The following is a 144,179-nucleotide window of genomic DNA, read 5'->3' as shown; positions in this document are numbered from 1 at the left end:
AGACCTCTATTTCAATTATATATATTTTTTAATGTTAATTAAAATAATAAAAAGTAAAAAAAAAAAAACTTTTTTGAACTTTTAAATTTTGAAGTAAGTTCAAAAATTTAAAAGTTGCAAAGAATTGCGATACACTTTTTACCTAGATTAACCAATTTTTAACATTTTGCAGGAGTTGCTTTATCACTCTCTGATTGTATACACAAATATGTGCACGTAGACCTTTATTACGTTAATAATTCAATGTCTATTTCCTAAGAACAAGGATATTCTCCTAAACACAGGAAAATTATAGTTAGAAAAAATACAGTTAGAAGGAATAAGTTCTAGTGTTCAATAGTACAGTAGGGAAATTATGATTAATGATAATTTATTGTATTTTTCAAAATAGCTAGAAGAGAAAATTTGCAATGTTTCCAACACAAAAAGTGGTAAATACTTGAGATGATGAATACTCCAGTTATTCTGACTTGATCATTACACACTGTACACAGAAACCAAACCATCACATGTACCCTAAAAGATATGTACAACTATTGAAGGTCAACAAAAAAAAAAGAAAATTACCAAATTCAAGAAATTGAATGTTCGTACAATATTTTATCTCTGTACAACCCATATCCTGATTTCATTCGTTGCCCAAATAACGTGTTCTGTAGCTTTTTTGTGTTTTTGTTTGTTTCTGGCCACAGGATCCAATCCAGAGCCAAAGACTGCATTTAGTGGTCACAGGTCTTTATTCTTCCTTCATCTGGGACAGCACCTCAGCCTCACCTTGACATTCAGAATGTTCACCTTCTTTTGAAATTCTATCCACAGGCCTTTATCTTAGAGAATGTTGGGATTGCAACTTGCTTCCTTGTGATGAGATCCGGTTATGAAATCTGGGCTGGAAGACACACAAGGTAGGCTGAGTTCTTGCCCAGGTATCATTCATATACAGAGGCACCTGTTGTCCATCTTCTCTACATCAGTTACGCTAACTTTAGTCACTCGGTCAAAGCGTTGTCCCATTTCTCCCTGCATACTTACAAATTTCATTACGTAATTAATAACTTGCGCAAAATACTTTGAGCTTATGCAACTGTCCTGTTCCTCATCAAACTCCACTCATCTCCAGATTTTAGCATCCATTGATGAACCTTGCCAGAATCAACTTTGACCATGATAAATACAAAATAGTGATTTTCAATTCTGTCATTTTTCTACATTTTTTTCTACGGAGTCTTCACATTTACTTATGTGTTTGTGTAGGGATTGATCAATGTATGATCAGTATGGACTTGTGGGCTCTTATTGTATTCAATAGGCATAACTGTCCTTAGTAATTCTATTCCTCAACTTGTCCCATATTTGTGTGTTTAAAGCCCTTTCAAGGTGGCCCATGTATCTTTTCAATGTCTTGATCAGACATTTGAGCAGTTTCTTAATTTTTGGATTAAAAAGATATCTGCGACTATCTTGGGCCTTCCCTGACTCAGTCCTGTCTACATAGTTCTTTATCTTATAAAGGCATTAACTATAATATTAGGCATTTCTCTAAGAAGCCATGGTTCCTTTCAGCGGGAAATAATAATTAGAAACCAAGACATGGACAGCAGGTGAACTCTTCAGTGCTGAGGTGTCATTGCTTCTAGTCTCTAAGAGACGAAACAGAAAAAAACTATCAATCCCTTCAGAGTCGCAAAAATGATACCATGCAATTCTAAATAAATTCACTTTCAGTTCTTTTTTGAATTGTAGTCGTAAACTGAACTACATTTAACTGATCAACACACTTTTATTAAAGTCAAACTCCAGGTTAGACACTGTGTTTAGTGCTGTGGTATGGAACAAATACAAATTACTCTTTTCTGAAAAGAGAACCAGCAAGAAAAAATACGTGTTGTACCAGAGGTGGAGAGGATGTGGTGAGTTGGAGAGTGACCACACAAAAATTCATGTCTTCCTGCAACCTGGGAATGTGATCTTGTTCGGAAATAGGGTTTTTGCAGATGTAATTAGTTAAGGATCTTGAGATGAGATCGTCTTGAATTTAGGGTGACTGCTGTCCTTATAAAAAGAGGATAGGACACAGAGGGGAGGAGGCCCTGTTGGAGATGGAGGCAGAGACTAGAGTGATGCAGCCACAAGCCCAGGGACGCCTGCAGTCCCCAGGAGCTGGGAGAAGCAAGAAGGACCCTCCTCTAGAGCCTCCGGAGGAAACTGGTTACAATTGAAGTGGATTGAACTATAGTCCCCTCAAAAGCTATATCTGCATCCTAGCCCCCAGAACCTGGGAATTGGACCTTATTTGGAAATGAGGTCTTTGCAGATGCCATTAAGGGAAAAATCTTGAGATGAGGTAGAGAGGCAGAGACTGGAGTGATGCGGCCACAAGCCCAGGGATGTCTGGAGCCCCCAGGAGCTAGGAGAGGCAGGAAGGAGCCTTCCCTAGAGCCTCCAGAAGGAACTGGGTACAACTGCAATGGGTTGAATGGTGACTCCAAAACATGTTCATGTCCTACAGTTCTGAACCTGTAAATGGTACCTTATACTTTTGAAACACAGTCTTCGCAGGTATAATTAGGAGAAGGCTCTTGAGATGAGATCATCCTAGATGAGGATGGGCCCTAAATGCCATGACAGGGATCCTTCTAAGAGACAGAAGAAGAGACCTAGACACAGAAGAGAAGACCATGTGGAGACGGAGGCAGAGACTGCATTCTCAGCTGTGACCAGAAATAGCAGAATAAAATGAAGGACCATGCTGGAAGTGCTGTAAATGCACCACTCAAAAGATGAACATTATGAATTTTATATATATATGTACATTATATATTATATTATAATTAATTATATTATATTAACCCTAGTGTGTTAATTAATTAGATATATTAATTAATTATATCATATAATTAATTATATTATAATTACTAATTATACCTTAGGCTGGGCAAAGTGACACACACCTGTAATCCCGACGCTTTGGTAGGACAAGGCAGGAGGACAATTTGAGGCCAGGAGTTCCAGACCAGTTTGGGGAATACAGTGAGTCTCCATCTCTAAAAATAATAATAAATAAGTAAACAAATAAATAAATCAATGAGGAAATGAATAAATAAGTGTATTGTTATGTTATAATTATTATATTATGTGTATATCAAAAATATATATGTTATTATAAACTATTATGTAAATAAAATATATAATAGTTTCATATGATATATTAAAGTATTATTACATAAATAAAACATATTTATATAATATATGAATTATTATATAAAATATAATATAGTATATAAATAAAATATATATTATATAAATAAAATATAATGTATTATATATTATATAAAATTATATAAATTATATAAAATGTAATGTACAAAATATGTATCCTATATTGTGAGATATAATTATAACATATATTATATATCTTAATTAATAAGATAATATATAATTATATAATAGAATAACTTATATAAATAAAATATAATAAATTATATAATATATAATATATTATGTTATAATTAATATAATTAATATATCTCATAATATATAAGTTATAAATACTATATTATTACATTGCAATTGTACTGTTATATTATATTGTGATTATACCATACATCATATAATGATTACTATGTTATTACATGTTATATAATACATGATACAATATATTTTATTATAATGTTGCATATTATGTTATGTTATATAACTATTGCATTATTATAATTATATTATATTACTATGATTTATCATATATAATATATAGTATATATTTTGGATATGATGCCAAAATACACATATAGTAGATATGTTATTAATATAAAAGTATATTGAATATATTTATAATATACTTAATACATAATGGAGTGACGTAAATCTATGAAATGTATATGTTGAAATATTTGAACCTATATTATGTATAGGGATACATATTTGCAAGCAATGAAACCCTCTTCCCGTGTCTCAGTGCCTCTTCTTTTGCACCCATTCAACCTCATGGTGCCATCAAGACCTCCTTCCCTATGAAAGGGGAGGCTTCCTAGGGGCGAGAGCCCTTGGGAAGGAGATCTTTGGAAATAGTAGTCCAACAAGAAGAACTTCTCTGACCTTACATAATTACGAGAGTCACAGCTAAGCTTTATCCACTAGAATGCAAAGTCAGTTGGAATAAAGGCATGAAGAAAAGAGTCTGGGCTAGGGAAGCATCCCATGGAGACATGGCCCTGTGGCTATAGAATGCTCCTGCCCTGCTCCCCATGCCCTGCACATCCTCAACTCCACAGAAGCCCACAGCATTTTCACAGGAGAGGTCCCACGTTGCTTTTCGTCTTTCTAATACCCTCCTTTTCAATGTCATGGTCATCAAACCAATGAAAATATGGTGCACACACTTAAATCTTCTCCTGTTTGAAATCTCAGTATTTTGAAACTAGAAATGCTGCCTTTGAGAAATATTTCCCCGAGGAATGCTTATTGTAAATTCAGCTGCCAGCACTCCTTTTCAAATAAAATCAATAATATCATGACTCATTTTGCACCAAAAGATGAATGTGCGGTCATATAAATCAACCAAAAGAGTGAGTCAACCAATTAACTCACGGGTGATTAATACTGGTTTGTAAACTGGCCTGATCACCAAATGTAATTGATTTGTGGTCATTTCACTTAAAACCCTCACTCCTCACAGACGTCTCTTTATCAGACGGTTTTTGATTCTTTGCAATTCCATAGAGCAGAAACGTTACCTCATTGTTTGACTTGCAATCCTGTGATACGTTGTGAATTTGAACATTTAATATTAAGAACATAATCACTGTTTTGGAATCTGTGATCCCACTCATGTGTGGCTTCTTTGAAGCTTTTGAAGTCCTTTGAAGCCAACAGAAAGATCTTCTTGTTGTAAGGGGAGCAAGGCACAGCTGAGTAAAAACTACAGATACCCTAAGCATCTTTCCTATTTGACTTCTGGGGAAGATTCATATTTCTCCTTAGGCACTGATGAGTTCAATAGTAAAGTTGTTTTCATGACCCTTCCGTCAAGTCCTCCTGACAGCAGGTGGCAGCAGCCCTAATGCCTCATCCAGAACAGGCAGGAACCTGCACACCATGTCAGCTTCGAAGTGAATAATCATCACATCATTGATGAACTTCTGACAACTACTCATTGATTATGGAATCATAAAACATCAGAAAGTAAAGGCTGCAGGAGACTTCCAATACATCTTTTTCAACTCTTTATTTTCCTTTATTTTATTTTATTTTATTTTATTTTAAGACGGAGTCTCGCTCTGTCATCAGGCAGGAGTGCAGTGGTGCAATCTCGGCTCACTGCAACCTCTGCCTCCCGGGTTCAAGCGATTCTCCTGCCTCAGCCTCCTGAGTAGCTGGGAATACAGGTGCACGCCACCACGCCCAGCTAATTTTTATATTTTTAGTAGAGACGGAGTTTCACCATGTTGGCCAGGATGGTCTTGATCTCTTGACCTCGTGATCCACCCACCTGGGCCTCCCAAAATGCTGGGATTACAGGTGTGAGCCACCATGCCCAGCCCTATTTTCCTTTATTTTAAGAACTTTTTAAGTTTTCTATATTTAGGGGTACAAGTGCAGGTTACTTACATGCACATATTTTGCAGTAGTGAAGTCTGGGCTTTTAGTGAACCCATCAACCAAATAGTGAGCACTGTGCCCAGTAGGTAATTTCTCAGCCCCTACCCACTTCCACACTTCTGAGTCCCTAGTGTCCATTATTCCACTCTCTGTGTCCATACCTACACTTTGTTTAGCTCCCACTTATAAGTGAGAACGTGGAGTATTTGTCTTTCTGTTTCTGAGTTATTTCAATTAGGATAATGGCCTCCAGCTCCATCTGTGTTACTACAAGACAATATTTTACTCTTATTTTACTCTTTTTTATGACTGTATAGTATTCCATGGTGTAGCTATACCACATTTTCTTTATCCAGTCCTCTGTTGATGGACACTTAGGTTGATTCTATATTTTTGCTATTGTGAATAGTGCTGTGATAAACATACGAATGCAAGTGTCTTCTTTAAATTATTTTTCTTTTCCTTTGGGTAAATACCCAGAAGTGGGAACTTCTTGCAGATCAAGACATTTCCCCAAACTTCAAGTCAGAAATTTGTAGTACATATCCCACCATTCTGGATACTCAAAGACACATTCTACACACCCTCATCAACATGTAAGTTCTACCTTGGTGCTGACCAGCTGAAATTCCTTATCATGGTTTTGAAAAGGGAGGAAGAAAGAAGGAAGGATGAGAAGAGATGCCTTATAACCACAATCAACAATGTGCTATCAACAATGTTGGATAGGCAGATCACCCTTTTAGAGTGATAAAAATTTGCAAAATAATTTTTGCAAATTATACATGCCTACAGTCATAATTCTTCAACACAAGAAGAGGGAATTTGATACTCTCTGCCCAACTCATATTCATACACACCAAAATATCCTGCCAAAGAAATCTATCTCTGTAACACGACTACCTACATGTGCTGCTCCATCTCCATTTATGCATCTGAGTAGATAAATTTGGCACAAACTGTTCAATTCCCTGGCCAGAATTATCCAGAGAAACAGAACCATTAAGAAAAATAGAGGTTGGGCGTGGTGGCTCACACCTGTAATCCCAGCACTTTGGGAGGCTGAGGCAGGGGGATCACTAGAGACTAGGAGTTTGAGACCAGCCTGGCCAACATAGTGAAACCCCATCTCTATTAAAAATACAAAAATTAGCTGGGCATGATGGTGTGCGCCTGCAATCCCAGCTCCTCGGGAGGCTGAGACAGGAGGATTACTTGAACCCAGGAGGTGAAGGCTGTAGTGAGCCAATATTGCACCACTGCATTCCAGCCTGGGCGACAGAGGGAGACGCTGTCTCAAAAAAAAAAAAGAAAAGAAAGAAAAGAAAAGAAAAATAATAGATAGATGATTGATAGATAGAAGATTGATAGATGTGACAGGTGATAGATATGATAGACGATGATTATGAATATAGATAGATAGATGATAGATACATGAGTGAGATAGATAGGTAGATAATGGACAGATGATGGATAGATAGTAGACAGATGATAAATAATAGAGATAGATAATAAACACATAGAGAGATAATAGACAGGATGGATAGATGGATGTGGTAGATGAAAGGATAGATAGATAGAGAGAGAGAGAGATTTATTATGGGAATTGACTGAAGTTATTACAGAGGTTGAGAGGTCCCAAGCCTTGCCATATGCAAGTCAGAGAAAGAGAGAAGCTGGTGTTGTAATTCCAGCTGTTTCTGAAGGCTGAGAACCAGGGAGCCCACAGTGTAACTCTCAGTCCAAGGTCAAGGGCTTTGGGAGGTTACACTATAATAATAATCTGGAGGTTATCCCCAGATTATTGGGAGGTTACTAGTGTCAGTTCCAGATGTGAAGGCTCTCTCTCCTGATAATCTGAAGTTCTGATGTCTGAGGGCAGGAGAAGATGGATGTCCCAGCTCCAGAGAGAGAGTAAATTCACCTTTCCTCTGTTGTTTTGTTCTACCTCGGGCCCTGTACTGACTGAATCATGCCCACCCACATTGCTGAGAGTGGGTCTGCCTTCCTCAGTCCACATATTCAAAGGCCAGTCTCTTCCAGAAACCCTCTCCCAGGTGCACAACTGGTAACAATGTCCTTCCCACCAGCCATCTGAGCATCCCTCAGAAAGCTAAAGTTGATGCCTAAAATTAATAATCACAACAGCATAGTCAAAAATCAAATGGACTGGGTCCAGCACAGTGTGTGTGTGCAGCACAAAGATCATCGACACCAAACCACATAGAGATGATGGCCAGGCATCAGCTTCAAGGAAGGGCCTGATAGAACAAAAATACCCTGATCCACCAAAGCAGGAGTTCTTCAGGCATAGACTCTCCTGCAGCCTACATGGCTGTTCTACTAGTTTGAACATTATAACATCATGTATGTCCTATATCAAACTTCATAAAGGATTTGAGATGGCTGATAGTCTATCATCACAGATTAAAAATAAGTCCAGGCCAGGCGCAGTGGCTCACGTTTGTAATCCCAGCACTTTGGGAGGCTGAGGCAGATGGATGGCTTGAGGTCAGGAATTCTAGACCAGCCTGGGCAACATGGCGAGGCCCCCATCTTTAGAAAAAAAACTCAAACATCAGCCAGATGTGGTGGTGTGCACATGTAGTCCCAGCTACTTGGAAGGCTGAGTTAGGAGGATCACCTGAACTCAAACCTGGTCAAGGCTGCAGTGAGCTGTGATGGCGCCACTGCACTCCAGCCTGGGTGACAGAGTGACACATTGTCTCAAATAATAATAATAATAAGTCAAGCAACATTTTGGTTCAAATTTTAAGTACTTCAAAAATACCAAGGCAAGGTTAAGAAGTAGCCAATGTAATACGTGGAAGCTCTTCCTATTTATTTATTTATTTATTTATTTATTTATTTATTTTACTTTAAGTTCTGCACATGTGCAGAATGTGCAGTTTTGTTACATAGGTATACACATGTCATGGTGGTTTGCTGCACCCATCAACCCATCATCTGCCTTAGGTATTTCTCCTAATGCTCCTCCCCTAGCCCTCCACCTCCCGACAGGCCCCGGTGTGTGATGTTCCCCTCCTGTGTCCATGTGTTCTCATTGTTCAACTCCCACTCATGAATGAGAACATGCAGTGTTTGGTTTTCTGTTCTTGTGATAGTTTGCTAAGAATGATGGTTTCCAGCTTCATCCATGTCCCTGCAAAAGACATGAACTCATCTTTTTGTATGGCAGTATAGTATTCCACGGTGTACATGTGCCACATTTTCTTTAATCAGTCTATCATTGATGCACATTTGGGTTGGTTCCAAGTCTTTGCTACTGGGAATAGTGCCACAATAAACATACGTGTGCATGTGTCTTTACAGTAGAATGATTTATAATCCTTTGGGTATATACTCAGTAATGGGATTACTGGGTCAAATGTTATTTCTAATTCTAGATCCTTGAGAAATCGCCACGCTGTCTTCCACAATGGTTGGACTAATTTACACTCCCACCAACAATGTAAACACGTCCATATTTCTCTGCATCTTCTCCAACATCTGGTGATTCCTGACTTTAGACATCCCTTAGACAGCAAAACCAATCCCTCCTCTTCCTTCTCCTCCTCAGCCTCCTCAACGTGAAGGCGACAAGATGAAGACATTTACGATGATTCACTTCTACTTGACGAATGGTAAATATATTTCCTCTTCTTTATTATTTTCTTAATAATATTTCCTTTTCTCTAGCTTACTTTATTGTAACAACACAGTATATAATACATATAACATATAAAATATGTGTTAGTTGACTGTTAATGTCATTGTAAGGCTTCTGGTCTTCAGCAGTTTATTAGCAGTTAAGTTTTGGGGGAGTTAAAAGTAATACATGGGTTTTTGACTGAGTGGGTGGGTCAGTGCCCCTAATCCCCACATTGTTCAAGGGTCATCCACATATTGAAAATATAGGGCCAGGCACAGTGGCTCATGCCTGTAATCCCAGCACTCTGGGAGGCCGAGGCTGGCAGATCACGAGGTCAGGAGATCGAGACTATCCTGGCTAACGCGGTGAAACCCCATCTCTACTAAAAATACAAAAAATTAGCTGGGCGTGGTGGCATGCACCTGTAGTCCCAGCTACTCGGGAGGCTGAGACAGGAGAATCACTTGAACCCGGGAGATGGAAGTTGCAGTGAGCCGAGATAGTGCCACTACACTCCAGCCTAGGTGACAGAGTGAGACTCTGTCTCAAAAAAAAGAAAAAGAAAAAGAAAATATAAACTAGTCTTCTTGCCGATTAAAATCACTTTCAGGTACTAATGCAAGATGAATGTGTATTAACTATGTTTTACTCCTTAAACCAAAACATATATAGACTTGGAAATTGTCAGTATATGGTATTGCAACACCTAACCCAAAATATATTGGCTCTTATAAAAAATTTCTCCTGCCTGGCATGATGGGCTGATGCCTGCAACTCCAACACTTTAGGAGACCCAGGTGGGAGTATCCTTTGAAGCCAGGAGTTTGAGACCAGCCTGGGCAACATACAGAGACCCCATCTCTACAAAAAGATTTAAAAATTAGCTAGGCTTGGTGGTGCACTCCTGTAGTCCCAGCTACTTGGGAGGCTGAAATGGGAGGATCTTGAGCCCAGGAGTTCAAGGCTGCAGTGAGCTATGATCACACCACTGCTCTCCAGCTTGGATGACAGTGTAAGACAAAAGAAAGAAGAAAAAGAAAGAGAGAAAGAAAGAAAGAAAAAGAAAGAAAGAGAGAGAAAGAAAGAAAGAAAGAGAAAGAAAGAAAGAAAGAAAAGAAAGAGAAGAGAGAGAGGGAGAGAAAGAGAGAAAACAGAGAAAGAGAGAAAAAGAAGAAAGAAAGAGAGAAAGAAAGAGAGAAAGAAAGAGAGAAAGAGAGAAAGAAGAAAGAAAGAAAGAAAGAAGAAAGAAAGAAAGAAAGAAAGAAAGAAAGAAAGAAAGAAAGAAAGAAAGAAAGAAAGAGAAAGAGAGAAAGGAAATTCTCTCCTGAATCATTATTTTTACTGTAGCCCAAATAGTGAAACCAACTATAAAGAGAAGACAGAAAATGGTGTCAAGACTTTTTCTCCCCTTTAGAGATAAAATACCCGTGTTGGTACAGCCTGTTCTTTGTTTAAGTGTGTTGTCATTTCGTATTAGAAAGAGAAATTTAATGTGTGGAGTTTCTCCTGGAAATTTCCTTTGACCTGGCCTCGCTTGGGTTCATTTGATAAATCCACATCTGTTTATTTTTTTATGCCTCTAAATATAGACACACAAATACCAATTTAAACCGTGGGTTCTATCTCCGTGGTTGTCTGAGGCACCTCAAATCCTTATTTTTCACATGGATAGCTTTTGCTCTAGCCAATTTCCTACCTTTCCACAGTAAACAGCCGAGACACATGATCGGTCTTTGAAAGTTTTATCGTGTTTCTTTAATACTAAATGACACAATTTAACACCACCCAGGCCAGCAGCTCTCAAAAAATTGAATGTGATTTTGTTTGAAATGCAAGGATCCACCATTGCCTTCAGCAGCCTTCTATGTGTCCGAGGTCAGGAAGTCATCTTCAAGAAGATAAATCCCACCTAAGGGAAAAAAATAAAATAAACTTTTTTGAGTTTTAGATGTACACATCTGGGCTATCAAAGGGAAACATGAAGGATAAAAAGAAAAAAATCTACCAGCTTCTACGCACCAGATGACGAAAATCTGAGAAATTCTGAATATTCAGCTACTACAGGACAAAAATGAAGCTAAAATACAATGAAATGTGCTCCTTTTCATTTGAAAGACATAAAACCACTCTCATAAAAGGTTAAGGCTTTACAACTATCTATTAATGTTCAAAGCTTTTAAATAGCATCTTGAGTTGTTGAAAAGCATGTCAAGGGATTTTTGCTTTCTACCACGATTTTTCCTTGCAAGGCCAAAAGCATGATCAGTCACTTCTTCCGAGTTGCTCAAGAGTGCATAAAACCATATTAACTCTAGGCACTGTGACATACAGCAGATCTCTAGAACTTACTCATCTCAAGTAACTGAACTGTCGATCAGTATCTCCCTTTTCCCTCTCTTCGCCTTTCCTAGCAACGACCATTCTGTTTTCTGCTTCTCTAAGTTTGTTTTAGATACCTCATATGAATGGTAGATAGGCAAAAACTCACCTCAAACTGTGTCTTCCCTCTACTCTCACACCACAAAAAATCACCAACACAGAAGACTTCTGTGACCAAATGTGTGGGGGTTTTTCCCCCAAACACCAAGCAGTGGACACCAGCCAGGTGTCCTCCAGTTCCGTTCCAAAACCATCTACCCAGAGATAGAGAGCATCAGATCTCACAGGGTGAGGGCTCTGTTCCCAAGACTGCCCCCCTACACACATTAGTCACAAGTCTGGGCTTCTAGAACTTCTGGCTGACCACCTTAGAGTTGGGGTTCCTGCAAACCCCTCTTTGGGTTCAATGAATTTGCTGGAGCAGCTGACAGAACTCAAGGAAATGCTTAATTACACTTACTGGTTTATTATAAACGCTGTTGCAAATGATACAGAAGAGGACGTGTAGGGCAAGATTTGGGGGTGGGAACCAAAAATAAAATTCTGAGGCCCCCCAACCATCTGAATGGACTTTCTCCTGGGTCAGGGGACTCTGAAATGTAACCCAAAAGACTATTTGAAACCATGATGGGAAGTTGGGGTTGGACATGCCTAATTCTACCCCTCCAGCATTAACATCCACACAGACAGACCTTACATCTGATAAGAAACATTTACAATCTATTCTCTCTGAAGTCTGCTACCTGGAGGCTTCATCTGCGCAATAAAACCTTGGTCTCCACAGCCCCTTATTTTAACCCAGACATTCCTTTCTATTGATAATAACTCTTTCAACCAATTGCCAATCAGAAAAAATTTAAATCTACCTATGACCTGGAAGGTCCTCTCCCACTTTGAGCTGTCCTGCCCTTCCAGATGAAACCAATGTGTTTCTTAAATGTATTTGATTGAAGTCTCATGCCTCCCTAAAATGTATAAAATCAAGCTGTATCTCGATCACCTTGGGCACATGTTCTCTTGATATCCTGGGGCTGTGTCATAGGCCATGGTCACTCATATTTGGCTCAGAATAAATCTTTTCAAATATTTTACATATTTGGACTTTTCTTGATGGCAGGGGAACAGGCACAGAGCTTCCATGCCCTCCCTGTGGCACCACCCTCCAGGAACCTACACATGTTCAGCTCTCTGGAAGCTCCCTGAACCTTGTCATCTTGGGGTTTTATTGAAGCTTCATGACATCACCATTTTCTCCCTCAAGGAATAGAGTGGGACTCTCTCATGAGAGTGAAATGGAGAGTTTCCTGACCCCCTTCACAGGACATGCGACAGGGATGTGGTTCATCTGTTTAATCGCTGCTGCTACTCAAACCCCTGACAAGAGAGGGAGCACACAGATGGACAGGTGCAGGGGCCCAAGTGGGCGTGTGTTACAGTGTGCTCTTTTAGCCTTGCCATCTGCGGATGGCTTAGGTTAACCTGTTAACCAGCTCAGTGGACCCTCTGCCTTTTTGCAAGGATGGAAGGCCAGTGTGACAGCTTTCTGTATCCCTGTAGCAGGACAAGTAGCAGACAAAACCCCTCAGGCACTGAGTTAAAGAAGGGCTTTATTCGACCGGGTGCTTTGGCAAGACTCACGTCTCCAACAACTGAGCTCCTTGAGTGAGTAATTCCTGTCCCTTTTAAGGGCTCACAACTCTAAGGGGGTCCGCATGAGAGAGATGAGAGGGTCGTCACTGACTGAGCAAGCAGGGGGTACGTGACTGGGGGCTGCATGCACCAGTAATTAGAATGGAACAGAACAGGACAGGGATTTTCACAGTGCTTTTCTATACAATGTCTGTAATCTATAGATAACATAACCAATTAGGTCAGGGGTAGATCTTTAACTACCAGGCCCACGGTGTGGCGCCGGACTGTCTGCTTGTGGATTTCATTTCTGCCTTATAGTTTTTACTTCTTCTTTCTTTGGAGGCAGAAATTGGGCATAAGACAACATGAGGGATGTTATTATTCCCCCCCTTTGAGACTCTCACTCAATAGTGGGAGTTCTCACTTTCATTCTCACTACCCATGTCTTCTTGCAAGACAGATCGATAGTGATTCATATAGTACACTTGCACTGAAGCATTTTGGTAAACTAAGGTAGCGATGAAGCTTTTTATCATTTGAGGAAGTACAGGTAGCAAACAAGGCAGCAGTAAGCAGGTTCTATTACTATTATAACTCCTATTATAAGAGTTTTAAATCCTCCTAGCACTGGGGACCATTTTCCAAACATGGCCCCAGGATCAAATCCATGCCACACATGCATGGGCACATGTGCCAGTTTTGTCATATCTCTATGTCTTCAACTACTTGCCCTTGATCATCTATGTGTAGACAGCAATTAGTAAGGTTAAATTTCCCACAGATCCCTCCTTCAGCTGCTAGCAAGTAGTTGAGAGCCAATCTATTTTGATAGACAGAATTTCTCATCTGAGTTTCTTGCCAGGCCAGAATAGTCAAGGCTCTGCCAGTTTTATTAGTGATGATTTCTAACACAGCTTATAACCGTATGATTTGGTTGATCATGCAAATGGGGGTCCAGTATCTCCATGAGCCACCTTGTGCCCAAGTAGCAGACCTGTAATATTGTATGATTCTCTCAGGGGGCCATTCATCATCTTTCCAATTTTCTATAGCTATGCTTCTCTTTTCATGGGAAGCATAGACAGGGAAGCCCAAGAGTTCGCCTGTCTTTATAGGCAGTGGGAAAAAAGATGGTTTAATAGTGTCAATAACACAACTACCTGCCCACTGGTCAGGTAATTTGGCATAAGCTCTATGCCCACATATCCAGTATAATCCAGTGAGGGCTGTCCAGTCCCAGTGGGACTCTGGGTGGGTCCACACGGTTTGCAACTTTGGAAACTTACTAAATGGATTCCTCTCTGTGTGATTTGAACTCCACCAAGTGACTGTTTTTGTGGTACCATTATACAGTTTCTGTCCCAGACAACTAAGTCATCCTATGGGGTGAGTGAACTCTTTTCCTTCTCTAGCTATGCAATATTGTCCAATAATTGAGGCTTTTAGGACACAGAAATTATCAGGATGATTCTTTTGAGCCAGGAATTCATCAGGAACTGGGTCTGTAGGTACTAATTCTCGGGCTTCCTATGGCCATTGATCTCCTATTACAGTTCTGCCACATACATAACATGAAGTGACATCGAGAGACTGTGCTACATGCTTGGCTAATTGCAAAAACAAATTTCTTGTTTTTCCTGGAATTTCTGGTACTGGGCGTGGGGGGGACATTTAGTTCATCATAGAAAGTTTGAAACACTGGCTCAGGAGAGCATTTGTAAACTTCTCCTCAAACTAAGATACTTACTCAAGGATCCAGTCCAGCCCCATCGATTCCTAAGGTCACACGCTCCCCTTTTTTCCAGCAAGGATCAAGGAGATTGGTTATGACTAGCTCTAAGGGGTTACATTGTCCCTTAGTGCAGGAAGGGCCATTTTTTCCTTTCTGAAGGTGGACTGGACTCTTCTCATTTTTTATCCAAGTGACCCAAATGGCACAAGACCAGTATCCACATTCATTTCCACACAGTCTTAATTCATGACAAATGTACTTATTTTCAGTCATATAGCCTTTTCCCAACTAAAAGAGCCACATTCCCTTCCTAACTTATTGCTATTAATGACAGTACAAGCATCAGATTTCAAGATTATGTGTTTGGGCACCCCTTTTTCTTCTGTTCTGGCTAATACTTTACTTGTATCATGTATGAGTCCCTACCAGTCTTCAGTCCTAAACCTTATTTCAAAAACCATGGACATGGGAGGCTCAGAGGGGTCATAACACTCATCTGGTAGATCGTTTCCTGGGCTACATACCTTGTACTAAGTGTCATTATATAAACATGTTCCTTTTAAAATTCCTAGGCATTCATAGTAACTATAGAACAGAAAGATTGTTTTAACTTTTTGCCCTACTTCGGTAACCTGATGTATACACTGAGAGCAGTCCTCCATGCAGGGAAAATCAGTGGAAGTGTTTACAAGTCCAAATTATAAGGAAAATGAGTCCCACGATGATCCTCCTCACGCTTCGGCCATGCGTAGACCAGTCAGCTTCTGGGTGTGACTGGAGCAGGGCTTGTCGTCCTCCTCAGAGTCACTTTGCAGGGGTTGTCTGGGCTCCGTTTTGCCTCCCAGGTTTCCTCGGCTGCAGGTTTCACACGGCTGTGGTGGATCCAGGCTGGGATTCCTTCTACCTTTACAGCCGTGGGAGTGGTCAGGATGACGGTCTGAGGTCGTTTCCACCATGGCCGCAAAGGTGCTACCTTCCAGTCCTTGATCCACACGCAATCACCTGGAGAGAAGGGGTGAACTGGGGAGAATAAGCTGATGGGACACCTCTCATTTACCTAAGTTGAGAATGTTTGTGTAATTTTTCCTAAAGCCTGTAGTTGTCGCTGTAATTCAATTTCACCTAACACTAAGGGAGTGCCTGGAAGCCCCCGCAGTATAGGAGGAGGCCTATGATACAGTATTTCATAAGGGGAGTATCCTGTTTCTTAGAAGGAGTGCATCTAATTTTAAACAATACTATAGGAAGGGCCTGTATCCACTTTAATCCTGTTTCCTGACATACTTTCCCTAAATGATTTGTGATAGTCCAATTCATTCGCTCCACCTTTCCGGAACTCTGAGGTCGGTAGGCGGCATGTAGCTTCCAAGTGATTCCTAATGCCTTTGCTGTCTTCTGTACCAAGTCAGCCACAAACGCCGGCCCGTTATCTGAGCTGATTCATAAGGGCAGTCCAAACCTAGGAATAAGATCTTGGAGAAGCATACTGGTTACCTCGTAGGCCTTTTCAGTTCATGTTGGATAAGCCTCCACCCACCCAGAGTAAGTACACACAAGAACCAGCAAATACTTGCTACCTCCACATTTTGGCATTTCTTTTTTTGTTGTTGTTGTTGTTTTTGAGACGGAGTCTCGCTCTGTGGCCCAGGCTGGAGTGCAGTGGCCGGATCTCAGCTCACTGCAAGCTCCGCCTCCCGGGTTTACGCCATTCTCCTGCCTCAGCCTCCCGAGTAGCTGGGACGACAGGCGCCCGCCACCTCGCCCGGCTAGTTTTTTTGTATTTTTTTAGTAGAGACAGGGTTTCACCGCGTTAGCCAGGATGGTCTCGATCTCCTGACCTCGTGATCCACCCGTCTCGGCCTCCCAAAGTGCTGGGATTACAGGCTTGAGCCACCGCGCCCAGCCTACATTTTGGCATTTCTGTGAAATCCACCTGAAGATCCTCAAAAGGAGCTGCTCCATAAGCTTGTATGCTGGGCAGAAAAGTGGGGCCTTGCCTCTCATTGTGCTGTCGGCAAGTAACGCACCATTGTGCTACTGCTTTGGTAAGGGCCGGCAAGTGTGAGATGTGGAAGTACCGGCCTAATTTTTCAAGTGATTCTTGCCCTTGATGAGTGATTTCATGCATGACCAATACAATTGTGGCTCCCAGCAACTGCGGCACAGCTACCCTCCCATCTGGCAGTCTGATCTATCCTTTTATTACTTGCCCCCCTTCTGCATGGAAGAAGTCTTTTTCTTCCTTAGAATAGGTAGGTACCAGGTCAGGTGTTTGAGAGAGTAAGGGGGCTGCTATCGATGCTGGGTAAGGGGTAGACGCTGCTTTTCCAGCTTCTGAATCAGCTCGAGAGTTTCCTAAGGCCACTGAGATGGAGGCTCACTGGTGTCCTCTGCAGTGCGTGACTGCCACCTTCTGAGGTTTCCACACTTCCTCTAGTAATTGTAGAATTTCTTGTTGATATTTTATGTCCTTTCCCCCAGAGTATAACAGACCCTTTTCCTTATATAATGCTCCATGCACTAGGAGGGTTAGAAAGGCATATCGAGAGTCAGTGTAGATGTTTACAGTCTTACCTTCACTGAGTTCTAGAGCATGAGTTAAAGCAATGAGCTCAGCCTTCTGGGCTCAAGTGCCCTGTGGCAACGGTTTGGCTTCAACGACAGCATCCAAAGTTACCACCGCATATCCTGTACATCCTTCTCCTTGTGGATTAGCGAAGCTGCTCCAATCCACATATAACTCCCAGTCTACTGATGCCCATGGCTGGTCCCGAAGGTCAGGTCTGCTAGAATAAACTGAGTCCAACACCTCTACACAGTTATGCTCGACCGGGCTCTCTGATACTGGGAGCAGGGTGGTGGGATTCAGGGTGTTACAGACTTCAATAGTTACGCAGGGATTTTCACATAGCAAGCTTTGGTAGTCGGTTAATCTAGCATTTGTTAGCCAATGATGTTCTTTGGTTACCACAGCACGGGGGGCCTTCGTATTAAGGTTTTGCCCAAGGGTTAGTTTATCTGCTTCTTGTGCTAACAGGGCTGTTGCTGCCAGGGCCTTCGACATGAGACTTCGTCTCAAGAAAAAAAAAAAACTCCTGTTGCTCCAATTATATCAGTGGTTTTCTTGGATAAGGGGGTGACTGGGGTGGTCACTACTGAATGTTCAGCACCAGTATCGACCAAAAACTTCATATCCTTGCCCCCAATTGTAATCCTAACTGTGGGCTCCTTGGGGGTGCTTAAGCCCAGTACCCTTCAGTCCAATAGCCCTTCAGCCAGATTGAACAAAGCTCCCTCGTCTTTATCTGAGGTATTTTGTTCCGAACCACCTTGCTTTTCCTTCTGTTGGGGACACTTATCTTTCCAATGTCCTATTTTCTTACAATAGGCGCATTGGTTACATTGCAAGCATGGGCAATTAGACTGGGTATTCTTCCCGGAACCCCCCTTTCCCTCTCCTTTCAGGGGAATTCCCCTAAGGGCCATGGCCAGTAAGTCAGCGTTTCGCCTGGCCTGGTGTTCGCCTTCCTTATGGCTTTCTCTGTGGCTTGTTGCATCTCTATTTACAAACACTTGATTGGCTATTTCCAGTAACTGTGAGGTATTCATACCCGCAAATCCAACCTGTTTCTGCAATTTTCTCCTGATATCTTCCATGCTTTGACTAACTAAGGCCATGTTAATCATGCGCTGATTTTCAGGGCTATCTGGATCAAAAGGAGTGTACATACAGTAAGCCTCACACAGACTTTCACAGAATTGTACTGGACTCTCCTCTTTTCCTTGGATGACCTCAGAAACTGTATTTATATTTGTAGCCTTTTGAGCCCCTTCCTTTAGACCTTCTATTAATGCCTCACAGTACCATCTTAGCCTCTCCATGTCTGGTCCCTCATTTGCATCCCATTGGGGGTCTGTTCCTGGCAGCTGAATTCTTACATATTCTTGGGGGTTTTGGTAATCGGCTGGGACATGTTCCTCCAGCCACTCAGTTGCCGCCCAGAGCACCCTTCACCTTTCATCTGTATTAAAGAGGTACATGAGCAGCTGGTGGCAATCAGCCCAAGTAGGATTATGAGTCTGTATAATAGTTTGGAGCAAGTCAATTAAAGCTTGAGGCTTTTCGGTGTAAGATGGGGTGTTATTTTTCCAATTGAGGAGGTCAGCAGAGGTGAAAGGTTGATATACAAAGGCACGCCTTTCCACCACGTGTCCATCCTCATCTACCCCAGTATATTGCTGCTGTCTCAGGGGCATTTGGATTCCAGTCTTGGGCCGTAAGCAAGCTGCCAAGGGAGGAGTGTGTCCCGCAGCTTCACTTCCTCTTTTGTCTACTGTGGGTGGTCTAGGAGTGTGGCTATCTGGTGGAGGTGGAGGTGCTGTGGGCTCAGGAGTTGGGAGCCCTTCCTCTTGATAAGGAGACGGTATTGCTGGTACCAGTTCCTGCCATGATTCTTCTGATGTTGGGTCAGACAGGACTTTTGGTGCTGACTTCCCTCGGCAGGTGGAGCGAGGACCTTCCTTAACTAACTGTCCCTTTGCTACTAGTACTGCTGCTGCCTGTCCTCTTAACCACTGTGGGGGGTCCAAAACTAGCTGTAACCAAGGATCTATATATGGGAACTGATCTGGGTACCCTGACTCACAGGTTACCCTGTGCCATACCTTCGAGACAAGGGACCTGTCCAGGCTTCCTTCTGGTGGCCAACCCACCTCTAATGCTAGCCAGTCTATCTCACACAAAGTTCTAAGTTTTCCTGGTGTCATAGTAACTCCATAGTCTCCCTTAAATCCCTTTTTGAAATTTTTCAACATATTTCCTAGTGGAGTGGGCTTACTTTGTGCCTAACCCATGTTTCCTTGAGACAAAACACCATGCTCACACCACACACACCCCACAAAACAAAGAACAGGTAAAAAGGGCACACACACACTTTTTCAGTTTACACCAAACCAGAATCAGAACCAAAATCAGAGCATCAGGAAATCCAAGCCAGGTCAAAACCAAAACCAAAGTATCAAGCAATCCAAGTCATGTCAAAAACAAAAACCAAAGTGCCAGTATGGGCATGCTGTGAGTGATCAGGCTATGCTTCCACTCAAATGGAGTGGGCAAGTTCCAAAGACCAGTCTTACCAAGTTTCAGATGTCCAGACTGCAAGTGCCAGTTGCTTCCTGATGCTCAGCCCCTGCATTGATCCTCCATGGGAGGCTGCCACACACTGCTCTGGCAAGGAGTTCCACTGGGGCCATTGCCTACCTGGGAGTGCTCTCAGGATCTGTGTCACTCAAGCTGGCCGGAGTCCCCCACAGGGTTGCTCCACAGGGCAGGCCTAAGCCACCCAAGGGGCTGCCTTGACCATTCGTTAATTACCTCGCTTCCTGGTCAGGGAACCAAGAAATGTAGCAGGACAAGCCGCAGACAAAACCCCTCAGACACTGAGTTGAAGAAGGAAGTGCTTTATTCCGCCAGGAGCTTCTGCAAGACTCATGTCTTCAACAACGGAGCTCCCCGATTGAGCAATTCCTGTCCCTTTTAAGGGCTCATAACTCTAAGGTGGTCCATGTGAGATGGTCATGATCTATTGAGCAAGCAGAGGGTAAGTGACTAGGGGCTGTGTGCACCCGTAATTAGAATGCAACAGAACCAGACAGGGATCTTCACAGTGCTTTTCTTATTAAAATAACTGATTAGGTCAGAGGTCAATCTTTAACTACCAGGCCCAGGGTGTGGCACCGGGTTGTCTCTTGTGGATTTCATTTCTGCCTTTTAGTTTTTACATCTCCTTTCTTTGGAGGCAGAAATTAGGCATAAGACAATATGAGGGGTGGTCTCCTCCCTTATCCTGAGCTCTTGTCCAGCATCCCAGAACAATCAGGTCACACAAGGACTTAAAAGATGAGTGTGGGGGTTGTATTGAGTGGTGGAGGTGGTTCTCAGCAAGATGGATGGGGAGCTGGAAGGGGAGATGGAGTGGGAAGATGGTCTTCCCTGGAGTTTGGCTGCCCAGTGGCCTATCTCCTCTCCGACCATCCCCAGCTGAACTCCTCTCAGCTTTCAGATGCTTCTTTTCTTCTCTCTGCCGTACCGTTCTGCCACTCTTCCGCTCTTCTGTTTGTCTCTCATCTCCTTCTGGAACCAGGGGTTTGGGGTTTATATGGGTACAGGATAGATGGGTGTGGTGGGCCAAAAGACAACTTTTGGGTGCAAAAACGGGAATGCTTGTTCCCAGTTAGGGCCGCAGGTATCCAGGTTTGAGGGTGACGCCTTTGCCAGGGAGCAGCCCTCTTCTACCCAATATTTCCCTGTTTCCTGTCTGTATCAGGAGGGTCTTGAAACCCACACTCAGAAAGGCAGGGGAACATTAGAATGAAAGGAATGCAGGAGAAGGTGAAAGCCCTGCCCTTGAGGCCTGACACACCCAATATTATGACAAAAGGCTGTAACCAGGGTTATGGGAGTTATGGGCCAGGAACAATGAACAAAAGCCAACATATATTATAACACAACAAATGGAATCATGCAGTATTTTGTACACTTAAAAACTTGTTAAGAGGGGAGTAGATCTCATGTTGTGTGTTCCTCTCACACACATTGTCAGCAAAGAGTCAAACTCTGTAAAGTATTTGAAGGGATTTATTCTGAACCAAATATGAGTGACCATGGCCCATGACACAGCCCTCAGGAGGTCCTGAGAGCATGTGCCCAAGCTGGTTGGGGCACAGTTTGGTTTTATATATTTTAGGGAGGCATGAGACATCTATCAGATACATTTGAGAAATACATTGGTTTGGTCCAGAAAGGCAGGACAATTCAAAGTAGGGGGCTTCCAGGCTATAGGTAAATTTAAACATTTTCTGGTTGACAATTGGTTAAGTTTGTCTAAAGACCTGGGATCAATAGAAAGGAAATGTTCAGGTTAAGATAAAAGATTGTGAAGACCAAGGTTCTTTTGAAGTGTCATAGTGGCAGCCCTTAGAGATAATAGATGACAAACATTTCCTATTCAGACCCTTTAAAAGGTGCTAGACTCTCAGTTAATCTCTTCAGGATTAGGAGGGCCTGGAAGAAAAAGATCTAGCTATGTGAATAGAGATTCTTTACAGATGCACATTTTCCCCTACAAAGGATGGCTTTGCAAGGTCATTTCAAAATATGGCAAAGAAACATGTTTTGGGATAAAATATTTTTATTTTCTTCTTTGCCATGTTACATTATGCTAGAGTCAGATTGGAAGGTAAGTCACAATATATAGGGTTAAATAAAACTCATCTGATGAGAATTTATGGCTTTTAGGGCATGACTCCCAGACTCTTGAGATAGGAATTTGGGCAAGATAAGAAATCAGAGCTTAGTCCTCACATATATACACACACACTCAAGAAAAATCCAAAAAAGAAAAAGGGACAGAAAAAGCTTTTGGAGGTAATGGATATGTTTCTTATCTTGATAGTGATGATAGTATTAAAGAAAGTGACAGTGTCCTTGGGACACAGCAACTCTGGTGACTGTACAGTCAACACAATAAACCTCAGCATTTGCATTGTCATTGAGCTCATTCAAGCTAAGCTATCTTCAGTAGGGACTTTCCCTTCTAGAGACCGCGTGCATTTTTATTTTACCTGTACTCAAACTGACCCTTTTCTCATTTTAATAGTAAAAAGCACACCTGCGGGTAGAGATATAAGATGCTAATGAGACCTGCAGTCCATGAACAAGCATGTACGGCTACTGCGCATGTGCACCCAGAGGACCACCCAGAACATGCTTACTAGCAACACTTCTTTCCACCTCCTTATGAATCATCATGTAAGACTCCCATAAAGGGAGTTTCTCTATGAATAATCATTACTCTCTCACCCTTATGAGAATCCCACCCTGAAATTTCTCTCTCTCAGGGTGTACTGTCTATTCTGCACCAAACTTTCAAAATATTCTTTTTCCTTTGCAATAAATTATTCTATGCTGCATCTCCTTTGCTGTGTGTCTGTTATTTAAATTCTTTGAAACTAAGAAGACAAGAACCGAGGTTTCACAACAGCAGTCCCAACAGTAACACGGGTGCACACATATGTCCAAACTCATCAAATTGTATACAGTAAATATGTGCCTCTTTTGCAGATCAATTATACCTCAATAAAACTGGTTTGTGTTTTTTTTTTAAAAAAAAAAAAAAAAGCTACTCAAGAAAATTTCCCACCAGATGTAAGGATAAAAACACAAAGAACAAACAAAAACAGTGCATTTATATTCACTTGCTAGAGTTTTGAATACTTGGCTAGAACTAATCTTTTGTATCAAGCGTCTGACGGCAACGATGCCCTTTTCCCCAAAGTGCGGGGAAGACCATGCCTTCATTTTGACGCACAGGTGCACACATTCTAGAATCTGATCAGCAAACGAATGTTGGTGCAGCATGCAGAAAATTTGAATAGATAAGATGTATTGATTGGAAGGTGGTGAAACAGGTCTGCCAGGTTTGTTTTGCCTTTGATAATGGATGTCCAAGTTCTTTTCCTTCCTCATCTCTCTGACACATGCAGACCCATGCACTTACCCCTGTTTGCTCGGCCCTCATTTTACCTCAGCGTGAACACACGCGTCCAGCTTCACCCTTGCAGCTAATGATTAAACCCAAAAGTCCCCACTGAGCCTGCGAGATTAATTAGGCTGCTGACTTGGGCAGCTCAGCCCTGCACTGCTTGCTCCCTGAACACTTACGGCTCCAGGAAAGCAAACCCACAGAGCCTTTGCCAACCTCAGCAGGGCAGGCTGTGATCATCCAGTTACTGAGAATAATAGTAGCTCTTATTTTCTAACTGTCGGGGGTTTTTTTCATTCTTATTTATTTATTTTTGTCCAAGTGGGAAAGAACCATGCAGGACTGCTTTGGTATCTGTCTTCCATAGGGCAAGAGCTCCCTCTATCGCTCCCAATTTTTTTTTCTTTTTATCGAAGGCAAACACTAATCAACCCTGTGAAATATTCGTTTGTTTTTTGGCTGTTTGTGAATGCACATGTATTAAAACAATCTGGAGATGCCACAGAGAGGGGTGGAGAGTTTCTAATTCACAGTTTTGCAGAATTGTTCTCTGTATCAAAGATTTTAACGCTCCATCTCAAGAGGCTTTTTAAAACTGTATCTCCCTATTGGATTATCTCAACTATGAAGTTGCTGATACTTGAAGAACATCTCACATAGCTCACAATTTTCCCTCACCTTGATATCATTAATATACCTATTAATCTCAACATCATAATGAGATCATTAATATACATATTAGAATTTTTTAGACTGCATTAGAATAATATAATATCCTAAGCATTTCAACCTTTGTGAATTACTTGAGAATTTAGTTTTCATGGCTCTTTCTTACATATTTGTTCCATCTCTTAAGTTTATTATTTTTAGGGGCCCTTAATTTTTGCAGTCTCACCCTGCAAAATTGTCCAGTCGATGAACAAGTATTTGTGAGTTGTACACAATTTTACTGAGCTACATTTGAGTTTCTGTGATCTGCCAAAGAAACACAAGGAATGTTTCTACCCTCAAAGCAGCGAGGGAGAAAATCATACATGACTCAATTTATTGTGAAAAATAAAATTTTTAAAAATTGAAGCCAATGTAAGTTGGGGACTCAAGAACAACTTAGAGATAGAGGGTGACATCCTTTCAAGAAGAGTAAGAGGAGACTCCTGGGAGGATTGAAGGATGTGAATGCATTTTGTGTTTGGAAAGGATGTATACCATTAGCGGTCAGAGGTGGGCAGTGGTCGGAAGAATTTTTAAGATGCTCCCCACGATTTCTACCTCCTGCTATGGATGCTAAGGATATAATGGGCTAGTCAATCCTTTGATTAAGGTATATTATATGGCAAAGGTAAAGAGATTTTATTGGGTTTTTTTGGTGGGGGATGCCACATGGTAAGAGCATGTTTGCTATTTTTTTAAACTTTTACTTTAGGTTCGGGGCATACGTGAGGGTTTGTTACGTAGGTAAACTTGTGTCATGGGGTTTGTTATACAGATTATTTCATCGCCCAGTTTCTAAGCCTACTACCCATTAGTTATTTGTCCTGATCCCGTTCTTCCTCCCACCCTCCACCCTCAAGTAGGCCCCAGTGTGTGTGTTGTTCCTCACTATGCATCCACATGTTCTCATCATTTAGTTCCTACATATAAGTGAGAACATGCAGTATTTGTCTTTCTGTTCCTACATTAATTTGCTAAGGATAATGGCCTCCAGTTCCATTCATGTTCCTGCAAAAGCCATTAGCTCAGTCTTTTTTATGGCTGCATAGTATTCCATGGTGTATACATACCACATTTTCTTTCATCAGCCTACCATTGATGGGCAAATAAAGAGATTTTGAATGTGTAATTAAGGTCTCTAATCAACTAACTTTGAGTCATGACTTTAAGATGATTTTGAGTGTGCCACACCTAATCAGGTGAGTCTTTAAAAATAAACAGTTTCAAGCCTTCCCTGAGGGAGAGATTCAAATTAATTGAGATTCTCTTTCTGGCCTTTCTCTTGCTGACTTTGAAAAAGCAAACAGCCATGCTTAAAACTCCCTGTGAAGGGGTCCACAGGGCAAGGACCCGGGGTCAGCCTCTAGGAAGGAACTGAGCGTGGTCCCTGGCCAACAGTCAGCAAGAAAACAGAGACCTCAGTCTTGTGCTTTCTTGCTGACTGTCGGTGGGGGACTACACTAAGCTCCTAGAGTGGACTTTTCCCAGTAAATGGACTTTTCCGACTACCTAAGGGAGCTTGAATGCAATCCTTTCTTTAGTTGGGTTTCCAGAAAAGACATAGCCTGGCGGGGCATGGTGGCCCACACCTGTAATCCCAATACTTTGGGAGGCTGAAGTGGATGAATTGCTTGAGTCCAGGAGTTCGAGACCAGCCTGGGCAACTTGGCAAAACCCCATTTTTACAAGAAATACAAAAATTAGCCAGGCATGGTGCCACATGCCTGTAGTCCCAGCTACTTGGGAGGCTGGGGCAGGAAGATCACGTGAGTTCGGGAGGTCAAGGCTGCAGTGAGCTGTGATCTTGCCGCTGCACTCCAGCCTAATTGACAGAGCAAGACCCTGTCTCAAAAAAAATAAGTTTGTACATTTCCAGATATTTGATACACAGTAACAGAAGAGTAATACAATGTAAAGACATCACAGTAGAAGATAGAGGATGTATATTCCGAAGATGGTATTAGGGTGAGCAGTAAGAAGGGTGGGATGGCTCAGTAGGATTTCAGTTTACTGAAGGTTTTGAAAGACCAGAACGAAACTTTAATTTACATCTTCTGACTTTTCTAACCATTTAAACTAGCTCAAACCATCAGTGGTACTTGGTCTTCTCTGTTTATACAATAGCACCATTGTCTTTGAATGGAGAAAGTAACAGTACACATTTGTTTTTAGCTCTGTCTTGGCTACTATCACACATAAAAGGCTTCACATAAATGCCTCCCACTCCACAATAGGCATTTCTTTCCAAAAACATCTCATGTTCTATTTTGTATTTTGGCAAATATCAAGATCTCATAGCACTATGTTAGCACCATGATTGCATTTGAATGGGAATAAGCCTAAATGCCCATCAACATGGACTAGATAAAGCAAATGTGGTACATAGACACCGTAGAATACTTTGCAGCCATAAACAAGAACAAGATCATGTCCTTTGCAGGAACATGGATGGGGTTGGAGGCCATTATCCTCAGCCAACTAATGCAGGAACAGCAAAACCAAAGATCACATGTTCCCACTGATAAGTGGGAGATCAATTATGAGAACACATGGACACATAGAAGGGAGCAACACACACTGGGGCCTTTCAGAGGGTGGAGGGAGGAGGGAGAGGATCAGGAAAAATAACTAATGGGTACTAAGCTTAGTACCTAGGTGATGAAATAATCTGGGCAGCAAACCCACATGACACAAGTTTACCTATGTCACATTCACATGCACCCGTGAACTTCAAAGTTTTAAATAAAATAATTTTTTTTATTGCCACAGCAAATTATTTGATGTTCACCATTGCTGAGTTTATTGAATGTTGTGCTTTCTGTACTAGCTCTGAATTAAGTGGCCTTTTGAGGTTTCTTTTAGCCAAGCTTGGTTTGACATAGAAAATGAAACCCAATAACCCTTGTGTTCTGTAACATAAGGCTATTCTATTTACTAAAAAAAAAAAAAAAATTATTTGATATAAGCTCCTTGTCCATTCAGATTTGGGAATTTTCTTTTTTTTTTTTTTTTTGACAGGGTTTTGCTCTGTCTCTCAGGCTGGAGTGCAGTGGCGTGATCTCGGCTCAGTGCAACTTAGACCTCCTGAACTCTAGCTATCCTCCCACCTCAGCCTCCTGAGTAACTGGGACTACAAATGTGTACCACCACACTTGGCTAATTTTTGTATTTTTCTTTAGAGACAAGGTCTCATTATGTTGCCAAGACTTTTCTCAAACTCCTGGGCTCAAACGATCCTCCTGCCTGGGCCTCCCGAAGTGCTGGGATTAAAGGTGTGTGCCATCGTGTTTGGCCTGGAGGTGAGATTTTTGAAGGCAGTGGATTGGTTCCATTTTAAAGCAGCTAGATTGAGATTTCCAATGTATTCTGTTGGAGCCCAGATACTAGCAGGACTGACATTGGCCACCTACCATATCTTGTAACAAGACTGAGAGAACGACTGCTGAACTTGATTTATTTATGGATGTGCATGTCGTGTGGGCCCAACCATCACCCCTGCTTGGTAATGTCTTCAGTGCCTTCCATTTGCGACTTCTGGACCATAGCTTTTATTCAATATTTCATCTGGTACCTACCAACCCACCCACTGATAACAAGCCTGCAGTCCAGTTTGCTCACGAAGTTAACCGCTCCAGTTTTTAGCTTTATTCAGTTGCTATTGTTGCTGTTGAACTGCTGAATTTTATAGTAAAGATGGAAAAATTAACATCATCTTCCAATTTTTGGTTAGCGAGTACCAAAGTTCTTATATATTTCGTAACACCCAAGATCTACGTTTTGGAGATTTCAGGGGATGATAAGTCAAGGGGTCACATACGCACACACATACACACACACATATACACACATACACACACAAATACACCCACACACATACACTCACACACACACACACCAAAAAAAAAAACCTAGACAGATCTAGACACATGAAGAAATGATTAATATCTCCTCACACCAAGAATGGGAAAACTTCTAGTGGAAATAATGCTAATCTATGTGTCAGGAGATTCAAGTTAATCCTGACTTAGACGCTTTCTAGATATATGACCTTGAGCAAGTCAGTCACCCTTAATTATGTTAAGATTTTACATTTGTGGAAAAAAAATTATAATATTAATATGACCAGGCATGGTGGCTCACACCTTTGATCCCAGCACCTTGGGAGGCCCAGGCAGGAGGATCTCTTGAGCCCAGAAGGTGGAGACCAGCCTGGGTAACATGGTGAAATACTGTCTCCACAAAAAACAAAAAAATAAAATGATGATGCACCTGTAGTTCCAGCCACTTGGAAGACTCTGGCAGGAGGATTACTTGAGCCCGAGAGGTAGAGGCTGAAGACAGCTGTGAGTGCACCACTGCACTCCAGCCTGAGCAACAGAGCAAGACCCTGCCTCAAAAAATATATAGATAGTTAGATATGATGATGAAGAAGGAGCAAGTGGTCATGTGGACAAATTACATATCAATTAAATGGGTAAACAGATTCAACATGTCAACACATTTTGTACAATGCTAAGCCATATAAAAAACGTAAGATTGTGGCATCATTATTAAATAATGGCATTTTATTACCCACATTAAAGCACACAAAATGTTGCCAATCTGGAGAAAAGATGTACTACAATGTACTTCTCAGTTAAAATTTTAAGAGATTGAACGAAGGGATGTCTCAGTCATTCTCACAACAGAGTTTAGCCTTGTAATCTTTCCAAAGTAGAACATAATTTTCTGGTCTCATAAATTTCCCATGAAACTATTTTACTACTTACACTGAAAAACAACATATCCTCTAAATGTATTAGCAGGATCTGTTTTGAGTCATTTATTATGCTTCAAGCTAGAAATGATGTGTAGGTTGATCATTCAAATTTCTGGCAGTCTGTTCACCAATTAAGATGCTTAAATATAATTCCTTTCTACTTTGAGTAATGAAATATTTCAATTGCACAGAGTTTAGTCAATGTAATAAGAAATTTGTTTGAATGTCATCCTTAAAACAGTACATACTCTTTCAATTTTTTTTAATCTACTGAAATTTGCCTTTTTCCCCCTGCTATTCTAAGATGTTCAGTTTGTCTTTATCTGTTAGTTTTAACTCTCTGTTTGTATTTAATATTGTTCACTGGTCTCAGCGTTCTTATATTCTTGCTTAATCTTTCCAGACTTTTCTATTTCATTAGTAATTTTTTAAAACTGGCTTTTGGTTTAATTATCCACTCTATTTTTTCAAGTTTTAATTTCCTGTTACTTTTGTCTGTATATCTTTTTTTAAACTTTTATTTTAGGTTCGGGGATACAGATGCAGATTTGTTACATGGGTAAATGGCATGTCACTAAGGTTTGGAGTACAAATGATCCCATCACCCAGGAAGTGAGCATTGTACCCAATAGGTAGTTTTTCAACACCCCCTAGCCTCTTCCCCCCTAGTAGCCCTCAGTGTCTATAGTCCCCATCTTTGGGTCCCTGAGTACCCAATGTTTAGCTCCCACTTACAGGTGAGCCCATGTGGTATTTGGTTTTCTGTTCCTGTGTTATTAATTTTCTGTTTGTTGTGTTGTATTTTGTTCATTTCTGTTTTTATTAATTTGCTTTGTTGTGATATCTTTTGTGGATTTTCTTGTTCACTGCTTTAAAAATTCTTGAGTTGAATATTTAATTCATTAACTTTCAGTAGTTCTTATTTTCTAGAATATGCATTTAAAGTTATACATTCCCTCTCACTATCAAATTATCTATTTGGGTACAAGCTACTTTCACGTGATGCTATGCTAAATAGTTTGTCATTTTGTTTGTAGTTTTAAGTATTTAATGAGTGAATTATTTAGAATTTTGATTTTAGCCGGGCACGGTGGCTCAAGCCTGTAATCCCAGCACTTTGGGAGGCTGAGACGGGCGGATCACAAGGTCAGGAGATCGAGACCATCCTGGCTAACACGGTGAAACCCCGTCTCTACTAAAAAATACAAAAAACTAGCCGGGCGAGGTGGCGGGCGCCTGTGGTCCCAGCTACTCAGGAGGCTGAGGCAGGAGAATGGCGTAAACCCGGGAGGCGGAGCTTGCAGTGAGCTGAGATCTGGCCACTGCACTCCAGCCTGGGCGACAGACCCAGACTCAGTCTCAAAAAAAAAAAAAAAAAAAAAAAAAAAAAAAAGAATTTTGATTTTACTTTCCAAATGTGTGGGTGGAAAAGGCTACTTCTTATAAATTATTTCTGTTTTTGCATTTTAATTAAAGAATGCTATCTCAATCACATTTAATATTCATAAAAGAAAAACCCTATTTAACATAGTGTGGTAGTGACTTTAAGCAAATGTGCCATATATACTTGGAAAGATATATTCTCAATGCTGGGTAGCTTTAATTGTTCAAATCCTATACCATTTGTCTCTGTGCTTGGAAAGAACCTGATTATCTATGTATTGATATCAGTGTTATTCTTTTTTTAAAAATCTGTTTGACAGATTTCAAGAGAGCATTAAATTTTTTACACAGTCGTGACTTTTAATTTCTCTCTATAATTATGACAATTTGCTTTGTACTTTTAGGGCAATTTTATTAGATTCATATAGGTTAAAGATTATTATATTTTCCCAGTAAATTGTTCCTTTGTTTGAGCAATGAGTCCTGTAATCCCCAGTAATGATTTCTGCCTGGAAGTGGTTTTTCTCATACATTACTATGCCAGCTTTATTTGCGTCATTTTCTCTGTTTTTAATATTTATTTTCAAACTTTTATGTTTTTTATGCTTCACTTGTGTCTCTTTAAATTTTTATTTTTTTGTTCACTCTTAGAAAAAATCTGTCTCTTAAGAGGTGAGTTTAATCCATTCACATTTATTTGTTTATATATATATTTATTTTTAAGGGGACATTTTAGTATCCAAAAGTTATCAAGTTGGGTATGATTTTATTTTCCCAGTAATTTCCTAAATATAACCTAATATTGTCTATACCAAAAAAGGGAGCTTTATCCCCAAGCAAAATCTTAACATTTTGCTTTTATGAGCAAAAGTCTGTATTACCTTACATTTTTTTTTCTTTTTTTGACAGGGGGAATGGGGGCATGGAGTCTCCCTTTGTTGCCCAGGCTGGAGTGCAGTGGCATGATCTCAGCTCACTGCAACCTTGACCTCCCGGGTTCAAGTGATTCTTCTGCCTCAGCCTCCCGAGTAGCTGGGATTAAGGCACGTGCCACCACATTCAGCTAATTTTTGTATTTTTAGTAGAGAAGAGGTTTCACCATGTTGGCCAGGCTGGGCTTAAACTTCTGACCTCAACTGATCCGCCTGCCTCAGCCTCCCAAAGTACTGGGATTACAGGCATGAGCCACTGCACCCAGCTTTACATATGTCTTATATTGATTTTACATATGGTTTCCATTTTCAGGTTCCCAAAGGGACTTACTCATTTTATCTGCAACACTTAACTGTCTGAATGTAACATGCACTAGAATGAAAAATTAATTCTATCACCTTGGAAAGAATGGGGATGGCGGAAAATGTTGACATTGACTATACCCTCACCTAGTGTTCTGATGTTTCCTAAAAGAGCACTGTGATTTGTCCACTGCTGTATCCTTGCAGCTTGGCACAGGCTGGCAGGTTAAAAACGATCTACTTTCTGTAGAAGGACAAGCCTATTCTTTACAGGTAGGTTTTGATTACTACTATTTTATCACATCTTCAATATACATATCTCTTGAATATCAGCAGTTTATTCAGATATTTTTGCAATGTAGCATGGCTCTGGCAAACCCCCAGCTCAACAAACTACTCTAGGAGTCTAGCTAAGGCTACTCTTTACTCAAGCAGGCGTGCTTTTCATTTAGGCATATTTTTGGTAAGCAAGAGCAGATTAATACAGCTGATAGTTTTAAGCACCTTTGACTCACCTATTAGCAAATGATAGGCAAGATACCAATAACTACAAGGCAAACTCAATATAAACTAAATTTGTCTATCATGGGAAAAGGTAATTTAACTAGAAAATAGTCTAAAAAGTACATCTTTTTTTTTTTTTTTTTTTTTTCATTTTTGAGACAGGGTCTCACTGCCACCCAGGCTGTAGTGCAGTGGTGCAATCTTGACTCACTGTAGCCTCTACCTCCTGGGCTCATGTGATCCTCCCACCTCTGCCTTCTAAATAGCTGAAACTACACGTGCATGCCACCATGCACCTGCAGTTCATTTTCATATTTTTTGTATTTTTTGTAGAAACAGGGCTTGTACTTTTTGTAGAGACAGGGTTTCGCCATGTTGCCCAGGCTGGTCTTGAACTCCTGAGGTCAGGCGATCTGCCTGCCTAGGTCTCCCAAATGTTGGGACTGCAGGCATTTGTCACCGAGCCAGGCAAATCCATGTAACATCCTAGTACTTACAGCCTTGTAAACAAAAAGTTAAGACAAAGAAGTTTTCAAAATGTGCTCGACACACCCCAGCTAAGCAAATAGACTTTTTAATAAAATACGTACCTCTTATATTCTTAACTTTATTAGTTCGCCTATGATCATGTGAGGCCCAACATGCCTATAATGAGAATAAAATCTCCAGCACAACCTAGAGTTATAGTCCAATCTTTACTTTAAAATCTGATCTGCTGGCTTAGCGTTTTCCACCAACTTGGGGAGCTGAAACTTCCACAGGCTTTGCAATCGTCTGCCCAGGTGCTGCCTTTGGCAAAAACGCAATTACTTTTGCATCAACCTAATAGGTGTCTTAGCAGCAGCCATTGCAGTCTTTTTAGCTGCTTGCTTAGTCTTTTTTGCTTCTTTATGAGCCCCGATAGCTTGTTCTCATTGAGCCTTTCTAACGTCAATTTTCTCATTCCTCTTGGCCATTATGTCAGCGAGAGATTGTAACAGTAAGGGCCCTCTGAAATTTGTTTGGCCACTTCTTTTCTGTTGAATTTCTTCCAATTGTCCTTTTTTGTGCTTCCTTCTGTAGAGGAGAGTCCAGTTTACCTGCCAAGGATTCCTCTTGGAAAGGAACGCCAACTCGCATTTTGCTTTAAGACACTGGAAAACCTTCCCATCGTTGGTCCTGGCATAGCGCCTCCCGTGTCTGGGGTAGATCTTGTACCCTCTGAAACTGCAAACCTCCACATTCATGGCAGCATCTCCAAGGGAGGAGAAAAGATGGCAAAGAGAACTCCATTTATTCTTATATCTGATATATTGGATCTTATTTTCTCCTGCTTATTTTGTGTCTTCCATTTACCAAATGCTCTTCATTTTCTTCTTTGCTACCTACTCTTGAATTGATTGAGTTAAAATCTATTTCTATATTCCCCCTCTCCTTATATGAAAGCTACATGCTCTATTTTATTTCACTCTTTTCCCTTAAAAACATGAGTGTGCATTATTAAAGGGCTAGAGTTAAGTGATACTTTAGTGACACATCCGTATGGCTCTCAAAGTGCTTCTATTTGACAATCCCTACTATCTGTTCCTGGATTTAAATACTTTATATAATGAATAATGGAAGTGCACCATTAAAATAGCTGTACTGTGCTTTGTTAATTTCCAAGTTAATCCAATAGTTTTTTTAGTATCATCATAATCAATATGAAAACCTAAAAATCTAGCTATATGGTCTTTTCTAGAGAGATTTCAACACTTCTCTTAGATTGCTTTTTTTTTTGAGATGAAATATAATATACTTTTAGAGAACTCAACAATAGTATATTTTACTATTTGTGGTTCATTGCAAACTGGCCACCTGCCATAGCCCCTCCCTATGTAAGATGACTTTGTTACTCCTCCCATTAACAAGTGAAGTGCATTAGCCCTCCCCGTGAATCTGCATTGTCTTTCTTTAGTCAACAACATGCAGCAGAAGGGATAGCATGCCAGTTTTAAACCTGGGCTTCACAAGATCTTGCATGTTTCAGCTCTTGGACCTCTGCCCGGGTCCTATGTGTACAAATCTGAACCAAACTACTGGAATTTGTTCAAACCACTAGAAGCTGAAATGAGTTGTCGCCTTGCCTGAGTCTGTCCTAGACCCTCCAGCCCCCAGCCAACCTGTGAACTGACCACAGATCATGAGGGAGTCCAGGCAAGACAAGAAAAGCCACCCAGCTGAGCCCAGTACAAATTACAAAACCAGACACTCTCGTGCTAACAAGGAGTAGTTGTTTTTTTTAGCCACTAAGTTTCGGGGCAGTGTGTCACAGAGAAATAACTAGTGATTCCATGTTGGTGTATATTTGTAGACACAATTTTACCAAGGAATATGTAATGCTAATTTGATTTCCAAACATTTTAATTTCTCTGTTTCTGTGATTCCTATTTTGTCTTGGACAGGGAAACTGATTTCTGTGTTGGACATGCAGAGGTGCATTCACAAAACTTTATTTTTCTCTGTTGGGCAGATTTTATCAGCATTATAAAATTACAGTGACTTAGGAAACAAAGAATATAAACCACCTCTGTTATCAACAGCTTTCAAATCGATCTCCCATAGGACATTTGAGGTTTATGTATGTTTGGAAGTCAAATATAGACATGACTTCAACAAAACTAAAATAATTCTTTCTGATAACTCATTGCTTTAAGATCTGTTCAGAATGTCAGCTTTTATTTAACATGTAAACATATAAAACTAACTAAAACAGAGTATGCTTAAATCGATGATTAACACTAATCATTATAGATGCAAATTAAAACCACAATGAGACACCATTTTACACCAGTTAGAGCAGCTATGATTAAAAAGTCAAAAAATAGTAGAAGCTGGCGAGGATGCAGAGAAAAGGGAAGGCTTATACTCTGCTGGTGAGAATGTAAATTAGTTCAACCTCTATGGAAAACAGAACAGAGATTTCTAAAATAGAACTACCATTCCATCCAGCAATCCCACTACTGAGTATCCAATCCACTCAAAGGAAAAGAAATCATTACATCAAAGATACCTGCACTGCCATATTTATTGAAGCATTATTCACAATAGCAAAGATATGGAATCAACTTAGGTGTCCATTGGACTGGATAAAGAAAATGTTTTGTATATATTTACACACACACAATGAAATACTACTCAGTCATAAAAAAGAATGAAATCATATCTTTTGCAGCAACATAGATGGAATTGGAGCCTATTAAGTGAAATTATTCAAAATCAGAAAGTCAAATACTGCATGTTCTCATGTAGAACTGGGAGCTAAATAATGTGTACACCTGGGCATAAACAGTGGAGTAATGGACATTGGAAACTAGAAAAGGTGGGGGTGGGAGTGTATCTTGTACAGTATTCAGGTACATTAATCCTAGCTCCTCACTTAGTTCCAGAAATTACTTACTGCATACAATGTGCACTATTCTGCTGATGTCTACACTAAAAGCCCAGACTTCACCATGACACAATATATCCATGTAAAAAATCTGGCCAGGCATGGTGGCTCACGCCTGTAATACCAGCACTTTAGGTGGCCAAGGCGGGTGAATCACCTGAGGTTAGGACTTCAAGACCAGCCTGGCCAACATGGAGAAACCCCATCTCTACTAAAAATACAAAAATTAGCTGGGCGTGGCGGTGCATGCGTGTAATCCCAGTTACCCAGGAGGCTGAGGCAGGAGAATCACTTGAACCCAGGAGGCAGAGGTTGCAGTGAGCTGAGATCCCACCACTGCACTCCAGCCTGAGTGACAGAGCAAGACTCTGTCTCAAAAAAAAAAAAAAAGAAAAAAAAGAATCTGCATTTGCACACATTAAATCCACAAAGAAATATTTTAAATTCATAACTAATGTGTAACTTCATTCTGCTGTTTAAGTTAATATTACAATTAATATTTTAAATATTGAATACTTACTATTTAACATGTAACATTACTTCATACTTAATAAATATTTAACACTTAATTTAAAAATTAATACCTGATAAAATCTTAACAACAAGAGTTAGGATGTTTATTAACTCCAATTCTTTTGTTTTGTCAAGGTGTGACTGTTGTAATAATAATTTGGAATTATAGTGAAATGTATTACACTGTACTTTGGGAAGAACTTAATCCCATCATAAGCCGAGTTCAATCAAGTTTATTCCACATCCTGAGGGTAGGTCAAGAGAAAAATAAGTTGACATCAGATGCCTCAAATGTATTTTAATGAGCAGTATAAGAATATATTTGCTGTATTCCTGCAGAATGTTCAAAGTAGCTTACTTTTTTCTTATAAACTTTTAAACAGTTTTATTAGCATTGTTTGAAGTACTCAACTGCTTGTTTTTCCCACCATCTTTTTTTTTTTTTTGAGACAGAGTCTCGCTCTGCCACCAAGGCTGGAGTGCAGTGGCAGGATGATGGCTCACTGCAGCCTCAACCTCCTGGGCTCAAGCAATCCTCCCACCTCAGCCTCCCAAGCAGCTGGGACTTCAGGCTTGCATCATACCACACCCAGCTAATTTTTTATATTTGTTGTAGAGACAGGGGCTCACTATGTTGCCCAGGCTGATCTCAAACTCCTGGGTTCAAGCGACCCCCGCAACAGCTATCCAAAGTGTTGGGATTACAGATGTGAGCCACCACACGGGGCCTCTCACCATCTTTAACCAATTTTTTTCTTCCAGTAACACTATTTTCATTCACAAAGCATTTACATGTAGTCATGAGGTCACCAGCTTTTGAACAAAAATTTCACGGTCAGAAGACGTATTAACAGCCATGAATTCTAGCGCCTCACCTAGTTCCAGAATCTCTCTCCTCACCCTGGAGGATGGGCCATGTAGCCTGAAAGCTCCCATGACAGCAGACAGACTATTCCACTCGGAAAGAGCACTTATTATTTGGAAGTTTTCTTCACATTATGTCCAAGTTAATGCTCACTGCCGCCCACCAAAACCAAAAAACATACCACAGCAGATACAAAAACCAACAGAGAAGGAAGTTGGGTCTAGTGCCATCTCCTTAAACTATTCTTCAAAGAAAATGTTTGTAGCCCAGCTGTGTTGCCCAAATCCACACAGAGAAAGCCAAATAATGGTTCGAGCTTCCCTAAGTCATCACACTGTGAAACCAAGCACACTGCGTTTTCTGTTGTCCTGCTGTCCATGATGCAGTCTCTGCACTCTTCGACACTCCATCAAAAAGCAGGGCGTATATGGAGGAATCTAAGATGTAAAGAGATGAAATGACCTTCACAAAGCTAATTGTCAGTCAGGGTGAGAAGGAAAGCCCTATTTTGACTGCCTGTCCAATGTACTTTCCAGCAGAGCCTGGCTGCACGAACGTTAGTTCACATAAGGATCACCCAAAGGACCTGACAACACATGGATTCTTGAACCCCACCCCAGAGGTTCTGATTTAGTAGGCAAATGGGAAAATCCAAGAATTTGCATCTTTTGGGCTCTCCAGTCCTACTGGAGGTGCTACTTCATGGAACAGGCTTTGAGTACTGTTGGGCTAACCTGCACCAGAAAATGAGACCTTACCTCAGGGGTCTGACATACTTGTTTTGTTTCGTTTTGAGATGGGGTCTCATTCTGTCACCCAGGTTAGAGTGCAGTGGTGCAATCTCAGCTCACTGCAGCCTTGACCTCCTGGGTTCAAGCAATCATCCCACTTCAGCCTCCCGAGTAGCTGGGACTACAGGTACGCACCACCACACCCAGCTAATTTTTATATTTTGGGTAGAGACAGAGTTTCACCATGTTGCCCAGACTGGTCTTAATCTGTGGATCCTGAGCTCAGGGGATCCACTTGCCTTGACCTCTCAAAGTGCTGGGATTACAGGCATGAGCCACTGCGCCCAGCCATACATGTTAAAGACACACCACTGCTAAAGCTATAGTAAGTGGATTTTAAGGAGAGATGACCAGGTGAAGGGCAATAGTTCTAACACAATGAGAATTCTAGTAGTTAAGTCTCCTCTCCCAGCTGTAGGAGGAAGCAAAAATAAACATTAAGAAATCTATAATCCCAGTACTTTGGGAGGCCAAGGTGGGAAGACTGCTTGAGCGCAGGAGTTTGAGACCCACCTAAGCAACAAAGTGAGACCCTCATCTCTAAAAAAAAAAAAAAAAAAAATTAAAATTAGCTGAGTGTGGTGGTGTGTGCCTATAGTCCTAGCTACTCAAGAGGCTGAGGTGGGAGGATTGCTTGAGTCCAGAAGGTTGAGGCTACAGTGAGCCATGATCACGCCATTGCGTTCCAGCCTGGGCAGCAGAGCAATACCCTGTCTCAAATAATTTTAAAAAATAAAGAAAGAGAGACAGACTCTTCTAGAATTAGAGCTTAGCCATTCAGTGGAGGATGATTCAGCTAACTGAACAAAACTCATTCTTCAAATATTTGCTAAGAAACTTCTCTAATAATAATAATTCCCTCTCTCTCTCTCTCTCTCTCTCTCTCTCTCTCTCTTTCTCTGGTCTCTCTCTCTGTGTGTGTGTGTGTGTGTGTGTGTGTGTGTGTGTTTCACTTCCATTGTACTATTGAAGAAATGGCTCCCAGAAGATACTTCTTAGTTTACACAGCCCAAAATCATAGAGTTAGACTGTGAGCCCAGAATTTCCAAAACCCAGGCCTAGATTCTTTCCAGCACTCAGCACTGCCTCTCTGCAGAAGCAGAAGCTAAGAGCAGTTATAACTTTGCTGGGAGAATTTGTTTCCTGTAAGCTATTAGTCTGTGTTCTCTTTTACCTCAAGGCAGAACAACATGTTTGCACAAAATAGTCAACACAGCGTAGACCATGATGCACAGAAAATAAAGGTATTTTCTTCCTTAGGAAATCACAGTTCTCCATGCTCACAGCGTAAGAAGAAGTTGTGTTTTGTGGCAGCCTGATTTAAAATTTCTCCTTTCAACTTATCCCTCTACTGTCTTTCTCTCTGCCCTTTGATTTGTTTCTAATTTTCTCCATCCTCTTAGCCACATCTTATCTTTCCTCTTTCATATTTTCATTTCTATTGCATCTCTGCTACCACTCAGGGCAGCACACAGGTGACTATGAGAGATACTGAACCCCACGTTTGACTCAAATTTGTTTTGGTCTAGCTCCTGGAAAGTTACAAGTCCTAATTATGAAATCGTCCTCATGTTCACTTGCTTTCATCATTGTGGCCTGAATTTTAAAAATTCATAAATGTGAAATAATCCCCATATCTCTTCCATTTAAATAACAAAAGATACACATGTAGAAAATCACACTTCTCTGTATTAGAAATTTCAATGAATTTCTCCATAATGAAGTATTATCCTAGAAAGTTGACAAAGCCCTCATCTATCTCATCTCAATTACAAATGTGTCCCCTTTCCTTCAAATAAATTGTTTTGGACCATAAAAATGGAAACTCCATTCTGCAAATGTATTTTGAATCATACTATGTTCATAGCCAGTTTTTGAGAGTCTACGCTGAAAAATGTTGTGACATTGCAAATTAATATCAAAAAAGGTCCATAAATAACAAATCTATGACTCTGAATTATGAAAGATGATCTGATTATTACTATAAGTTGAAAAACAGATGGAAAAGAAATGTAAAAGGCCCCAAAGTGATACATCATTGGTTTCATAGGAAAAAACAACAACAACATATTCTCAGTGTTTTGGCGTTTAACTTTTTTTGGTTGGGTTTGGGGTATTTTTGTTTTGTTTTTTTGTTTAGATAGAGTCTTGTTCTGTTGCCCAGGCTGGAGTGCAGTGGTGTGATCTCAGTTCACTGCAGTCTCTGCCTCCTGAGTTCAAATGATTCTCCTGCGTCAGCCTCCCGAGTAGCTAGGATTACAGGTGTCTGCCACCACCTCCAGCTAATTTTTGTGTTTTTAGTAGAGATGGGGTTTTACCATGTTGGCCAGGTTGGTCTTGAACTTCCGACCTCAAATGATCCTTCAGCCTCGGCCTCCCAAAGTGCTGGGATTACAGGTATGAGCCACCGCACCCGACTGTTTGACTTTGTATGGATTTCAAATTTCCAGAAATTTACAGTGTAGAACATTTGTCATCCATGTAACCACCTCTGATTTTTTATCCCTGCTTACAGCATTTTTTTTAAACAAAATGTATGTTATATCATTAATTTCAATGTATTTCAAGAGCTTAATGAAATGGCATGTGAACACCACATTTCAAATCTGAACTTGGGCTGACAGGGTCTGGACTCACTCGAATTCACAATTTCAGCTTCCTAAGAAATTGTCCTGTCCCCACTCTTTGTATAAGTACTTGCACACACAATTACAGCAGCCACATCAAAATATTACAACATCATGCTTCCTTTAGAAAAGAGAATTGGCTTTAGTTTTGATGTCTTTTAAAGCACCATCTCTTTGGCTGTTCTGTAAGTATATTTATCATTTAAGCAATGAAATTTCCATCTCAGGAAAAGAAAGTGTCCATTTTCTTCTTTCTCTCTCTGACTGATAGTTCCTCATGCTGAACTCTTTATGAACCAGAAAAGGGGACGCATGTCCAGTATCTTTCCGTGAAACATTCTCTGCCAATAGATGTTATTGCCAAGGCAGCTGTCAGAAGGCTAGGACTCACTGTCAATGCCAAGCGTGCAGTCATCCATCATTTGGAACCAATTCTACCTTGCTAGTGCACCCACTTCTCTTCAGAGAAGTTCTATTGTTGGTAGAATGAGAAAACCCTCTTTGTTCTCCTGAAAAACTGGGATGTTTTTCAGAAAGGCCCAGGCAGGCTAGGCATGATGGCTCATGCCTGGTATCCCAGCACTTTGGGAGGCTGAGGCAGGAGGATCACTTGAGCCCAGAAGTTCAAGAGCAGCCTGGGCAACATAGCAAGACTCTATCTCTACAAAATATATATATATATTTAAATTAGCCGGGTGTGGTGGTGCATACCTGTGGTCGCAGCTACTTGAGAGGCTGAGGCAGAAGGATCAATTCAGCCCAGGAGGTTGAGGCTGCAGTGAGCCATGCTAATGCCACTGCATTCAAGTCTGGGTGACAAAGAGAGACCCTGTCTCAAAACAAACAAACAAACAAAAAATGCTCAAGTGCATTGATGTTTAATAATGGAAGAAAAAGATTAACTCTTAAAAGATTAAGCATATGTGGACTTTAAGTTTGCTGTGAGAAATAATTTACAACACTAGACTTTCTCCCTTTAACAATAAATCATGTGTTAACTGCTTAAATTATGGCTTTTGGCTTCTTTTCATGCCAAGATTAAACACCAATGAATAAATACATTTGCTTCTCATAGCAAATAGTTGGAGTCTAATTATTGCCATATATCATTATATGCCTGGTAAAATATTCTAAGGGACAAACAGAAGAATCAGGTAATCAAAAGGCAAAATGATATGTTAATTTTTTTAATACATGGCTCTGGAATAAGGGAAAACAGAACTTTAAAATGAAGAAGGATTCCTCCCTGAAGGAACTTTGGATCTAACTTCTTCCAGGCAGGGTAAGGTGGCTCACGCCTGTAATCCCAGCACTGGGAGGCTGAGGTTAGAGGAGCACTTCAGCCTAGGAGTTTGAGACCAGTCTGGACAACATAGCAAGACCCCACCTCTACAAAAAGTAAAATAAAATAAAATAAATTAGCCGGGCATGGTAGCACAGTCTGTAGACCCAGCTACTCAGGAGGCTAAGGCAGGAGGATCATTTGAGCCCAGGAGGTGGAGGCTGCAGTGAGCTGTGATTGTGCTGCTGCACTCCAGCCTGAGCAACAGAGCAAGACCCTTTCGAAAACAAAAAACAAAAAACTTCTCCCTCATAAGGGCATCTTTAAAGGTCAATACAGTGCAAGTGTTTAACAAGTTGTTCTCAAGAAGTAGGAAAATGAGAAAATATTAAGGCCTTCTATTCATGCACTCTATCTAAATTTCTTTGAATGTCTTTTAAATGCAAAGAGAAAAATTATTGATCTATGACTATACGCCATGAAAGTGCTCATTCTACTTGGCAAAACAGTCAAAATATTGTTGGAGATAATATTGTATTGCCTAGTTATGCTTCTCACCCAGTTATTTATGTACTACAGATATACAGTTGCTCAAATTTGTGGAACGAGAAAGAAAGCCAGGTGTACAGGCTAAAAAATGAAAATTTTTAAAACATTGATTAAACATTCATAATTGGCTTTTTTCACTTAGTGACTTTTGATACTTTATAGATACAGCTCAATTTTGTCTTGTGTTGACTTCTCGTGCTATTTTCTCTGTAGAAAGTTTATGTGATCCTTGAACCTGAGTTATTATTTATTTATAAGTATATAACTTTATCTTCCCCAGGAGATCACCAGTTCCAAAGGGCGTTCATGTTATTTTCATAATCAAGAAAAAATAAAAATATTCTTGGCCGGGCGCGGTGGCTCACGCCTGTAATCCCAGCTCTCAGGGAGGCAGAGGCGGGAGGATAGCTTGAGCCCAGGAGTTCGAGACCTGCCTGGGTAATATAGCGAGACCCCGTTCTCCACAAAAAGGAAAAAAAAAAAAAAAAAAAAAAAGACAAAAAAAAAAAATATTCTTAAAACTTTTGAATTTTTAGGAGGCCAGAAAAAATTATACTACCTAGCTTAGACCTATGCTCAACATATTTGTACATAAAAAAGCAAGTCATTAATTCAGAATAATTCAAGCAAATTCCATACATCAAATACTCTTGGGCAATGAGCATAGAGGGGCCAGAATGTTTTATTTATCCCCAATCAAAACTGACGAACACAAAGGCATCTGATTCTCCAGCGTGCTTTTATTGAAGGATTGAGTAAAGAAAATGAAGCATCTGCATTTGCCATTTGGTGGTATGAGATGAATAAAAAGAATGCAGAAATGTATTCGTTTAAACTTCCTTTTTTTGAGACAGGGCCTTGCTCTATCGCTTTGGCTGGGGGGCAGTGGTACGATCATGGCTCACTTCAGCCTCAACCTCCTGGACGCAAGCAGTCCTCCCATCTCAGCCTCCACATAGCTGTAGCTGAGACTACAGGTGTGCATCACCACTAATTTTTTAAATTTTTTTTTGTAGAGACAGGATCTCCCTATATTGCCCAGGCTGGTCTCAAACTCCCGGACTCAAGTCATCCTCCTGCTTCAGCCTCCCAAAGTGCTGGGATTATGGGCGTGAGCCACTTGCACCCAGCCCCAAAACTTCCATTTTAAGACCTGTGTTTTCTGCACATAGAGCTGCAGAAACTACTAGTACTGGGGAGTACCAAGCATGACATTTAAGGGCAACACTGACGATTCTAAAATACACGTGTTTTATTTAAATCTGTGAAAGTACACAGATAAAGAATCTTGACTCTTTCAAGGTAATCTCCTTAGAGCTATCCGTATACTCATAGGTGCTGTTCTTGATCGAACACAGTTGTGACTTCCAGAAACGCTTTCAGAACCTAGAGTGTGTTCTTTCATGCCTGCATTCCTTTCCACGAGACTGTTGCTTCACTAAATGCATTATTGAGAACATCTCCACAGACACAAATCTTCACCCTTTCCAAACTGATCTGGGTTTTGGCAACATTTTGAGTGAGTTTTGTTGTTTGTTTTGTTTTGTGTTTTAGGTACAGGATCTCACACTGTCACCCAGGCTGGAGTGCAGCAGTGCAATCACAGCTCACTGCAGCCCTGAACTCCTGGGCTCAAGGAATCCTCCCCCATCAGCCTCCTGAGTAGTTGGGACTAAAGGCACACAGCACCACATATGGCTAACTTTTTAAAAATTTTTGTAGAGATAGGATCTCACTATGTGGCCCAGGCTGCTCTTGAGCTCCTGAACTCAAGCCATCCTCCTGCCTCAGCCTCCCAAAGTGCTGGGATTACAGGCATCAGTCACCACGCCTGGACTTGAGCGGCTGTTATACAAGATATAGTAAGTAAGTAAGCTTTACAATTCTGGTAGGGAATTGAAAAACAATTTTCAAAAGATAATTTTTAGCCAATGGATCAGAAAGAATAAGAAAGTGAAGCGTTGACATTGTCCTTTTATATTCTTCCTCATAGCAACAAAAACTTCAGTAGATCATTTTCAAACTCCATCTGCATACTCTAAAAAGATACTCTCAAAAGGCAATTGAAAGAGTCAGCTGAATGACTTATATTTACACTTCACTAATCAATTGTCTGAGAAGACACTTGGCTAGGGCCAGGCCAGGAAAGAAGAAAAAGAGAAGACACTTAATCAGTTAACCCAATTGACAGGTGGCTTTGGGATGGTATACGGACAGCCTTCTGTGTTTTACAAAAGTTGAGTCGTTCCAAGAACAGAATAATAGCTGATCTCTCAAATGATAGATTGGCTAATAGCAGAGGAGTGATTTGCCTATTAAATTGCTGAGGGCTATTGTTTGATTTAATACTGGCCAGGCAGAAATAGGAAGTCTTCCTTGGAGTGGAGCCCCGTCTAAGGGTTGAAATCATTGGCTGTTTTTGCTGGTCGAAAAGCATAGGCCAGGCCGGGCAGTGGCTCACGCCTGTAATCCCAATACTTTGGGAGGCTGAGGCAGGTGGATCATCTGAGGTCAGGAATTTGAGACCAGCTTGGTCAACATGGTGAAACCCCCTCTCTGCTAAAAGTACAAAATTAGCCAGGCATGGTGACTCACGCCTGTAGTCTCAGCTATTCTGGAGACTGAGGCAGGAAGATCGCTTGAACCCAGGAGGCAGAGGTTGCAGTGAGCCGAGATCATGCCACTGCACTCCAGCCTGGGCAACAGAATGAGCCTTCATATCCAACAAAAATAATAATAATAAAATAAAATAAATAAAATCTATGAAAATAAAAAAATTGAAAAAGAAAATGCGGTATATCTACACAGTGGAATACTATCCAGCCCTAAAAGTAAATGAAATCATGTCTTTTGCAACAACATGGATGGAACTGAAGGCCATTATCTTAAGTAAAATAACTTGGAAAGTTAAATGCCAGATGTTCTCATTTGTAGTGGGAGCTAAAGAATGTGCACTCATGGACATAGAGAGTGGAAAAATAGACATTGGAGACTCCAAAGGGTGGGAGAGTGGGAGGGGGTGAGGGATGAGAAATTCTGTCATGAATACAATGTGCATTATTCAGGTGATGGATACACTGAAAGCCCAGAAGGCAGTAGGTAATATATCTATAACAAAATTGTACCCGTACCTCTTAAACTTATACAAATTAATAAAAAGCATAATGATACATCTCTTGACCACTTAAGGAAGCAGAAATGTTAAAAACTATCTGTACAAGCTATAAATTGTTTTGTCACAACATCCAGAAACTTGAAAAACACACCCGCTTATTGAGAGACTGAATAAACATTGGCCAGACTATCTATAAAACAATGCTTAACCTCAATAATAATGAGAGAAATGCAAATTTTAAAAAAATTGCTTGCCAAGAGATGGCAAAAATTAATAGTCTGGCTGCACCAAGTATTGGTATGAATAGAAAGCAGTCAAGCTCTCATATACATTTTTTTTGGTGAGAATAAAATAGTCCCACAACCACCTTGGAATCAGTGAGAATTTTCTAGTAAACTTGAACACGCTCTTTCTCTAGGGTCCTGCAATTAAAAAAAAAGGCCAAAGCCCATGAGCAAATATTCATACCCACATTGCCCATGACCAGAGAATACTGAAAACAACCTATGCACTCATCAACATTGGGCTCGATGAATAAAATAGGGTAGATTCACACAATAAAACTGCAATGAATATGAATAAACTCCGTGTACATGTATTGACATGAATGCATTTCAAAATCATGATAGTGAAAGAACCAAGTCAGACAAAACTATATGCCCTATGATACCATTTATGTGAAGTTCAAAAACAGGCAAAACTAAACAATGTATTGTTGAGGGATATTTACATAGACAATAAAATAATACAAAAGATAGAATGACTAAACATTTCATTATTGGTTTGGCATTTTTTGTTTTGTTTTTCAACCTGGGTAATGGAAGTTAATTTTATAAATTATTCTTTAAACTCAATCCATTATATGTTTTATGCATACTTCCCTATATGTATGTACAAAGATAGACAAGGGGTAGGGGAGAGAGAGAGAGAGGCATGGAGGGAGCAAGGAGGGGAGGGAGGGAGGAAGGAATGAAAAGGAGAGAGTGCAATAAGCAAAAACAGGAAGGAGAGAGTATTGGAAATACTGAAGAAATAAATAACATGTAAAAAACAAAGAAAATGCGTGACTCCATTTCACAGGTCCTTTTATTTTGATGGGCTTCCTGGGTATTGCATGCAAATCTGCATGGTCTGCAAGCAATCACACATCACATGTGTGTGTTACACACATCACCATTCAGCCACTGCTGACTTTTCATTTGTCTGTCTGCCTGCTGTGTTCTTTAGTTTCGAAATCTCATGATGGAAGACTCTATTCAATTTTGCATCCTCGGCACCTCGCATGGTGCCTGGCAAACAGAAGAGCAAATATAATTAAATTTAAAAATGCATTAAAACCTTTAAAATGGACCAAAATAATGGGAGGAAATGTTGCCTTATTTTTAAACTCTAAATTAGTCCATGGGGAGTGTCCATGGGGAGCGTCCCACCCCACACCACCCACCGCACTCGCCACACACACTTACAATAGCCTGTCTTCAAGACGTAATCTGGATTTGTACATAACCAAACTGAAAGAAAACACAATTTTGAAAACTTGAAAAAACTGTGCCCCCTCTTCTAGGTCTTATTATGTTCTTTTCAATATCCAAACACAAATTGATTTGGCAACCCATGTTTTCTTAAAATTCCTAGGGGCGTTTATTTAACCGAAACACAATAGCATGCCACTTGCATATATTTGTATATTTGTATTCAGATAATGTTTTCCATTTACTTTTAAATGATCCCATATAATGTGCTATTATTCAACTGTACCCTCACTGAATATAAATAATTTAATATTCACATTTCTAATGCTTGCCAGCAGAAGCAATTTTTTCCCTCAAAATGTGTAAGACAGAGTAGGCTCTCATGCTTAATAAAAAGCAAAAATGGCCTGAAACTATTTATTTTTCATTTTAGAAATATTATTGCAATATAGACAGAACATAAACTCAGTACTTAACAGAAAATTAATATAATTTTAATGTCCTATTATGATGATTTCTATTCTCCATCGCTTTTGCATTTATGAATAGTTTGGAATAGACTTTCCATAAAATGTAAGTTCTCAATCTGAATCTAAAAACTATTCAAAGAACCGACCAGCAGTATATAATAGCACAGATGAGACAGTACAATTTTTTAAAGTTACAAAAAGAGACCAGAAATCACTGAAAAGAGGCAAAAATAATACTATTTTAGTTTTAAATCGCTGATTTTTCTTTTTTTTTTTTTTGATTTAGACAAAGGTTCCCATTCCATAAATAGTTGATTTTTACTACAATTCAGGAAGAAAACTAGTTCTAAAATTCCTGATGGTTAAAATAGCTACATGTTATGCTTAAACATTAACATATATTACTAAAAGTTACAAAGAGCTAGTTAGCATATGAAATTCACAAATACAACCTTTCTGATTTTCTTCTTCTTCATCAAGAAATCCTCTTATGTCACCAAGTCAGCCCCATTACTAAATGGAAACAGTGTAAGTCTTTTTACATCTTCACCCACTATTCCTAGCTGACTCAAGACCATGTTACTACAACGCTTATTTAAGAGAAATATTTCTGGTTAGAAATGGTGTAATAAAGTCCATCTTGAACTCTCCTCTACTTGGAAATCATTTCAAAAAACACAAGAGAGGTGAAAAACAGAAACACTAACTTCCTTTTTATGAGAATAAGAGATAGAAGATATTCAGAATCACAAGCAGTGGAAGCCACACAGGGCTGTGAAAAAAGACAGAGAAAATAACCCTGGCTGCAAATTCTAATATCCAGGAAAAATCAGTTCTCTGTGGAAGGAGGAACCAGAAGTCCAAGACAAATATTTCTTGTTGGCAATAATGAGGAAAGTGTTCTATGGACTCATGGTAAGAGCTCCTCTGCAACCAGTCTAAATTCAACATTAAGAGAAAATGGTGTTGAATGAGAAATCACAGAGACAGCCATATTTGTAGGAAGCATTCATCACTGAGGCAGACCAAGGATGAAACACGAATGCAGGGTGCAGCTGCCTAGCTTTTTGGGTAAAACAAAAAGGTTAAAGATATTACTGGGAATCCTATTCAGTGGAAGGAAGGAAGGAAGGAAGGAAGGAAGGAAGGAAGGAAGGAAGGAAGGAAGGAAGGAAGGAAGGAAGGGCAGGCATGTATTGGAATGAAGTAAAATATTTGTATTCATAATGACATGATCTTGCAAGTAGAAAATTGTCTAGTATCTGCAGAAAAGCTACCAGAATAATAAGTGGATTTAGAAGGTCACAGAATACATTGCTCATTTTAAAAATTAAATTAGGCCAGGCATGGTGGCTCACGCCTGTAATCCCAGTGCTTTGGGAGGCTGAGGCAGGCAGATCACGAGGTCAGGAGATGGAGACCATTCTGGCTAACATGGTGAAAAAACTCCGTCTCTACTAAAACTACAAAAAATTAGCCGGGCATGGTGGCGGGTGCCTGTAATCCCAGCTACTTGGGAGGCTGAGGCAGGAGAATGGCGTGAACCTGGGAGGCGGAGCTTGCAGTGAGCCGAGATCGCACCACTGCACTCCAGCCTGGGCAACATGTTGAGCAAGACTCCATCTCAAAAAAAAAAAAAAGTTAAATTATACTAGTAACAAAAAGTTGGAAAACAAATTATGTTAAATGTCATTTACAACAGCAAGTAGTACTGAGAGACAGATTTAGCAAATCTATGCAACACCTGAACACTGAAATTTTTTAAATATATATGTTGATGAGAGAAATTTATGAAGACCAATACATAGACAGATATATCATCTTTATTATTTGAAAGTATTGGCATTGTTAAGGTGATAATTTCCTCTTACTTGATCTACTGATTCAACAAAATGCCAATCAGTGTTTCATTAGGATTTTTTTTATATTGACAAGCTAACTCCAAAATTTACCTGCAAATGCCAAGGACCGAGAATAGCAAAGTAATTTAGATAAAGAACAACAAAATTAGAGTACATATGCTTCTTAAGTTCAAGACTTACTAGAAGGCAACAGTATCAATATCATGTGTCACAGGCAGTAGGACAGACAGGGAAAACAATGATATAAAATAGAACCACACATCCATGGTCAATTGACTCAATGTGGAAAGAATAAGCTTTTCAAGAAATGGTGTAAGGATAACTGAGTATTCTTTTAGGAGTTAAAAAAATACCCTTTTTTCACACTATTTAGAAGGTTGTATCAAAATGTATCATAGGCCTAAATGAAAAAGCCGAACTATTAAGCATCTAGCTGAAAACACATGAACAACTCTTCTTGAATTTGGTATAGAAAAGATTGTTTAAGGCTCAGTGGTGGCTCATGCCTGTAATCCCAGCAATCTGGGAGGCTGAGGCGGGCAGATTACTTGAGGTCAGGAGTTTGAGAATAGCCTGGCAAACAATGATGAAACCCCGTCTCTACAAAAAAAAAAATTGCCTAATCCCAGCTCCTTGGGAGGCTGAGGCAGGAGAATTGCTTGAACCCGGGAGGTGGAGGTTGCCAAAAAAAAAAGAAGAGAAAAGATTGTTTAGATAGGACACAAAAAGCATGAACCATAATATTTTTAAAAATTGATGAAGTGGACTTTATCAAAATTCAAAATTCTCTTCAAACAACATCATTAATAAAAGAAAAGATAAGCCATACACTGGGAGAAAATATTACATAAAATATATTTATTATATATTCAGAATATATAAACAACTCGATTACAAAAGACAAGCAACCCAATAGACTACTGACAAAATATACAAAGTATATGAATACTTCACAGAACAATAATACACACACACACACACACACACACACACGAAGCCAATAGGTATATAAACAAAGATCCCCACTATTATCAGTGATCAGAGCAATGCAAATTAAAGACGCATGACCACGAGCACAAATAACATTTTCAAGCTTGACAATAACAAGCAATGAATATAAAGCAGCTACAACCCTCCTACATTCTCAGGTGCAAAGTGAAACAACTTTTGAAAAACAGTGCAGCATATGAACCTAAACATGTAACCAGAAAAAAAAATAGAAATAGCCTGTAGACAAAGATGTGTTCACTGATACCATGCATTTTTATTCATAATAGCTCAGACAGGGATACCTCCATTGTAAAAAAATATTAAGCTATTCCACTATGATTATGAATTTTTTTTTAATTTGCACAGTCTCATTATCCCTGTGTATTTGATTTTCTTCTCTGGGAGCCTGCAGCATTTACCTTGGAAGTGCCCCAAGCAGGTGACTGAGCCAGTTTCACTCACCTTTGGTTGACCTCACCTGGAAATGATGGGGAAATTGTATTTTTCTCACATTCTAAGAACACCTGGTTGACCTATGATGCAATAATTACATAGATGAGTTCTCTGCACCAGATAGCTCCTTCCATTGCAAAAACATTGCCATTCATGCATTTTCACCCCCCAGCTAAACCTCACATGAAGGTCTAAGAAAGAACACTAGAATGTGTCAAAAATCACTGATTTCTGTGTTAAGTTTTTTTTTTAATGCTAGTGTTTGGTGCCATCTAGTGGGTTCAATTTACTATTTAAGCCACAAAAAAAAAATCACCATAACAGAGGGAAGAGAAAGGATCCTTTTAAAATAAATGAAATAAAGAATTGCTTTTCAAAAATAAGAGTGGGCCGGGTGTGGTAGCTCATGCCTGTAATCTTAGCACTTTGGGAGGCTGAGGCGGGTGGATCACCTCAGATCAGGAGTTCAAGAACAGCCTAGTTAACATGATAAAACCCCATATCCACTGAAAATACAAAAATTAGCCGGGATGGTGGTGGGCGCCTGTAGTCCCAGCTACTCAGGAGGCTGAGGCACAAGAATCGCTTGAACCCGGGAGGTGGAGGTTGGAGTGAGCCAAGATCGCGCCACTGCACCCCAGCCTGGATGAGAGAGCGACACTCTGTCTCAAAAAATAAAAAACAAAAAACAAACAAAACAAAAAGTGTGGACTAGGGCTCAAAATTCTGATGCCTGTCTTTTTTTTTAGTAATTAACTTTTGCTTGATGAATATGGGGGTGATATTCTTTTTTGAGGGTGATAAAAACGTTCAGGGACTAGATGGACATGATGGTTGTACAATATTATGCATGCTGTGTACTAAATGCCACCGAATTCTGTGCTTGGAAATAGTTAAATGTACGTTAGAATAATAACATTCTAAGAAAATATGAATTTAAAATGGGAGGCATGGTAGATAACATGACTGCCCACACAGAATAATCTTTAAATCTGCCCAGTATAGTCCAACATTGTTTCTTCAGATGGCTATGCTTTATTTTACCTTGTATTTTACCTGCTATGTCACTTTTCCCCCCACTTTCTCACCTCAGCTATTCAAACAGCCCCCTGCCCAGACTTCTAGCACCCAATCCTGCCTCCCGGGATAAACGGCATCCTTCCTAAGCCATCCAAGACATGGTGTCGCTGCACTTCTGAATGTTCCTGGGTTTTCCCCAACGTTTGCCAGTGGAAAGCCCTGTAAGGGTCTCGATGGAAGTTTAGTAGGGTTAGGGGCTGGCACCAGCTGTCCCCACTGTTGTAAGCCCTTTCATCTCTCCAGGCGACAATTGGTCTGTGGACCAGCTGTGGGGAGCTACCCCTGGAGTGCAGGACCCACGGATGCAGAGAAGAGGTACATCCTTCTTGTACGGAACGGGTGTGCAGGGATGCCTGAAATGGGGAGAAGGCAGAGTGCTGGGAAGGAAAGCCAGCGCTTTTATGGGGTACACTGTGGGGGTGGCAGGGAAGGAGGTGGGAAAGATTATTTCAGCAGGGAACAGGAGTTAGAGGGGGAGGCTTGCGCCCGTCCACGCTTTTGAGAGTGCACTCACACAGGCACATGCACTCACTCCCATGCACACACTCCCACTCATTCATGTACACACACACTTGCATTCTCATGCCCTTTACACTTGCCCTTGCACACTAGCACACTCAGGTCCACACACAATACACATACACAGTCATACACTGAAAAACACACCCACACTCACACTCATGCATCACAACCCTACACTTACACCATCACATGCACACGCATACACTTACACACATTCACACCCTCATACGGTTACACTCACACACTCAGCCTCACACATGCACACTCTCACTTATACACTCACACATACTCAACACTCACACATACTCAACACTCACACATACACATGCATACTTCCACATGCTGTCATTCATAAACACTGACACACAGCCACACAATGTCACACTACACACACTGTCACACTACCCACACACTTTTCCACACTCTCACACTCAGACCCATTGGCACACAGTCATGAACACACCCACAGCAGTCACACTAACTCACACGCTCACCCTCCCACACACATGCACTGCACACTCACACGCTGACACATTACATGACTTCATAGTTTACACACACACTTCCATGCACATTCACTCCATACCTTTCTGCACACTCATACACTCATTCACACTCCCATCATCACAACACTGACACACTTCTGCCTGTCCTTACACACCTACACACTTGCCACACACACACTGACAGTGTTCCATGCACACACATATCCTGCGCATTTGGTCACTAACCCTCATGACCACACACACACGGGCTTTCAAATGCACTTATCCACACATATTCTCATATGCATACACACTTGCACACACGTTTGCACGCTTGTTCACACTCCCTCACATGCAGTCACACTAGCCGTCACTCACATGTGCTCACACGCATACATACACCCCTTGGCGCGCACACACACCCCCACTCACCCCAAGCCCACCTGACAGGTGACACACTTTACCTGTGCGGCTGGGATGGCTGGTCCTCTGCCTGCGCTTTGAGGTTCCTTGGGGCAGCGGCTCATGCTGGTTTTCCCACTGTGGTGTCTTCTGTGGCTTCAGCTTCGCCTAGTGCAGGCTGCCATTCAACAAACACGTTGTCAACAGTCGATCAAAAGAAACCCATTGGCCACCGTACCCTGAGGACTAACCCTGAGGCAGCTGCCCTTCCAGATGCCCTCAATAGTCTAACTGATTCCATCCCCCAGCCTCGGGGGAGAAGAACTGCTGCCGATGCACTCCACTCACAGGTGAGACTGGGAGAGCTTTAGGGAGTGGCCAAGTCCCCTGCCTACACAGCTGCCTCCCAATCTATCTTCTCACCCTCCCCTTTCTCAGGCGAAAATCATACTCAGTGTTTCTGTGGGATCCTTTGATCTGGACATTGTCAAAGAAAACATTGCACCAGACAAGTTAACCCTTCAAGGAAGGCCTCAGTCAGGACTACTGCAATACGGAAGAGAGAAGGAGCTTAACTTCGTTGAAACAAAAGGCTGGAGTTTTTAAGTGCTGGGGTGAGATGCTGAGAAGGAACTGGAGACATAAGGAAGAGGTTAGGAAATGCAGTAAAGCTATGTGTTGGCTTATTGGAATTTTTCAAAACTAGGAACCTGCCCTTCTGCAAAGACTGAGAGACAGACGTATCATCTTCAATAATTACATTTTAAAGGGATGGCTCTGAGGTCTTGAGAAAGACATTCCTGGGCTGCAAAACTAGCAAGAGGCTAGAAGAAAATTTGGGAGAAGATTTGCATCTCAAAGAGGTAGAGAAAGAACTCACAATTGCAAGTTTCCTAAAATAAATCCTCCGTGACAAAGGAGGCCTGATGGGTGGAGCTGGAGGTCATTATGTTAAGTGAAATAAGCCAGGCACAGAAGAAAAATACTGCGTGTTCTCACAGGTGGGAGCTTAAAACCTGGATCTCATGGAGACAGAGAGTAGATTGGTGGCTACCAGAGGCTGGGAAGGGGGCAGAGAAGGGAGATAAAAATAGTTTGATTAATGGGTACAAATACCAGGTTTTTTGTTTTATTTTTTGGAGACAGGATTCTCTCTGGAGTACAGTGGTGTGATCATCGCTCACAGTAACCTGGAACTTCTGGACTCGAGTAATCCTCCTACCTCAGCCTCCCCAGTAGCTAGGACTACAGGTGTGTGCCACCATACCAGGCTGGCTTTTCTTTTTTTTGTAGAGACAGGGTCTCACTAGGTTGCCCAGGCTGGTCTCGAGCTCCTGGGCTCAAAAAATCCTCCCACTTTGCAAATATACACTTCGATAAAAGAAAAAAGACATAGTGTTCAATAGATCAGCAAGTGACTGTAGTTTACAATAATCTATTGTACATTTCTTTTTTTCTTTTCTTTCTTTCTTTCTTTTTTTTTTTTTTTTTTTTGAGACAGAGTCTCGCTCAGTCAACCAGGCTGGAGTGCAATGGCACGATCTCCACTTACTGCAGCCTTGACTTCCCCGGCTCCAGAGATCCACCCACCTTAGTCTGTTGAGTATGGGACCACAGGCATGCACCACCACACCTGGCTAATTTTTGTATTTTTTGTAGAGACAGTGTTTCGCCATGTTGGCCAGGCTAGTCTCAAACTCCTGGACTCAAGTGATCCACCCATCTCGGCCTCCCAAAGTGCTGGGATTACAGGTGTGAGCCACCGCACCCAGCTATCTTGGTGTTTTTAACCTTAATAACGACCAAGTGCATCCTTGATATGGTCTCATCCTCCTTGCTGTAAGCACATTAAAATGCTGTTATGACATGCATTCAAGTGATGAAACGGTGCTAACATCAATGCCTTTGCCTGCAGAATTAATTCAGGGGTTTATTTGAAACTCAATATAAAGGCCTAATGTAACATTCAGCAGACAAGAAGCCATATGCAGATACATTCTTTTAAAATAACAGGTCATTATTTGGTTCTTTCTCATGTGAGAGTCGGATGACTCAGAGTCAACATAAATTCCAAGTGGTATGCAGAAAACCAATGCATAGCTGGAGAGGGAAATGAAGGTTAGTATCTGCAGTAAGGCTGAGGTGATGCAAACGGCCACACAGTCATGGATTCACAATGATCTGAGTCTCCATCATGCTGCAACCCAACACCTTGCACAGCCTTCAAACACCAGCTGGGAAATCAAAAGTGGCCTGTGCAGTAGCAGGAGATCTGTTCACCCTCTATTTCCTCTCATCCCCATGCAGCAATCTGTGAACAGAGAGAAGCCTTTAAGCTCTGGGATCTTGGCCGGGCGCGGTGGCTCAAGCCTGTAATCCCAGCACTTTGGGAGGCTGAGACAGGCGGATCACAAGGTCAGGAGATCGAGACCATCCTGGCTAACACGGTGAAACCCCATCTCTACTAAAAAATACAAAAAACTAGCCGGGCACGATGGCGGGCACCTGTAGTCCCAGCTACTTGGGAGGCTGAGGCAGGAGAATGGCATAAACCTGGGAGGCGGAGCTTGCAGTGAGCTGAGATCCGGCCACTGCACTCCAGCCTGGGTGACAGAGCGAGACTCCGTCTCAAAAAAAAAAAAAAAAAAAAAAAAGCTCTGGGATCTGCTGCTCTACAGAGACAATTTGCATTTCTCTCACCACCCCTGAAATTCTCACTGGGAAACCCAGGGTACCCGGGAGCTCAGGCCATCCTTTGTCCTTTGGGATGTTAGGAGGAAGCAGAACAGCCAGCTCCCAAATGGAACACTGCAGAAGGCTCACTTCTCAAGGGTCTGTTTTGGGTTTGTTTTTCTGTTTTGTTTTTGTTTTTGTTTTTTGTTTGTTTTGTTTTGTTTTTTTGAGACAGGGTCTCTGTCACACAGGCTGGAGTGCAGTGGCGTGATCTCGGCTCACTGTAACCTCCACCTCCCAGGTTCAAGGGATTCTCCCACTTCAACCTCCTGAGTAGCTGGGACTACAGGCACGCACCATCACACTCAGTTAATTTTTGTATTTTGTTTTTTGGGGCTTTTTTTGGTAGAGACAGAGTTTTATCATGTTAGCCAGGCTGGTCTCAAACTCCTGACCTCAAGTGATCTGCCCACCTCAGCCTCCCAAAGTGCTGGGATTACAGGCATAAGCCACCACGCCAGGCCTCCTTCAAGCGTCTGAATCCAGCCAGTGAGCTTGTCCTGCGTGATGCCTGCTTCATCCTATGCAATGGAGAGAGGCTGAGATTTTATTTTAGTAGGAAAATATATTGAATTGCATTACATCAAACTAAAAGGGAGAGACGCAAACATAAAAAGTAAAATAAAAATCCAGAAATTGCAATAGCAAGCAACCCTCCAAAATGTGGCAAAGCTCTGTGTATATTAAAAATGTACTGAGGTCAGGCGTGGTGGCTCACACCTATAATCTCAGCACTTTGGGAGGCCAAGGCAGGTGGATTGCCTGAGCTCAGGGGTTCAAGACTAGCCTGGGCAACACGGTGAAACCCCATCTTTAACTGAAGTACAAAAAATTAGCTGGGCGTGGCAGCGTGCACCTGTAATCTCAGCTACTCAGGAGGCTGAGACAGGAGAATCGCTTGAACCCAGGAGGCGGAGGTTGCAGTGAGCTGAGATGGCGCCATTGCACTCCAACCTGGGCAACAGAGCGAGAGTCTGTCTCAAAAACAAACAAACAAAAGTACTGAAACATGCAACATCCACCTTTTCGTAGTAGTTCCCACAGCCTACACAAATGAGTATAAAATGCTTAATATTTTGCTTGCCCTACATTCTCTTTTGCTGGAAGGATGGTTCTGAATAAAAATTTTTTATTTTCCCATTCTTTGCTTTTTCATTAATGCTATTTTCTTTGCCGCAAAGTTATAGAGTGGAAAAACTCTCAATCTCTTTTTCTTCTCTCGTGTATTTTCAGGTAGATGCATTCTATTACTATATTCTATCTATCCGTTCATTCCATCTATAATCTATCATCTATTCCATACATCTATCCATCATCTATCTATTCCACCTATCATCTATCTGCCTACCTATTATTGTCTATCTATCTTTCTATCATCTATTCATTATCTATCTATTCTATCTACCTATCATTACTCTGTCATCTATTCCATCTAACATCTATCTACCTATTATCTATCTTTCTATCATCTATCATCTATCTACGTTTACCTATATTGTTCTCTCTGTCAATCATCTATCTATCTATGTATATATGTATTTATGAATGTATGTGTGTAATTTTCTATCTTCTAGTTATCCATCTGTCTATCTATCCATCTGTCCATCTATTTCTCTTATGTTTATAGATACATATATAATCTATATATTTTACATCTGTAACATATTTATTTTTACTTTTATACAACAGTGACATTAATTAAATCCCACCTAATAAAAACTGTATTCTAAAACTTGGTGTAGTAGAAGGCTGAATAACCTGACCCCAGATCAAGGTACACATTGTGTGGCTGAAAATCACTTGGCTTTGTTAGACTTCATCTTTCTCCTACATAGGACCAGGTCACCAGCCTAGAAAATCTCAAAGGTGCCTTACAACCTTTGAATGCATTGGTTCCATGGAAGCAGGAGGCTTAAGCTCTAGACCCATGGCTGCTGTAATTACACATAACTCGGGCATTGCCATAAGGGAGCCTTAGGATGGCAGTACGACACTGGTTCCTCAGAACATCCTACATGCAAATTTGCTCTCCCAAGAGCCGTATTTTACAAAGTGATAATCTTGGGAACATGGTCCACCCAAATGCCTCTGCCGGCAGTGGATTTCTGCAGACTTCAGAGAATCTGGGCACCATCAAAGCCAAGCAGTCCCTGGTGTAGTGTCTAATAGGGACTGTGTAATTAGGGCATGTTTTATGTGAGATTCTGTTCAAGAGATGTAAGTACAAGAAAAAGACAGCTTTTCACAGCAGAGATAAGATAATTGAGCTGTCTGGCATAGTGACTCAAAGCCATTGAAGGTTCTAGTCAACTGATTCCTCTGTTTTTGACTTTTTAAATGGCTCTTTCACTGTTATTGCCTCTGGCAACTGCCATTATAATGGAGGAAATTTTGTTCCACTAAAAGGCTACTCCATTTATGGACTCAAGCCATACCAAAATAACAAAGCTCTCTTATAATCCCAGTATGTTTGCTGACCATTCCCATTTCCCTCTCTGGCTGTCCAGAAATAGCCTCTCTTCCAAGGTATCACTTTTATTTATTGCCAATATGAAGGTCTTGTAGAAAAACATTGACTTCCAAAAACAACAGATGAATGTTATAGCAAGAGTGCAGAGAGAAGGGAACGCTTATACACTGTTGCTAAGAAGTAAATTGTACAACCTCTGTAGGAAACAGTATGTAGATTTCCTAAAGAACTAAAAGTAGATCTACTCCTTTGACCCAGCAACTCCACTAATGATTATCTATGCAAAGGAAAATAAGTTATCAAAAAAGATGCCTATACTTACATGTTTATTGCACCTCAATTCACAATAGCAAAATCATGGAATGAATCTAAGTGTTCATTGGATGAAGAAAATGTGGTATACACACACCAAGGAGTACTATGCATCTATGAAAAAGAATGAAACTATATCTTTTGCAGCAACATAAATGGAGCTGCAGGTCAATATCCGAAGTGAGATAACTTAGAAACAGAAAATCAAATACCACATGTTCTCACTTATAAGTGGGAGCTAAAAGAAATGGGTACACATGGACCTATAGAATGGAATAACAGACACTGGACACCTTTAAAAGGGGGAAGGTGGGAGTGGACGAGGGTTGAGAAATTACCTATCTGGTATTATGTTCACTGTTTGGGGGAGAGAAGGCCAATCCCCACCACTGGGCAATATATCCGTGTAACAAACCTGCACCCTTATGCCCTGAATCTATTTGTTTTTTCAACATTGACTTCCACGGTCACTATTTGTCTGTGAAATCACTCCTTATCAACCAGGACTTGCATGTCTTTTTGTTTCTCAGGTGAACTGTCACCCCTACAAGTCAGCTTGCAACCGGCCCTGGCCACCACCAGTTTCCCCACACTGAGCTGAATATTGGACATGCCCATCTTAGACATTCCAGCCCATTCTGAAATTCCACATCGATTTACCCGACAAAGTCTGAAGTTCCAGGGCAATTTATCTGGAAAAGCTCACCTGGAATCACGTGTCATTTCAACCAACAACTATGGAAGAGGACGTGGCATCAAAACCAAGGGTATCAATTATTTATAAGGGTTGTGTGGTGGTTGGTCCAGGTATCTCTCCTTCACGCCATCACTCCTTTCAAGAGCTGCCACTATTTTCTAATTTAGCACAGGAATTTAGATGCCCCTAAATAAGTAGGCATCCAATATCCGCCCACACCACTTTTTGTGAGAGTCCGTATGGAGACACTACCACCACCGCTGCTCTCCTACTGCATACCCCACCATGCCAAAGAATGGTGGCTCACACCTGTAATCCCAGTGCTTTGGGAGGCCAAAGAGAAGGAACACTTGAGGCCAGAAGTATGAGACCAGCCTGGGCAACATCGCGAGACCTCATTTCTACAAATAAGTAAAAAAAAAAAAAAAAAAAAAAAAATAGGGCATAATGGCACACGTGTGTGGTCCCATTTACTTAGCAGGTTGAGGCTGGAAGATCACTTGAGCCCAGGAGTTTGAGGTTGCAGTGAGCTAGGATTATGCCACTGCACTCTAGCCTGGGCAACAGAGACAGACTCCATCTCTAAAAAGAGGGAGAAGAAGGAAGGAGGAGGAAGAAGAGGAAGAGGAAGACGAGGGGAAATACTGCTCTTTCTCAGACCCAAGGTAAAAAGGTTTTTGGTCTCATGTTGACCAGAAAGACACTGATATTTAATTAAGCAATATAAAAAGGCTCATTGTTAGGATTAAGGAGTAAGTAAAATCAATATTGAGATAGGAGGATGGAGGACATCAACTGAGTTCCAATCCCAATGAAGAGGAGAAAAAGCTACAGCTATCTAGGTGAAATATCTACTTACCCTAGAAGAAGCCTTTTGACAGCAACATAAAATTCATACCTATAGGTTTTAATTCTTATGGATGCTGTAGCAAATAACAACAATTTGGATGGCTTAAAGTAACAGATGTTTATTTTTTTCCAGTATTGGAGACCAGGAATCTGAGATCAAGGTGTGGGCAGGGGTTTGCTCCCCCTGGAGGCTCTAACAGAGGATCCTTCCTGCCTCTTTCAGCTCCTGGTGGCTCCAGGTGTCCCTGGGCTTGTGGCCACATCACTACAGTCTCTGCCTCTGTCTCCACGTGACCTTTTCCTCTGTGTCTGTGTCTCCTCTTCTGTCTCTTAGAAGGACACTCACTGGTCATTGGATTTAAAGGCCACCTGGGTAATTTACAGTGATCTAATCTCAATAATCTTACCTTAATTACATGCAAATACTCTTTATCCAAATTAGTGTGCATTCACAAATTCTGGAGCTTAGTACTTGGGCATATATTTTCGGGGGTTGGTGGTTGGAGGGGCTTTTATTCAACTCAGTACATCTTAATAAGGAACGAATGCTCCCCAACTTGCCTTACAAGTCATATATTAAAAACAGTGTTGGTGGCTGGGTGCGGTGGCTCAAGCCTGTAATCCCAGCACTTTCGGAGGCCGAGACGGGTGGATCACGAGGTCAGGAGATCGAGACCATCCTGGCTAACACGGTGAAACCCTGTACTAAAAAATACAAAAAAACTAGCCGGGCGAGGTGGTGGGCGTCTGTGGTCCCAGCTACTCGGGAGGCTGAGGCAGGAGAATGGCATAAACCCGGGAGGCAGAGCTTGCAGTGGAGCTGAGATCTGGCCACTGCACTACTCCAGCCTGGGTGACAGAGCGAGACTCCGTCTCAAAAAAAAAACAAAAACAAACAAACAAAAAAACCCACAGTGTTGGCCTAACACAGTGGCTCATGCCTGTAATCTCAACATTTTGGGAAGCCAAGGCAGGAGGATCACTTGAGCCGAGGAGTTGGAGACCAGCCTGGGTAACATAGGGAGACCCAGTTTCTACAGAATATTTAAAAATTAGCCAGGCATGATGGTGCATGCCTGTGGTCCTAGCTATTCAGGAAACTGAGGTGAGAGGATCACTTGAGCCTGGGGGTTCAAGATGGCAGTGAGCTATGCTCACACCACTACACTCCATCCTGGGCAACAGAGCTGGACTCTGTCTCAAAAAAAAACAAGACTAAAACATCAAAATAAAAAAGCAATAAAAAAAACTAATTACTCTTTCTTGAAAATATTACACTTTTTTTCTTCTATATCTCTACTCATAGCTCTCAACACCTTTCTTAAGCCCACATCATAACCTGTCTTGCATAACTTTGTGAGTGCCCGACTTTTCACTGGACTAGATTGTAGAGCTACATCCTTCTTAAGAATAAATCCGGCCGGGCGCGGTGGTTCACGCCTGTAATTCCAGCACTCTGGGAGGCTGAGGCGGGCGGATCATGAGGTCAGGAGATCGAGACCATCCTGGCTGACACGGTGAAACCCCATCTCTACTAAAAATACAAAAAATTAGCCGGGTGTATTGGCGGGCGCCTGTAGTCCCAGCTACTGGGGAGGCTGAGGCAGGAGAATGGCATGAACCTGGGAGGCGGAGTTTGCAGTGAGCCGAGATCTCGCCACTGCACTCCAGCCTGGGCCTCAAAGCGAGACTCCATCTCAAAAAAATAAAATAAAATAAAACCAAAAAAAGGAATAAATCTACACTTTAGGTACCAGTAAATCCATGCAATGCCTCAGACATTATAACCACATAATGCCTGGAAAATCGACATGAATTTATGTGAAGCATAAGCCTTTAATTTTTTTAAAGAAAAGTAGATTGTTGTTTTTCCACATCATTTCAGAGTTGTTCTCTAGTTATGCATGCCCTTTATTGCAGAACCATACAGATTTTGCTCTCCATTTCATACATCATTTGTTGAAATGCCCTTTAAAATGTAATGGAATATAGAGCTTTATGGGAAAAAATGCTGTAGAAAATAAATTATCTTCCCTCTTTGCATTGGGAACCAAAAGGTCTCACCTTATTAATGACCACAGAGACTCTCCTAAAGCAATTCTGGAAGTCAAAGACAGCCGGAGTCTAGTTTAATGGGAACCCTCATTTATTAGACAAGAGCATCAAGGCTATGACCACAGCAGCTGGTAGCAGCAGCCCTGCAGTGAAGTTGACTCTCAGAGGACACAAGGAAAGAGTGTGTTGATAAGAAATGTACAGCAAAGGTGTAGCACATCATCATTTGATCTTGATGCACTTGACTGTGGGCAAAGTACCTGTTATGTAAAACACGCTTTGTTAGTTAGGGCCATGCTAAGCTGCTTAAACTGATGAATGAACACCAAATCTCAGTTTTTGTTTTGTTTTGTTTTGTTTAACAAATAGCTGGTGTTAAGCCCAAAGTGTGTGTTCCTGGTTGGCTGGTGATGCTCTTTCAAGTCCTGAATCAGGGACCCAGTAACTTTCAACATTGTGGCTCAGCTCTCTTCAACAGCTGCCTCCCAGTTCTCTTGAGATATTGGTATTTATCAGAGGAGAGGGGATGGAGAAGGTATATGCATTTGCTAGAGTTGCCATAACAAAGAACCATAGACTGAGGGGCTTAAACAACAGAAATGTATTTCCTTACAATCCTGGAGGTTGGAAGTCTGAGATCAAGGTGTGGGCAGGGCTAGTTCCTCCTGAGGCCACTCTCCTTGGCTTGTAGACTCGGTGTTCTCCCTTTGTCCTTACACAGTCGTCTCTCTGTGTGTGTCTGTGTCCTCATCTCTTCTTATGAGGTGTCTTAGTCCATTTCAAGCTGCTATAACAGAATACCATAGGCTAGGGGGCTTAAACAACAGACATTTATTCTCCCACTGTCCTGGAGGCTATCTATCTACCTATGTATCATCTATCTACCCATCTATCTATCATCTATGTATAATCTACCTATCATCCATCTATCTACTTGTCATCTACCTATCATCTTTCTATTTATCTATCATCTATCTACCATCTATGTATCTATCTACCTACCTATCATCTAGCCATCTATCATCTGTCATCTATCTATCTACCTATCATCTATCACCTATCTATCATCTATCTGTCTCACCTATCATTTATCTATGTATTTTTGTATCGTCATCACCTATCTATGACCTATCTATCATCTATGATGTATCTATCATCTGTGTATCTACCTATCTGTCTGTTATCTTGGTCAAATATACATAATATAAAACTCACCATTTTCACCATTTTTAAGTGCACGGTTCAATGGCATTAAGTGGATTCACACTGTTATGCAACCATCACCACCACCTATCTCCGGAACTTTTTAAATATCTTCAGTGAAATTCTGTCTCCATTAAACACTAACTCCTCATGTTCCTTTCCCCCAGTGCCCAGTACCCACCATTCTGCTTTCTGTCTCTATGTATTGGATGACTCTAGGGACCTCATATGAATGGACTCATAGAGTATTAGCCTTTTTGAGCCTGGCTTATTTTGCTTAGCATAATGTCCTCAAGGTTGATCTATGTTGTAGCATGTGTCAGAATTTCCTCCTTTTTTAAGGCTGAACAGTGTCTCACTGTGTGGATGGACCACACTTCGTTTATCCGTTCCTCTGCTGACAGATACTTGGGTTGCTCCCACCTCCTGGCTACAGTGAATAATGCTGTTACGGACATAGGTTTACAAGTATCTCTTTGAGACCCTGCTTTCAATTCTTTTGAGTATATACCCAGAAGTAGAATTGCTGGATCCTATGCTAACTCTGTGTTTAATTATTGGAGAAACCACCACACTGTTTTGCACAGGGGCTGCACCATTGGGCGTTTTCACCAACAGTGCACAGAGATTCCCATTTCTCTACATCCTGGCTGACACCTGCTATTTTCTGGATTTTGTGAATCGTAGCCATCCTAGTGGGTATGAAGTGGTAGAGCTTTTATTTAACACTGAAGGACACAGCACAGCAAGAGAGAGAAAAAGTGTGTGTGCAGGCCAGCATTGGGGTACAGAGACACCCTTGTGCAAGCTCCCAGGGTTCGTATTGATGCATGAATTGAACCACCTAGATCTGTATGCAGAATCTTGGCTTCTTCAGGAGGGCTCAAAAGCAGACCTTTCCAGATTGTTGGACAAATGGTGAAACCATACTGACTTCACAAGTGGTTAGGCCAGTTGCAAGCCATAAGTAAAGAAATTGACCCTCAAAGGATTTCTTTCTTTTTTTTTTTTTTTGAGATGGAGTTTCCCAGGCTGTAGTGCTGTGGCATGATCTCGGCTCACTGTAACCTCTGCCTCCTGGGTTCAAGCAATTCTCCTGCCTCAGCCTCCTACTGAGTAGCTGGGACAACAGGTGCATGCAACAACGTCCGACTAATTTTTTGTATTTTTAGTAGAGATGGAGTTTCACCATGTTGGCCAGGCTGATCTTGATATCCTGACCTCAGGTGATCTGCTAGCCTTGGCCTCCCAAAGTGCTGGTATTACAGACCTGAGCCACCCAGCCTGACCAAGGGATTTCTTAATTGTACATTTTAAAAGAACTTAAAGAATGTCACTGAATTGTTTGTAGCTCAAAGGATAAATGCTTCAGGGGATGGATACCCCATTCCCCATGATGTGCTTCTTTCACATTGCATGCCTGTATCGAAACATCTCATGTAAGGCTGCGCACGGTGACCCACGCATGTAATTCCAGCACTTTGGGAGGCCAAAGCCAGCGGATCACTTGAGGCCAGGAGTTCGAGACCAGCCTGGCCAACATGGCGAAACCTCATTTCTACTAAAAATACAAGAATTAGCCTGGCATGATGGTGCACACCTGTAGTCCCGGCTACTCAGGAGGCGGTAGGAGAATCGCTGGAACCCAGGAGTCAGTGGTTGTAGTGAGCTAAGGCCACATTATTGCACTCCAGCCTGGGTGACGGAGCCAGACTCTGTTTCAAAAAAAAACCAAAAAACAAAACAAAAACAACTCATGTACCCCATAAATATATACACCTACTATGTATCTGCAAAGATTAAAAATTAAAATTAAAAATTTAGAGAAAGAAATCTTATCCCACCATGCAAAGCATGGAACCACTCTATTCTACAATTACCAAGCCCAGTATGAGACTTTAAGCAACATCTCATAAAACCCACTGACCAGGGGTCAAAGACCATACCTCTAGCATTTCCAAGAGATAGATAGAGCTTGTCCAGTTCAGCTATAAATCAACTTTATTTCCACAGAGGGTCACATAGCCCTTTCAAAAACAGCCATATTGGATCAAACACAAAATCCGTAAAAAATATTCTTCCTGTTCCCCCAACCTCAAAATACATGTTGGAGGTCATATGGCCAGGGGCAATGCAGATTCAAAGCCACTATTGTGAGCCGCATTGACTATACCACCATGTGATTCATAATGTGTTGAAAATCAGATGCTCATGATAAATGATCATTGATTAGGGCCCCTAGTCGTGAGTGTACCTATGTTTTTTCATTTTATAAAAGCAAATATTAAATCAACATGAAGAGTAAATAATTACTCTTTATATTGACAGGCAGAAATTGGTTTATATTCCATTTAAAGTTCAATTGACCATTATTTTCATCCTTGACACTTGGGCTTATCCATTCTCCAAACCACTACTTTGGAAGAGCAAGTTAATATACAATTACTGCTAAAGAAGGTACATACCTCCAATTTTGTGTTGTGTTGAAAATTCACTTGTTTGTTCTGTCCTTCTGATTGGGAGTATTATTTTCCTAGGTCTGTTTTAACAAAGTACCATAAATCGAGATGCTGAATGGGTCTCAATAAATGTGTGTTCTCACATTTCTAGAGACCAGAAGTCTGAAATCAATGTGCGGGCTGAGACACACTCCCTCTGAAGGCTCAGTCTGGCCAACATGGTGAAACCCCATCTCTACTAAACATACAAAATTTATCTGGGCATGGTGGTGCACACCTGTGGTCCAAGCTACTTGGGAGGCTGAGACAGGAGGATCGCTTGAACCCGGGAGGCAGAGGTTGCAGTGAACAGAGATTGTGCCACTGCATTCCAGCCTGGATGACTGAGCAAGACTCTGTCTCAAAAAAAAAAACAAAAAACAAAAAAAAACCAAACAAAAAAACCAGACACTGACACTCACAGATTATGTATTTCAGACCGCCAAGTTAATTCAGCATTGGCAGTGACATCATGTTCTTCCAAACAGCATCCCCTTTCTCCTTCTGGGTAGCGAATTTTTGTAAATGGCAAATGAATTCCTTCATTAAGCCACAAACAGTGACATGACAGCTGCGAATTCAGCAATCTATAAGGTTTCCAGATAAAAGACACAATACCAATTAAATGTGAATTTCAGATAAATACTGAATAATTTTTTAGTATCCATATGCCCCCAGTATGACATGGGGCATACTGATACTTTAAAATGTGTTACTTGGCCAAGTGCAGTGGCTCACACCTGGAATCCTAGGACTTTGGGAGGCTGAGGTTGGGGGATTGTTGATCCCAGGAGTACAAGACCAGCCTAGGCAACATGGTGAAACCCTGTCTTTACAAAAATACAAAAATTAGCTGAGTGAAATGGTGCACACCTGTAGTCCAACTACTCAGGAGGCTGAGGTGTGGGGATCGTCTGAACCCGAAGAGGTAGAGGCTGCAGTGAGCTGTGATCACACCCACCGTACTCCAGCCTGGGCAACAGAGTGAGACCCTGTCTCAAAAAATAAAAATGAAAAAGTAGAATAAATAGAATAAAAATTCAAAACTTTTAAAAATGTGTTATTTATCTGAAATTTAAATTGATTACAATTTTTATTTGCTCAATGTGGCCACTCCAAGTGCATGGAGTATTTATTTTACCATGCAGTTTCTAACACTTGCATCTCTGCATCTGCTTCTGTTCCAGGACAGAGAAAAATTAACACCCTTCTGCTGTATCTAAGAATAGGTAGATACACCTGTGTTTTGATTCTTTCTGAGTTTAGTACTAGACATTCCTCATTATCATTCTCAGGGAAAAGATGAATGTAGAATCTCCACTGAGCTAATATTTCCTGACACCCTGTTTATGCACCTTGTGAATTATGGGCATTGCTTTGTGGGTTATTTCATTTTATCTTCACAATCACCCTCCAAAAGCAAAAAACAAAAACTGCCTCACTCAAATGTCCACTGCCATCAGTGCCCCATGAGTATACATATGGTGCCAAGCTCTGCCATGAGCTCTCCAGAGAAGAGGAGTAAAACCAAAGAAGGGAAGATGTGTCTGCCTGGAAGGGAACATCTGTGACACCTTCTTTTCCAAATGTTCTTAAAGTTTCAGCAGATTATTGTAAAGGAAATATGAAGAAGTTAGTACTTAAAAAAAACCTCCTTGTATCAAAATGTCCCATTCCCAGCCTCTATTCAATTTCAATCCTTTAAATGTTTGTTTTCATATTTCCAGTCATGGTCCTATGTAATATTCTTATACTACAGTTTCAAGATTTGTCAATTTTATGTCTTATGGTTATTGAGGATTTGGTCTTGACACTGAGATTGCAGAATTATAAGAAATGTGAGAAATCTTGGCCAGGCGCGGTGGCTCACGCCTGTAATCCTAGCACTTTGGGAGGCTGAGGCGGGCAGATCACTTGAGGTCAGAGTTCAAAACCAGCTGGCCAACATGGTGCAACCCTGTCTCTATTAAAAAAAAAAGAAAAAAATAATTAGCCGGGCATGGTGGCAGGTGCCTGTAATCCCAGCTACTCGGGAGGCTGAGGCAGGAGTATCACTTAAACCCAGGAGGCGGAGGTTGCAATGAGCTGAGATCACGCCATTGCACTCCAGTCTGGGCAACAATAGCAAAACTCCATCTAAAAAAAAAAAAAAGAAATGTGAGAAATCTAACGTGACTGACTCTATTTTCCTTCAAACCTCACATGCTACATTGTTTTGTTTTGTTTTTGCTTATTCTAGTGTGGCAGCCAAGATAACTGTGTAAGGAAGTTAGTTTATAGTTAAACTTTGAAGCCAGGTGTGGTGCCACCCAGCACCTTGGGAGACCGAGGTAGGAGAGGATTGCTTGAGCCCAGGAGTTGGAGACCAGCCTCAGGAACATAGTGAAACCCCTTCTCAACAAAAAATTTACAAAAATTAGCCAGGCATGGTGGTGTGTACCTGTAGTCCCAGCTACTCAGGAGGCTGAGGTGAGAGGATCACTTGAGCCCAGGAAGTTGAGGCTGCAGTGAACCGAGATCACACCACTGCACTCCAACCTGGACAACAGAGCAAGATCATGTCTCAAAAAATAATAATAAATAAATAAATAAATGTGTATATATTTATATACACAGAGAGAGAGAGAGAGAGAGAGAGAGAGAGAGAGAGAGAGAGACAGAGAGAGTTAAACTTTGAGGCAAGGAAACTGACCCCACTCCTTGACTGCAGATTAAAGCCACATTCAGAAAACAAGGTTAGAATTACTGTAGGGTCTTGAACTTTGCTAAAGAATAGGCATAATCAATGACCTGCCATCACTTAGTGTGTTTTCCTGTAAGTTTTCCACTGCACCAGAGTCATGTAACCAGTGATCACAAGATGTATAACTTCCCAAACTACTCCTGTAGATAACATTACTATTGTAAAGCCTAAACAATGGTCTTTGAAATATTTTTCAGATTTAGCATTTTGGCAGACCAAGAGATGCCACCTGGTCCTGAGATACCCTCTCCTGGGAGCTAACTCACCTGCACAAAGACAGTTTTAGACACCCCTGACATTTCATCCCTAGCCAATCAATTGTTGCAGTTCCCCAGCCTTCTGCCCACAAAAGTACCTTGAAAAACCATAGTTTCCAACTTTTCAGGGAGACAGATTTGAGAAAGCTCTCCTATTCTCCTCAATTAGCTGTCCCTGCAATTACTAACCTCCCTCTTTGCTGCAACATCTGCTGTTCTCAGTGCATTGGGTTTTTGGGGGGCTGCAGGAAAGTAGAACCCCTCAGACTGTGACACTCTCCTGCCTGCCTTTCCATCCAATCACAAATGTCCTTTCCCTCCTACCACATTCCTTAAACATTTAGGTCACAATATTTGGTTTAAGAAATCATCAGTGTTTCCATTATAATGACCATTGCTGTCAGGCCTCTGAGCCCAAGCCAAGCCATCGCTTCCCCTGTGACTTGCACTTATACGCCCAGATGGCCTGAAGTAACTGAAGAATCACAAAAGAAGTGCAAATGCCCTGCCTGCCTTAACTGATGACATTCCACCACAAAAGAAGTGAAAATGGCCGGTCCTTGCCTTAAGCGATGATATTATCTTGTGAAATTCCTCTTCCTGGCTCATCCTGGCTCAAAAAGCCCCCCTACTGAGCACCTTGTAACCCCCCACTCCTGCCGCCAGAGAACAACCCCCCTTTGACTGTAGTTTTCCTTTACCTACCCAAATCCTATAAAACGGCCCCACCCTTATTTCCCTTCGCTGACTCTTTTCCGACTCAGCCCGCCTGCGCCCAGGTGAAATAAGCAGCCATGTTGCTCACACGAAGCCTGTTTGGTGGTCTCTTCAACGGACGCGCATGACAATTGCAATGATATTCAAAGATGAACCAGTGACTATAATGATTATGTCTTCTTTCTTTCCTTTTTCCTGGAGTTAGTGATTTTTTTTTTTTTTTTTTTGATACAGGGTCTGTCACCCAAGCTAGAAGGCTGGAATGCAGTGGTGCAATTATAGCTCACTGCAGCCTCAAACTGCTGAGCTCAAGTGATCCTCCCAACTCAGCCTCTGGAGTTGCTGAGATTACAGGCATTAGCCACTGCACTGGGCTGCCTTCTTTTTATATACAAATTACTTAGTGCCTGAAATTATTTTATCCCAGTGCTCCAAAAGGCCTGCCATGTGCCCCTCAATTCATCAGTTTTTCTAACTCGCACACTTTTTGTCCATTCATTCCTGCTCTTTCTTCCTGGATGGCTCCCCCTAGCATCTTTTGAACCCCATCTCCAACATGAACTGTTTGCCTACAGAACCTGGTGAATGGCTGTCACCCTGGCCACCAACTGCACTTCTCTCCTCCACTGGATCTCCTAATTTTCTGCATCCACGTCTTACTTGTTCTCAGTTTGCGCCATCCTTTTTCTGAAGAACATATTGTAGTAGCTGTCTAAGAAAAGGTGTTAACAAAAAGAGTCAAACTCTGTAAAATATTTGAAGAAATTTATTCTGAGCCAAATACGAGTGACCATGGCCCATGACACAGCCCTCATGAGGTCCTGAGAACATGTGTCCAAGGTGGTTGGGGTGCAGCTTGGTTTTATACATTTTAGGGAGGCATGAGACAGCAATCAAATACATTTGAGAAATACATTGGTTTGGTCCAGAAAAGAGACAAGTAGAAGTGGTGCGCCGGGCCGGGGGCAGGGGGGAGGGATGTGGGTGAAGGGGGGGTTCCAGGCTGTGGGTGAATTTAAACATTTTCTGGTTGACAATTGGTTGAGTTTATCTAAAGATCTGGGATAACAGAAAGGAATGTCTGGGTTGTGATAAGAGGTGGTGGAGACCAAAGTTTTACCATGCAGATGAAGCTTTTAGTTAGCAGGCTTCAAAGACAAGAGAGAATAGGTTGTAAAATGTTTTCTCCCTCCTGAGTAGCCGGGTGTGGACCTGTGCGCCTCTGCGCCTAAGAGGGTCGGGGCGCTCGGTCGCGGTCAGAGGTCGTCCTGGGTACCACCCGAGGGGCGCCTCGGGCGCGGAGGGGGCGTGAGCACCTCCCCAGCGCCGCGCCTGCCCACGATGGCGGGGCACGCCCAGGTCTCCGGCTCCTGGGCTGGGTCGCGGCAGGGGCGGAGCGGGTGCGAAGGCGACGCCCCCAGCCCCTAGGCCTCTCCCAGGCGGCTTCCGCTCGCCTTTTCAACGCGCCCGCGGCTACCGAGCTGGAGGAGGCAGCGGGCGCGAGACTGGGAATGCGCAGGGCCCCTGCCTCGCTCTACAAGCCCGGGCCGCGGCCTCCGCCTTCCCCGCCGCCAGCTGGCGCTCGGTGCCCGCCCCCCGAGGCGTGCGGCTGCTCCCACGTGGGGCCGTTGCTGCTCGTGCCCTGAGCGCCGCACCGCCATTGTCCCCGCCGCGCCGTCAGCCGCGCCGGGCCGCGGGCGTAACGGAAGGCGCTTCGGCGTCTTGGGGGCTCCGGGCCGCGTGGGCCGAGTCCTGGCCTCCACAAGCCGCATGGCGCGCATAGGGAGCCTCAGTTGATGCCGCCGCGCCGCCCTCCTAGGCTGCGTCCCCAGAAGCCCGGCTCCCCGAGCCCTCCGGCCCGGCTCGGTGCCATGAACCTGAGTGCGTCCCCATGGAGGCGCCCGGGCTGGCCCAGGCGGCGGTGGCGGAGGAGACCCCCGACTAGGCGCCCGCGCTCTGCCCCAGCCCCGAGGCGCGGTCGCCGGAGCCGCCTGCCTACCGCCTGCAGGACTTTACACGCTGTTCACCGTGGGTGAGTGAGTGTGCGCGGGGACTCGGCCCATAGGGGTGCGCGGCGCGGCCGGGACGCTGTCGTAGGACAAAGGGCCCCGGGTGCCGGCCTCCTGGGGAGGGCCCTGCCCCGCCGCTCCGGCTCGGGATCCCAGCGCGGGGCTGCCCCTGTGCCCTGGGTCTCCCTGGGGGGCGCTCGGGGAAGTGGAGCGCACCCCCCAGCCCCGGCGAGTACCCCTGACCGACCGGGTGCCTTCCCTGGAACGCCGACGGCTCCTCTCGCAGACCACCCTCCACCCCCAGCACACACAGCACTCTGGGGCCTGGGCCGTCCGACGTCACCAGATTTCCTGTGGGTCACCTCGCCTGGGCTACCTCGTGCGCCCTCCCAGGCAGCGGCCCCAGGGACACGGGCGCGGGATCCGAAGATCCCTGCGGGCCTCCCCCAGGCCAGCCTCCCCGAGTGCCCAGCGGCAGGGTCCTCGGCGGGAAATGTACAGATTCCTCCAGGGGCTGCAGGAGCAGCTGGGCTCCGGGGCATAGGTGTTCCGTGGCTTTGTGGGGATGAAGACGGCGGAGTTGGGGACGCATCCTAACATGTCCTGACACCGCCTGTGCTCTTCGTCTTGTGCGTCTGAAATGGGTAATTCTTGTATTGGACGCTTTATCCGTGTCCTTTGTCCTCTGCCTTTGAACTTAATCCCGAATGGGCAGCTTGACAGGTTTCGAGTTCTCGGTGCGCTGGGATCCGGACACGCGCTGGCTTATGGGGCAGCCCTGAGTGGGTCAGAATATCCCAACCGGACATGGGCGCTGGATTTAAACAGTTGTCAGTGGTCAGCCTGTGCCTTCTTAGGGCAGGGCGGTGTTGCTGGAACAGGACTTCTCAGACCCTCTAACTCCTGTTTGTCCTCTCGTTCTGGACAAGAGGAAGCTGGGCTGGGAAGCCCAATGGCTCAGGGTCATAGCTTCTGGCTTAGGAAGACCAGCGGGCATAGCCCAGGAACCTTCAGGCCTGCTGAGGAAGAGGAGACTCTGCTTCCTTCAGTGACCTCTTTGGCACCTAGGCCTTGAGGAAGGGGTGGCGAGGAAACCCTGATTTTGGAAGGATAGTGGGAAGAGTGCCCTCTCTTTTTCTCCTCTCCCTCCCTTCCTCCTTCTGTCTCATTCTCTCTGTCTCCCTCTCTGTGTTTCTCTTTTTGTCTTTCCCTCTTTCTGTGTCTCTGTGCATTACTCTCTGTATTAGTCGTTTTTATGCTGCTGACAAAGACATACCCTAGACTTGGAAGAAAAGGAGGTTGAATTTCTTTTTTTTTTTTTTTTTTTTGAGACGGAATCTTGCTCCTGTCACCCAGGCTGAAGTGCAGTGGCATGATCTAGGCTCACTGCAACCTCCACCTCCCGGGTTCAAGCAATTCTCCTGCCTCAGCCTCCTGAGTAGCTGGGATTACAGGTGCGTGCCCCAACGCCTGGCTAATTTTTGTACTGTTGGTAGAGACGGGGTTTCACCATGTTGGCCAGGCTGGTCTGGAACTCCTGACCTCAGGTGATCCACCCGCCTCATCCTCCCAAAGTGTTGAGATTACAGGCATAAGCCACCATGCTGGGCCAGGAGGTTTAATTTGACTTACAGTTCCACATGGCTGGGTAAGTCCCATAATCATGGCGGAGGGCGAAGGGTACTTCTTACATGGCAGCAGCAAGAGAGAATGAGGAGAAAGTAACAGCAGAAACCCCTGAAAACCCATCAGATCTCGTGAGACTTACTCACTATCATGAGAATAACACGGGAAAGACTGGCCCCTATGATTCAATTACCTCCCCCTGAGTCCCTCCCGCAACACGTGGGTATTCTGGGAGATACAACTCAAGTTGACATTTCGGTGGGGACACAGCCAAACCATATAATTCCACCCCGGCCCCTCCAAATCTCATGTCCTCACATTTCAAAACCAATTGTGCCTTCCCAACAGTCCCGCCAAAGACTTAACTCATTTCAGCATTAACCCAAAAGTCCACAGTCAGACAAGGCAAGTCCCTTCCACCTATGAGCCTGTAAAATCAAAAGCAAGCCAGTTACTTCTTAGATACGATAGGGATACAGGTATTGGGTCAATACAGCCGTTCCAAATGGGAGAAATAGGCCAAAACAAAGGGGTTACAGGGCCCATGCAAGTCCAAAGTCCAGCAGGGCAGTCAGATCTTAAAGCTCCAACATGATCTCCTTTGACTCCAGGTCTCAAATCAGGTGCAAGAGGTGGATTCCTATGGTCTTGGGCAGCTCCGCCCCTGTGGTTTTGCAGGTTACAACCTCCCTCCCAGCTGCTTTCATGGGCTGACATTGAGTGTCTGTTGTGTTTCCAGGCCTAAGGTGCAAGCTGTTGGTGGATCTACTTTTCTGGGATTTGGAAGACAGTGGTCCTCTTCTCACAGCTCTATTAGGCAGTGCCCCAGTAGGGACTCTGTGTGGGGCCTCCGACCCCACATTTTCCTTCTGCACTGCGCTAGCAGAGGTTCTCCATGAGGGCCTCGCCCCGCCACAGACTTTTGCCTGGACATCCAGGCATTTCCATACATCTTCTGAAATCTAGGCAGAGGTTCTCAAACCTCAGTTCTTGACTTCTGTGCATCTGCAGGCTCAACACCACATGGAAGCTGCCCAGACTTGGGGCTTCCACCCTCTGAAGCCACAGCCCGAGCTCTACATTGGCTCCTTTCAGTCACAGATGGAGCAGCTGGGACACAGGGCACCAAGTTCCTAGGCTGCACACAGCGTAGAGACCCTGGGCCTAGCCCACAAAACCACTTTTTCCTCCTGGACCTCTGGGCCTGTGATGGGAGGGGCTGCTGTGAAGGTCTGTGACAGGGCCTGGAGATATTTACCCCATGGTCTTGGGGAGTGACATTAGGCTCTTTGCTACTTATGCAAATTTCTGCAGCTGGCTTGAATTTCTCCCCAGAAAATGGATTTTTCTTTTCTACTGCATCATCAGGCTGCACATTTTCTGAACTTTTATGCTTGTATCCCTTTTAAAACAGAATACTTTCAACAGCACCCAAGGCACATTTTGAATACTTTGCTGCTTGGAAATTTCTTCCGCTAGATATCCTAAGTCATCTCTCTCAAGTTCAAAGTTCCACAAATCTCTAGGGCAGAGGCAAAATGCCGCCAGTCTCTTCGCTAAAACATAACAAGAGTCACCTTTGCTCTAGTTCCCAAGAAGTTGCTCATCTCTATCTGAGACCACCTCAGCCTGGACCTTATTGTCATATCGCTATCAGCGTTTTGGCCAAAGCCGTTCAGTAAGTCTCTAGGAAGTTCCAAACATTTCCACATTTTCCTGCCTTATTCTAAGCCCTCCAAACTGTTCCAACCTCTGCCTATTACCCGTTTCCAAAGTTGCTGCCACATTGTTGGGTATCTTTTCAGCGATGCCCCACTCCCGGTACCAATTAACTGTATTAGTCTGTTTTTACGCTGCTGATACAAAAAAGACTGGGAAGAAAAGGAGGTTTAATTTGACTTACAGTTCCACATGGCTGAGGAAGTCTCGTAATCATGGCAGCGGGTGAAAGGCGCTTCTTACATGGTGACAGCATGAGAGAATGAGGAGAAAGCAAAAGCGGAAACCCCTGATAAACCCATCAGATCTCGTAAGACTTACTATCACCAGAATAGCACATGAAAGACTGGCCACCATGATTCAATTACCTATCCTGGACCCCTCTCACAGCACGAGGGATTCTGGGAGATACAATTCAAGTTGAGATTTCAGTGGGGACATGGCCAAACCATATCATTTTCTGTTTCTCTATTTCTGTCTTTCCTTGTCTCTATTTTTTTTTCTTTTCTTTATTTTTTTTTTTTGATACGGAGTCTTGCTCTTGTTGCCCAGGCTGGAATGCAATGCGCGATCTCAGCTCACTGCAACCTCTGCCTCCCGAGTTCAAGCAGTTCTTCCACCTCAGCCTCCTGAGTTGCTGGGATTACAGGCGCCTGCCAGCATGCCCATTTAATTTTTGGACTTTCAGTAGGCTTTCGCCATGTTGTCCAGGCTGGTCTTCAACTCCTGACCTCAGATGATCCGCCTGCCTAGGCCTCCCAAAGTGCTGGGATTACAGGTGTTAGCCACCGTGTCCAGCCTCCCCGGTCTCTATTTCTTCCTGTTTTGTTTTTGAAACGGTGTCTGGCTCTGTTGCCCAGGCTGGAGTGCAGTGGCGTGATCTTGGCTCACTGCATCCTCTGCCTCCCATATTCAAGCAATTCTCATGCAATTCTCCTGCCTCAGCCTCCCAAGTAGCTGGGAATACAGGCGCCTGCCACCAGGCAGCTAATTTTTTTTGTATTTTTACTAGAGACGGGGTTTCACCATATTGGCCAAGCTGGTCTCAAACTTTTGACCTTGTGATCTGTCGACCTCGGCCTCCAAAACTGCTGGGATTTCAGGCGTGAGCCACTGCGCTGGTCCTAAGGTGGTTGCTAATGTGGTGTGGTGGACTCGGTTCCCGCATCAGCCACACACATAGCCTTTTTTTTTTTTTTTTTTTTAATTCCATGAGCTCTTTATGCAACTATTTGTGAAAATGCGCCCGCAGCCCAGGCTAAGAACATGGTTAAGCACAATATACTAGTTCACTGCAGGACTTACCACCCTGAGTGGTGATGACTGATTTGTAACCACAATGGCCAGCACAGTGCCTGAATACACACTGAATGTTTGGGATATGTGAAAGCACCCTGTGTACACACAATACATCGTTTCTCAGTAGGTTTACTTCCTGGGCCACACAGCTTTCAGCTGCTGGGGGACTTGGAACTACAGCATGGTCTCCCAAGTCCAGAGGGTGTAGCATAGCACCTGAAGCCACAGGTCCTACATGGCATCTGTAAAATTCTGTGTCATTTCAGTGCTGGGGTTGTAAATAAAATTAGTCTCATCCCAAAACTGCCAAAAGAAGAGAGCTTTTTCCACTAGAAGCGATGCATTAGAGAAGAGAATCGGCCATCTTCACTCCTGAGTTTTTTTGACTTCACTCGTGCTTTTAGCTGCCTGGGGTGGTTGTATCCAGTTGATCATCAAGAGTGGAGAGTTGTCTTACTAAGGTTTAGGAAGACGCGTATGATCCTGCCCAGATGCCACACTCTCTAGAGGTGTGACCTTGGGTAACTCGACCTTCTTGGACTTTGGTCTGGGTCAGAAGGCTGCAAGATGCCATCCCGGGACTGCCATCTGCAGAGCCTCTGCTCTCTGCCGGGCACCGTGCTGCGTTGCTTAGCTTGCCGCAGTGTTTCCGTGCCAGCATTTTGCAGGTGGGAAACAAGCTCAGGGAGGTTGAGTGGCTTTGCCCAAGGTCCCTCAGGTGTGGCTGCTCTCCAGAGCCCTTGTTCTCCCCAGCACACCCTGCTGAATGTGACCACAGCTTTTTGGGTTTGGAATGGAGTCAAAAAATGACATATTTTTCATAAAGTAAAAGCAAACTTAGTCAGGGTTAGGCAGCACGATGGGACTTATTCTGTAGCTAATCTGATGGAGATGATATCAGTTCTACCTCCAATAATGTACCTTTGTAGCACATTCTGCTAATACTTTTTCAGCCCCAGCTGTGTCATGGAGGCCACGAAGGCAAACTGGATGTGTACTTTGCCCCTCAGTAGCTTATGAACTAACAGGAGATAAAACACGACCCAGATACCTTCTAATCAAGGCCAGAAAGCTAAAGATAGTGATGAAGAACTAAATGTAGTTCGCGGAAGGGAGACTGTTTCTGGCTGAGGCGATCAGAAGCAGCTTTGTGGAAGAAGCGGTATTGGAACTAGATTTGAAAGGGTGAGTCTGAGTTGAAAATGCAGAAGAGGAGAGGCAGGTTCTGGGGCAGGTGGTGGGGTGCATTTCAGCAACCACAGCAGAAGGCCCAGTGGCCTGCTGTGGATCAGAAGCACGGACCAGTGTACACACTTGGGTCAGATGGAGGCCCGTGTCTCTCCCCATCCTCCCTCTTCCCACCCCCTAGAAATGTCCAGTTCCATCCAACATGCCTGCCCCTTTTCATGCATCCATGCATTTACATGTTTTTCTTTATACTCAGAATGCCCTACCTGGCAATAATTCCCAGCCTTCAAAATGCCTCTCAGAGATCACTGCTTCTGGGCAGCGCACCACCTCTGGGCCACTCTGCCTCTTTATTGCACCTGTGGTACCATGATGACATTTTTCCTGGCTGCCTCACCTGTCTGCATTCCATAGGGAACCTTGTCTGCCTTCAGAATCAGTGGAGCTTTTGAAAGGCAGATGGGGTCTCCGCCCCGGGAGATCTGATTCAGCAGGTCTTCGAGGACTAAGGCATGGCAGGGAAACTTCCCACCATCTCAAGGGTGAGGCTAGGTCTTGGCTGGTGTATACGTATTTATCCAGAAATATGTAGTAAACGTTCGCTGAATGAAATAAACACACAAGCAAGCACGAAGCATAATACCCACAGGGTAAGCCAGTCAGGATAGAGGATGAATATTAGGCCAGCTTTGCTGCTGTGGTTATCCTAAAACAATAGGGTTTAGGTTGTCTGTCTGTGTGTATACATATTTTGTTGTTGTTTTGGGGTTTTGTTGAGACGAAGTCTTGCTTTCTCACCCAGGCCGAACTGATCACAGCTCATGGCAGCGTCGAACTCCCAGGCACAAACGATCCTCCGGCCTTAGCCTCCAGAGTACCTGGGGCTACAGTCATGCACCATTATGCCTGACTAATTTTTAAATGTTTTGTGGAGACAGGGTCTCGCTATGTTTCCCAGGCCGCCCTGAACTCCTGGCCACAAGCAATCCTCCCGTCTCAGCATCCCAAAGCACTGGGATTACAGGTGTGATCTACTGTCTCTGGCCCATAGAGAAATATTTTATGTTACTGGTAGTAAAATGAAAATGAAACAGTGTGACTGGTAGATGAAACAGATACAGTTTTTTTGTTTTGTTTTTGAGACAAGTCTTACTCTGAGGCCCAGGCTGGAGTACAGTGGCGGGACCTCAACTCACTGCAACTTCCACCTCCCAGGTTCAAGTGATTCTCCTGCCTCAGCCTCCTGAGTTGCTGGGGTTACAGGTGAGCACTGCCACACCCAGCTAATTTGTATGAGTGTGTATGTTTTGTTTTGTTTTTTTAGTAGAGATGGGGTTTCACCATGTTATCCAGGCTGGTCTCGAACTCTTGACCTCAAATGATCCACCCACCTCGGCCTCCCAAAGTGCTGGGATCACAGGCGTGAGCCACCATGTCCGTCCTCCCCCTGTCTCTATTTCTTCTGTCTATATGTCTCTCCCTCTTTCTCTCTTTGGATCTCTCTCCGTATCTCTATTTCTCTGTCTCTGTTCCTCTTTCTCTGTCTCTCCTCCCTTCCTCCTTCTATTTTGAAGTCTCTCCCTTCCTGTCTCTGTCTCTTCATCTCTCTCTCCTTACCCACTCCCTTCTCTCTCTCTTCCTTCTTCTCTTCATCCCCCCTGGAAAACTGTCCTGGGCTAATCATATCACAAACCCTACCCCTTGGAACCTTCCAGAAGGACTCTGGATGAAGAGACACTGCTTGGTTCATTTTCCTCTGTGAAGAATGGCTTTAAATCCCTACCATTCATAGTTGTACCTTTTCATTTTGTTTGCTCGCTGGTTTTTTTTTCCCCCCTTTCTATTATTATTTTTTAATAGGGTTGGGTCTTGCTGTGTTGCCCAGGCTGGTCTCAAACTCCTGGCCCCAAGCAATCCTACTACATCGACCTCTCAAAGTGCTGGGATTGCAGGTGTGAGCCACTGTGCTTGGCCCCAAAGCTGACTTTTCTTAAAATAGCTAATCTGGCAGGCAAAACTGACTTAAACACTTTACTCCTTGTCCATCTTCCTCACATGTTTCAGCAAAATGTCTCTTTCATTTTGTCTCTTTGCCGGCCTCCCAAAGTGCTGGGATTGCAGGCGTGAGCCACCATGCTTGGCCCCAAAACTGACTTTTCTTAAAATACATTATCTGAGGGGCAGATCTGACCTAAACACTTTACCCCTTGTCTTCTGCATCCGTTTAAGCAAAATGGTCTCTTTTCCACTGCTCATCAATTGCTGGGGTCTTTCCTGCAGCATTAAAATTAAAAAGACACTCCTTTTTTAGAGGAAGACTGTCAGGTTCAGGGTCAGGTTGAGGTCAGAGGGAAGTGGGTGGATAGCTGAAGGAACACTCAGGGCCGTTGGCAGATGAAGTATATTTTATTCAGCAGCTCTCTTACACTAGCTTTCTCATCAGCAGCTCTCTCACACTGTCTGTGTCTGTCTTGGCTGTCTGCTTCAGCTCTATGGCTTCTGTCGTTCCACGCACAGCTGCATGGCTGAGTTTCCCTACAGGGTCAGCCGCATGACTCTTTCTGTGGGCACAAGCTGTGCTATGTTCTGGCTCCCCCATGTCCCTCTGCAAGGTGGGCAGTTCTGGCTGTATCTCTCTCTTTCTCTGGGTGTGCCTCCATATGCCCAGTGTCAGCAGGACAGTCATACCTTTTGCAAACAATAGTGGCTCTGAGCCAGGTGATGAGCCTTCCCATGTTATGGCTACATAGCTGTGATTATATAACAAGTGGAGTTATGCACTTGCACACCAAACTCGCCGAGTCATGCAGGATGTTTACCTTGCCCTATCCTTGACCAAAGCACATCTGTGTACCTTACACTCTGTCTTCTGCATCTGTTTCTGCAAAATGTCTCTTTCTTTTATCTTTTTTTCTGCTGATCATTATTGCGGGAGTCTTTCCTGCATTAAAATGTAAAAGACACACCTTTTTCAGAGGAAGACACTGTTGTGGACACTTTTCATGGAGAAATGTAGTATTTGTGGACTTTTTTGGCTCTTTGCCAATTAAAGCTTTAAAGCAGAGTGATACATGAAATCACTGAGCCCATGACCATTTTACAGAGGCATTTTTGCAAGCCCTATGGGGTTCAAGTCCCGGTGAACAGCCCACCACAGGTCAGACTTGGACATGAGGACTGCTCCCAACAGGAAGAGGTCAGATACAGCACAGATACTCTTTTAGTATAAATATGGCCCAAATATGGCATGGGACATACACTAAAACAATGCTTCATTGTTTTTCTGCAATTAAATTTTAACTTGACATCTTGATCTCTATTTGCTAAATTTGGCAGACCTGTTAGGGCTGGTCCAAAAGGGGAGAGTGTGAACAGAGAAATGACTTGATCTGCCGGGTTTAAACGCATGACTCTTACCTATTGGAGGCATGCTATGCCAGAGAGTGTGCTAGGCTCTGAATGTTCATTCAGCTGTAAGCAAAATGGAAAGGATGTCTGCACCCCCACCAGTACACTGAGAGGGCTGCACCCCTTTGGCCTGCTCATCCATCCATCCTTGTCCTTTGCACACAGTACGTGTCCCAGACTTCAGGAAACTAGCCCAGCCTCCCAGCACAACACCTAAACTTCTCTCTTCACTGTAATACCTGCCTGCTTTGCTGTGCGGTGAGCTCCATGAGGATAGGGATTAGGTTTCTTTGACTCAGAGCTAATTGGGGGCCAGGGCACTGCCAGGCTGAATGGGTATGTCTTGACTGAGTGTCCATTTTTCTTAACCGAGTGTCCTCTAGCCTCGCTCGTGGTAGGTTGACTAGCCTAATATCCTTTATATAAAAACTTGAAATCAGGTAGATTCAGTTTCTGCCGCTTGTGACAGGGAACCCTGATGATACATCAGTCCAAGCAGTTTAGTGGAATAATCAGGGCAGAATGTACAGTGTTAGAAAGCTAGTGGTCCCTTCTTGTGTTCCTGGAGTGGGAGGGCCACAGCAGCATACTATAGTCAGGCCCTCTAAGAGACCAGCATGCCCCTGGGTCATACAGTCTGGGTAGTGGACACGGTGGTGGTTTGTCTTCTCAGCATTTTCTTTGTCTCTCTATATATATTTTTGCATACAGATACTATGCTTTTACGGTGGGTACTGTCATTGTCCACCCAGCAGCTGTTGCAACCCTTCTACCTTATTCCATATGATTCATTCATGTTGTCAGTTTACAACTGAGAGCAAAATGAATACATTTTCCAATACTGAAAGAAAAGACGAAAAATGAAAGGAGAGATAGCTATAGTTTGTCCACTCAAAACACTCAGGAATCATTTAAAATGACATTTGAAATTATTTAGGCATATGCTTAATGATAGACTACTAAGTGCAAAAAGGAAGACAAAATACACTGTTTCAAGCAAGGCCTCGGATTCCATCAATTTATTAATTTATTCCGGAGTGCTGGGATTACAGGCATGAGCCACTGCTCCCAGCCCAAGGATTCCATGTATATATATTGAAATACACATGGACAGTGAAAGAAAAAAAAAATCAACCAGAAGGAGGTCAAGACCCCCTGCAGCCGTTATTTTTTGGCGATAGGGAATTCGGTGGTTCTTTTGGCCTTTGGTTTTCTGTGTTTTCTGAGCTTGATTTAACCATGCTAAAAGACTCATGATACACGATGTTGCCAGGCCGCAGGATTTTCAGAGTTAAAAACAGCATTGAATTGGTATGTTTGAAAACCTCACTGCAGAGCCAAACCTCCCATGTGCAATTTGCATTTTCCCTGTGAAAGCGTGCGGTTCCCTGTAGGAAGCCGCCTCCCTTCTCCTTGAAGTCCCCTAGGTGTCAGTTTCTGCATCCACCCAATGGGGATGACAGTGAGGAGGTCAAAAGTCGCAGCTGGGGCCACACGGGAGGCAGCCAGTGGCGTGGGGTCTGTAAGGAGTCAGTCGCGGGCCGGCGCGAACATGCAGCCCTTTTAGACGCTGGGGCAACACTAGGTGGTCGGGTGGTCGGTTAGCTCAGTTGGTGGGCGCGTAGTGCTGATAATGCCATGGTGGTGGGCTTGATCCACGCATCGGCCCTAGTCCCAGTTTTTTGTTTGTTTCTTGTTTCTTTCCCATGAACTGTTTATGCAACTCTTTTTCAAAATGTGCTTTTCAGGTTCTGTAAGCCCGGTGAAGGCAGGAGCGACTTGCGGAATTTCTTGGACTCTATAGGTTGTCGAGGGCAGCCTGGCAGGGAAGAGTGGGAGGGACCCGGCCAACGCTGGGACGATGGCTCCTCACCAGAGTCCCCGCAGCTCCAGGAAAGCAGCAGGCAGCCAGAGGCGTGCGGGCTTGGCAAGGAATCGCTCGTGGACGGGCGTGAACGTGGAGCCCTTTTATAAGCTCCAACGGCACCGTGGCGTCAGGTGGTCGGTTAGCTCAGTTGGTAAGAGCGTGGTGCTGATAACGCCAAGGTCGTGGGCTCGATTCCCGCACCGGCCATAATTTTAGCATTTTTTTCTCGCCACCCCGCAAGGAACTCTTTATATAACTGTGAAAAATACGCGTTTCAAGTACTGTGAGCGGCATGCAGGTGGGAGCGAATTGCGGGATCTCTCCGTCTCCGGCCAGGGGTTGTCGAGGGCAGCCTGGCAGGGAAGAGCGGGAGGAACCCGGTCAGCGCTGGGGTGGTGGCTCCTCACCAGAGTCCCCAACTCGGGGAAAGCTGGAGGCAGCCAGCTGCGCGCTGGCTTCACAAGGAATCGCTAGTGGACGGGCGCGAACGTGGAGCCCTCTTATATGCTCCAGCGGAATTATGGCGTCAGGAGGTCGGTTAGCTCAGTTGGTAAGAGCGTGGTGCTGATAACGCCAAGGTCGTGGGCTCGATTCCCGCACCGGCCATGGTCTTACGTTTTTTCACCCCGCTGCCACCCCGCAAGGAACTCTTTATATAACTGTTTGTGGAAAATACGCCTTTCAAGTATTGTGAGCGGCGTGCAGGTGGGAGCGAATTGCGGGATCTCTCCGTCTCCGCCCATTGGTTGTCGAGGGCAGCCTGGCAGGGAAGAGCAGGAGGAACCCGGTCAGGGCTGGGGCAGTGGCTCCTCACCAGAGCCCCCAACTCGGGGAAAGCGGGAGGCAGCCAGCTGCGCGCTGGCTTCACAAGGAATCGCTCGTGGAGGGGCGCGAACGTGGAGCCTTTTTATACGCTCCAGCGGCACTGTGGCGTCAGGAGGTCGGTTAGCTCAGTTGGTAAGAGCGTGGTGCTGATAACGCCAAGGTCGCGGGCTCGATTCCCGCACCGGCCATAGTCTTATCTTAGCCTTTTTTTTCTGCCGCCACCCCACAAGGAACTCTTTATACAACCGTTTGTGAAAAATGCCCATTCAGGTACTGTGAGCAGCGTCCGGGTAGGAGAGAATTGCGGGATCTCTTGGACTCCCCGCCCAGAGGTTGTGGAGGGCAGACTACTGGGGAGATCGGGAGGTACCGGGCATGCGCTGGGGCGGTGGCCTCCCCCCCCCCCACCCGAGTCCCTGCACCATCCGCCACCTGCAGGGCACTCAGGACATCCAAAGCCATCCATATCTCTGGCCCTCAGTCCCCACCCGCTGCCATCCCCGCGGTTCCTGAGGCTGTGGAATCGCCCAGTGAAGACAGGTGCTCCCATATGTCACCGTGTTCCCTTGGTCGCCTTGCGGGGAAGTCTTAGGATTGTAAATCCAGGTCTGGAATGAATGCATTCCACAGATGGTATCTAAGGCTGCGGCATGTCCAGCACCGTTCTAGGTGAGGAGCAAAACGGTAAGTGAGACACAAATCCCAAGCCACGTGGAGAAAGTGACCAGCCAGTAGATGACTGCCATATTTTTAGAGAGGCGTTGTGGTTGTGGAAGCCTCTGGAAACCTTCTCTTGCTCTTTTTTTTTTCCCCCTCGTTTCTTTTCAGAGACATCTTAGGCTTCACATTTTTTCCTGTTGGTTCTGCATTTTGCAGCCAGAGCAAGTGGATGAATTTCGCACTGGTGGTTCAAGTTTCCAGGATGTTCAGGTGTGCTCAGTTGAACAAAGCCAGTTGTGTAGGGTCAGTGCCATTTTCTGTCAGGATCCAGCGGGGGCTCCACCTGTTTTTGAAAATTCTCCAGTGGAAACATCTACCAGCTCTGACCTAAATCAGTAGCTGCTCAAAATCTACAGACTACTGGCTTAAAACCTTGGTAAGTGCCAGGGTGTAGTAAAAGTTCTCAACAAATGCCAGCTGATGGCGCTGCTGTTATTATAAGCAAAGTTAGGAGAGCCTGGGTAGGCTGACAACTAAAATAGAAGCCTGTACACAAGTTGGATGTCACATCTTGTAATAGTCGTGCCGGGTTAGATGAAGGGACAGAGCACAGAGGAGTCGGTGGAGGTTGCTGCCCTCAAGTTTCCTGAACTTGAAGGGGTTTAGAATGTGCCACGGTGGCATGAAAATTATTTTGAGCAGAAGGCATTTGAATTGCTGAAATTTCTTACCTGCTGAAAAGCAGAGCTTCCAAAAGATCTCAAAAGAACTCAGTTGTCATAAATCCCTTCTTGGGAAGCAGCTAGGAAAGATTGACTCGGGCCAGGTGCAGTGGTTCATGCCTGTAATGCCAGCACTTTGGGAGGCCGAGGCAAGCGGATCATCTGAGCCCAGGAGTTGGAGACCAGCCCAGGCAACATGGTGAGATCCTCTCTCTACTAAAAAAAAACACAAAATTAGCTGGGCATGGAGCACATGCATGTAGTCCAAGCTATTCCAGGGGCTGAGGTGGGAGGATCACCTGAGCCTGGAGGATCAAGGTTGTAGTGAGCTGAGATCGCGCCACTGCACTCCAGCCTGGGCAACAGAGTGAGACCCTGTCTCAAAAAATAAATAAATAAATAAAAATGCTGTAAGATACCCGTAATAGGAAATTCATGATTAAAAAATAGCAGGGAGCATCGTGAATTCAATATATTGATGACGACGATGATGATGATGTTCTACAACTTTCTCTGACACCAGCCTGGCCCCCCAGCCTTTCCTGGCTTCATGGTACTCATCATACTGTGCTTCAAATGCCAGTTTCGCCACCTAGACCTGTGTACCCCACAGGGCAGGAATGGCAACTCACCCACCAGGTGCTTAATATGTGTTTGTTGACCATTGGACCTCCTACCCTTCCTGGGGAGAGGAACTGGGACATGTGTACACACCTGCAGCTACAAGACTCGATGGGGAGGGTGCCCAGAGCCTGGACCCTGTAAGACAGGCGATCATTCTGACTAAGATGGGGCAGTGGAGCTGGATGGTTAGGACGCACATGTGGAGAGGGTGGGTTCATTCATTCGTTCACTCATTCATTTATTGGTTTCTATGCATCCGTCCATCTTTCATGCCTTGAGCGTGCGTTCTGGGCAGGGCCTGTGCTGGGCACCGAATGAGTAACATATCATGTCTCTCTTCAAGGTACACGCAGTCTGGGTGGGTGAGGAGAGAGACAGTAGGGTGACATGGGAATAATGTGGGGAGTTGGGAAGCACTCTTCTTAAAAATTCAAACTTTGCACCCCCTCTCAGGACTCCGCATGTCCAGACAGGATCCTCCGCTGATTGGGATGCATGATGACATCAGAGCACGTGGATAATGTGATAACTTTAGGGCCAGGGACTTTGGGACCTCAAAGACCTCCGCCTGGGAGATCCGGGACAGCTTCCAGAGGTGACATCTGAGTGTTAAACACATCCGTGACAGGCAATGAGAAAATAAGGTGAGTCCGCTATGCTGATCAACTCTAGGCGCCGCGGTGGGTGTCAGCGACGGCAGGGCTGGCTCCCGGACCTTCCCGGCCGGGCACGGTCGCCTTCCAAGGTGTCTTGGCCTGCGGGCACTCCTAGCCCGCCGCTTTACCAGGTGAGGTATGTTGGAGGTGTCATCGCCCAGTGACGCAGGTTCGAGTCCCCGCCTTGTTCGCCATGGCCGATGCGGCGGCCAGCCTTCTCCGGGCCCGGGCAGCGTCGCATATGTGGCCCCGCTGGGCCCTGAGCAGCTGCGGCGGGTCCCGAAGCAGGTGATGAAGGCGCAGCTGCTGACGCCTCGGCCCAGCAGGCTAACCTCCAACGGGACACTGGCCCCGAGCCCCCATGCCGCGCCTGCTGCCGCCCCAGCAAAGGCTCCGGGAGGGACATGGGGAAACTGAGGCCCAGAGGGGGCTGAGGCCATGCGGCGGGGTTAGCTGCTTAGCTGGGGAGGCCAGTATCCGGACCCGGTCACGATTCAGGGCTTCCCGAAGCTGAGTTCCTTAGGGACGGCGTTCAGTCCCCACCTGCCACCACCCTGGCGTTTTCACTGCAGGAGCCTCACTTGATGAGCCGATGCTCACGCTGGGCCCTCTGCCTGGGACGCCATCGTGTCCTCTCTGCCTCCACAGCCCTGCCCAGGGCCACTCTGTGTTGCCTGGCTCTTCTTAAACGCCTTTGACCACTCGTTCAGCCTTTGTGGAGCGCTCAGAGACGGGGTATCCGGCACTCCCACCTAAATGCAGGAGGTGCAGCCTTCAACACACTGGAAGAACCTACATCAGGTAGGTTCTGGGTGTGACGGGGCCGCTTTAGAGTCAGTGGTCCCTTAGGCCAGACACCGCAGCTGAGACCTGAATGAATTCAAAGGAACCAACGGAGCTTTTCAGGTCTAAGGCGCACAGCAAGTGCCACGGCCCAGCATTTTCTTCTCTTCATTGCTGCTTCTCAGCATTTTCTATCTCTGTCTGTCTCTGTCTCTCTCTGTCTCTCTCTCCTCTCTCTCTCTCTCTGTCTGTCTCTCATTTTCGCATACAGATACTATCGTTGTCAACCCAGAGTCTGTTTCAACTCTTCTACCATGTACCATGTGATTTATTCATGTGCTCACTTAACAAGCAACAGCAAATGAATAGTTTTCCGACACTTAAAAATAAATAAGTAAAAGAAAAAAGGAGAGATAGCTATAGTTTGTCCACTCAAAACACCCAGGAATCATTTAAAATGACATTTGCAATTATTTAGGCATATGCTTAATGATAGACTATTAAAAGCAAAAAGAAAGACAAAATACACTGTTTCAAGCAAGGCTTTGGGTTCCTTTTATTAATTTATCCCAGAGGGCTGGGATTACAGGCATGAGCCACCGCTTCCAGCCCAAGGATTCCATGTATATATATTGAAATACACGTGGACAGTGAAAGAAAAAACAATCGACAAGAAGGAAGTCAAGACCCCTGCAGCCATTATTTTTTGGGCAATAGGGAATTCGGTGGTTCTTTTGGCCTTTGGTTTTCTGTGTTTTCTGAGCTTGATTTAACCATGCTAAAAGGCTCTTGATACATGAAGTTGCCAGGCCGCAGGATTTTCAGAGTTAAAAACAGCATTGAATTGGAATGTTTGAAAACCTCACTGCAGAGCCAAACCTCCCATGTGCAATTTGCATTTTCCCTGTGAAAGCGTGCGGTTCCCTGTAGGAAGCCGCCTCCCTTCTCCTTGAAGTCCCCTAGGTGTCAGTTTCTGCATCCACCCAATGGGGATGACAGTGAGGAGGTCAAAAGTCGCAGCTGGGGCCACACGGGAGGCAGCCAGTGGCGTGGGGTCTGTAAGGAGTCAGTCGCGGGCTGGCGCGAACATGCAGCCCTTTTAGACGCTGGGGCAACACTAGGTGGTCGGGTGGTCGGTTGGCTCAGTTGGTGGAGGCGTGGTGCTGATAATGCCATGGTGGTGGGCTTGATCCACGCATCGGCCGTAGTCCCAGGTTTTTGTTTGTTTGTTTCTTGTTTATTTCCCATGAACTGTTCATGCAACTTTTTTTCAAAGTGTGCCTTTCAGGTTCTGTAAGCCCCATGCGGAGGAGCGACTTGTGGAATCTCTTGGACTCGGCCCAGAGGTTGTCAAGGGCAACCTGGCAGGGAAGAGCAGGAGGGACCAGGCCAGCGCTGGGGCGTTGGCTCCTCACCAGAGTCCCCGCAGCTCCGGGAAAGCGGGAGGCAGCCAGAGGCGCGCGGGCTTGGCAAGGAATCGCTCGTGGGCGGACGCGAATGTGGAGCCCTTTTATAAGCTCCAGCGGCATTGCCTGGTCAGGTGGTCTGTTAGCTCAGTTGGTAAGAGCGTGGTGCTGATAACGCCAAGGTCGTGGGCTCGATTCCCCCACCGGCCATAGTCTCAGGTTTTTTTTTTTCCGCCGCCACCCCGCAAGGAACTCTTTACACAACTGTTTCTGAAAAATGCGCCTTTCAAGTACTGTGAGCCGCTTGCAGGTGGGAGCGAATTGAGGGATCTCTCGGTCTCGGCCCAGAGGTTGTTTAGGGCACCCTGGCAGGGAAGAGTGGGAGGAACCCGGCCAGCGCTAGGGCGGTGGCTCCTCACCAGTGTCTCCGCAACTTGGGGAAAGCGGGAGGCAGCCAGCTGCGCGCGGGCTTGGCAAGGAATGACTCGTGGACGGGCGCGAACATGGAGCCCTTTTATACGCTCCAGCGGCAGTGTTGGGTCGGGCAGTCGGTTAGCTCAGTTGGTAACACCGTGGTGTTGATAACACCAAGGTCGCGGGCTCAATTGCTGCATCGACTACGGTTTTAGCTTTTTTTTTCACCGCCACCCCACAAGGAACTCTATACAACTGTTTCTGAAAAATGCCCCTTTCAGATACTGTGAGTAGCGTCCGGGTAGGAACGAATTGCAGGATCTCTTGAACCTCTCTGGACCCGCCAGTCTTCTCCGGGCCAGGGCAGCATCGCACATGTGACCCCGCTGGGCCCTGAGCAGCTGCGGCGGGTCCTGAAGCAGGTGATGAAGGCGCAGCTGCTGCCTCCGAGGCCCAGTAGGTTGCCCTCCAGCGGGACCCTGGCGCTGAGGCCCCTCGCCCACCGCGCCTGCTGCTGTCCCAGGTGAGGCTCCGGGAGGGACATGGGGAAACTGAGGCCCGGAGGGGGCTGAGGTCCCGCGGCGGGGTTAGCTGCTTGACCGGGGAGGCCAGTATCTGGACCCAGTCAAGACTTAGGGTGTCCCGAAGCTGAGTTCCTTAGGGACGGCGTTCAGCCCCCACCTGCCACCACCCTGGCGTTTTCACTGCAGGAGCCTCACTTGATGAGCCGATGCTCACGCTGGGCCCTCTGCCTGGGACGCCGTCGTGTCCTCTCTGCCTCCACAGCCCTGCCCAGGGCTCCTCTGTGCTGCCTGGCTCTTCTTACACGCTTTTGACCACTCGTTCAGCCTTTGTGGAGCGCTCAGAGAAGGGGTATCCGGCACTCCCACCTAAATGTAGGAGGTGCAGCCTTCAACACACTCGAAGAACGAACATCAGGCAGGTTCTGCGTGTGACGGGGCCACTTTAGAATGGGCGGTCCCTTAGGCCAGACACCGCAGCTGAGACCTGAATGAATTCAAAGGAACCAACTGAGCTTTTCAGGGCTGAGGCACAGCGAGTGCCACAGCCCAGCATTTTTTTTTTCATTGCTGCTTCTCAGCATTTTCTTATCTGTCTCTCTCTCTATTTTTGCATACAGATAGTATGCTTTTGGGGTGGGTATTCTCGTTGTCCACCCAGCAGTTCTACAAGGCGCCTGTACAATTCCATCTCATTTCAGTACTGAGGTTGTAAATAAAATTAGTCTAATCCCAAAACTGCCAAAAGAAGAGAGCTTTTTCCACTAGAAGCGATGCATTAGAGAAGAGAATCGGCCATCTTCACTCCTGAGTTTTTTTGACTTCACTCGTGCTTTTAGCTGCCTGGGGTGGTTGTATCCAGTTGATCATCAAGAGTGGAGAGTTGTCTTACTAAGGTTTAGGAAGACGCGTATGATCCTGCCCAGATGCCACACTCTCTAGAGGTGTGACCTTGGGTAACTCGACCTTCTTGGACTTTGGTCTGGGTCAGAAGGCTGCAAGATGCCATCCCGGGACAGCCATCTGCAGAGCCTCTGCTCTGTGCCGGGCACCGTGCTGCGTTGCTTAGCTTGCCGCAGTGTTTCCGTGCCAGCATTTTGCAGGTGGGAAACAAGCTCAGGGAGGTTGAGTGGCTTTGCCCAAGGTCCCTCAGGTGTGGCTGCTCTCCAGAGCCCTTGTTCTCCCCAGCACACCCTGCTGAATGTGACCACAGCTTTTTGGGTTTGGAATGGAGTCAAAAAATGACATATTTTTCATAAAGTAAAAGCAAACTTAGTCAGGGTTAGGCAGCACGATGGGACTTATTCTGTAGCTAATCTGATGGAGATGATATCAGTTCTACCTCCAATAATGTACCTTTGTAGCACATTCTGCTAATACTTTTTCAGCCCCAGCTGTGTCATGGAGGCCACGAAGGCAAACTGGATGTGTACTTTGCCCCTCAGTAGCTTATGAACTAACAGGAGATAAAACACGACCCAGATACCTTCTAATCAAGGCCAGAAAGCTAAAGATAGTGATGAAGAACTAAATGTAGTTCGCGGAAGGGAGACTGTTTCTGGCTGAGGCGATCAGAAGCAGCTTTGCTGAAGAAGCGGTATTGGAACTAGATTTGAAAGGGTGAGTCTGAGTTGAAAATGCAGAAGAGAGGCAGGTTCTGGGGCAGGTGGTGGGGTGCATTTCAGCAACCACAGCAGAAGGCCCAGTGGCCTGCTGTGCATCAGAAGCACGGACCAGTGTACACACTTGGGTCAGATGGAGGCCCGTGTCTCTCCCCATCCTCCCTCTTCCCACCCCCTAGAAATGTCCAGTTCCATCCAACATGCCTGCCCCTTTTCATGCATCCATGCATTTACATGTTTTTCTTTATACTCAGAATGCCCTACCTGGCAACAATTCCCAGCCTTCAAAATGCCTCTCAGAGATCACTGCTTCTGGGCAGCGCACCACCTCTGGGCCACTCTGCCTCTTTATTGCACCTGTGGTACCATGATGACATTTTTCCTGGCTGCCTCACCTGTCTGCATTCCATAGGGAACCTTGTCTGCCTTCAGAATCAGTGGAGCTTTTGAAAGGCAGATGGGGTCTCCGCCCCGGGAGATCTGATTCAGCAGGTCTTCGAGGACTAAGGCATGGCAGGGAAACTTCCCACCATCTCAAGGGTGAGGCTAGGTCTTGGCTGGTGTATACGTATTTATCCAGAAATATGTAGTAAACGTTCGCTGAATGAAATAAACACACAAGCAAGCACGAAGCATAATACCCACAGGGTAAGCCAGTCAGGATAGAGGATGAATATTAGGCCAGCTTTGCTGCTGTGGTTATCCTAAAACAATAGGGTTTAGGTTGTCTGTGTGTATATGTATTTTGTTGTTTTGTAGTTTTGTTGAGACAAAGTCCTGCCTTCTCACCCAGGCTGGACTGATCATACCTCACTACGGCACAGCCTCAAACTCCCAGACTGAAACGATCCTTCCCCCTCAGCCTCCGGAGCAGCTGGGGCTACAGGCATGTACCATGAAGACTAATTTTAAAATGTTTTGTAGGTGGGGCACGGTGGCTGACGCCTGTAATCCCAGCTGTAATCCCAGCACTTTGGGAGGCTGAGGCGCATGCATCACCTGAGATCAGGAATTTGAGGCCAGTCTGGCCAACATGGTGAAACCCTGTCTCTACTTAAAAATACAAAAATTAGCCAGTCGTGGTGGCGCATGTCTGCAAGCCTAGCTACCAGCAAGGCCAAGTCAGGAAAATCACTGGAACTCGGGAGGTGGAGGTTTCAGTGAGCCAAGAATTTCGTGCCACTGCAGTGCAGCCGAGGCAACAGAGTGAGAGTTTGTTTTTTGCGGGTTGTTTTTTTTTTTTGGGTTTTGGTTTTTAATGTTTTGTAGGGACAGGGTCTTGCTCTGTTGCCCACGCTGGCCCTGAACTCCTGGCCTCAAGCAATCCTCCCGCCTCAGCATCCCAAAGCACTGCTATTACAGGTGTGATATGTGTTTGGCCCAGAGAGAGAGATTCTATGTGACTTAGTAAAATCAAACAGACATTATGTACAATCTAGTTGTCATTTGATTCACAAGTAGCCCAGAAATGGGGACTCCCAGGGCTGTGGTGCCAGCTCGGTACATGTGACCTCTGTTATTTGTACTAGTGTATAACAAGAGACAGACGACACACACACTCCAGCCTGATCTCAGCGAGGGTCTTTATTCTGTCCTGTTTGACATTTTTATTGACTTTCTACTGTTTTAGGGTCACACCAGAAGGCTGAGTCCAAAGAGAGCCAGTTGGTGGTCCCAAATAAGTGGTTCTCAACCGAGGGCAGTTTTGCCCCACAAAGGACACTTGGCAATATCTTGTCAGGACTTGGGATCACTACTGGCATCTAGTGGGTAGAGGCAGAGATGCTGCTGGGCATCCTCCAGCCACTCATGTCAAAGGATTATGTTCTGAAATGTTGGTTGGGAAATCGTGCTCTGGATGATGAGGTTTGCCTCTTTTTCTCTGTGGAGGAAAATGCTCATTATTTCTGCTCTGTGAGGGCAGGAGCCTTGTTTCTTTTGCTTCCCGACCTTCTCCCCTGAGCTGTATGAGAGCTGTTTCCCTGACACCTGTAGCAGTGTCTCATGCCCATGGTCAGTACTCAATAAATATTTGTGGGATGTTGTTGAAGGTAGCTCTCCCCTTTGGTAGGTGTTTTGCTATTACAGACAGTGCTGCCTGGATTCTCGTAGAACATAATAACATCTTTATGGCTGAGTTTTTTTTAAATTTTGGAATCCAGGAAGTGGAATTACTGGGTCAAAAAGCACATGTATTTGAAATTTTGTTAGATATATTTGTAAAAAGTTGTTGAAGATATTCAGCCCGGCCAGGCACGGTGGCTCATGCCTGTAATTCCAACACTTCGGGAGGCTGAGTGGGGCAAATCAGTTGAGGTCAGGAGTTTGAGACCAGCCTGGACAACATAGTGAAACCCCATCTCTACTAAAAATACAAAAATTAGCCAGGCGTAGTAGCATGTGTCTGTAATCCCAGCTACCCAGGAGGCTGCGGAAGGAGAATCACTTGTACCTGGGAGGCGGAGGTTGCAGTGAGCTGAGATCATGCCATTGCACTCCAGCCTGGACAACAGAGGAAGACCCTCTCTCAAAACAAGAAAAGATATTCAGCCCTACTCCTAGATACGTGCCCCTGGAGAAACTGACACATGTCCACACATACATCCATGGAGATTCAGAGCAGACTTTAGAGCAGAAAAAGTCTGTTGGAAAGTACCTGTCCATCAATAGGAGATTGGTGTACTCATACTGCAGAGAAAATCAACCCAAGAGCTACACATGTCAATGAGGATAAAATTCACAAAGCAAAATGGAGTAAAGAAACCTGAAAAAGCCCTATCAAGTTGCAGGAGATGATATCATTTCTATAAAGTTTTAAAGCATTTCAGAACTGAACTATATATTTTTAGAAATATCTGCATATGCCATGTAAATATTTAAAAAGCGTAAGAATGCTGAACAGCACGTTCAGGACAGGGTGAAGAATCGGGCATGCACGTTGGGCAGGAGGATCCTGGGTAACATTGTTCTTTATGGCTTTCTTGTGGCTTCTAGAATTTCATTAGAAACTTTTTTAAAAACATGGGGCCACATTATGAATTACATCTGATCTTAGAGTACTGAAAACTCCAAGCAAAAACACATGGGTAAAACTGTTAAGAAGGCTTTTATTATCTCTTAATTCATCATGAAACCAACTTAGTGGATTATGACTAACATTTTTTTAAAAGTGATGTAGATTAGGGCCAAGTGCAGTGGCTCACACCTGTAATCCCAGCACTTTGGGAGGCCGAGGCGGGTGGATCACTTGAGGTCAGAAGTTTGACACCAGCCCGTCCAACATGATGAAACCCCTATCTCCACTAAGAATAGAAAACTGAGCCAGGCGCAGTGGCGTGCACCTGTAATCCCAGCTACTCAGGAGGCAGAGGCAGGAGAATCACTGGAACCTGGGGGCGGAGGTCGCCATGAGCTGAGATCACGCCACTGCACTCCAGTCTGGGCGACTGAGTATGAGACCCTATCTCAAAAAAAAAAAAAAAAAAAAGAAAAAGTGACGTAGAATAGATACAATCAGCAGGCATTTACATAGGAATGCTAAGTAGTTCCATCAACTTCTCACTTCGTTTATGTATGCAAATATTTATATTCATGTGTACTAGGTCATAATGTAAAATGTGTCACTGTGGTCTGTTTTTGGTTTTTTGTTTTTGAGACTGAGCTTAGCTCTATCGCCCAGGCTGGAGTGCAGTGGCACGATCTCAGCTCACTGCAGCCTCTCCGCCTCCCAGGCTCAAGCAATTATCCTGCCTCAGCCTCCCAAGTAGCTGGGAGTACAGGAATATGCCACCACACCTGGCTAACTTTTGTATTTTTAGTAGAGATGGGGTTTCACCATGTTGGCCAGGCTGGTCTCGAACTCCTGGCCTCAAGTGATCCACCCTCCTCGGCCTCCCAAAGTGTTGGGATAACGGGCGTGAGCCACCACGCCTGGACTTTTTATTTGTTTTCTGAGATGGAGTCTTGCTCTGTCACCCAGGCTGGAGAGCAATGGCGCGATCTTGGCTCACTGCAACCTCCACCTCGAGATTCAAGCGATTCTCATGCCTCAGCCTCCAAAGTAGCTGGGATTACAGGCGTGCACCACCACACTTGGCTAATTTTTGTATCCTTAATAGAGAAAGGGTTTCACCACGTTGGCCTCAAACTCCTGACCTCAAGTGATCTGCCCACCTTGGCCTCCCGAAGTGCTGGGATTACAGGCATGAGCCTGTATCACTGTGGTTTCTGGTCAGAAAGGTCTGAAAAACACTTAATACAAACACGTTACATAAATTGTATATGTTAAGATGTAATTTAGAAAAAAATGTCAATAATGGATTTACTATGAGAGCAAAATTGCAGACATGTTGATAAGCACAATGCTTCTTTTCCCTTACTTGTCTTTCTGTAGGAAAGCAACTAGACGCCATTTGTGTCAAGGTAACGTCTGGAGAAACAAAAGGTCAGGAACGGCCAACGTCCCTACTGGCCACAATCCAGCCCCAATCTGCAAGACAGCCAGCCGCCCTGGGGGAATTCCCACCTGGTGGGGCTCCACATCACCAGCCTTCAGCTGCTCAGGGTACGGCCCCTCGTGAGAACCGAGCTACAGTCATGTTTCCTAAGTGACCTACATCAGCCTCCTGCTCAGGGGTTTGTATAGAGACCACTGCCAGCCTTCCAGGTGGTCCCTGCAAAGAGAGTCCCAGCCCTCAAGGCTCCAAATGGACAGGGCTCCATGTTGACCCCTTTGTCGGCCTCCAATCGGCCGGCTGTAACATGTTTAATCCAGTTCAGCACATTTATTTATTTCCAACTTGCATATAAAACATACTGAGAAACTAAAACCATCGTTAAAAGTGAAGACACATTGAGACGGGTATCTCGACCTGCCAAGTATAAAGCTAAAGATAAGTTCATAAAAAGGGATGATTTGGCGGACGGTCATCTGTCAGATTCTGATGATGATTCAGAACTCAGCGTGGAAGAAGATCAGAGGGAGAGGCAGGTGCTCTTTGACTTATCAAGCTGCTCCCTGAGGTCCCAAAGCTTTAAGTGTCAGACTTGTAAAAAGTCATATGTAGGGAGGTGGGGACTGGCGCAGCCTTTTAAACTTAATCCAGGCCGTGGCCAGCTGGACCCTGAGATGGTGCTGTCTGAGAAAGCCAATGAGAGCACCGTCCGGGGGTGCACGGCGGAAACGACGCTCGGCCTGAGCTCCCCGGGGCTGTCCATGCCAGCGGCTCCGCATGAGGGAGGGGCCGGCTCCTGCTTGGTGACAGTCAGCATGCGGTGGCCTGCAGGTAATGTTTGCGTCTGAGTGGTGTTTCCGGCCATTCTCACACTGTTATAAAGAAATACCTGAGACCGGGTATTTTATAAAGAAAAGAGGTTTAGTTGGCTCACAGTTGCACAGGCTGTACAGGAAGCATGGTGCTGGCATCTGCTCAGCTTCTGGGGATGCTTCACAAACAGTCACGGTGAAGGCAGAGTGGGAGCAGGCACATCACATGGCCACAGCAGGGACAAGGGGTTGGGGTAGGTACCACACACTTTTAAACCACCAGCTCTCATGAGAACAGCACCAAGGGGATGGTGCTAAACCAATGTGAGATTGGGTGGGGATGGATTCAAACCGTATCAGTCCTTATTCCTGCCTCTGCCTGCCCATCATCCTTAAGTTGACCTTTACAATGTGTGATGGGGACTCAGGCGAAGGCTCAAGCAGGACCAGAATCATTCTAGTGGAGGATCTGAGACCCCCCATGTTTGCACTGCTGCCGAACAGGCTGGAAGCTGCGTGTCTGTGTGTCGGCATGATTTAGTGAGCACATCTGATGGGAATGCAGCTGTTTCTTGAGGTTTGGTCAGGAAAACCAATGGCAGTGCGCTCTTGGCTGGCGCTGCCATTCCAGAGGGTGATGTTGAGAAAGGCAGTCCCTGGGGGTGCTTCTGGAGTGTCAGTAGCCCCTGGCTGCTTAGCGTGTCCTCTCCCTCCTGCCCCTTCTGAAACTCCCAGTAAAGCAGGTATGAGTTGCTGTAAGTTTGCATTATCACATCAAAATTTTTTTTCCAAAATATTGTAATAAAATACACATAACATTTACCATCTTAGCCATATTGAAGTGTGTGGTTCAGGGGTATTAAATACATTCACAATGTTGTACAGCCATCACCCCCACACATTTCCAGAACTCTTTTCATCTACAGCTAAAACTCTGAGCTTCAAGGTGGGGTAAGGGGGGAAAAAACAAACAAAACTAAAACTGTCCCCATAAACACCAACTCTCCATTCCCTTTTTCCGCAACCCCGGCAGCCACTATTCTACTTTCTGTCTCTATGATTTTCACTATGCTACTTTCCTCACAGAAGTGGAATCACAGAATATTTGTCTTTCTGTGACTGGCTTATTTCACTTAGCACAATATCCTCAAGGTTCATGTTGCAGGAAGTGTCTGCATGTCCTTCCTCTGCAAGGCTGAGTAAAATCTCGCTGTTGTGCGTATACCACATTTTGCGTATTCATTCATCTATCAATGGACACTTAGGTTCTTCCACCTTTTGGCTATTCGGAATAATGCTGCTATGAACATGGGTGTTCAACTACCTCCCTGAAACCCTCCTTTCAGTTTTTGGGAGTATATATCCAGAAGTGGAATTGCTAGATTTTAAGTGGAATTTTCATTTTCTTTAGTTCCTTTTCAGACTATTCATTGTTAGTATTTAGAGATGCAGCTGATTTTTGTGTATTGATTTTTTTTTTCCAGTCTCACTCTGTCGCCCAGGCTGGAGTATAGTGGCACAGTCTGAGTTCACTGCAACCTCCGCCTCCCAGGTTCAAGTGATTCTCCTGCCTCAGCCTCCCGAGTAGCTAGGACTACAGTCACACACCATCAGTAACTTTTTATATTTTTAGTAGAAACAGAATTTCACCATGTTGGCCAGGCTGGTCTTGAACTCCTGACCTCAAGTGATCCGTTCACCTCGGCCTCCCAAAGTACTGGGATTACAGGTGTGAGCCACCACACCTGACCTGTGTATTTACTTTGTATGCTACTACATTGCTGATTTCATTTATTAGTTTTTTTTTAAATTATTATTATTTTTTCTTTTTTAAAAGAGACAGAGTCTCACTCTCTTGCTGTGTCACCCAGGCTGGAGGGCAGTGGCACAATCTTGGCTCACTGCAACCTCTGCCTCCAGGGTTCAAGTGATTCTTGTGCCTCAGCCTCCCAAGTAGCTGGGACCACAGGCTCCCACCACCATGCCTGGCTAATTTTTGTATTTTTTATAGAGATGGAGTTTTGCCATGTTGACCAGGCTGGTCTCGAACTCCTGACCTCAAGTGATCCGCCCACCTCTGCCTCCCAAAGTGCTAGGATTATAGGCATGAGCCACCGTGCCTGGCCTCATTTATTAGTTCCTGAGTGTGTCAGTGTGTGTGTGTGCGTGCACGCACTCTTCAGGCATTTCTACTTATAAAATCCTATCTGCAAATAGAGATAATTTTACTTCTTTCTTTTCAATTTTGATGCCTTTTATTTCTTTTTCTTGACTAAGTGTGCCGGCTAGAACTTCCAGCATTGTGTTGAATAGAAGTAATGAGTGCAGGCATCCTTGTCTTGTTCCTGATTTTAGAGGAAAAGCTTTCAGTTTTTCACCATTGAGTGTGATGTGGGTTTTTCATGTATACTTTTATTATGTTGAGGTAGTTTTCTCTATTCTTTGTTGAGTGTTTTTAATCATGAAAGGGTGTTGAATTTTGTCAGTGCTTTTTCTCCGTTAACTGAAATAATCATACTTTTTTGGAAATGGAAATGGCAGCCACAAATAATGGCCAGCCTGAGCTCTCCTGGTGCCCACTCGCCCCAGCTGGCCTCTTCCACCCCAGGTTCTGCTCCGCTCTGAGGCTGCAGTCCAGGCTGCCTGTGCCTCACACTTCCCATGGATGCAGGCTCAGTGCGCCCCTCGGGAGCTGACAGCCCAGCCCGTGCCCAGGGCCTTTCTGCCTTCCCTTCCCGCCCTGTCCTGAGAGCTCACTGTGCCCTCTGTGGCCCTAACCCAAGGCTTGTTTCTTGGCCTGCTCCTCCCTGCCCTGCGCCATACAGAGCACACAGTAGGTGCTCACTGGGGACTGAAGGAAACGCCCACCAAGTGGCTGCTCAGGGGCTGAGAACTGAAACTTTGTTTAGGTTTTCTTTATTTTCCTTATCAGTGCCTCGGGTTTAAACTTTTTTCTTAATCTTTATCTTCACAAAGGCTGAAAAAGATCATCTAGCAAAGCCTTTTTTCCCAGCTACATATAAGGAATTTGAAAGTCGCATAAAATGGTTAAGAAAATGTGCCAGGATTACCTCAGTAATTCTGGTCTGTGTTCTCAGGAGACCCCGGAAATAAACAATGGTAAGGTACAATCTCCCATGGCAGAAAGAGTTTCACTCATAGAGTTAGCCAAAACAAGGGCCAGGTGCAGGGGCTTACACTTGTAATCCCAGCACTCTGGGAGGCTGAGGCTGGTGGATCACTCGAGGTCAGGAGTTCGAGACCAGCCTGGCCAACATGACAAAACCCTAATACAAAAATTAGCCGGGCGTGGTGGTGCATGCCTCTAATCCCAGTTATACAGGAGGCTGAGGCACAAGAATTCATTTGAACCTGGGAGGCGAAGGTTGCAGTGAGCTGAGATTGTACCACTGTACTCCAGCATATGCAACAGAACGAGACTCTGTCTCCAAAAAAAAAAAAAAAAACCATGAAAGAAGAAGAATGTTTTTAGTAATGATACTTTTCTAGGCAACCTCATTTTAGCTTTTTTCCATCAAGTGAAATTTTTTTTTCTTAAAGCAATAAATGTGGCCAGGCACAGTGGTTCATGCCTATAATCCCAGCACTTTGGGAGGCCAAGGCATGTGGATCACGAGGTCAGGAGATCAAGACCATCCTGGCTAACACAGTATGAAACTCTGTCTCTACTAAAAATGATACAAAAAATTAGCCAGGCGAAGTGGCATGCGCCTGTAGTCCCAACTACTCAGGAGGCTGAGGCAGGAAAACTGGTTGAACCCGGGAGGTGGAGGCTGCAGTGAGCCGAGATCACGCCACTGCACTCCAGCCTGGGCAACACAGTGAGACTCCATCTCAAAAAAAAAAGCAATAAATGCTCTTCCAGAAAACTCAAAATGAAGATAAGCTAAAAGAAAATGGAAAACACCAGAATACCAGAATCTTTGCACTCAGTGATGATCAGAGTTAGTAACTCAGGTATCCTTTTCTTCTTTTTGTTTTTGAGACAAGGTTTCACTCTGACTCCCAGGCTGAAGTACAGTGGGGCAAATACAGCTCACTGTACCTTGATTTCCCAGGCTCAAGCAATCCTTCCTTCTGGGCCTCTCAAAGTGCGGGAATTACAGGCATGAACCACCACGCCCAGCCCTGTCTTCTTCTCTACGTGGGTTTTGGGGGATGGGTTATAGAGGAGCCATTTCATTATTGTTTTTGGTTTTTCTGACACCATTCTCATGTCGATGCCATTGTTATTATCAAATTGCCTTTAGCTACATTGGATTTTTTGGGGTTTTTTGCATAGAGTCTCGCTCTGTTGCCCAGGCTGGAGTGCAGTGGTGCAATCTCGGCTCACTGCAACCTCCGCCTCCTGAGCTCAAGTGATTATCCAGCCTCAGCCTCCCCATTAGCTGGGATTTACAGACACCCACTACCATGCCCGGCTAGTTTTTGTATTTTTAGTAGAGATGGGGTTTCACCATGTTGTCCAGGCTGGTCTTGAACTCCTGATCTCAAGTGATCCACTTGCCTCGGCCTCCCTAAGTGCTGGGATTACGGGTGGGAGCCACTGCGCCCAGCCCCCTGCTGCGCTTTAAACAGAGAAAAACACTGCAGTATTAAGACGTATTAATATTTAAGACGTATTAAATACAGTACATAATCTTAAAACATTGTTGAAACACAGAAAACACATCCTCTTTTGACCACAGGAGTTAGTAGGGGAGGCTTGCACCCATCCATGCTTTTGAGCGTGCACTCACACATGCATGCACATGACCACTCATTCACATACCCTCACACACACTTGCACTCATGCCCTTTACACTTGCCCTTGCACACTTGTACACATGCCCTTTACACTGTGCACACTCAGATCCACACCACGTACACTCATACACTGGCACTCACACCCACACATGCATCACACCCCTACACTTCCACTGTCACATGCACATACACTTACACACATTCACACACAGCCTCACATATGCACACTCATACACTCATTTACATGCTCTCACATTTATACACACACATCCACACACACCATCACATGACACACTCTTACATGCTTTCACATATACCCACTGGCACACACATGGACACACCCACAAGTGCTCATTCCCACACACGCACACACACTGACACATTACATGCCTTCATAGGTAACACACATTCCTATACACTCATTGACTCCACACCCTTGTGCACACATTCACACTCCCATCACAACACTGACACACTTCTGCCTGTCCTCACATGCCTACACACTTGCCACACACACACTGACAGTGTTCCATGCACACACATATCCTGCGCATTTGGTCACTAACCCTCATGACCACACACACACGGGCTTTCAAATGCACTTATCCACACATATTCTCATATGCATACACACTTGCACACACGTTTGCACGCTTGTTCACACTCCCTCACATGCAGTCACACTAGCCGTCACTCACATGTGCTCACACGCATACATACACCCCTTGGCGCGCACGCGCACACACACACCCACTCACCCCAAGCCCACCTGACAGGTGACACACTTTACCTGTGCGGCTGGGATGGCTGGTCCTCTGCCTGCGCTTTGAGGTTCCTTGGGGCAGCGGCTCATGCTGGTTTTCCCACTGCGGTGTCTTCTGTGGCTTCAGCTTCGCCTAGTGCAGGCTGCCATTCAACAAACACGTTGTCAACAGTCGATCAAAAGAAACCCATTGGCCACCGTACCCTGAGGACTAACCCTGAGGCAGCTGCCCTTCCAGATGCCCTCAATAGTCTAACTGATTCCATCCCCGAGCCTCGGGGGAGAAGAACTGCTGCCGATGCACTCCACTCACAGGTGAGACTGGGAGAGCTTTAGGGAGTGGCCAAGTCCCCTGCCTACACAGCTGCCTCCCAATCTATCTTCTCACCCTCCCCTTTCTCAGGCGAAAATCATACTCAGTGTTTCTGTGGGATCCTTTGATCTGGACATTGTCAAAGAAAACATTGCACCAGACAAGTTAACCCTTCAAGGAAGGCCTCAGTCAGGACTACTGCAATACGGAAGAGAGAAGGAGCTTAACTTCGTTGAAACAAAAGGCTGGAGTTTTTAAGTGCTGGGGTGAGATGCTGAGAAGGAACTGGAGACATAAGGAAGAGGTTAGGAAATGCAGTAAAGCTATGTGTTGGCTTATTGGAATTTTTCAAAACTAGGAACCTGCCCTTCTGCAAAGACTGAGAGACAGATGTATCATCTTCAATAATTACATTTTAAAGAGATGGCTCTGAGGTCTTGAGAAAGACATTCCTGGGTTGAAAAACTAGCAAGAGGCTAGAAGAAAATTTGGGAGAAGATTTGCATCTCAAAGAGGTAGAGAAAGAACTCACAATTGCAAGTTTCCTAAAATAAATCCTCCGTGACAAAGGAGGCCTGATGGATGGAGCTGGAGGTCATTATGTTAAGTGAAATAAGCCAGGCACAGAAGAAAAATACTGCGTGTTCTCACAGGTGGGAGCTTAAAACCTGGATCTCATGGAGACAGAGAGTAGATTGGTGGCTACCAGAGGCTGGGAAGGGGGCAGAAAAGAGAGATAAAAAATAGTTTGATTAATGGGTACAAATAAGTAGGAGTTGTTTTGTTTTTTTGGAGACAGGATTCTGTTCTGTTGCCCAGACTGTAGTACAGTGATACGTATGATCGTAGCTCACAGTAACCTGGAACTCCTGAGCTCAAGTGATCCTCCTACCTCAGCCTCCCCAGTAGCTGGGACTTCAGGTGCGTGCCACCATGCCAGGCCAATTTTTGTATTTTTTGTAGAGACAGGGTCTCACTAGGTTGCCTAGGCTGATTCTCGAACTCCTGGGCTCAAGCAATCTTCCTGCCTTGCAAATAGAATTTTTGATAAAAGAAATAAGACCCACCGTTCAATAAATCAGCAGGGTAAGTGACTGTGGTTTACAGTAATCTATTGTACATTTCAGAATAGCTAAAGATAAGAATTTAAATGTTTCTAGCTAAACAAAAAGGCAAATATGCAGAGTGATGAATATCTTGATCACAATGATGTAATCTTTACAAATTATGAGTGTATTTAGTAATCACATGTACCCCCAACATATGTGCATCTATTATGTATCAAAAAAATTAAAACTGAAAAATAGAAAGACAAGGAGGTCGGGAGGAAAACTAACACTCAAGCCGAGGGAAACATGAAGGCTGTCTTAGTCAACAGATTAGCCCTTTTCCCTTTAATCTGCTAATTATCAATTGATATGGTTTGGCTCTGTCTCAACCCAGATCTCACCTTGAATTGTAATAATCCTCACATGTGGTGGAAGGGAACTGGTGGGAGCTAATTGAATTATGGGTGTGGGTTTTTCCCATGCTGTTCTCGTGATAGTGAATGAGTCTCAGAAGATCTAATGATTTTATAAAGGGCAGTTCCCCTGCACACCGTCTCCTGCCTACCACCATGTAAGATGTGACTTTGCTCCTCCTTTGCCTTCCGCCATGATTGTGAGGCCTCCGCAGCCATGTGGAACTGTGGATCCATTAAACCTCTTTCCTTTATAAATTACCCAGTATTAGGTATGTCTTTATTAGCAGCATTGAGAACAGACTAATATATCAACAACTCCCTTTGATGACATTTTAATTGTTTGGAAATGTCTGCTCTATCTTTTTTTTTTTTTTTTTTTTTTTTGAGACAAGGTATTGGTCTGTCACCCAGGCTGGAGTGCAGTGGCAAGATCTTGAAACTCAATATAAATGCCTGAAGTGCAACACTTGGCAGATAAGAAGCCATATGCAGACACATTCTTTTAAAATAATATGTCATTATTTGGTTCTTTATCATGTGAGAATCGGATGACTCAGAGCCAACATAAATTCCAAGTGGTAGGCAGAAAACCAATGCATAGCTGGAGAGGGGAATGAAGGTTAGTATCTGCAGTAAGGCTGAGTTGATGCAAACGGCCACACAGTCATGGATTCACAATGATATGGATCTCCATCATCCTGCAACCCAACACCTTGCACAGCCTTCAAACACCAGCTGGGAAATCAAAAGTGTCCTGTGCAGTAGCAGGAGATCTGTTCACCCTCTATTTCCTCTCATCCCCATGCAGCAATCTGGTGCGATCATAGCTCACAGTAACCTCGAAATCCTGGACTCAAGTGATCCTACCACCTCATCCTCCCTAGTAGCTGGGACTACAGGTGTGTGCCACTATGCCAGGCTGATTTGTGTAGTTTTTGTAGGGACAGAATCTCACTAGGTTGCCCAGGCTAGTCTCCTGGGCTCAACTCCCGCCTTGCAAATACACAATTTGATAAAAGAAGAGAAGTCTTTAAACTCCAGGGTCTGCTGCCCTGCAGAGACAATTTGCGTTTTTCTCACCACCCACAGAATGCTAACTAGGCAGCCCAGAGTACCCGGGAGCTCAGGCCATCCAGTGTCTTTTGAGATGTTAGGAGGAAGCAGAACAGCCAGCTCCCAAATGAAACACAGCAAAATGCTCACGCTTCAAGGGTCTGATTTTGTTTTGTTTTTGTTTTTTGAGACAGGGTCTCACTTTGTTGCCCAGGCTGGAGTGCAGTGGTGCGATTTCGGCTCACTGCAACCACCACCTATTGGGTTCAAGCAATTCTCCCACCTCAGCCTTCCAAGTAGCTGGGACTACAGGCACGCACCACCATTCGGTTAATTTTTGTTTTTTGGGTTTTTTTTGGGTAGACGGGGTTTCACCATGTTGGCCAGGCTGGTTTCACCTGACCTCAAGTGATCTGCCCACCTCAGCCTCCTAAAGTGCTGAGATTACAGGCATGAGTCACCGTGCCCAACCTCCTTCAAGGGTCTGAATCCAGCCAGCGTCCTACATCATACCTGCTTCAGCCTATGCAATGGAGAGAGCCCGAGATTTTATTTCAATAAGAAAATAAGAGTTGCATTATATCAAACTAAAAGGGAGAAACACAAACATAAAAAAAAAATTTTAAACCCAGAAATTCCAATACTAGGCAACCCTCCAAAATTGGCAAAGCTCTGTGTATATTAAAAATGTATTGAGTCCAGGCATGGTGGCTCACGCCTGTAATCCCTGCACTTTGGGAGGCCAAGGCAGGTGATCACTTGAGGTCAGGAGTTCAAGACCAGCCTGGACAACATGGTGAAACCCCATCTCTACTAAAAATAATTAAAAAAAAAAATAGCCGGGCATGGTGGCAGGAGCCTGTAATCCCAGTTATTCAGGAGGCTGAGACTGGAGAATCCCTTGAACCCAGAAAGTGGAGGTTGCCATGAGCCAAGATCATGCCACCGCACTCCAGCCTGGGCAACAGAGCGAGAGCCTGTCTCAAAAAAAAGAAAAAAGAAAAAGCACTGAAACATGCGACATCTACCTTTTTGTAATAGTTCCCACGACCTACACAAATGCATACAAAATGCTTAATATTTTGCTTGCGCTATTCTTTTCTGCTGGAAGGGTGGTTCTGAATAAAAAATTTTATTTTCCCATTCTTTGTTTTTTCATTAATGCTACTTTCTTTGCCCCAGGGTTACAGAGTGGAAAGTCCCACAATCTTTTTCTTCTCTATTTTCAGGTAGATGCATTTTATTACTATATTCTATCTGTCTGTTTATTCTATCCCATTTATCATCTACCTACCTATTATTATCTGTCATCTGTATTCCATCTACCTATCATTGATCTATCTGTCAATCTACATTTTGTCTTGTAGAAAAACACTGACCTCTTGGTGAGAATGCACAGAAGGGAATGCTTATACACTGTTGGTGAGAATGTAAAATTGTACAACTTCTATGGAAAACAGTAGTAGATTTCTCAGAGAACTAAAAATAGATCTACCCTTTGACCCAGCAACTCCAGTAATGGTTATCTACCCAAAGGAAAGAAATTATCAGAAAAGACACCTACACTTACATTTTTACTGCAGCACAATTCACAATAGCAAAATCATGGAATGAACCTAAGTGTTCATTGGATGAAGAAAATGTGGTATACACACACCAAGGAGTACTATGCATCTATGAAAAAGAATGAAACTATATCTTTTGCAGCAACATAAATGGAGCTGAGGGTCAATATCCTAAGTGAAATAACTCAGAAACAAAATCAAATACCACATGTTCTCACTTATAAGTGGGAGCTAAAAGAAATGGGTACACATGGACCTATAGAATGGAATAACAGACACTGGACACCTTTAAAAGGGGGAAGGTGGGAGTGGACGAGGGTTGAGAAATTACCTATCTGGTATTATGTTCACTGTTTGGGGGAGAGAAGGCCAATCCCCACCACTGGGCAATATATCCGTGTAACAAACCTGCACCCTTATGCCCTGAATCTATTTGTTTTTTCAACATTGACTTCCACGGTCACTATTTGTGAAATCACTCCTCATCAACCAGGACTTGCATGTCTTTTTGTTTCTCAGGTGAATTGTCACCCCTGCAACTCAGCCTGCAACCAGCCCTGGCCACCACCAGTTTCCCCACACTGAGCTGAATATTGGACATGCCCATCTTAGACATTCCAGCCCATTCTGAAATTCCACATCGATTTACCTGACAAAGTCTGAAGTTCCAGGGCAATTTATCTGGAAAAGCTCACCTGGAATCACGTGTCATTTCAACCAACAACTATGGAAGAGGACGTGGCATCAAAACCAAGGGTATCAATTATTTATAAGGGTTGTGTGATGGTTGGTCCAGGTATCTCTCCTTCACGCCATCACTCCTTTCAAGAGCTGCCAGTTTTCTAATTTAGCACAGGAATTTAGATGCCCCTAAATAAGTAGGCATCCAATATCCGCCCACACCACTTTTTGTGAGAGTCCGTATGGAGACACTACCACCACCGCTGCTCTCCTACTGCATACCCCACCATGCCAAAGAATGGTGGCTCATACCTGTAATCCTGGTGCTTTGGGAGGCCAAAGAGGAGGAACACTTGAGATCAGAGGTCTGAGACCAGCCTGGGCAACATAGTGAGACCTCATTTCTACAAATAAGTTAAAATATATATATATATAGCATAGTGGCGCACACCTGTGTTCTCAGCTTTTCAGCAAGCTGAGGCCGGAAGATGACTTGAGCCCAGGAGTTTGGGGCTGCAGTGAGCTAGGATTATGCCACTGCACTCTAGCCTGGGTAGCAGAGAGACGCCATCTCTAAAAAGAGGAGGGAAAATACTGCTCCTTCTCAGACCCAAGGTAAAAAGGTTTTTGGTCTCACACTGACCAAAAAACATTGATATTTACTTAAGCAATATAAAAAGGGTCACTGTTTTAGAACAGAGGATTAAAGAGAAAGTAAAATCAGCACTGAGATAGGAGGACGGAGGACATTAACTGAGTTCCGATCCCAATGAAAAGAAGAAAAAGCTCCATCTACGTGAAATATCTACTTATCCTAGAAAAAGCCTTTTGACAGCAACATAAAATTCATACCTCTTAGTTTTTAAATTCTTATGGATGCTGTAGCAAATAACCACAATTTGGGTGACTGAAAGCAATGGAAGTTTATTCTTTTCCAGTGCTGGAGACCAGGAATCTGAGATCAAGTTGTGGGCAGGGCTGGACTCCCCCTGGAGGCTCTAGGGGAGGATCCTTCCTGCCTCTTCCAGCTCTTGGTGGTTCCAGGCATCGACGCTGTCATAGGACAAAGGGCCCTGGGTGCCGACTTCCTGGGGAGGGCCGTGCCCCGCTGCGGTTCGGGGTCCCCCGCGAGGCTACCCCTGCGCCCTGGGTCTCCCCGCGGGGGCCCTCGGAGAGGTGGAGCTTCCCCCGCAGCCCCGGCGAGTCTCCCCGACCTGCCGGATGCCTTCCCTGGAAAGCCGACGGCTCCTCTAGGAGACCGCCCTCCTTCCCCGGGTCCGACGTCACAAAACCTCCTGCGGGTCACCTCGCCTGGGGGACCTCGTGCGCCCTCCCTGGCAGCGACCGCAGGACACTGGCCTCCGTTTGCCCAGCGGCAGGTCCTAGGCGTGGAAAGTACACATTTCTCCCAGTTCGCCCGCCCCCTGCTGCTCGGAGCCCGAGAACCGCCTGCTCTCATTTCCAATCGGATAATAGGGACGCTGAGAATAACAACTAGGACCAGCACCGCGAAGGCGCTCCTCTCGTGGGTCAGAGGTCGGCGCCCCCGCTCCGCAGCACCCAGCACCCACCCAGGGACCCCCGGTGGCCTCAGGCCTCCAGTCCCGCCCCGGGCTCGTCCCGAGACCTGCGGCGCAGCTCCGCCGGCGGGGAGGGCCTGCAGGCCGCAAAGCTGCGCGAATGCCCCGCGCCCTCCGTCCACCGTCCTCAGACCAGCGGCGCCTCTCACCGGACTTCGAGGGCTGCGCGGCTCCGCGACTGCGGTTCTCGGCCCGAGCGGGAAGGCGACGGCGGCGCGGACTCCGAGCCCAGCCGAGCTGCAAGGGCCGACGGAAGGCGAGCCTGCCCCTCGGGTGCGCCCACGGCTTAGGCGGGCGCCACTGAGGGGGCGTCTAACTGCGGGCTCCGCAGCGGCGCCTCTTCGGCAAGAGCCTTCGATACACTGCGTTCAGGGCGGCTCCGGCCCCTAGGACCCAGGAGCGACTGCGGCGGACGCCAGCCGCACACCACGTTCCCGCCCATTGGCCCGCCCCGGCCGGCCGCTGTGCACGTCATGGCGTCGGAAGGAAATACGCCAATGGGGTGAAGGGGTCAAGCTGAATTTACACGCTCTGCGATGGCCCTGAGGCGAGACTAGGAGGGCGTTCCCGGTAACGATTGGACAGGACCTTTCGTAAGGGCGCCCCCGACAATAGAAGTAAGGAGGAACTGGAGTGGCTGCCTCCGTCGCAAAGTGGGCAGGTCTTGCATTGTCGGGCCTGACGATTGGTCTTTCCAATTGCCGGAAGCGACCGGCATATGGTCTGGAAACAACCTGTGGTATCGAATCCCTGAGAGCTAAAATGTCCGTTCGCGGGTCGGAGAGTCCCGTAACCGCCACTTACCCGTGGTCTGTTGCCTGCCGTTCCTGCCGTGGAGCATCTCGGTCCTCGTTCGACCTGGCCCCCGGAAAGCCCGGCTCGTGGCAGCGCTACCCTGGTGCGGCGGCGAGAGGAGGGGACCGGGGCCTCGGGGCGGGTGGCGGCCGCAGCGCGAGAGCCCTGGACCTCGCGCCCTCAGAGCCTGAGCCGCGTGAGGGAGGGCGAGCCGCAGCCCCTGCCTTGCTAGTTCTCCAACACGCGAAAAAGGTGGATGAGAACTGGTGTGGGGATAGAAGATTTGGGTAGGGTTCACTTGACACCACCCAATTTCTAAATTAGCCATATTTTCTGAGTAGTTCTACCAACAAAGGTCAAGCTGGAGCCAAGTGCTGTAATCCCAGCACTTTGGGAGGCCCAGGTGAGGGTATATTGAAGCCAAGAGTTCGAGACCAGCCTGGGCAACATAGCAAGACTGTCTCTACAAAAAGTTTGGTTTTTGGATTTTTTGAGACAGAGTGTCCCTCTGTCGCCGAGGCTGGAGTGCGGTGGCACAATCTCAGCTCACTGCAACCTCCGCCTCCCGGGTTCAAGCAGTTCTGCCTCAGCTTCCCGAGTAGCTGGGATTACAGGCGCCCTCCACCACGCCTGGTTAATTTTTGCGTATTTACCAGAGACGGGGTTTCACCATGTTGGCCAGGCTGGTCTTGAACTCCTGACCTCATGTGATCCGCCTGCCCCGGCCTCTAGAAGTGCTGGGATTACAGGCATGAGCCACCGCGCCCAGCCACAAAGTTTTAAAATGACCCTGGCATGGCGGTGCGTGGTGGTAGACCCAACTACTGGGGAGACTGAGACGGGAGGGTTGCTTGAGGCCAGGAATTTGAGACCTGCCTGGGCGTCATAAGGAGACTCCATATCTAGAAAAATATATATATATACATATATATATATATATTAGCTGGGTGTAGTGGTGTACGCCTGTGATCCCAGCCGCTCAGGAGGCTGAGGTGGAAGAATCGCTTGAGCCCAGGAGGTCAAGGCTGCAGTGAGCTATGATTGTACCACTGCACTCTTTCCTGGGCCAGAGACCCCTGTCTCCAAAAAAATAAAAGGACACAGACACGCACAGAGGGATGACCATGTGAGGACACAGGGAGGATCGCTTGAGTCTGAGAAATGGAGGCCGCACTGAGCTGTGATCATGCCACTGCACTTCCCAGGCGGAAGCGATTCTCCCGAGTAGGCAGGACCACAGGTGTGTGCCACCATTCCCGGCTAATTATTTGTAGAAATGAAGTCTTGCTATGTTTCTCAGGCTGGTTTTAAACTCCTGAGCTCCAGTGATCCTCCCACCGTGGCCTCCCAAAGTGCTGGTATTATAGGCATGAGCCACTATGCCTGGACCAATTCTTAATTGGTGACTTGACTTTATTCATCTGTCTCACTCAGCTTCCTTCAAATGTTGAGCCTCCGTCTTTTAAGAAGGTAGTGTACCATGTCAACCTGTTCTAAATATTTGATGAGAGAAAGTTCTAGAATTCACATCCCCACCAACTTTCTTTTTTTCTTTAAAAGAATTTTTTAAGAGACACGGTCTTACTCTGTTGCCTGGGCTGGAGTGCGGTGGTGCAATCATAGCTCACTGCAGCCTTGACCTCGTGGTCTCAGGTGATCCTCCTACCTCAACTTCCCAAGTAGCTGGGACCATGAGTGTGCATAACCACACCCAGCCAATTTTTTTGTTTGTTTACTTTTTGTATCGGTGAGGTCTCGATTTCCTGGCTTCACATGATCCTCCCGCCTCAGCCTCCCAAAGCACTGGTATTACAGCCATGAGCCACCGTGCGTGGCTGCCACTGACTTTCTGAACCCCAGGTGTGTTAGCCACCATAACAGACATCTTTTGTCTGATATAGTCTGTGGATCATATTGTTTGGGTGGTACAGGTGCAGGTTTGTTTCATGGGTATATCGTGTGACACTGAGGTTTGGAATACAGATGATCCCATCACCCAGGTACTGAGCATAGCACCCAACAGGTAGTGTTTCGGCCTGGCGCCTCCATCTCTCCATCCTGTAGTATTACCCAGTATCTACTGTTCCCAACCTTATGTCCATATATAGATTATGTTTCTTAGAGTTCTCTAAATAACGGGGCAGGGAAGGTAGTGTGAATGATGTAAAGGTGTGACAAATTGATTCTGCAAAATTAACTTTTTTTGAATAAAATATTCAATTTTCTGAAGCGAACAGGCTGCTTTCTCAAGCAAAATTTCATTTGAATCCACCCCCAGCCTGCAGAGAGGGAGGGAGGGAGACCTATTAAGAGTTTTATTTGTTCTCTTGAGTCTTATGACTTACTTCTTAATGAAAACCCTTATTGTTTTCTAAGAGAAAAAAAAGAATGAATGCAGTGTTCAAAATGGGATTATGTAGAATTTTTAGGAGCATAAAGAGAAATTGAAGAATTATGAAAACAAAGGCCAGAAAAGCAAAGTGTTCTTCCTCTATGTAGCAGCCAGATGGCGTTTTAGGCAAATACACCGCAAACTGCACAGCCGGGGATCCCCATCTCAAAGGGCTTTCCACGGAGCAAAAGCAGTTTCGATTGTATTGTCATCACCACCATCAACTTTTTTTTTCACTCATATGATGTATACCAATATCATTATTCTCGTTGTTTGTATATCCATCATCATCATCATCATCATCATTAATGTCTGTTAATTTTTTTTTTTTTTTTTTTTTTTTGAGATGGAGTCTCGCTCTGTCACCCAGGCTGGAGTGCAGTGGCCGGATCTCAGCTCACTGCAAAGCTCCGCCTCCCGGGTTCCCGCCATTCTCCTGCCTCAGCCTCCCGAGTAGCTGGGACTACAGGCGCCCGCCACCTCGCCTGGCTAGCTTTTTGTATTTTTTTAGTAGAGACGGTGTTTCACCGTGTTAGCCAGGATGGTCTCGATCTCCTGACCTCGTGATCCGCCCGTCTCGGCCTCCCAAAGTGCTGGGATTACAGGCTTGAGCCACCGCGCCCAGCCAATGTCTGTTAATTTTTGCATGTTATTTTTAACATAGCATGTAAACAGCATCTCCCCACAAAAAAAACTAGCTCAGGATAAACATCTCTAAGAGTATTTCATAGCAGCTGATAGTTTGACCAACAAAAAAATGTTTTCTTTTCCCAAAATAAAGTTCTGTGGCTTGTCTCAGGGAAAGTTGTTTGTTTATTTGTTGGATTTTTGGTTTGGTTTGGTTTTGTCTTTTGTTTGTGGGTTTGGTGGTTGGTGGTTGAGTTTGTTTATGGCTTAAAGGGTACCCTTGATGAATAAATGTTTATGTTTTCAGATAGGTAGGCTTTAGTGAACTATCTCATTCTGAGAAATCTAAAGTTTCAGTTGTTCTGTCTGTGAACACCACTGAAAGAATCCACCTTCCTTCTCAAGCCACATTCTCAGGGACAGACTTGGGGATGCTAGAACTCCCCTCCCATCTCCCCTCTCCCCTCTTCCCTCTCCCTTCCCGAGACAGTCTGGCTCTGTCACCCAACCTCCGCCTCCCGGGTTCAAGCCATTCTCCCTGCCTCAGCCTCCCCAGTAGCTGGGATTACAGGCGTCCACCACAATGCCCAGCTAATTTTTGCATTTTTAGTAGAGACGCAGTTTTGCCATGTTGGCCAGGCTGGTCTCGAACTCTTGACCTTAGACAATTAGAATTATGTTAGAAAAAGAGCCAAGGAAACCTGATCCATGTTTAACACAGGGGAGACACTTTCTTTTTCTTTTTTTTGAGACGGAGTCTCACTCTGTCATCCAGGCTGGAGTGCAGTGGTGTGATCTTGGCTCACTGTAACCTCCACCTCCCAGGTCCAAGCGATTCTCCTGCCCAAGCCTCCCGAGTAGCTGGGATTACAGGCGCGTGCCATCACGCCCAGCTAATTTTTGTATTTTTAGTAGAGATGGGGTTTCACCATGTTGACTGATCTCGAACCCCTGACCTCAGGTGATCCGCCTGCCTAGGCCTCCCAAAGTGTTGGGTTTATAGGCATGAGCCACCACACCCAGCCAACACTTTTATTTCAAAAACAAATAAAATTTGAGTTAGGAGGAATAAGTTCAAGGGATCCATTGTATAATATGGGGACTATAGTTCACAACAATGTATTGCATACTTGAAAATCACTGAGAGCAGATTTTTTTTTTTTTTTTTTTTTTTTTTTTTGAGACGGAGTCTCGCTCTGTAGCCCGGGCTGGAGTGCAGTGGCCGGATCTCAGCTCACTGCAAGCTCCGCCTCCCAGGTTTACGCCATTCTCCTGCCTCAGCCTCCCGAGTAGCTGGGACTACAGGCGCCCGCCACCTCGCCCGGCTAGTTTTTTGTATTTTTTAGTAGAGACAGGGTTTCACGGTGTTCGCCAGGATGGTCTCGATCTCCTGACCTCGTGATCCACCCGTCTCGGCCTCCCAAAGTGCTGGGATTACAGGCTTGAGCCACCGCGCCCGGCCGAGAGCAGATTTTAAATATTCTCATCACACACATAAAAGATAAATATATAAGGTGATACATATGTTAATGAGTTCAATTTAGCCACTCTGCAATGTGTACGTATTTCAAAACATCATATTGTACACCATAAATATATGCAATTTTTATTTGTCAATTTTTTAAAATAAAAAAAGAGGCTGGGCATGGTGGCTCATGCCTGTAATCCCAGCACTTTGGGAGGCCGAGGTGGATGGATCATCTGAGGTCAGGGGTTTGAGACCAGTCTGGCCAACATGGTGAAACCCCATCTGTACTAAAAATACAAAAATCAGCCAGGTGTGGTGGCCTGTGCCTGTAATCCCAGCTACTCGGGAGCTGAGGCAGGAGAATTGCTTGAACCTGGGAGGTGGAGGTTGCAGTGAGCCGAGATGGTGCCACTGCACTCCAGCCTTGGCAACAGAAACTCCATCTCAATAAATAAATAAATAAAAATCCATCCTGCCAAATCCTTTTTAAAGAATTTTGTTGTTTCCATTGATATATAATAACTGTCCACATTCCTGGGATACACAGTGATATTTCAATATATATATAATGTATAGTGGTCACAGCAGGGTAATTGGCATATTCATCATCTCACACATGTACCATTTCTTTGTGTTGGCAACATTTAATATCCTCTCGGCTACTTGAAACTGCATATTATTGTTGCCTAGAGTCATCCTACAGTGCTATAGAACACTAGAACTTATTCCCACTCTCTAACTGTAACTTAGTATCCTTTAACAATTCTTACTTTTAAGTAGGCAGTTGGGTTCACAGTTTCACGCAAAACTCATGCCTGCAAATGATGTACAACAGTCTCCCATGTGAAAAGGCAACTAAAAATGATAAAGTTCAGGCTTTGCTTCTGGTACTTAGTGATTTGTATTTTGTAGCTTGCCCACTTCCCAAAAACTCATGATCCACAACTACACCAGTAGTTACCATTTTAGGGAGACCAAAAAGAAAAAAAATTAAAAAACCTTTTTCAAGAAGAAGAAAATGACCTTAGTTGTACAACACTGGGGCAAAGTGATTTTGATGAAATACGTAGTCAAACAATGACTTGCATTGATAGAGCTTGCTAAAGACAAGATTTATGTTACCCCCAAATCAAAATTGAACCCCCAAGGTGATGGTGTTAGGAGGTGAGGCCTTTGGAATGTGATGAAGTCAGGAGCCTCATGAATGGCACTAGTGCCCTTATAAAAGGGACCTCAGAGAGCTCCTTCGCCTTTTCCACCATGTGAGGACACGGCGCGAAGGTGCCAAGTCTGTGAACCAGGAAGCCCTCATCAGACACTGAGTGTGCCACACCTTGATCCTGGACTCCAGAGCTGTGAGCAATACATGTCTTTTGTTTAACCCCTTTCCCGTTTGCCCCGAGAATACTCTTGTCTCTAAACCCAATGTAACAGAAATGTATATGATTTTACATTAGGATGAGACACAAGTTCTGTTTAGAAATAACTCCAAGAACAAGTTTTGTATTTTATTTTCACGTTGAAAATCAATTAGATTTCCTTCAGCCTCAAGGAGCGAGCGTGTTTATGTGAAATTAAATGAGTGCAGGCAGCAAGCTGTACCTTTTTTTTTCTAAACAGGAAATGGGTTAAAAGTCATTCATTGTATAGTATTTTGTCATAGCAGTCCAAATAAACTAAGTCAGAGCTCCAATGGGGTACCCCAGACGATAGGAAACACTGGTGGCATCTTGCTACTGTTTTGATGTTCTTTTTGTAAAGGAAGAAGGAAGGAAACACCCCATGAATTCTATCTGGGCCAGACCTTTTATCTTTTTTATTTTATTTTTTTTTAAGGTGGAGTTTTGCTTTCGTCGCCCAGGCTGGAGTGCAGTGGTACAATCTTGGCTCATTGCAACCTCCACCTCCAGGGCTCAAGAGATTCTCATGCCTCAGTCTCCCAACTAGCTCGGATTACAGGTGTGCACTACCACACCCAGCTAATTTTTGTATTATTAGTAGAGATGGTGGGGGTGGGGGGGGGGTTCACCATATTGGCCAGGCTGGTCTCGAACTCCTGGCCTCAAGTGATCCATCCACCTCGGCCTCCCAAAGTGCTGGGATTACAGGTGTGAGACACTGCGCCCAGCCCCAGATAATTTTTATTATTTATTTATTCATTTATTTATTTATTTGAGACAGTCTCTTTTCTGTCGCCCAGGCTGGAATGTGGAGTGCAGTGGCGTGATCTCGGCTCACTGCAAACTTCACCTCCTGGGTTGAAGCGATTCTGCCACCTCAGCGTTCCAAGTAGCTGGGATTACAGGCGTGTACCACCACACCCGGCTAATTTTAGTATTTTTAGTAGAGACGGGGTTTCACCATGTTGTCCAGGCTGGTCTTGAACTCCTGACCTCAGGTGATCTGCCCACTTCGGTCTCCCAAAGTGCTGGGATTACAGGTGTATGCCACTGTGCCCAGCCCCAGCTAATTGTTTTATTTTTTGTAGAGACGGGATCTCGCTGTCTTGCCCAGGATGGTCTCAAACTCCTGGGCTAAAGAAATCCTCCCACTTCAACTTCCCAAAGTGCTGGAATTATAGGTGTGAGCCACTGCGCCCAGCAAGAAGCACTTCTTAGGTGTCAAATGTGTTTACCCCAAGTGACTTTCCCGAGGCTGCCGTAATACAGTATCACAACCTGAGCAGCTTAAAACAACCAGAGTTTATCGTCTCCTGGTCCTGGAGGCCAGGAGTCTGAAATCAAGGAATGTCGGGGCTGCGCTCCCTCCGGAGGCTCCAGGGGAGGCTCCTTCCTGCCTTTCCCAGCCTCTGGGGGCTCCAGGCATCCCTGGGCTTCTGGCCGCATCGCTCCAGTCTCTGCCTCCATCTCCACTCAGCCTTCTCCTCTATGTCTGTGTCTCCTCTTTTGTCTCTTAGAAGGATACCTGTCATTGGATGCAGGACCCTCCCTAACCCAGGATGAGCTCATTTTGGAATCCTTAACTAATAACTGCAAAGACTCTATTTCCAAATGAGATCCCATTCACAGGTTCTGTAAATTTAAAGGGGTTAGGAATTGAACGTATTTTGGGGGGATCACTATTCAATCAATTGCAATTGTGTTTGGTTCCTTTGAGAGGCTCAAGTGGAGGATCCTTCCTGCCTCTCCAGCTCCTGGGGGCTCCCGGTGTCCCTGGGCTTGTGGCCACATCACTCCAGTCCCTGCCTTCCCATGCAGCCTCCTTCTCTGTGCCTGTCTCCTCTTCTGTCTCTTAAAAGGATACTTGTCAGGGGACTCAGGGCCCATCCTAATCCAGGATGAGCTCATCTTCAGATCCTTAACCTGCATCTGCATCACCTACATCACACACATCCTTCAGTACATCTGTGAAGACCCAATTTCCAAATAAGGCCCCATTTACAGGTACTGGGGCTTCAGGTTTCAACATATCTTAGTTGAGCATACAATTCAACCCTCAACAAAGGAATGTGAATCCATGGTAAACTCTTCTGTGCTTTCAAGCATTTCTCTATTCCCTTCATTATACGGGCTTTCCCTTTCTGCAAATTTATTTTTACAAATAATAGCCATAGCTGTGACTGTTGAAGCACTCATGATGTGCCATCCACTTCTTAACTTCTTTGCAAACGACAATCATATAATTGTCACCCAAATCCTACCAGGAAAGTACTACTGCATTTTATAAATATGGACACAAAAGTTTGGAGACATTAAGACAAGTCTGATATTTTACAGCTAAAACATGGTGGGTTTCCACTCCGAAGTATATTTCCAAGAGAAATGAAAACGTGTTCACGTAAACTCTGAAACACACATTCACAGCAGCATTGTTCATAGTAGCCTAAAGGTGGTAACAACCTCAAATGGCCTGTCAGCAAATGAATGTGTAAACTTAATGTGGTCCATCCATATCATGGAATATTCTTCAGCCCTAAAAAGGACTGAAACTCTGACACAGGCTGCCACATGAGTGAACCTTGAAGGCATTTTGCTAAGTGATGGAAGCCAGTCATAAAACGCTGTGTTCTGTGTGATCCCATGTATAGGATAATTCAAAACAAGGAAGTCTATAAAGATGGAAAGTAGATTCGTGGTTGCTTAGGGATGGGGCAGGGGGTGTTAAGGTGGTTATAGCTAAAGGGTACAAAGTGTCTTACCAAAGAAATCAAGTGCTCTGCGGGGCGCAGTGGCTCACGCCTGTAATCCCAGTACTTCGGGAGGCCTAGGCAGGCGATCACCTGAGGTCAGGAGTTCGAGACCAGTATGGGCTACATGGTGAAATCCCGTCTCTACTAAAAATACAAAAATTAGCTGGGCGTGGTGATGCATGCCTTAATCTCAGCTACCCAGGAGGCTGAGGCAGGAGAATTGCTGGAACCCGGGAGGTGGAGACTGCAGTGAGCTGATATGGTGCCACTGCAGTCCAGCCTGGCGACGGAGCAAGACTCTATCTCCAAAAAAAAAAAAAAAAAGAAATCAAATGCTCTAAAACTAATAGTGGTGATGGTTGCACAACTCTGAATATACTGCAAAACACTGAATTGCATGCATTAAATGGGTAAATGATATCATATGTAAGCTATATCTCAATAAAGTTGTTAAAAACGAACAATAGTTTCTACCCAAAGGAAAATAAATCATTCTACCAAAAACACACATGGACATATATGTTCATCACAGCACTATTCACAATAGCAAAGACATGGAATCAATCCAGGTGCCCATCCGTGGCAGACTGGATAAAGAAAATATGGTACATCTACACCAAGGAATACTACACAGCCATAAAAAGAACAAAATCATGTCCTTTGCAGTAACATGGATGGAGTTGGAGGCCATCATCCTAAGGAAATTAAGGCAGGAACAGAAAGTCAAATAACGCATCTTCTCATTTACAAGTGGGAGCTAAACATTGGGTACCCATGGACATAAAGATGGGAACAATAGACTCTGGGGACTGCTATAGGGGAGAGGAAGGGAAGGTGACAAGGGCTGGAAGGTACTTATCAGGTACTAGGCTCACTACCTGGGTGACAGGTCCATTAGGAGCCCAAACCTCAGCATCATGCGATATACCCAGATCAGAAACCTGCGCATGTACCCCTGAGTCTAAAATAAACATTAAAAAAATTAAAAATTAAATCATTTTAATTTAACTTACATTTTTAAAAAATTGGTCAGGCACAGTGGCTCATGCCCGTATTCCCAGCACTTTGGGAGGCCGAGGTGGGCAGATCACTTGAAGCCAGGAGTTCGAGACCAACCTGGCTAACATGGTAAAACCCTGTCTCTATGAAAAATACAAAAATTAGCCGAACTTGGTAGTAGATGCTTGTAATCCCAGCTACTCAGGTAGCTGAAGGAGGAGAATTTCTTGACCCCGAGAAGTGGAGGTTGCAGTGAGCCAAAATTGCAGCACTGCACTCCAGCCTGGGCAACAGAGTGAGACTCTTATCTCAAAAAATAAAAATAAAAATAAAAAATTAGCTGGACATGGTGGTGTGTGCTTTTCATCCCAGCTACTTGAGACCACGCCACTGCACTCCAGCCTGGGTGACACAGAGAGACCCTGTCTCAAATAAATAAATAAACAAACAAACAAAGTTAGAAATACCCATAAGAGCATTAACTCCACCAGAAACCAAAAATACTTCAAATGAAAAATAGCATGTAATTTTACCTAATGTGGAAAAGACAATGATTTGAAATGCATTGAAGTTTTGTTTTAATAAAATAATGATGAAGTAGTGGGTTGAAGATTTAACGCCAGACTCACACCTGGGTACCTTCTCATCCTCTGAACACAATTAGGACACATTCTCTCCGTTGTATAGCGCCTTTTATAATCCATTGCACACCAAAAACTTTATCATTATTTCCCTGTTGCAGTTTCAATTTCTTCCCAGGTACTTTTCACAGCCCGTCTGTATCTTCTCTTCTTTAAACTTCTTCTTCCTATCTATTGATATGCTTCACACAGTACTAGCACATATGATCCAAATGGCACACTGCTATTTATTTAAATCTAAGATCGCAGATCTGGAAGCAATCATGAATAACCTAGTCCAGGTGTCCCGAGTCATAGGTTAAAAAACATCTCAAGTGGAATCAACCCAAATGACCATGAGTAGATGAAGACAAACACAACATGGTTCATCCACACAAGGGAACATGATGCAGCCCTAGGGAGGAATGTGGCTCGCACACAGGTTCCAGTGTGGGTGCACCTGAGTAACACCACACTCAGCGAAACAAGCCACACACAAAAGACCGTGTGCTAAATCATGCCATTTCTATAAAGTGTCCAAAATAGGCAAATCCACAGAGACAGAAAATACATGGTCATTAGAGGCTGGGGAGGTGGAATGGGAAGTGACTGCTAGTGCGTACAGGGTCTCGTTTTGGAACAATGAAGATGTTCTGGAACTAGATAGAGATGTGGTTGTGAACATACTAAATCTCACTGAGTTGTACATTTTGAAATGGTAAATTTCGCTGGGCGCTGTGGCTCACACCTGTAATCCCAGCACTTTGGGAGTCCAAGGTGGGTGGATCACCTGAGGTCAGGAGTTCGAGACCAGCCTGACCAACATCGTGAAACCCCGTATCTACTAAAAATACAAAAACTAGCCGGGCATGGTGGTGGGCGCCTGTAATTCCAGGTACTCAGGAGGCTGAGGCAGGAGAATTGTTGAACCCAGGAGGCAGAGGTTGCAGTGAGCCAAGATTGCACCACTGCACTCCAGCTTGGGCGATGGAGTGAGACTCTGTCTCAAAAATAAATACATAAATAATAAAAATAACAAAATGGTGAGTTTCAAGTTCTATAAATTTTCTCTCCATAGAGAAAAAGTTAGTCTTCTCCTAACTCTCAAAGCCTACGGTAGGCATCACTTCAGGTACCCCAAAAGTTAAGAGCCAGGGCCAGGCACAGTAGCTCATGCATGTAATCCCAGCATTTTGGGAGGCCAAGGGAAAAGGATCACTAGAGCCCAGGAGTTCAAGACCACTGGGGCAACACAGCACCACCCCATCCTTACAAAAATTTAAAAACTGGGCATGGTGGAGCACACCTGTGGTCCCAGGAACTCAGGAGGCTAAGCTGGGAGGATTGCTTCAGCCCAGGAAGTCAAGGCTACCTCATCTCCAAAAAAAGTTTAATAAAGAAAGTTAAGAGCAGAGACAATCCTATCCTCCCCATCCCTGCATCGTCCAATACTCAACAGACAAACAGATACCAGTCTTCCTTTATATTTTTTTTTCTTTTTTGAGACAGAGTCTCACTCTCTTTCCCAGGCTGGAGTACAGTGGTGCAATCTCAGCTCACTGCATCCTCTGCCTCCTGAGTTCAAGCAATTCTGCTTCAACCTCCCGAGTAGCTGGGATTACAGGCATGTGCCACCACACCTGGCTAATTTTTGTATTTTTAGTAGAGATGGGGTTTCACCATGTTGGCTAGGCTGGTCTCAAGCTCCTGATCTCAAGTGATGCGCCCACTTTGGCCTCTCAAAGTTCTGGGATTACAGGTGTGAGCCACTGCACCCAGCCCTTCCTTTATATTTTCACATGGCTTCATCTTAAAAGATTTATCTGTGCACCTCTTTGGGGAAATTTTGCAAACAAATGTTTCTGTCTGGCCATGGGGAATTTGAAAGATGTTTAAATCTTATTGACTTTACAATCTTTCCTGTGTTTCCTAGAAGATGATGCAGGAACCCGATGGACGTAGAAGGGAAGGGTAATATAGAATTAGCAGAAAGTTTATCAATTAAGATCCATACTTATTTATTAGATAATAACATTGGCCTCATCATGAAAAAAGTGCAGGTAAGTGACACACCAATTATATCCCAGCTAGAAGTAGCAAACAATCAATGGGGTGAAAAGATAGCTCTACTTATCAGGTGGTCAGAAACACCTGAAAGTACCTCAAGCATATAGAGCTTCCAGTGCTGGGTGACCAGGGGAGAAAACCATGAGTTTTCAAACCTGTCCCAGCATGTCCCTGAAGTTTACACTTACTTTTTTTTTTTTTTTTTTAAGATGGAGTCTCGCTCTGTCACCCACGCTGGAGTGCAGTGGCGTGATCTTGGCTCACTGCAAGCTCCGCCTCCAGGGTTCATGCCATTCTCCTGCCTCAGCCTCCCGAGTAGCTGGGACTACAGGCACCCGCCACCACGCCCGGCTAATTAGTAGAGATGGGGTTTCACCATGTTAGCCAGAATGGTCTCCATCTCCTGACCTCGTGATCCACCCGTTTCAGCCTCCCAAAGTGCTGGGATTACAGGCGTGAGCCACGCACCCGGCCAGTTTTCACTTACTTTTTTGGGGGGGGATTGGGGGACAGGGTCTCCGTCTGTTGCTCAGGCTGCAGTGTAGTGGCACGATCATAACTCACTGTAACCTCAAACACCCAGTCTCAAGTAATCCTCCCACCTCCCAGCTTCCCAAGTAGCTGGGACCACAGGCATGCACCACTGTACCTGGCTAGTTTCAAATTTTTGGTAAAGACAGGGTCTCACTATGTTGTCCAAACTGGTCTTAAACTCCTAGGCTCAAGGAATCCTCTGTCCTCAGCCTCCCAGAGAGCTAAGGTTATGGGCATGAGCCACTGTGCCCCGACTTTCACTTACTTACTTTGGAAACAAGCTGCATCCCACTAGAGAAGTCCTAGCGTCTGCAGGTGCTGTACAGGATGACGATGAAGTTCTTCCTACTCCATCAAGACCATCAGCCAAAGGAAAGAGAGCACATTGTTCCAGGCTGGAGCAGGTGTTATGGACTGAACCATGTTCCTTCAAAATTCACATGGGGAAACCCTAACCCTAATGTGGCTGTATTTGGAGATAAAGTCTATTGGCGTATAATAAAGACCCAATGAGCTCGTAAGAGTGGTGCCCTCATCCTATAGGACTGGTGTCCTCATAAGAAGATGAAGACAGATCTCTTTCTTTCTCTCTCTCTCTCTCTCTCATTGTGATAAGAGCCCTTAATATGAGATTTACTCTCTTAAATACTTAAGTACACAATATGGTATTGTTAACTATAGGCATGATTCTGTACAGTAGATCAGAGCTTATATGTCTTGCATAACTGAAACTCTACACCTGCTAAACAATTCCCCATTCCTTCTCCTGCCAACCCTGGACCACCACAGTTCCTTCATTCTCTCTCTTTCTCTCCTTCTCTCTCTTTCTGTCTCCACCGCTGCCTTTCTGCTTTAGGACAAAGGAAAGGCCATGTGAGGATACAGCAAGAAGGTGGTCGTCTGCCAGCCAGGAAAAGAGTCCTCACCAGACCCCAATCTTAACAGCATCCTGTTCTTGGACTTCCAGCCTGCAGAACTGTGAGGAAATAAATTTCTGAGCGCTGTGGGACCTAGCAGACCAATATGGTCAGGGTTTGTCCCCAGACAGGAATGCCTGAAGTTGGGACTCTCTGACTCGATAGAGCTGTATGTGTCCATTCTCACACTGCTATGAAGACATACCTGAGACGGAGTAATTTCTGGAGAAAAGAGGTTTAATTGGCTCACAGTTTCACAGGCTGTACGGGAGGCATGGGTGGGGAGGCCTCAGACAACTCACAATCATGGTGGAAGGCGAAGAGGAAGCAGGCACAATCTTCACATGCCCAGCAGGAGAGAGCGAGAGTGCACAAAGCAGGAAGTGTCACGCATTTTTAAACAACCAGATCTTGTGAGAACTCACTCACTACGAGAACACCAAGGAAGAAATCCACCCCCATGATCCAATTACCTCCCACCATTGTGAATTACAATTCAACATGAGATTTGGGTGGGAACACAGAGTGAAACCATATCAAGAGCTAGGTCAGGATCAAGCCTCTGTTTCCTCCTTTTATAAGGACACCAAAAGCATTAGCTGCAAGTCACTGAATTCACATGGTTTAACTGTACAGACTGTACCCAAATCTTATTTCAAAGACAACACAGATAAGCTTTTTGAGACCAAGTTGTTTCCAAAGGTAAGGGAAGATTCAACTATACAGTGTGCAAAGCAGTTAACTTATGTATGATACACTATGCACAACTACCAGAAAAGAACATACAGGAAGGTGCTGGAAATTAACTCAAGGCTCCTCCCCTCTTCCAGATGTGGTTTTAAAAAATGCCCATTTCCTGTTCCTCAAAAAATTAAAAATAAATCTACCATGTGACCCAGCAACCCTACTTGTATTGGTCCAAATGAAATAAAATCAAGATCTCAAACAGGCATCTGCACCTTCATGTTCACTGCAGCATCATTCACTATAGCCTGGGCATGGAGACCAAGTGTCCGTGGGTGGAAGAATGGGTAAAGAAAATGTCATGTATATATACAGTGGAATACTATTCAGCTTTAAGAAAGAAAGGGAACCAATCATTGGCAACAACACAGATGAACCTGGAGCACATTATGCTAAGCAGAATCAGTCAGGCACAGAAAGACAAATACTGTCATGTCTCACTTATACGCAGAGTCTAAACTCATCAAACTCATAGAAGCAGAGGATGAATGGTGGTTGCCAGGTGCTCCAAGGAGGGGTAGTAGGGAGTTGTTCTGTGGATATAAAGCTTCAGTTACACATGACGAATAAGCTCTGATCTGCTGTCTACAACACTGTGCCTGTAGTTAATAATACTGTATTCTGTACTACTCACCCATAAAAAGGAATGAAATAATGGCAATTGCAGCAACCTGGATGGAATTGGAGACTATTATTCGAAGTGAAATCATTCAGGAATGGAAAACCAAACATCGTATGCTCTCACTTATAAACAGAAGCTAAGCTATGAGGATGCAAAGGCACAGGAATGGCATAATGGACTCTGGGGACTCAGGGGTAAGGGTGGGAGGGGGGTGAGGGATCAAAGAGGACACATTGGGTACAGTGTACACTGCTCGGATGACAGGTGCACCAAAACCTCAGAAATCTCCATTAAACAACTTATCCATGTAACCAAATACCACCTGCTCACCAAAAACTATTTGAATGTTTTAAAGAGTTAACAAGTAATAATAATACTGTATTCCTTACTTAAAAACTTGAGAGGATAAATCTCATGTTAGGTATTCTTACTGCAATTTTTTAAAATGTGTCTGTTTCCTGGTTCTATTCAAATCATCTGATCTGCCACTATCTGACTCTCTGCCACCTAAGAATTTCCTTCAGTGGTCCCCACTAAGACATCCCGCATCCTACTCAGCTATGGGACACCTGTAGCTTTATTTCAGGTCACACAGGTTAATATCAGGGAATCCACTACTCTCTGTCAAACCACAGGTACACAGCATTTCTTAACGCCAAAACGTCTCTATAATTCCACCGGATTCTCTTGTCATAGTCCAATTCCATGCCATACTGAAGTTTGAGGAGATTCATTCTTTCGTTTTCCAATTCACTTTAGAGAAAAAAATTAAATAAATAAAGCACACACTCTAGAATCTCATCCTTTCTCTCCCCAAGAGGTAAAATCTCTGAGCAGGTGCCCTGGGAACATGCTGGGAAGGTTCTAGTCTTGGATGAGGGTTGGAGCATGTGTTCCTAGTGGAAACTTTTAGAATAAAATTGGACCACAGCCACCAAGTATGGGTATAGGAATGCATCCAGGTGAGGGGACTGGACCCAGCAGACCAAGATGGGAAGCAGAATTTGTAAATTCCCTCAGCTGTAGGAGTCCTGGGACAGACCCTTTTCACGGGGTGCACCTGGAAACATTCAAGACTTAGTTCAGAGTCCTCCTGACCTGACAGCCGGGCCCCCTGCCCGAACTTGGGAACGCCTCCATAGACAGCCATCAAAGACTAAACAACGGGTAAACAATGACCCGGAACAGTCTCCCCATGGTGCAGGTGCAGTGGTAACTTCCAGGTCATGTCAGACATCTCTTGGGCTGCAAGACCTCCCCACTCTCCTTCCCACTCTCTTCCTCCTTTTAAAAAAACCATCTAACACCTTCACATGCTGCTGAGAAGACACAAACCCACACCAACCTGTGAAACTTAAATGTGTCCAGGAGTGCCCTCTATTTTGTTGAATTTTTTTTTTTTTTTGCTACATTATATTAGAGCCTTGAATTAATCATATAACTGCACAGAAATCTGTGTGGATAATGTAAAAGAGTTCTCAGGGTGTGAATACCCTTCCTTCCTCCTCCTCCAGCTCCTTCTTCCTCCCTCCTCTTTCTCCTCCTCCCTCCAAGTTTTCTTTCTTTTTCTCCTCCTCTTTCTATTCCTATTCCTCCTCCTCCTTCTCCTCCTATTGTTCCTTCTCTTTCTCCTCCTTCTCCCTCCATTTTTTTCTTTTTCTCCTCCTTCTCCTCCTATTTTTCCTCCTCCTTTTTCTCCTCCTCCTTCGTCTCCTTCTCCCTCATCTTCCTCTTCCTCTTCTCCTCCTTCTCCTTCCCCTCTTCCTTTCTCTTGCTTCCTTTTACCTTTCCTCCCTCCCATCTTCCATTCATTCCTTCCTTCTTTCTTCTCACTTTGAGCACTCCACACAACCAACCCCACACAGTCAAGCATTCCCAGATATGTGTCAAGAAAATGTGACGAAAGACATATAAAAAAGAGTACCAATCAGCCAAAAGAACAAAAGTGGGTCTGATAAGGTCAGATATAATTATGAAACCACCAGGACCTCTATTCCGGGATGGGATGGAGGTTGAAAGCTGATGCACAGCCAACATAAAACAGTCTCAACCGCATGACCAGCAATTCCACTCCTGGGTAAATACAGAAAATAATTGGAGGCCAGGCACAGTGGCTCACATCTGTAATCCCAGCATTTTGGCAGGCCGAGACGCGTGGATCACCTGAGGTCAAGAGTTCAAGACCAGCCTGGCCAAATGGTGAAACCCTGTCTCTACTAAAACTAAACGTGTAATCCCAGCTACTCAGGAGACTGAGGCATGAGAATCACTTGAATCTGGGAGGCAGAGGTTGCAGTGAGCTGAGACCGTGCCACTGCACTCTAGCCTGGGCAACAGAGTGAGACTCTATCTCAAAAAAAAAAAAAAAAAAAAAAAAGGGGCTGGGCATAATGGCTCACACCTGTAATCTTAACACTTTGGGAGGCCAAGATGGGAGGGTCACTTGAGACCAGGAGTTTGAGACCAGCCTGCCTGGTCAACACACTAAGACCCCCATCACTAAAAATAAAAACAATTTAAAAAAGAATTGAGACTCCAACAGATATGTACACATCATATTCATAGCAGCACCATGGGTCGGGCAGTGTGGCTCATGCCTGTAATCCCAGCACTTTGGGAGGCCAAGGTGAGGAGATCACTTGAGCCTAGGAATTTGAGACTAGCCTGAGCAACATGGTGAAACTCAGTCTGTACAAAAAATACAAAAATTAGCCAAGGGTGGTGCACACCTGTAGTCACAGCTACTCAGGAGGCTGAGATGAAAGAACTGCTTGAGCCAGGGAGGCAGAGGTTGCAGTGAGCTGAGATCATGCCACTGCACTCCAGCCTGTGTGACAGAGCAAGACCCCGTCTCAAAACAAATGAACAAATAAATAAATGAAGAGCAGCTTCATGCACAAGAGCCAAAAAGTAGAAACAACTTAAACATTCACTGGAGCATGAATGCATTTACATAAATGTAGCTCACACATACGACAGACTATGATTGCACAATAAAAAAGACTGGAGCTCTCATACATGCTGCAACTGAATGAACTTGGAAACATGATGCTAAGTTTAAAAAGACAGACACAAAGTCTCATATTGTATGATTCGATTTATATGAAAGGCCCAGAATAGGCAGAGAGACAGATAGCAGAGCGGTATTTGCTGGAAGCTTCAGGTGGGGAGAGGATTGCAGGGTGAGGGGCTGATAACTATTGGGTGTAATTTCTTTGCAGGTAATAAAAGTGTTTCATTAGGCATGGTGACTCGTGCCTGTCATCCCAGCACTTTGGGAGGCCAAGGCGGGTGGATCACTTGAGGCCAGGAGTTCAAGACCAGCCTGGTCAACATGGTGAAATCCCGTCTCTACTAAAAACACAAAAATTAGCCGAACTTGGTGACGGGCACCTGTAATCCCAGCTATTGGGAGGCTGAGGCACGAGAATCACTTGAACCTGGGAGGCGGAGGTTGCAGTGAAACGAGATGGTGCCACTGCACTCCAGCCTGGGTGATAGAGTGAGACTCTGTCTCAAAAAAGACAAACAAACAAGTGTTTGATCATTGATTGGCATGATCATTGCACAACACCATTGTGCACTAAACACGAATTCAATGTTGCGAATGCACTAAATGCCATCAAATTGTACAAAGTGGCTAAAATGGTAAACTGTATGTTATGTGCATCTTGCAACAATTGAAACAGAAAACTAAAACCACACAGTCTCAGAGATACCACACCCATCCCTCCATGGCCGGTGGCCGGCATCCTGCTGGGGCCTGGAGCCAGGAAGAAGGCCCAGGACGGGCAGTGGTTTCCGAGTGTCTTCACTGGCAGTTTTCTATAGACACCCTTTATTCATCATGCCATTTTTTGGAGGGCTTTGTGGTATCCAGGTCAAACCCTGAAGGACATGGGATACCGTCTGCTGCTCCTGTCTGGGACTGCGTTTCTCCCAGTTCCCAGCAGTGGCTGCATCTCATCTATCCTCTGAGCTCCTCTGAGGCTGAGACTCAGGCAGCCGGTGGGCGCCAGGAGCCCGCCTGTGCACACCTGCCCAGCAGGGACCCTTCCTCCTCTGGGAACTGCTTGCTTTCCTGGGTGCCCCATTTCCCAGCCATCTGGAGAGTTGTGGAGAGCAGGCACCTGGGAAGCACTGGAGTAGTGGTGTTACCGGCGGTGAAGCCACACCGGGCTGCAGCAACCTCAATTCCTGCCTCCTCAGGAGAAACAATTTGACTGAGGGGCATAAGGCAGAAGGAGAGACTGAGGCAAGTTTGAGAGCAGGAGTGAAAGTTTGTTAGAAAGCTTTAGAACGATCGAAAGAAAGGAAAGTATACTTGGAAGACGGTCAAGTGGGCAAGTTCAGAGTCAAGTGCATGGTTTGACCTTTAGACGTGGGGTTTTATGCGTTGACCTTTAGACTGGAGTCTTGTGTCCCTTCTCCCCTTCTTTCTTTGGTGTGGGCTGTCCGCATGCACAGGGGCCTGCCGGCGCTCGGGAGAGGAGCATGCGCAGTGTGTTTACTGGAGTTGTACGCGTGCTCACTTGAGGCGTTCTTCCCTTACCAGTCGCGTGTTCCTAGAGGGTTATAGACCAGTTAAACTCCGCCGTTTTGCCTCTTAGTGCGCATGCTTGAGCCCACTCACTCACCTGCTGAGATCGTATTGGGAAGCTGCTGACCACCAGTTTTAGGTGTTTTCTATTTACTGGGAGACGGCCTTTCCCTGGTGCTGACTGTGACCAATTATTATTTTAGAGAGACGGTTTATCAACCGCCTGACCATCACCTGATGGCCTTCTGACATTTCTGGTGTGTGTGGGGCGGGGAGCAGGGGGAGCCCGTCTCCTACCCTGTTCATACCTGCACGCTACCTACCCTAACAGTAGTGTCAGAGGCGTGTGAACCAGAACAACTCCATCTTAAATAGGAGCTGGGTAAAATGAGGCTAAAACCTACTGGGCTGCATTTCCAGATGACTGGGGGATTCTAAGTCACAGGATGAGATAGCAGGTCAGCAAAAAAGGCAGGTCATAAAGACCTTGCTGATAAAACAGGTTGCAGTAAAGAAGCCAGCCAAAACCCACCAAAACCAAGATGGCCATAAGAGGGACCTCTGGTCGTCCTCACTGCTACACTCCTACCAGTGCCATGACAGTTTACAAATGTCATGCAACGTCAGGAAGTTACCCTGTACGGTCTCGGTCTCGGGATCCCTGTCCTTAACAGTAGGAGGCACAAGATTCCAAGTTTGTTTAAATCCCCTTAGGGGACCTCCCAAGCCTTGCAGTGACCTGCCTTGCTGAGGGTGGGAGACCCGGCCCCATATCCTATCACTCGAAGGATCTCATTGTTGGTAACCTCAGGTAGGACCCACCTGTCTGCAAAAAGCAAACAAAACAAAAATTTAACCAGGCTCTCCTTCTGCTTGGGGTGAGGCTTCTGTAGACAGATCCAGGGCAGGTCTTCAAAGGGACAGTTTGAAAGAGGAGTCGTGAGGTCTGCCTTTTCCCAAAGCCTCCTCCCCTGGGGACCTGCAAGGGAAAGGACGGGGAGATTGGATTCCATTGACATTGCATCTGCTTTGTTCTGAAAACTCCCCAGGTAGCTCTGCGGAGCCGGTCGCCTCCCTAAAGCCCCACGCCCAATCTTTTCTCTTCTTTCTCTCTCTCTCTCTTTTTTTTCCTTTTTCCCTTTTTATTTTCTTTCTTTCTTTCTTTTTTTTTTTTTTTTGAGAGGTCTCCGAGCTAGATGCATTCAAGTCTTTCTGTATCCAACAAGATAACCTCTAAAAAAAACCTGTCTGCCAGGTTTTAAGTATTCCAGTAGAGACACATGCAGAGAAAAACATTTGCAGTGAAATGAGAGCTGTGACTGATGTTTCTGTTCCTTAGATCCTGGGGAAGCAGGAAGATACTCCAAGGAAACATCAGAAACCCAGGAGGCAGACAGAAGAGGATCCTGGCTTCCCCAACAGCCAAACCATAGCACTCACTGCTGTAAACTGCCTTTCTGAGAGCTGATTATTTTCCACATTTGAAAAGTGGCCAAGCTGAGTCAGAAAATCCTCCCGTGAAACAGCTAGCTCACCCAGGGGTAATTCTAAGCGCTGTAGATTCCTCCAAACACCCGTCTTTGCAAACCAAGCAACTTTTCCAGTGTACAATAAGACAATTAAGAGGAACAAAAGCATTCTGGCTCTCTCTTCACTCACCTTTTTCTCTGTCTATGTGATTTCAACATCAAGTTAATTGGCAATTGCGGTTACCATAAAGTGCTTCCTTGCCAGTTTTAGAGTGTCTTTCAAATTGCCCACGTATTTAAAATTGTCTTCTTCTTGGAATATTAAGCCCTGCCTGAAAGCTTTTGTTTCAAATTGTTATTGATTGAATCATTCAGCCTTCAAAGGGAAGGAAATTCTAACACGGGCTACAATGCAGATGAAACTTGAGGCTGTGATGCTAAATGAAATAAGCCAGGCACAAAAGGACAACTAGAGTGTGGTTCTGCTTATTTGAGGTGGTCAACCTAAAAGGAAGAAGCTGAGGCAAAATTAATATAAATAGAGAGTTTATTTGAGCCAAGCTTGAGGCTTGCAACCTGGAAGAATAGATTCAAGTTGCCCTGAATATACACCTAGACGTTCTGATTAGCAGCTGTTGCAAGTGGATGTGTTTGTTTAAGACAGGGTCTCACTTTGTCGCCCAGGCTGGAGTGCAGTGGCGTGAACACGGCTCACTCCAGCCTTGACCTCCTAGGCTCATGCGATCCTCTTGCCTCAGCTCCCCAAGTAGCTGGGACTACAGGTGCACACTACCACGCCCAGCTAATTTTTACACTTTTTATAGAGAAGCAGTTTCACGGGGAGTGGATTGATACAAAATTGTTTGTCAGAAATTCTTGCTGTTTACAGAAATAATACTGATTCGTGATTGGCTGTCTCTCGTTAAGCCATAGGGTGTGGGTTGTGGTGTCCAGTGTGGCATTATTAGGTTAACTTATAGTTATGTGTGACAATGGCAAGCAATTTCAATAGATGTATACATAGCTCAAAGCGGGGACTAGGACACGGTTGCCATCTTGTTTTAATGCATTTCTGGGCCTAATAATTTGAAAGTGCTCAAATTCCTCAGATAAAAGTACTTCTCTTTCATGAAAATACTTGGAATAGTCAAATTCATCAAAACAGAAAATAGAACAATGATGCCAGGGCTTGGGGGAGGAGGAAACGAAAAGATGAGGACACTATGCAACTGCTATGTGTATTTTAACACAATCAAAATGATAGAAAGCTGGGTCCAGCGGCACTGGATTACAGTGCCTGTAATCCTAGCACTTTGGGAGGCCGAGGCGGGCAGATTGCTTGAGCCCAGGAGTTGAAGACTAGCCTGAGCAACATGGCAAAATCCCTTCTCTACCAAAAATACTAAAAATATGTCGGGTATAGTGGCATGTGCCTGTAGTCCCAGCCATTCCAGAGACTGAGGTGGGAGGATAGTTTGAGTCTAGGAGGCGAAGGTTACAGTGAGCAGACATGGCACCACTGCACTCTAACCTGGGTGACAGACAGACCCTGTCTCAAAAAAAAAAAAAAAGAAAAGAAAAAAAAAGTGAAAATGTGCCATCCCCTCATTATAAAACCATGATGGTTTTCTAAAGGGCTGTTCCCCTGCACACACTCTCTTGCCTGCCACCATGTAAGACATGCCTTTGCTCCTCCTTCATCTTCTGCCATGACTGTGAGGCCTTCCCAGCCATGCAGAACTGTGAGTTCATTAGACCTCTTTTTCTTTATAAACTACCCAGTCTCAGGTATTTTCTTCTTAGCGGTATGAAAATGGACTAATACACACACCCAAAGGTATTATGTAATAAATTATAATGGATCTTTCTGGTCCTCCTTGCATGGAAAGATCCAGGAATGACCTCTCCTTTATGAAAACACTGTCAGAGGCATTTGAACCAGAGTGACTCCATCTTGAATAGGGGCTGCGTAAAATGAGGCTGAGACCTACTGGGCTGCATTTCTAGGAAGTTAAGCATTCTAAGTTATAGGATGAGATGAGAGGTCAACACAGGATACAGATCACAAGGACCCAGATGATAAAACAGGATCAAGTAAGAAGCTGGCCAAGACCTGGCAAAACCAAGATGGTGATGAAGGTGACCTCTGGTCTTCCTCACTGCTCATTATATGCTAATTATTATGCATTGGCATGCTATAAGACACTCCCACCGTGCTATGACAGTTTACAAATGCCATGGCAATGTCAGGAAGTTACCCTATGTGATCTAAAAAAAGGAGGAGCCCTTAGTTCTGTGAGTTGCCTACCCCTTTCCCAAAAAACTCATGAATAATCCACCCCTTGTTTAGTATATAATCAATGTATTAGACTATTCTCACATTGCTATGAAGAATTTCCCAAGACTGGGCAATTTATAAAGGAAATAGGTTTAATTGACTCAAAGTTCCGCGAGGCTGGGGAGGCCTCAGGAAACTTATAATCATGGCTTAAAAGGAGGCAGGCATGTCTTACATGGTGGCAGGCAAGAGAGCAGGTGCAAGAGAAAGCAGGGAAAACTGCCTTATAAAAGCATCAGATCTCTTGAGAACTCACTCACTATCATGGCAACAGCATGGGTGAGACCGCCCCCATGATTCAATCACCTCCCACCAGGTCCCTCCCTCAACGCATAGGGATTATGGAAACTACAATTCAAGATGAGATTTGGGTGGAGACACAGAGCCAAACGATATCAATCCAGAAGTATCTATAAGTATAATCAGCTGAGCAGCCCACACTGCTGCTCTACCTATGGAGTAGCTATTCTTTTATTCATTTACTTTCTTAATAAACTTGCTTTCACTTTATGAACTTGCCCTGAATTCTTTCCTGCATGAGGTTCAAGAATCCTCTCTTAGGGTGTGGATAAGGACCCTTTTCCGGTAACAGTACCAACTAATATCCAGGCCTCTGGGGCCCCTTGCTTCTAGAAAGGTAGTACTTTGGTCTTGCTCTGAGCCCTCTCTGGTTTTTGCTTTCCCTGTTCCTGGACCCAGGGGAAAGAAATAGTGTGTGGGTGGAAAAAGGATGCCTGACGCTGTAGCTGCATTGGAGTTTCCATAAATGTCCTGATAGCACAAAGAGTGGAGCAGCAGAGCACTACAAAGCTAGCAGGCGTGGCTGGAACACTACTTGGAAACCAGGAGCCCTACTGCACAGTAGGATGCAGAAATGTCCAAAACAGATGCTGTTTCTACCCATTGGAGCCTATAGTCAGTGTCCCCAGGGACCATGATGAGGTGGAACGAGGCTCTCCAGGAAGCTATGAGTGGTTTTTTTCTCTTTAAAGCAGCAGTAGGGAGAATCCAGAGACTAAAGCCCACAGCCAGCCACTTGTGCTGTCTGTTGAGACTGGAGTTTAGAGTCTTGATAGCTCAATGCAGATACTTTCATTACCAGCTCTGAAACAGTCCCTGTAATCTTCATGAAATTAATCATAGAGGAAGAGAGTGGAGAAATGAAAATAAAGCAAGCGTGCAGCCCATGCAGCATTCATCCTGAGTTCAGCCTACTCTCTGCCCTGCAACCTCATGGTTGTTTGGTGCCTCTTGTCCTAGAAGCACATAGATGTTAGGTTATAGTTCCCCTTAACTGCTCTGGAGACAACAACTTGTACATTAGGAAACATTACATTTTCCCTTTGAGATATTCTTTCACAAATTGGCTTTTCCTATTCCTATAACCATCACTGTAGCCAGGCATGTGCAGAGGTGCATGCTTGGCTATAGTGATAGTGATAGGAATCTATACAGGGGATAAAATTTCACAGCACTACACATGCACACACATTTCACATAAAACCCATGGAAGTAAAATAATGTAATTTAGTGAAGAGTATTTGGTATGGTTTTGCTGTGTTCCTACCCAAATCTCATCTTGAATTTTGAATTGTAGCTCCCATAATTCCCATGCATTGTGGGAGTGACCCAGTGAGAGATCACTGAATTATGGGAGCAGTTTCCCCATACTGTTCTTGTGGAAGTGAATAAGTCTAATGAGACCTGATGGCTCTGTAAGGGATTTACCCTTTTGCTTGGCTCTCATTCTCTTTTGCCTGCCACCATGTAAAATATGACTTTCATCTTCCACCGTGATTGTGAGGCTGCCCCAGCCATGTAGAACTGTGAGTCCATTAACCTCTTTTTCTTTATAAATTACCCAGTTTCAGGTACGTCTTTATCAGCAGAAGAAAACAGACTAATACAATATTGTACCAATGTCAGTTGACTGGTTTTGATGGTCTACAATAGTTAAATAAGATGTTATCATTGGGGAAAGTTAAGTGAAGGGTCCACAGGAACTCTATGTATCATTTTTGCAATAATTTGTGTGTCTTAAAAATTATCTTAAAATAAAAAGTTAAAAACACTTAATGAAATGGATGACAGGTCCATTCCCATCCATTTGAATCAGAGAAGAGGAAAATGCCAAATCACTATATTCGAAGATTTGTTCAACTAAAGGGGCAGTGAGTGGATCAGGCCCCTTTGGACTATTGCCAGAGGTGACCAGTGGAAATTGATCCTATAGACTCCTGCATTCACAGGATACATTCAGTCTTCTGATCACTTGAATCAGATCTGGGTCAAATCTAAAGCTCATTGGATGTTTATGATGAACTGATATAGCCAGTTCTCATTATTCACAGCAGTCATTTTATAAAATCACCAAAAACACTGAATTAGCAAAGACTGAACCATTGATCCTACGAGAACTATAAGGTTAGGTTCCTGTGAGCGTCTGGTCACATTTTCATCAAATTATCAATACACAACCTTGTTTTAGGTGTGTTTCTGTTTAAAGGCACATTATTGAATACATATTGTTGACTCTTTCTCATTGAACTCACGGCCAGCAACTCTAACTCCTGCCTGAACACCTGAAGGAAGCATCTCTAACACACATATTTTTTCCGTAAGCAACATCACAGCCTTCTTGCACTTAGGAACACTTGACAGCCCTCCAGCACAATGCTTACGGTCATTTTAAACAGCAAAATTACCAGCAGAAAGAGGCTGCATTTCACAAAAATGAAAAAAGCATGGTGCTCCATAGACCACAACTTGTTTACAGTATGAGCTGAAATAAGAAGGCAGAGCATTGCCTTGTTCAAGCTTAGCCAGAAATGTGCAAACCAGGTGACTCAAATTATTTACTGCTTTAAATGTTCGCTAATAAAGTGCATTGAGTATTAATTTGGGGTTACAAAGAAATTAGAGCAAGTAGCTGAATTTGCAAAGAGAGAATCTGCAAATAATGGAGATTGACTCTACTTGGGTAACCCCCAAAAAACTTTGACCCCTGGCATTCACACCCTTGTGTATACCTTTCTGTTGAACCAGAGTAGCCCTGGGATATGCTTTATCCGACACTATATGGCAGAGGGTGGCTGCACTCACCCCAAGTCTAAGAAGAACTGAAAGCTTCTGCTTTTGTGACACGGGGTAAGTCACCCTCTAACTACCTTGAGACAGCCATATTGTAAGAAGCCTGAATGATCCCTGTGGAGGAGAATCGAGGCCAGGCCAGTCAATAGCCATACTGAGCTCCTGGCCTTCAGACAGCATTCCTCTGCCAGGCCAATGCATGGGGCCATCTTGGGAGTACAATGCTTCAGTCATGCCTAAGATGTTTCTGCTTATGTCCCAGGGAGCAGAGAAGTGCTGTGTCCACCAAACTCTGCCATGTGGCAGAATCCCAAGCAGATGACTGAATGGGCATAATCATAGCCCTTTTTCATCTATTCTTTCTCTACCTGATATACAGCTTGCTTCTAGGAGATGGTTGCCTTGACTTCTAAGACTGTTTACCCAAACCCCACTTGCTTTGAAGTACAAATGTGTGCATTCTCAATACAAGGGATCTCTTCCAAGAATTGAAGAAATAAAACAGGATGCCACCCTTCAGCTCTCTTGAAATTTCTTTAGACCAATGTCAGCCATCAAACAAAAACAGTCACTAGAGGGTCTGTAGTTTTCTAAGACTGTTTGTTGCCATTTTCTACTTTGTTTTTAGCTATGTTTTGCATCTGGGTGAGACTAACATGGGTTATGTGATGGCCCAATATTTATTGTTTACTATTGCTACTCAAGTTATTTCTTACTAGGTTCTCTCCAGGTGAGAAGGAGGCAAATTTTGACGTGATGCAATGTTGAACACTTATTCTGTGACATGAAGGTCAATCAACTCAAAATATATTAGTGATGACGATTCTTCATTTAACACATCTCCCCTCTCAAAGTCCTGAAAGGAATATGACTTGAAATAAATACAAGTACACAGGATTTATAAGTGGAGTCTTCTTGTGTATACATAAAAAAGGGTGGTGAACGCACAAGGTTCTGTGCATCCTCAAGAAACAGCCTCATGTGGCCCCAATGGGTTTACAAAGGGCAGGTCTGGACAGAGCAGCCCCAAATCTGTTAAACAAGAAACAAAACTCCTTAATCACATGGGCGCCACGATGGTGATAACCCATGTATACCTAACTCTCTAGGGTTCCATGATTAGAGGTTCAAACTGGGGAACAAACTAGCATTGCCTTTGGTTGGAATGAATTCTTAAGCTCATTAGTTACATGATAACTCCCAGAAAGTTCTGCCACACATTGGTAGGGTGTCTAGGGATCTTCCGTACAGCCCAGTTCCCAAAATAAGATTGGTAATGATGTCAGAAACCATGTTGCTAAGGGAACCCTGCAGAGGGAGATAAAGAGGAGTTGTTTGAACAAATGCGCCAGAACAGCCAAGTTAATAGATGGCCAGTTTTGCTGGAGACAAAGGAATGAAACAAAGCCACCTGCAATGCGTGGTACCTCAGTGTGGGCAAAGTGGATCAGAGCTGAGTCAGGTTACTGGCAAATTTCTACATATGCCTCAGAAAGAGTGGCCAAAAGGCAAACTCAATATGTGTAAGAATTCTCAGGACAATAACAGCTTAGGTTTCCTCCTATTTCCTTACAAAGCACCTCCTTGCTACTTGTCCTGGGCTCCTTTGAGACACATCACCTGTAGGGGAAAAATACTAACATCAGGCATGCGTTTTTGTTTGATCGCAGTAACTTGGAAAGTTGAATGATTCATTATAAAATTAGAAGAGATAATTAGTAGAGCTGGGTCTTCTGCTCAGGGTCCCACAAGGCTGAAATCAACAGAGCTGCAGTTTTATCTGAGTTTTGGGGTCCTATGCTGAGCTCTCTGGATATTGTCAGGATTCCGTTCTTTGTGATTATAGGAATAAACTGAAAGTGTAACTGTGTGATTAGTTTTATTCTATGCCTCCTGGTGTGAATGGAAAGTGATTCCTGTCAGGAGAACTTGCTTTCTACCAGTTTCACACATTGCCTGGGTCAGAACTATTCATTTGGAGCAGAGTAAACAATAATTCTCAGTTTGTTGTTGCCAGTAAAGCAGATGCAAGAAACGGGCAGGACACTGCCTAGCAACTTCAGGAATAAAATTATGCAGTTAGTAGAAATGGGCTGTGGGAACCCATAATCTAGCTTAGCCCTCCTAAGACTATAAATGCCTCTTGGGAGGTATATGGGAGGAACAGAATGGACGGTGATTCCTTGCACTTTGGTATCCTAGAATACTCCTGTCTTAATCCATTCAGGCTGCTATAACAAACTAGTATAGTCTGGATGGTTTAAACCGCAGACATTTATTGCTGGCAGTTCTGGAGGCTGAAACTCCAAGATCAATCTGTGTCTGGTGGGGACCTGCTTCCTGGTTCATAGATGGTGCCTTCTTGCCATATTTTCAGATGGTGGAAAGAGGCAAGGGAGCTCTCTGTGGTCTCTTTTAGAAGGATGCTAATCCTATTCATGACGCTCCACCCTCATGACCTATTCACCTCCTAAAAACCACCTCCTAATACCATCACCTTGGGAGTTAAGATTCAACCTGTGCATTTTAGAGGGACACATTTAGTCAATAGCAACTAAGTTTCCCCTGTAAATAAAGTGGCCATTGGAGAGTGGGTGAGCCTTTCAGAAACTTTTCCAAACAGCTGCGTGGGAGTATTCAGCAAGGCATTTTGATATGAAATATTTAATCTTTCTTCTAAGTGAGATTCCAATTTGTTAGACTATCACCGTAGATAGTAAATACTAACAAAGCATCTCCTCCACACAAAGGCGTTCATTTGATAGCTGGAGCATGTGACTCATGGCCAGGTTTTTCCACCCACGGACAGCCTTCTAAGGAAGGACTCACTGCTCATTTCACATCAGAAATGAGCAGTGTATTAGTTATCTGTAGCTTCATAACAAACAATCAGTCTTTGTCACTTAACACAACATACACTTACAATCTCACGCCATTTCCAGGCACAGTAGGACTAGGTATTCAGCTTAGGGTCCCACAAGGCTGAAATCAACAGAGCTGCAGTTTTATCTGAGTTTTGGGGTCCTATGCTGAGCTCTCTGGATATTGTCAGGATTCCGTTCTTTGTGATTATAGGAATAAACTGAAAGTGTAACTGTGTGATTAGTTTTATTCTATGCCTCCTGGTGTGAATGGAAAGTGATTCCTGTCAGGAGAACTTGCTTTCTACCAGTTTCACACATTGCCTGGGTCAGAACTATTCATTTGGAGCAGAGTAAACAATAATTCTCAGTTTGTTGTTGCCAGTAAAGCAGATGCAAGAAACGGGCAGGACACTGCCTAGCAACTTCAGGAATAAAATTATGCAGTTAGTAGAAATGGGCTGTGGGAACCCATAATCTAGCTTAGCCCTCCTAAGACTATAAATGCCTCTTGGGAGGTATATGGGAGGAACAGAATGGACGGTGATTCCTTGCACTTTGGTATCCTAGAATACTCCTGTCTTAATCCATTCAGGCTGCTATAACAAACTAGTATAGTCTGGATGGTTTAAACCGCAGACATTTATTGCTGGCAGTTCTGGAGGCTGAAACTCCAAGATCAATCTGTGTCTGGTGGGGACCTGCTTCCTGGTTCATAGATGGTGCCTTCTGGCCATATTTTCAGATGGTGGAAAGAGGCAAGGGAGCTCTCTGTGGTCTCTTTTAGAAGGATGCTAATCCTATTCATGACGCTCCACCCTCATGACCTATTCACCTCCTAAAAACCACCTCCTAATACCATCACCTTGGGAGTTAAGATTCAACCTGTGCATTTTAGAGGGACACATTTAGTCAATAGCAACTAAGTTTCCCCTGTAAATAAAGTGGCCATTGGAGAGTGGGTGAGCCTTTCAGAAACTTTTCCAAACAGCTGCGTGGGAGTATTCAGCAAGGCATTTTGATATGAAATATTTAATCTTTCTTCTAAGTGAGATTCCAATTTGTTAGACTATCACCGTAGATAGTAAATACTAACAAAGCATCTCCTCCACACAAAGGCGTTCATTTGATAGCTGGAGCATGTGACTCATGGCCAGGTTTTTCCACCCACGGACAGCCTTCTAAGGAAGGACTCACTGCTCATTTCACATCAGAAATGAGCAGTGTATTAGTTATCTGTAGCTTCATAACAAACAATCAGTCTTTGTCACTTAACACAACATACACTTACAATCTCACGCCATTTCCAGGCACAGTAGGACTAGGTATTCAGCTTAGGGTCCCACAAGGCTGAAATCAACAGAGCTGCCATCTTATCTGAGTTTTGGGATCCTCTCCTGAGCTCTCTGGCTACTATCAGGATTCAATTATTTGTGGTTATAGGAATGAAGCCATCAGTCCATTTCCTGCCATATGGCTCTCTTCATCATGTGGTAATTTGCTTCTTCAAGGCCAAAAGGAAAATATTTTTGTTGTTTGAAATCTATCTGGCTTCTCCTGTCCTTGGCCTACAGAGGCACTTATAAAGGATTCGCCTGATTACATCAGGCCTACCCAGAATAATCTCCTTGTTATTAATGTAAAGTCACCTAATGAGAGACTTCAGTTACTTTGTTTTTCTTTTTGATTTGTTTTCTGTTTGTTTGAGTTTCTTTTTTTTTAATTTTTTTAGATGGAGTTTTGCTCTTGTGGCCCAGGCGCAATCTCAGCTCACTGCAACCCACCTCCCGGGTTCAAGCGATCCTCCTGCCTCTGCCTCCGCCTCATGAGTAGCTGGGATTACAGGCACCCACCACCACTCCCAGCTAATGTTTTTGTATTTTTAGTAAAAACGGGGTTTCGCCATGTTGGCCAGGCTGGTCTCAAATTCCTGACCTCAGGTGATCTGCCCGCCTCAGCCTCCCAAAGTGCTGGGATTACAGGCGTGAGCCAACACACCTGGCGGAGACCTCAGTTACTTTGTATAAAATACCTTCACCTTTACCATATAATATAACCTAAATACAGGAGTGACATTCATGCTATTTCACAGTCCTACCCACACTTAAGGGGAGAAGAGTACACAGGGTGTTTGCATTGAAGGCAAGAATCTTGAGATCATTTTATTTTGCTTTCATTTTAGATTCAGAAGGTGCATGTGCAGTTTTGTTACGAGGGTATATCATGTAATGCCTCGGTTTGGGCTTCTATTGAATCCACCACTCAAATAGTGAACTTAGTGCCCAATAGGAAGTTTTCCAGCCCTTGTTCCCTCCCTTTATCACCCCTTTTGCAGTCCCCAGTGTCCATTGTTTCTATCTTTATGCCCATGTGTATTCACTGTTTAGCTCTCACTTATAAGGGAGAACACGTGGTATTTGATTTTCTGTTTCTGCATTAATTCATTTAGGATAATGGCCACCAGCTACATTCATGTTGCTGCAAAAAACATGATTTTGCTCTTTTTTATGGCTGCATAGTATTCCGTGGTGTACATGTACCATTTTTTTTTAATCCACTCTACCATGATGGACACTTATGTTGGTTCCACGACTTTGCTATTGTGAATGGTGCTGTGATAAACACACGAGTGTGTGTGTCTTTTCAATATAATGATTTCTTTCCCTTTGAGTGGATACCCAATAGTGGGATTGCTGAGTCAAATGGTAGTTCTATTTTTAGTTTTTTGAGAAATCTCCATACTGTTTTCCATAGAGGTGGTACTAACTTACATTCCCACCAGCAGGGTATAAGAGTTTGTTTTCTCTGCAACCTTGCCAGCATCTGTTATTTTCTGACTTTTTAATAATGGTCATCCTATTTCATTTTGGTGTTAATTTGCATTTCTCTGATAACTAGTGATGGTGAGCATTTTTTCATTATTTTTTGTTCACTTGTATGTTTTCTTTTAAGAAGTGTGAGACTGACCAGGCACGGTGGCTCATGCTTGGAATCTCAGCACTTTGGGAGGCCAAGGCGGGCGGTACCTCAGGTCAGGAGCCTGCCCAACATGGTGAAACACTGTCTCTACAAAAATACAAAAATTAGCCGGGTGTGGTGGCAGGCGCCTGTAATCCCAGCTACTTGGGAGGTTGAGGCAGGAGAATCGCTTGAACCCTGGGGGCGGAGGTTGCAGTGAGCTGAGGTTGTGTCATTGCACTCCAGCCTGGGCAACATAGCAAGATTCTGTCTCAATAAATAAATAAATAAATAATAAAAACACAAAAATTAATTGGGCATGGTGGCGCACGCCTATAGTCCCAGCTACCTGGGACTGAGGCAGGAGAATCACTTGAAACGGGGAGGTAGAGGTGGCAGTGAGTCAAGATCACCCCAATCATCCCACTGCATGCCAGCCTGGGTAACAGAGTGAGACTCTGCCTCAAAAAAAACAAAAAAACAAAAACAAAAACAAACACACACACACACACACAAAACAAAACAAAAAAACAAAAACCTATGGGCAGAGATAAAAGAGCCCTGGGCCTCCTTATTAATTTTCCTTTTCTAAACTCATGGCAGGTCCACTGACACCAGCCTTCCTGCCTGTCAATTGCCTATAAGTTAAAAAGCAGATCCCTGCAGTCGACAGGACTTTCTCCAAAGAGAAGCCCTAGGATCTCTGCCCCAGATCTTTCTTTGAGAACAGAAAGAAAACAAACCTCAGGCAACTGTCTAGAGTTGAGGCACTCAACATACAAGCAGGAAGTAAAAGCCCCACACTGACAGGAACACCAGCTCCCTTCATAACTTTAAGTGTGATCCCATTTACACTGGGATGTGAACTGAACTAGAACGGAATCAGCTCAGTAAGTTTGATCAAGACAATCGCATCCCAAGCAGCCACTGGAAAACAGATGATAAAGTCTCTGTGGTTGCAGTTTGACCATCTTTTCTTCCTGAAGAAATATGAAAGTCCTTTTTTTTTCAGTTGGATTAGATTGGATTCCCTTTGTATCCCTCAAGGAACTCTCTCAGTACAGGCTGAGGAAGGTCAGAGAAGAGAATCCCATCGTCATAATTCCACAGAGAAAGGCCGAGTTTCAGGACGTCTTCAGGTGAAGGATGTCTAGTGTGGTGTGGATTTCAGGCTCTTACAAAGTGATGTGGGCAAACCCCAATACGTGTCTCTTTCCTCTTCCTACACCCCTTCCTACTACTAATCTAATTAACCCATCTCTCTTCCTCCCACTATGAGCTTCACCTCTTCCTTCTTCCACTCTGCAGTAGACTCCTAACTGCGTAGCTAATGTCTCCTCTCCACGTTGTCCATATTATCAGGAGTTTCATCTTGTTTTAGGTGGTCATCAGTTTAAAGGCTACAACCACAGCTTCCCCCATTGCTACAGGATTCCTTTTTTTTTTGTTTCTTCTTTTTTTTTTTTTGTGACAGAGTCTCACTCTGTCACCCAGGCTGGAGTGCAATGGCGTGATCTCGGCTCACTGCAACCTCCGCCTCCCGGGTTCAAGAAATTCTCCTGCCTCAGCCTCCCTAGTAGCTGGGATTACAGGTACTCTCCATCATGCCCGGCTATTTTTTGTATTTTTGTAGAGATGGGGTTTCACCATGTTATCCAAGCTGGTCTCGAACTCCTGACCTCAGGTGATCCGCCCACCTTGGCCTCCCACAGTGCTGGGATTACATGCGTGAGCCACCGCGCCTGGCCAACTACGGGATTTCTAATGGAGACTCTTGGGTGAAGCCTCCATGAAAGCTATGAGAAATGGAGTGCATTTGGAGATTTCTGAAAAACCTTAAAACAGAACTACTATTCAACCTAGCAATTCTATTACTGGGTATATAATCAAAGAAAATAAGTCCTTCTACCAAAAAGACATGTGCACTCACATGTTCATCGCAGCACTCTTCACAATAGCAAAGACATGGAATCAACCTAGGTGCCTGTCAGTGGTGGATTGGATAAAGAAAATGTGGTACTTATGACCAGGTGCGGTGGCTCACGCCTGTAATCCCAGCACTTCAGGAGGCCGAGGCGGGTGGATCATGACGTCAAGAGTTCGAGACCAGCCTGGCCAATATGGTGAAACCCTATCTCTACATCTCTACTAAAGATACCAAAAATTAGCTCGGTGTGGCGGCGTGTGCCTGTAATTCTAGCTCTTGGGAGGCTGAGGCAGGAGAATTGCTTGAACACAGGAGGCCCAGGTTGCAGTGAGCCAAGATCGCGCTACTGCACTCCAGCCTGGCAACAGAGCAAGACTCCATCTCAAAAGAAAAAAAAAAGAAAGAAAAAAAGAAAAGAAAAAGGAAAAAAGAAAATGTGGCAATTACACATCCCGGAATACCTCGCCACCGCCAAAAATAAAATCATGTTTTTGCAGCAACATGGATGTGCCTGGAGGCCATCATCCTAGGCAAATTAACGTATGTTCTCATTTATAAGTGGGAGCTAAATATTGGGTACTCATGGACATAAAGATGGGGACAAGAGACACTGGGAACTACCAGGGGCTAGGAGAGAGGGGAGAAGGGTTGAAAAAGTAACTATCGGGTAGTATGCTCAGTATCTGGGTGATGGGATCATCTGTCCCCCA

At 44.3% G+C, this 144,179-nt stretch overlaps 2 long non-coding RNA genes, 4 other non-coding genes and 3 pseudogenes across 7 annotated transcripts; 7 read left to right on the top strand and 2 right to left on the bottom strand.

Annotated features, from left to right (window-relative positions):
* Positions 1-32,848: 32,848 nt before the first annotated feature.
* LOC100427676 (large ribosomal subunit protein eL24-like) lies at positions 32,849-33,686 on the bottom strand (annotated as a pseudogene).
* Positions 33,687-49,929: 16,243 nt separating this feature from the next.
* On the bottom strand, positions 49,930-53,212 carry LOC144338547 (uncharacterized). The gene is made up of 2 exons (XR_013412742.1): positions 53,078-53,212; positions 49,930-51,959 (listed from the first exon to the last, which is right to left on the bottom strand). It is a non-coding gene; the product is annotated as an uncharacterized LOC144338547 (long non-coding RNA).
* A 4,605-nt stretch (positions 53,213-57,817) lies between these two features.
* Positions 57,818-72,102, top strand: LOC720650 (uncharacterized; annotated as a pseudogene).
* A 10,696-nt stretch (positions 72,103-82,798) lies between these two features.
* TRNAI-GAU (transfer RNA isoleucine (anticodon GAU)) lies at positions 82,799-82,872 on the top strand. Its single transcript has one exon. It is a non-coding gene; the product is annotated as a tRNA-Ile (tRNA).
* A 325-nt stretch (positions 82,873-83,197) lies between these two features.
* TRNAI-GAU (transfer RNA isoleucine (anticodon GAU)) lies at positions 83,198-83,271 on the top strand. Its single transcript has one exon. It is a non-coding gene; the product is annotated as a tRNA-Ile (tRNA).
* Positions 83,272-83,604: 333 nt separating this feature from the next.
* Positions 83,605-83,678, top strand: TRNAI-GAU (transfer RNA isoleucine (anticodon GAU)). Its single transcript has one exon. It is a non-coding gene; the product is annotated as a tRNA-Ile (tRNA).
* A 2,912-nt stretch (positions 83,679-86,590) lies between these two features.
* Positions 86,591-107,192, top strand: LOC720628 (uncharacterized; annotated as a pseudogene). Its single transcript, XR_013413209.1, has 8 exons — positions 86,591-86,600; positions 86,863-86,953; positions 88,224-88,470; positions 88,764-88,892; positions 89,118-89,278; positions 89,542-89,705; positions 95,292-96,183; positions 106,610-107,192. The product of XR_013413209.1 is annotated as an uncharacterized LOC720628 (transcript).
* TRNAI-GAU (transfer RNA isoleucine (anticodon GAU)) lies at positions 88,478-88,551 on the top strand. The gene has a single exon. It is a non-coding gene; the product is annotated as a tRNA-Ile (tRNA).
* On the top strand, positions 101,777-102,642 carry LOC144338548 (uncharacterized). Its single transcript, XR_013412743.1, has 2 exons — positions 101,777-102,009; positions 102,098-102,642. It is a non-coding gene; the product is annotated as an uncharacterized LOC144338548 (long non-coding RNA).
* Positions 107,193-144,179: the final 36,987 nt, after the last annotated feature.

This window comes from Macaca mulatta, chromosome X, assembly GCF_049350105.2.
Source record: "Macaca mulatta isolate MMU2019108-1 chromosome X, T2T-MMU8v2.0, whole genome shotgun sequence".
In the NCBI taxonomy this organism is placed as follows: domain Eukaryota; kingdom Metazoa; phylum Chordata; class Mammalia; order Primates; family Cercopithecidae; genus Macaca; species Macaca mulatta.
The sequence above is the reverse complement of the archived record's forward strand: the minus strand, read 5'-3'. Positions and strand labels throughout refer to the sequence as shown.